The following is a 143,891-nucleotide window of genomic DNA, read 5'->3' as shown; positions in this document are numbered from 1 at the left end:
TGAAAGCCTTGACTCGGGCCCGTAAGACATTATGAAATCCTTGACTCATATTCGTGAACAATCTTTGAGAAATCCTCGACACAGTTGGATAAAACAATGAAATCCTCGATCCGTGGTATATAAGAGAAGTAAAATTTCGTCGCATGTTCATAAAACATTAAGAAATCTTCTAGGAAACCTCGATTCGGGTTAATAAAACCATGAAACCCTCGACCCAGGTTCATAAAACGTTATGAATTCCTCGACACTGGTTGATAAAACATGAATTTCTCGTCAGGGGTCCATAAAAAATCATGAATTTCTCGACACATTTTCATAAAACATGTTGAATTCTTCGACACAGTTTCATAAAATATTATGAATTCCTCGACACAGTTTCATAAATCATTTTGAATTCTCCGACAGTTTCATAAAATAATTTGAATTCCTCGGCACAGCTAAAAAATAAAATTACAAATTCTTCGACAAAGGTTCACAAACGTGTATCTAATGTATATAAGACTTTATCAAAACAATATTCCAGTTAGAATATTGTCTAGTTTGATGTGTTTGTAAGAAGAACTATTAATTAAGTCACATGTTAATATTTTGTATCTACAAAGACCTGGCAGTTAGAGGTTTATATCCTTGTATATGGTGTACCCTAGATCCTCCCCTCAATAACTGGAAAATATTGTAAATTATGCATTTACAACTCGCTCATATTTGAAAACAATTAAATTTGTTATATAAACATGTACGAGTTTTTTTGTTTTATATACTACACCATCGATATAATGTATGTCGTAGTGCTGAAGGTAATCTTCACACGGAAGGTTCATCATAATTATGTACTGTCTCCCACAGGGACTTGTCACGAACTCCCAGCCCTTGATCCATTATTATATTATGTACATATAGGGCGAACATCCACACAGTACATATAGTCCATGTGCGTTCACCAGGTAACTACTCGTATTGGGATTGATGTGGAACTCAAAACATCAGCATATCAAGTGTATGGCGTTCGGTAACATCAAGTGTATGGCGTTCGGTAACTGTTAGACTTACATGTACATGTATCGTCAAATGTATGACTTTCGGTAACTGTTGGACTAGACATTGTGGATACATGTATATGTAATGTTTAGGGGCAGAGAACATTCTAAGCTCGATCCAATAATGAGTTAAATAAAAATTGAGAAAAGAATAGTAGCTTCAGGGGCTGTCCGTGTCGTATGGAATAAGGAAAGGTTATGTTTGCTTCCGTGTATCTGATTTACACAATTATAAAATAGACAAAAGAAATCCAAAAGAACAATAAAAGCTTTCGCCATTTTTACATTTACCGCGGATTCCTGACGTCATTTTATTGTTTATTTTGACATCACAATCAATCTAACTTTACGCCCGATATAAAACGTTTTAATGACCCAGATCAATATCTAAGCTTGTGACACGATAACAAAATTAATATGCTGTTTGACAAATTATATGTTTGTACAACATCTTTTTATCAATCAATCAAATAAAACAAAACATACAAAACCTGTCCTGCTCATTGGACGAACGTTCCGACAGTTCATAGAGTGTGTTTGCATATTTTTTCTACAAAAGCCAAGTATGTCACCCATCTCCCATCTCGACAGTTCCTAAAACAGTAAACTGTAGAAATACTTAAGTTCAATTCTAATTTGAGACCAAATTTTGATTCGAATATTAATTAAACATGTTCCTGTTCTTTATGATTATTTGAATCGTCTGAGAGGTGCTTCTATGTGTGACATTACCGGAAGTATCTCAATATGATAATCTTAGATGAAGACGATAGCCTACACATAGACATAGCATGAACGATGAACCTAGATGGTCTCTGTAACCAAGGTTGTAGATTTCGTGTCCAATATGATAAAGAGATATCATGGATTTCCACATCAACCGGGGATTTGACATTGTTGACAAAAAATCTGTAATATACACCAAAATGTCTCAATTTATTTCGGGACAAGTAACGCCCTAGTCCGCATAATTCTGTGGGAAGTGGATAATTATTCTGCTATCCATCTGTATTATACACTGTACCAACAGCTATCTAAAGCATAAAACGGATAAATAGTCAGAATTATTCGGACTAGTAACGTACATTGGAACACGTAAATATTACACATTAATTTTTTGTGAAACAATCCATGCTATACGTATAGGTACTAACTTCTGATGTGCCGACAGACTCTTGATCAAATACGATTACTTGATTGTTAAGTAAATGTAGCGTTAGAATTATATAGCACGTGGTGACACGTCCTCCCGGATCGGTGTTAGGGAGACACCGATAGTCAGGGTTATAGATACCGATAGTCAGGGTGACATATGTATGAGGATGGGTGTAGGGGAGACACCGATAGTCAGGGTTATATACAATATGTATGTATGAGGATGGGTGTAGGGGAGACACCGATAGTCAGGGTTATATATGTATGAGGATGTGTGTAGGGGAGACACCGACAGTCAGGGTTATATATGTATGAGGATGGGTATAGGGGAGACACCGATAGTCAGGGTTATATATGTATGAGGATGGGTGTAGGGGAGACACCGATAGTCAGGGTTATATATGTATGAGGATGGGTGTAGGGGGGACACCGATAGTCAGGGTTATATATGTATGAGGATGGGTGTAGGGGAGACACCGATAGTCAGGGTTACATATGTACGAGGATGGGTGTAGGGGAGACACCGATAGTCAGGGTTATATATGTACGAGGATGGGTGTAGGGGAGACACCGATAGTCAGGGTTATATGTGTATGAGGATGGGTGTAGGGGAGACACCGATAGTCAGGGTTATATGTGTATGAGGATGGGTGTAGGGGAGACACCGATAGTCAGGGTTATATATGTATGAGGATGGGTGTAGGGGAGACACCGATAGTCAGGGTTATATATGTATGGGGATGGGTGTAGGGGAGACACCGATAGTCAGGGTTACATATGTATGGGGATGGGTGTAGGGGAGACACCGATAGTCAGGGTTATATATGTATGAGGATGGGTGGAGGGGAGACACCGATAGTCAGGGTTACATATGTATGAGGATGGGTGGAGGGGAGACACCGATAGTCAGGGTTATATATGTTTTTTCTGAAGTACATTTTTGATTTTCAAAGTTTTGACGCTTGTGTAGAAACGTTGTATACGAAATTGATTTTCAGACTGAGTGCGGTCCCGCAGAAAGACAGTTGGCGAGAAAATGGGAAAAAAATCTGCAAGGAGCTCTAGACCTGCTGACTCCGCTAGTTTGAAGTATCTGTGCTCATTATTTATTAAATGGAATAAACAACGTGTGTAACATAACAAAACTTTGCGTGTATAGTTGCATAAAGACGGCATGACGTTCACTCTCTTGTGGAGCACGTGATTGATACAAACACAATCTTGTATTATGGGTCAAAGGGGAATAACTGTTACAAAAAACAAGACCATTTATCTTCGGTTTTTGATTCGATCGTGTTTCTGGTTTGATACAATGTAAACTTGTTCTACGTTGATTGATGTTTTTATATATAAAATTTCACCCTGTTATGTATCTAAATGACATGTAAATTTGGCCTGATTTTCAATAAAACAGAACTTTGTTTTTCACGTAATTCAGATGACATTGTAAGCGTGTCTTTTAATGGTAAAAATAGAAGTGATCCATAAAGTGTTGTGTATCATCCGATTGCAGTATTAAGTGCATTAAAAGGGGATTCATGTATACTTGTCTCAGCTTTTAAACTGATATAAAATACACTGTCATCCATTGACCTGTAGTCGGAAGGTCACTGCACACTGCACGTGTCAGATCGAAGTCGTCTTGTAACAGTGCTGGTATGTCGAAATACTACTGTTTATTTTTATATAATTGTTCAATTTGACACGTATTGGAGCCAGGCAGACCATGACGTAATCAAGCAATATCATCATTAGTACAAGCTGGATCTTGGAAGCTGTAAGACAGTTAATATCGTTGTTATTTTGATTTAAGATGAAAATATTCGGAATGAAAAATATTACTCAAAGTCACCGCCGCATAGAAAATATTAAAATATTTTTGAAATTTTCATTTTTGTCTCGCCTGCGTCGAGAAGTGAGACTATTATGTTACATTTGTGTACTGCTCCGACGGCGACAGGGCGCCTTCGTAGTTTTGTCGGAAATATAAGCTTTAAACAAACTCAAAATCTAGTTTGTTTAAAATTTACTTTACCGACAAAGCTAGACAGGCGAGAAATATAAATACGTGGTAAACATTTTAATATTTTGATTTTAATGATAATGTAAACTATGTCGTTAGATTCTATTTTTTTTTATTCAAACTTTAATTTTGTATTGAAGCATAACATAGATTTCATTTCGTTAAATAAAAGCACAAGTCTGGTCAATGACAAATTAATACATGAAAGGACAACATGATATTAGGATTTGATAGAATCTAGTAGTACTGTATTCCATATGTAGAAAGGGTTACATGATTTGTTTCCTGAATAAAAAGGAGGACTGCTTTTATGATGTTTTTATCAATAAACTGTCGAAGTTACGAAATAAATTGTCGTAGATGATCGGGTTAAATTTGATGTGCTGTTATTGAAATTATTTCGCCGGATTAAATATGTCCTCATATGAAAAAACACATTAATGTCAATTTAAAAGAAAAAAAGGGGGTTAAATGTTGTTGTTGTTGTTGTTGTTGTTGTTGTTGTAAATATGATAAAATGACAAACAATATCGAAAAAAAATGATAGAAGAAACATGCACATATATATACGTTTCGTACAAATCAATATGGCTGTTATATTTCTACATGTGTTATCACATACAATGTAAGTAAGTGTTACAAGTGTTTGATACCTATATATTTAATGAGGTAGACATGACGGCGGGAGGCTGAATATATCGTCTGGTACTCCCACTGTCACGTTACTGTAAGTGTATATGGACTGGCTTGGACCTACAACGGAAAATAATAGATAATTCTATATAGTCTTCCTATTTTGAGCCGATACGGCTCTTATTTATTCATTCATAAATAAATGAATGAAAAATAAATACATAAGTAAATATATTATAAATAAAACCTGTACACCATTGAGTGTATCTGAAATATCAATATAATATGTCAGATTTTATTTCTCTCTCAGACATACAGAGTATGTGACAAGAGGTCACTACACATGAAATTCATTAACACGTGCGCATGCACACAAACAGACATATCTTGACCGGCACCAGTGCATGTTCACACGTGCGATATAGTACAAAATCGGCCATCTTTCCGAGTCCTGACCACGCACCACGTCAGAGCAAGCTACTGCATTATGCAGCTGAAATACTCATATGCCGTTGAGCTTCATGCTTTCCTAGGACATCTTACATATACATAATACCAGACCAAATGTAACGTACACCGGGGGTACAGCGGAGCGGTCATTCCCCATCCAAGAACTTCGGTACACGCACGAACAAAAACTAGGTATTGACATGGTCTTTCTTCATGTACAAGAATCTATTTAGTGTAATCACAATAAACATGATTCAATAATATGGTAACAAAATAATAAGAAATACAGAAAAAAATCAAGGTTATATATCAAAATAAACTTTACTGAGAATAAATTTGGTATTATTTATGTGTACTCTCGAACACAGGGACTTGGGAATGTGTTACAGTCTACATGTATTTGGGCCACCGTTTAGCTCATTTTGAGACGTTTTGGGAGGCTAGCTTAAAATTCGGTAAAAATGACAACCCCGGTGTTCATACATATGTATATAGAATTTTAATCTAGCCCCCGAAAACGTCTCCAAAAGAGCTATACACACAAGGGAAGGTCCAAATACATACATGTATAGACTGTAACACATTCTCAAGTCCCTGTGCTCTGGAACTTACTGGTCGAGTTTGATTCTGTAAGTGTCCTCATGAAGGGGAGACAATCGTTGGAGGTAAAAGACATCCAATCATCTGATTGACCTGGATTAATTTTCCACATGTCGATACTAAAGTTGTTCTCGTAACTTCCGATCACGTGACGTCCTACGTACACACCTTCCTCTGTAAAAGTCGAACTATAAAAATACTCCATTTTCATAAATCGCCATATTGTATTGAATAGGGTGAGTTCCAATTTAAATGTAATATTGCTGTCAATAGTGATACAATGAAATATGGCACATCTTTGTCTCAATTTATCAAAATCACGCTTGTAATTCTACTTCAATTCTCTGCGAACACATCTACATTTTGAATTGTTTACATATCGATGAATATTGAAGGAGATCAGAAATAACAAATCTAATTTTGATTGCAGTATATATGGATCTATGTCAAAGTACTGCTGTTGTACAAAAGACACAGGATACAAAACACATCGATCTCAATACCTAGTGAGATTTAGAAAAAGTAGAGGCGAAATAAATTAATATAGCAATATATCAAATCGCATGTTACAGCTGTTTCGTCCTTCGACGACTCATCAGTGATGCTTAGCCCAGGATGAAGTAATTCAGACATTACTCATATCATATAATCTACCAGTATTAGTAGCTATGTCTGTCCGGTGGGCCTGTTTTCAGTTAGTGCGACATCTAGAGTTTGGGAGTAATCTCAGGAAAGGACATCAAACGAGACAAAGAGTTTGTGATATTCTTAGTGGGATGACGAATTAATAATTCTAGTTTCCAAACGGACTTTTGGATACCCATACAAAGTATGCATGTTAATGCACGGATTACTAAGATGTTTCAAGACGAACTTAACCGTTAAGGTCGATAAAAGAATTCAAAAACATTATATATACACAGTTTTCAGATTGAAGATATCAAACCGTGGAAGCGCCCCTTACTTGGAACACAGAGAAATGTCTCCGGAAAGGAACCGTAGGATTTGCAGATACGACCCTCGTCCTTTATGAAATAATTTGTGTGCTGAAAAAAAAAGTTTTATCAAAATAAATACGTGTACTTACAATTTGTAAACCAAAGAAAACTCTTGAATTCAAAGTTCAAAGGCTTGACGATACCATGTCTTGTAGAATATTGAATGATTGTTAAGGATACGTGTATCTCTTTCATGTACATATAGTTCGTGATGATTGTGGAAGGCATACAGTCAGTGGTATAGTTAGTGATAAGTAAGACCTACCGTGGTATAGTTAATGATGAGTAAGACCTACCGTGGTATAGTTAGTGATAAGTTAGACCTACAATGGTATAATTAGTGATAAGTAAGACCTACCATGGTATAGTTAATGATGAGTAAGACCTACCGTGGTATAGTTAGTGATGTGTAAGACCTACCGTGGTATAGTTAGTGATAAGTAAGACCTACCGTGGTATAGTTAGTGATAAGTAAGACCTACCGTGGTATAGTTAATGATGAGTAAGACCTACCGTGGTATAGTTAGTGATAAGTAAGACCTACCGTGGTATAGTTAGTGATAAGTAAGACCTACCGTGGTATAGTTAGTGATAAGTAAGACCTACCGTGGTATAGTTAATGATGAGTAAGACCTACCGTGGTATAGTTAGTGATAAGTAAGACCTACCGTGGTATAGTTAGTGATGAGTTAGACCTACCGTGGTATAGTTAGTGATAAGTAAGACCTACCGTGGTATAGTTAGTGATAAGTAAGACGTACCATGGTATAGTTAGTGATAAGTAAGACCTACCGTGGTATAGTTAGTGATAAGTAAGACCTACCGTGGTATAGTTAGTGATGTGTAAGACCTGCCGTGGTATAGTTAGTGATGAGTTAGACCTACCGTGGTATAGTTAGTGACAAGTAAGACCTACCGTGGTATAGTTAGTGATGTGTAAGACCTGCCGTGGTATAGTTAGTGATGAGTTAGACCTACCGTGGTATAGTTAGTGACAAGTAAGACCTACCGTGGTATACTTAGTGATGTGTAAGACCTACCGTGGTATAGTTAGTGATAAGTAAGACCTACCGTGGTATAGTTAGTGACAAGTAAGATCTACCTTAGTATAGTTAGTGATAAGTAAGACCTGCCGTGGTATAGTTAGTGATAAGTAAGACCTACCATGGTATAGTTAGTGACAAGTAAGATCTACCGTGGTATAGTTAGTGATAAGTAAGACCTACCGTGGTATAGTTAGTGATAAGTAAGACCTACCGTGGTATAGTTAGTGATGAGTAAGACCTACCGTGGTATAGTTAGTGATGTGTAAGACCTACCTTGGTATAGTTAGTGATAAGTTAGACCTACCGTGGTATAGTTAGTGATAAGTAAGACCTACCTTGGTACAGTTAGTGATAAGTTAGACCTACCGTGGTATAGTTAGTGATAAGTAAGACCTACCCTGGTATAGTTAGTTATGAGTAAGACCAACCATGGTATAGTTCGTGATAAGTAAGACCTACCCTGGTATAGTTAGTGATGAGTTAGACCTACCGTGGTATAGTTATTGATAAGTAAGCCCTACCGTGGTATAGTTAGTGATAAGTAAGACCTACCGTGGTATAGTTAGTGATAAGTAAGACCTACCGTGGTATAGTTAGTGATGAGTTAGACCTACCGTGGTATAGTTAGTGATAAGTAAGACCTACCGTGGTATAGTTAGTGATAAGTATGACCTACCATGGTATAGTTAGTGATAAGAAAGACCTACCGTGGTATAGTTAGTGATAAGTAAGACCTACCGTGGTATAGTTAGTGATGTGTAAGACCTGCCGTGGTATAGTTAGTGATGAGTTAGACCTACCGTGGTATAGTTAGTGACAAGTAAGACCTACCGTGGTATAGTTAGTGATGTGTAAGACCTGCCGTGGTATAGTTAGTGATGAGTTAGACCTACCGTGGTATAGTTAGTGACAAGTAAGACCTACCGTGGTATAGTTAGTGATGTGTAAGACCTGCCGTGGTATAGTTAGTGATGAGTTAGACCTACCGTGGTATAGTTAGTGACAAGTAAGACCTACCGTGGTATAGTTAGTGATGTGTAAGACCTACCGTGGTATAGTTAGTGATAAGTAAGACCTACCGTGGTATAGTTAGTGACAAGTAAGATCTACCTTAGTATAGTTAGTGATAAGTAAGACCTGCCGTGGTATAGTTAGTGATAAGTAAGACCTACCATGGTATAGTTAGTGACAAGTAAGATCTACCGTGGTATAGTTAGTGATAAGTAAGACCTACCGTGGTATAGTTAGTGATAAGTAAGACCTACCGTGGTATAGTTAGTGATGAGTAAGACCTACCGTGGTATAGTTAGTGATGTGTAAGACCTACCTTGGTATAGTTAGTGATAAGTTAGACCTACCGTGGTATAGTTAGTGATAAGTAAGACCTACCTTGGTACAGTTAGTGATAAGTTAGACCTACCGTGGTATAGTTAGTGATAAGTAAGACCTACCCTGGTATAGTTAGTTATGAGTAAGACCAACCATGGTATAGTTCGTGATAAGTAAGACCTACCCTGGTATAGTTAGTGATGAGTTAGACCTACCGTGGTATAGTTATTGATAAGTAAGCCCTACCGTGGTATAGTTAGTGATAAGTAAGACCTACCGTGGTATAGTTAGTGATAAGTAAGACCTACCGTGGTATAGTTAGTGATGAGTTAGACCTACCGTGGTATAGTTAGTGATAAGTAAGACCTACCGTGGTATAGTTAGTGATAAGTAAGACCTACCATGGTATAGTTAGTGATAAGTAAGACCTACCGTGGTATAGTTAGTGATAAGTAAGACCTACCGTGGTATAGTTAGTGATGTGTAAGACCTGCCATGGTATAGTTAGTGATGAGTTAGACCTACCGTGGTATAGTTAGTGACAAGTAAGACCTACCGTGGTATAGTTAGTGATGTGTAAGACCTGCCGTGGTATAGTTAGTGATGAGTTAGACCTACCGTGGTATAGTTAGTGACAAGTAAGACCTACCGTGGTATAGTTAGTGATGTGTAAGACCTACCGTGGTATAGTTAGTGATAAGTAAGACCTACCTTGGTATAGTTAGTGACAAGTAAGATCTACCTTAGTATAGTTAGTGATAAGTAAGACCTGCCGTGGTATAGTTAGTGATAAGTAAGACCTACCATGGTATAGTTAGTGACAAGTAAGATCTACCGTAGTATAGTTAGTGATAAGTAAGACCTACCGTGGTATAGTTAGTGATAAGTAAGACCTACCGTGGTATAGTTAGTGATGAGTAAGACCTACCGTGGTATAGTTAGTGATGTGTAAGACCTACTGTGGTATAGTTAGTGATAAGTTAGACCTACCGTGGTATAGTTAGTGATAAGTAAGACCTACCTTGGTACAGTTAGTGATAAGTTAGACCTACCGTGGTATAGTTAGTGATAAGTAAGACCTACCCTGGTATAGTTAGTTATGAGTAAGACCAACCATGGTATAGTTCGTGATAAGTAAGACCTACCCTGGTATAGTTAGTGATGAGTTAGACCTACCGTGGTATAGTTATTGATAAGTAAGCCCTACCGTGGTATAGTTAGTGATAAGTAAGACCTACCGTGGTATAGTTAGTGATAAGTAAGACCTACCGTGGTATAGTTAGTGAGGTATAAGACCTACCGTGGTATAGTTAGTGATGAGTAAGACCTACCGTGGTATAGTTAGTGATAAGTAAGACCTACCGTGGTATAGTTAGTGATAAGTAAGACCTACCGTGGTATAGTTAGTGATAAGTAAGACCTACCGTGGTATAGTTAGTGAGGTGTAAGACCTACCGTGGTATAGTAAGTGATAAGTAAGACCTACCGTGGCATATTTAGTGATAAGTAAGACCTACCGTGGTATAGTTAGTGATAAGTAAGACCTACCGTGGTATAGCTAGTGATATGTAAGACCTACCGTGGTATAGTTAGTGATGAGTAAGACCTACCGTGGTATAGTTAGTGATGAGTTAGACCTACCATGGTATAGTTAGTTATGAGTAAGACCTACCGTGGTATAGTTACATGTAGTTATGAGTAAGACCTACCGTGGTATAGTTAGTTATGAGTAAGACCTACCGTGGTATAGTTAGTGATAAGTAAGACCTACCTTGGTATAGTTAGTGATAAGTAAGACCTACCGTGGTATAGTTAGTGATAAGTAAGACCTACCGTGGTATAGTTAGTGATAAGTAAGACCTACCGTGGTATAGTTAGTGATAAGTAAGACCTACCGTGGTATAGTTAGTAGTAAGTAAGACCTACCGTGGTATAGTTAGTGATAGGTAAGACCTACCGTGGTATATAGTTAGTTATGAGTAAGACCTACCATGGTATAGTTCGTGATGAGTAAGACCTACCGTGGTATAGTTAGTGATAAGTAAGACCTACCGTGGTATAGTTAGTGATGAGTAAGACCTACCGTGGTATAGTTAGTGATGAGTAAGACCTACCGTGGTATAGTTAATGATGAGTAAGACCTACCGTGGTATAGTTAGTGATGAGTAAGACCTACCGTGGTATAGTTAATGATGAGTAAGACCTATCGTGGTATAGTTAGTGAGGTGTAAGTCCTACCATGGTATAGTTAGTGATGAGTTAGACCTACCGTGGTATAGTTAGTGATAAGTAAGACCTACCGTGGTATAGTTAGTGATAAGTAAGACCTATCGTGGTATAGTTAGTGAGGTGTAAGTCCTACCATGGTATAGTTAGTGATGAGTAAGACCTACCGTGGTATAGTTAGTGATTAGTAAGACCTATCGTGGTATAGTTAGTGATAAGTAAGACCTACCGTGGTATAGTTAGTGATAAGTAAGACCTACCGTGGTATAGTTAGTGATAAGTAAGACCTACCGTGGTATATTTAGTGATGAGTAAGACCTACCGTGGTATAGTTAGTTATGAGTAAGACCTACCGTGGTATTGTTAGTGATAAGTAAGACCTACCGTGGTATAGTAAGTGATAAGTAAGACCTACCGTGGTATAGTTAGTGATAAGTAAGACCTACCGTGGTATAGTTAGTGATAAGTAAGACCTACCGTGGTACAGTTAGTGATGAGTAAGACCTACCGTGGTATATTTAGTGATGAGTAAGACCTACCTTGGTATAGTTAGTGATAAGTAAGACCTACCGTGGTATAGTTAGTGATAAGTAAGACCTACCGTGGTATAGTTAGTGATAAGTAAGACCTACCGTGGTATAGTTAGTGATGAGTAAGACCTACCGTGGTATAGTTAGTGATGAGTAAGACCTACCGTGGTATAGTTAGTGATGAGTAAGACCTACCGTGGTATAGTGAGTTATGAGTAAGACCTACCGTGGTATAGTTAGTGATAAGTAAGACCTACCGTGGTATAGTTAGTGATAAGTAAGACCTACCGTGGTATAGTTAGTGATAAGTAAGACCTACCGTGGTATATTAGTGATGAGTAAGACCTACCGTGGTATAGTTAATGATGAGTAAGACCTACCGTGGTATAGTTAGTGATGAGTAAGACCTACCGTGGTATAGTTAGTGATAAGTAAGACCTACCGTGGTATAGTTAGTGATGAGTAAGACCTACCGTGGTATAGTTAGTGATGAGTAAGACCTACTGTGGTATAGTTAGTGATAAGTTAGACCTACCGTGGTATAGTTAGTGATAAGTAAGACCTACCGTGGTATAGTTAGTGATGAGTAAGACCTACCGTGGTATAGTTAATGATGAGTAAGACCTACCGTGGTATAGTTAGTGATGAGTAAGACCTACCGTGGTATAGTTAGTGATGAGTAAGACCTACTGTGGTATAGTTAGTGATGAGTTAGACCTACCGTGGTATAGTTAGTGATAAGTAAGACCTACCGTGGTAAAGTTAGTGATAAGTAAGACCTACCGTGGTATAGTTAGTGATAAGTAAGACCTACCGTGGTATAGTTAGTGATAAGTTAGACCTACAATGGTATAGTTAGTGATGTGTAAGACCTACCTTGGTATAGTTAGTGATGAGTAAGACCTACCGTGGTAAGTTAGTGATAAGTAAGACCTACCGTGGTATAGTTAGTGATAAGTAAGACCTACCGTGGTATAGTTAGTTATGAGTTAGACCTACCGTGGTATAGTTAGTGATGAGTAAGACCTACCGTGGTATAGTTAGTGATAAGTAAGACCTACCGTGGTATAGTTAGTGATAAGTAAGACCTACCGTGGTATAGTTAGTGATGAGTTAGACCTACCGTGGTATAGTTAGTGATGAGTAAGACCTACCGTGGTATAGTTAGTGATAAGTAAGACCTACCGTGGTATAGTTAGTGATGAGTAAGACCTACCGTGGTATATATAGTTAGTGATAAGTATAACCTACCGTGGTATAGTTAGTTATGAGTAAGACCTACCATGGTATAGTTAGTGATAAGTAAGACCTACCGTGGTATAGTTAGTGATAAGTAAGACCTACCGTGGTATATATAGTTCGTGATAAGTAAGACCTACCGTGGTATAGCTAGTGATAAGTAAGACCTACCGTGGTATATATAGTTCGTGATAAGTAAGACCTACCGTGGTATATATAGTTCGTGATAAGTAAGACCTACCGTGGTATAGTTAGTGATGAGTAAGACCTACCATGGTATCGTTAGTTATGAGTAAGACCTACCGTGGTATAGTTAGTTATGAGTAAGACCTACCGTGGTATAGTTAGTGATAATCGTATAAGGAAACGTGCTGCCATCCTCGTTGACACCAGTGTTAAATGTCCTCTGCATACCAGCGTCGTGATCAACATATATCGTGATGCTATCCTAAAGATTGATATAATACTGAAATATTCACCATGTACATACAATGTAACACATTTTAGTGACAGTGACGGTTCCTATTATACGGACAGAGTTGAACATGTATCTGATTAAAATACCAATCATCATTATATACCACGTTATTAAAGTCTGACAATTAAGGAGGATTTGTTTCTGCCAATCATAACGCGTCTCTTATATGCCTGCCGGTTTGGCATTGAGTGTCAAAGGAATCGACAGTCAAACATAACCGAAAACGCAATTTAAGCGTCTGATCTCTCCGTTTTTCCTACTTTATTTTCGTCCGGGTAAGTTTCCATTATGACAAATTTCCCAAATTGCTCATACTTTGTTCAATAAATAATCATTTCGAGTGCGAAGTGGCAGTCGATGGCTGCGGCCATCTTAGTTTGGTCGACATTCGGGACACTAATAAATAGTTTGAAATAATGATGAGTGCCGAGGAAAAAATGTCGTTTTGATTGGTTGCTGGAAAGGTCATCTGAACATGACCCCCTTACCAGCCAACGTCAAATTCTGCATTTTAATCAAATTGATATAATGTTCGAAATATTTCAATATAGTGAAATATGTTATTTCTGTATTGCCAGGAGGGAGTGGGGTTGGGTAATACTATTCTTCATCAAATTAATTACAATGGTTTTTTTTATTATCACAAAAAGTATTTTAACGAACTTTTTGCAAAGAAAACACACTTACATCAAAAGATTCAGGTCCCTCAGCCTGACTGATCTTCGCCCCCGTTTTGCTTACTGTGGCCGAGTATTGTCGGGGAGTACAGCAGTGATGCGGTGTAAAGGGTAGTCCATCGCCAAATACAAAAGTCAGCAGAGATACATGTATAAACACACTAGCGGTCAGCATTGTGTCGTGTTGGCTGTGGTTGATATACCGGCCATCTGGCAGTATTCTCACAGACAGTCTCTACGTGGTTATTTACCTTACACGCTATCTACTAACACGATATGGACGTTAACTCGTATTTCATTTCCATTCTTAATTCATTTAAAACAATTTCATACTATAAAAATGAATATTTTTGATCAAAACATTCTTCGTCTTTTTTAATTGTTCATTATGGTGATCCGAAATAAAAATGACAGAAATCGTTTTGTTTGAACTAAATGTCTTATCCTGACATACTACTACAGATATATGGTGTATCTATGGTATATATCGGAAGCAGTATTTCTGAGATTAATGTAACACGAAAATATTGGTATCACACCATTTTTGTCTATAAATGAACCGGTCATGTAATAGTTTGACGCACGATTGCCTAATATTTGTCTGTTGGAAAGTGCATCCCAGTGAGAACTAGTAAAGTTAACATGTTCAGAAAACGTTAAATTCAGATAAGTCGCCTAAAGCCTCAATATTGCAACAAATCATTTTTGGTAAAAAAAAAAACAACAAAAAAACAACAACAACAACAAAACAACAAAATTAAAAAAAAAAAAAAAAAATCATTAAAAAACACAAAAAAACACACACAAAAAAACAAAACAAAACAAAACAAAAACAAAACAAAAACAAAAACAAACAAAAGCAAAAAAAACTTCTTCATATGAATATTTATAATAATCATCCGACATAGTGGAAGATCTCTGCTCTCATTAACATACATGTTCAAGTGCGTTTTTATATCTTAACCGTCTGCTGTTTCGTACATTTTCTTTGATTACCATTAAAGAGGTAAGTGGGAAACAGCAGTATGATGTCCCCAACATCACTGATTATTCATGTAAGTAGGAAACAGCAGTATTATGTCCCTAACATCACTGAGTATTCATGTAAGTACAAAACAGCAGTATGATGTCCCTAACATCACTGATTATTCCTGTAAGAAGGAAACAGCAGTATGATGTCCCTAGCATTACTGATGTGTCCTGTAAGAAGGAAACAGCAGTATGATGTCCCTAGCATTACTGATGTGTCCTGTAAGAAGGAAACAGCAGTATGATGCCCCTAGCATTACTGATGTGTCCTGTAAGAAGGAAACAGCAGTATGATGTCCCTAGCATTACTGATGTGTCCTGTAAGAAGGAAACAGCAGTATGATGCCCCTAGCATTACTGATGTGTCCTGTAAGAAGGAAACAGCAGTATGATGTCCCCAACATCTCTGATTATTCCTGTAAGAAGGAAACAACAGTATGATGTCCCTAACATCATTGATGAGTTCTGTAAGTACTGTACAAAACAACAGTATGATGTCCCTAACATAAAACAGATAAATCCTTCTAAGTAGCGATATGAAAACATTGAAGCTGTTACATGTATATCATTATTTTATATGATGGTGATATTTTTAGTCTATTTATAGAACGACAGATCCACAGAATCAGTATGCTTCAAAGGTAAGTTTACAATGTATGTTATTGCTTCGGTGACAGTCTTTATTACCCAATAAATATATATACGTATATAGTTATCAAACATTCTTTAATTAAACAAATTTATGGATTTGGTGTTGGGCATTGACAAGGAAATAAATGTATGTTAATGAATATTGTTACAAGTAATTTTAATGTATCAAAATTGTACACAAACGCTTTAAAGTTTAGGTTTAAACCTAACATTCAATGTATATACTAACTCTCAATCATTGTTAAACTGTATACCCTAACTCTTAATCCTCGTTAAACTGTATATCCTATCTCTCAATCCTCGTTAAGCTGTTTATCCCAACTCTCAAGCATTGTTAGACTGCATATCCTAACTCTCAATTATTGTTAAACTGTATATACTAAATCTCAATTATTGTTAAACTGTAAATCCTAACTCTCAATCATTGTTAAACTGTAAATCCTAACTCTCAATCATTGTTAAACTGTATATACTAAATCTCAATCATTGTTAAACTGTATATACTAAATCTCAATCATTGTTAAACTGTGTAACCTAACCCTCAATCCTCGTTAAACTGTATAACCTACATGTAACTCTCAATCCTCGTTAAACTGTATATCCTAACTCTCAATCCTCGTTAAACTGTATATCCTATCTCTTAATCCTCGTTAAACTGTATATCCTAACTCTCAATCCTCGTTAAACTGTATATCCTAACTCTCAATCCTCGTTAAACTGTATATCCTAACTCTCAATCCTCGTTAAACTGTATATCCTAACTCTCAATCCTCGTTAAACTGTATATCCTAACTCTCAATCCTCGTTAAACTGTATATCCTAACTCTCAATCCTCGTTAAACTGTATATCCTAACTCTCAATCATTGTTAAACTGTAAATCCTAACTCTCAAGCATTGTTTAACTTGTATCCTAACTCAATCATTGTTAAACTGTGTATACCTTAACTCTCAATCGTTAATAAACTGTTTATTTTACACTGAGGCATTTAGCAAGGCAAAATATTGCATATAGCAGTGCAACCAAGAAGAGAGTAGATGTAACACAGTATAACATTTTGCGGTCTGTAAAACTGTACCTTTTAAAACTTTCAGATAATTTTTAGGCATCTTAGTATATATCAGGCATCACTCAATGTGACACAATCACACACAAACCTAAAGTGTCTGTGTGAGGTTAACGGCAATAATATTAGGATTGTACATGTATGACTAGTTTCTTATCATATTTATCACAGGTGGATTTATATACATTGTACAATGCACCTCCATAGTGCTTTTTATCCCAAAACAAAAATCTTCTTCGTCGAAGATAATTCCTAAGCCTTCAAATGTTACTTTAAAGATATTTAATGTTTTGTTGTTATTTCTAACTTTATTGATGATGTCGATCGGATATAAACTAAATTATTGAAAATCAAGAGTACTACAGGCTTGTCAGAACGAACCGCTTACCTCGATCATTGCAAGGAATAGTTTTACGGCGGATATCATTACCTTATTCGGAAATTTTGTTGATTTGTCTAATGATTCTGTTGTCACAACCCTAAATTCGTTTGGGATTGTGACTTTAACCGGATTTTACAAACATTTGTATGGCGGGTGTCGCCGTGACCTAGATTTGTATGGCGGATGTCGTCAATGAAGCAGAAGACGCTTACTCTGTTTGAGCATCAGGTCTAATTATCATTGTACTTTTGTTTTCCTCTCGTTTAATTCATTTTGAGTTTGAATTATTGTTTCGATTGATGTCGGCATTCTTTGTTGTTTTGGGGTGTTATCAGGGCGAAAATGGGAAAGGAAGACACTTTTTGAGACTGAATAAGAAATATACATTCCGAAGTACTCTTTTAATCTTTAAAAGCAGACCGGTAACATTAATTCGTCCTGTTTCTTCTTGAATATGACTACTGCTTCCGTTTTAAAACTAAGAAAGTCGCTAAAAAAGTCATTTTATTCAGTATTTGGGACACAGAAATGATTGTCGTTAGTCGCGTCTGACAGTTAGTTGCTTAATCCAGGTTCCTAGTATAGTAAATAACGTTGGGAGGAAATATACAGTTGCATATGAGAGGGGGTCGCTTAATTCAGGTGGTCGCTAAGGCAGGTTTTACTGTATTACATACTCGTAAGTGTACCTGGCGTTTCTATTGTTTTTTCTAGAACGTTGCATTACCTGGTGTTAACTCAACTTACACGGAGATTTCATTAATGAAACAGTGGAAACAACTACTCTTGATCGTTTTCAAGGGTGTAAATGTGTATTCGATTTATGCTTTCATAATCTTTATTGATTTTGAAAACCACGGGTACGTTTACGTCTGTACATCTCTTTTGTTTCCATCGAACATATTTTACTTTATATTGTACAACAACCAAAGAAAAGCAGTCAAACAGATCATGATGGCGACCGAATTAAATATTCTTTATATCCTACAAATCTCGTTTCTCTGGGTTTTCAGTTCTCTTATTAGTATCAAATCAAATGTGGTATACACATGTATATGCTATAATTCATAATTAGAACTTAAAGGAAACTCATTCTTAATCTCAGTAGTAATTAATCAGCTGATGATAAAGAGGCTGCAGTGTCCTAGCTCTTATGATTATGGCTGAAATAATTTTTCACGTACTTTAAGTAGCGGATGATAGTCAGAAATCCTTGTTATGTCAAAACGAGAAATTGAGCCGACCGGGCTTGGAGTGTCACGTCTGAGAGTTTTTTCTACTGTTAAGGCGTGGCGAGTCTATCCGTAACAAACATCAATTGAAAGAAGTGTTACATTTTGTGGTTATGGTTATCGCTCTTGTAAAAAGTAACATGATTTGAGTCTCGCCAGAACTGGGAAAAGTCTCTACATTTAACTTGAGTAACATGAACTCTTGCGTAGCCTTACATGGGTATCAATAACAAACCAAATAGTGACAACCTCGTGGTTACCGTGAAAGTGGATAAACATTTAATTAGCAACCTTTGACAGTTCTTATACACATTTAAGAGAGCGTATAACGATCTGCTCTTCAAAATGATGTGTTATATCGATATAATTGCTGTTTCTTAACTATAAGGAACAGTCACAAATTTGCAACGCAGGGGCGGTTCGTCTTAATTTTGCGTTTTGACAAAGCAACGAATTCTGATCATCATCGGATACCAACAGCATGTTAAAGCGGAGAGATAGACAGAATCAGCCGCGCTAACACTGTATGATATCTCGCCAACAACAAATTTTATAGAAACCCTACGTAGGTGCCAGCAACATCCATTGTCAATCTAGATCAGTGATACAGTGTTAAATGATTTCCTCTGATATTTCATCACCCCATATCTAGCCAAGAAAATTGTAGCAACAGCATTCCTAGGTGTTACAATGCCGTGATATTTTTTTTCTCAGAGATAGACATACTTCAAATTATTTATCCGTAGACAAGTCTTATTGGTTTTTGTATAGAGATCAAACCGTGAAAAGGATAAGGTCAAGGTTAACAGGTTATCGCGTGATTAACTACATACTAGGATATTATAGTCAAAATTTCGGGGTTGTATGTTAGGTATTATAATTGTCTATGATTTGTCCTCATTGATTTGATGCAAGTTATCCTATATCGAGATACATATCTTGAAACAAAACAGTAGAAAATTTCTCGACAAAGTTAAAATCATATATCTGTATTGATAGTTGCTTGAATTTTACAAATATGTTGTCCTCTGATCAAATGCCACAGAAGCTGATGCCATCCTCGGCGGTTCCCAGTTTCCGGTGGAACCACATTCCTGCAGTTCTCAATAACGACAATCTCCACAAAGGCAAACACATTCAAGTGTGACGAATACAAAGCCATGCTATTTACATTCTATCCACGCAAATAATGTGACGTATATCGTGTTTTTGTTTGCTTGTTTTTTTTTTCTGTGACATCTTCCTGCATCTTTGTTGTTTAGTTGAACACCAAACTTTGGAATATCGTTCTAATAATTATAGTCCTCCGGATGTTCGACTGGATGTGACAGACCGTGTCATAGGAGTCGTCCAAACTGAGGACACCCTCTTTAACCATTACAGGTCCGAAGGTACATTATCAGCATTGTGATTCTTCAAGATTCCCTTCCTCTTACGAGACAATTTATCCCGACACTATGCTCCTCGATTTTAGGGGTTTATACTCACGGGCTGAAAGTATTTGCAGTACGATATATTCTTTATTTCTTAATGTATCCATTCTGTGTTCAATATGCAGCATCCTATAGAATAATTCGCTTTTCAGGAATATATGTCAAACTAGTTAAAGAACTATGTAACATGAGACAAATATTTGTATATGTTTTGTATAAGTTTATTTACACGAAGCACAGATTGCTTGTATCCTAACATAATTTTTAAAAATGCATTACTGATAAACAAAGCACGTTTGTACAAAATAATATACAATTAGTATCACTTTGTCTGTGGTATTTGCCAGCATGGCGACCGGAACCCGGACACAGGTCGATCAAACTGGTCCATTTCGATCCAGTATAGATTTCAAGCACTCAGTTGAGTGGCCATCTTGGAACACATCGGATTTGCCTCCAATAGGTAGCCATCTCGCCTGCCCTGACCTCCCTAATAGCAAGTCCTGTTTGCTGAAAGGATCCTCTATCATGATTTGGTTATTATCAGGCAGCAAAATGCTGACAACAGATTCATTGTACTTAAAACCGTGAAATGATTGTCCTACGACATGGAGGTAAACATGATACTACAAATACGGACTGCAGTAGTAGGTTTTAATGCGCTTCGGGAATAATTAATTAATCCATTATTATACACAGATGGAATTTGTCATTTTTATAAAAAATATAATTGATAATCTCTTTTAACAAAATGATAAAATTTCTGAAGTATATACAACACCTGGAACTTATCATTACAATACAATACAGTTCTGGTTTCAATGTTACTGCACATGGTTTCCAGGAGTGAACCGTAACCATGGTTTCCAGTAGTTGCCTGTAACCATGGTACCAGGTATGTGATACAGCTTCTTTTGTCTAATAAGTTATTTTTAAGTCCGCGTTTCATTCCTTTCTAATACGTATTGCAGCATGAACGTGTATACCAATATTTCTCACTTCAAGGAGAGGAATTCCTACCACATTTATAATGAAGGTTTAAATGTCTCCAAAGTTTAGCCTTGCACGTGCAGCTTAGGTCCATATCCTGCAACTATAGAGATAAACGATAGTTAGTAGACGGAATTATATATATAGAATACATGGTCAGTGTATTAAAATATAAGCTGTATTTTGTATTTTTGTCCCCGAGTCAAAAATACAGCATATAATTAAAGACACCGACATTTTTTCTATTTATCCTGTAACAATCATGAAAAATAAGCGTTTGCATTTAAAGTGAAACAGTATCAACACTATTCCAAATATGTTCGCCTTTTAAACGTTGTTTCACTAAAATACAGCTGCTTTTCCGTCGCTGCTGAATACAGCAAATATATATATATGGTAGGTGTATTCCGATAATGCGGTTGTAACTTGAACCCCTCCTCCGTTTTGCTTTTGTAAGGGAAATTATAAATTGAGGGATTGTTTTAAATAAAGCAACGTTAATGAAACTTTGGCTGATCACAGAACTCAATCTCAAATATATCATTACAGGTAATTTACAAGCGTGAAAGCATTACAAATAGGGTCTTATTTATATCTGGAATACGGGTACATATGCTTCTGGTATTTTGTAAGTTCATTTTTAGTGGAACAGTTGATATCTGCAAGAGTTGATATTGGTCACTGACAAAGTAATTCTAACTTGGATATGATAATATGATTATTAAAACGTAAATGGGTGACAGCTTTTGAACGAAACGGGTTTTACACAGTGAGAGTCTGATTGTCTACCCTTGATATAATTTCCAGATCTCCTGGAGACGTTTTCCAAACTCCGATAAGCCTATAAGCGTACTCCGAATTGATAATTACCATCATAACGCATTGTCAATATTGAAATGGGTTGTCAAGTCAATAATGAACGTTTGAGTGACTAAAAAAGGTGTAATATATGGTTTTTACTATCGTCAATCTGTTAAATACTTACGTAATCGTGAAAAGCCGAACTTTCTCTTTTTATTCCTGAAAATAAACAATTAAGTTAAATTATCTTTAAAAATATCATATTTCAAATTATTTTATCTTATTTCTTGTAAACTACTTTTAAATATTAGAAGACATGTATAGATATATATGCAGAGCCGTATTTAATTGAAACTGTCACCAGGATGGCTAGCCAATGTCCCTGCTTCCAAATCCAAACAGATTCGCACTCTGCCTCGAATATGTACTTGTTGAATAAGATAAAAAGGGACAAAAGACCAGATAAAAAACACATGCACACAACTCCAGTGTAAATCTGTGAGGACTCTTTCAAAAACTGTTGAAAGACTAGTTTGGACTGGATTCTGTCTTAAGGAACGGGAATACGCATCTAACCGCGATAAAAAAAACAGTGGAATGAAAGCCATTGGTTCAAATGCACATATTCAGTAGATTCTTACTACATCAACGGAGTCTCGAATAGGGAAATGGGTATATATTGTATCTAACGGCTGCAAAAATGCATAAAAAAGTAAGCATAGCTACAAAACGATACATTACTACATCGGTGATATTACGAAAATTTGAGGTAAAAACCTGTATGAGTTGTATGGACAAGATTCATTGAATAATGATAGTAAAATAGACATAACTGCAATACTGATCGGCGGAACTTGAGAGTGTTGATTACATCAAAAACTTCCCGACCAATATTCATTCTTCAATTATAACGATAGGGCAATGACTTCCATAGAAATAGGTCGATAAAATACCTGCACAACACAACCGCAGTACACGTTGATTACATAACAAAAACTTACTTTGTTGCCGGAATATAATGAACTGATTTGCAAACTTTGCATTATCACTAAGACCAATAGTTACAAACAACAGATCTGTTTTCATTCTTAATGGAAATTGCGATAATTATGATGCATCTTTACCCGATCTAAAGAGTTGAACACCAAAGGAACAAATTTCAACTGTGGGCAGTGTACCAGCAGATGTCTGGTAGCGTTTGTGCGTCACGAAGAAAAGGTTAGACAGTGAACAAATAAACATTTTGCACAATATAGAATTGTGTCTTACCTTCTGGCCTTTTGTTTCCTCCTTTTAGGCTTAGGTTTAGGTTTTTGAGATGTAACCGGCTTGGTCAACTGTGTTGCTGGTACTGTCGGTCTCTTTGGCGGCATAGATGGTGGCATCATAGGTGCCCATCTAGAGGCTGGCATCGGAGCTTTGGTGGCTGGTGGAGGGAAAGTTGTAGGTTTGTACGTCATTTGGGTGACAGCTGGTGTTGGGATCCTCTGGGTGACCATTGGCTGGTTCCAGAAATTTACAGCCTTTGTCGGTGGGGGCACAGTTGTTAACGGTGGTCTTGCAAAAGCGTGTGCATGCATTTGCTGGTGACTAGCTTGCATAACAGCAGCCGTACTCTGGACTCTCCCGCCTCGACGGAAGCCTGGAGCTTTAGCGACCTTAGTTGGTGTTTGCATAAACTCATGTCGAGGTACCGCAGGTGCTTCTGGTTGCTGGAATGGATTCTGTCCACCAAACGGATTAAAGGCGGAATGTTGTGACTGCGTAGGCATATTACCGGCACCTTGTTGTGGGCTAGGTGCATGATGACCACCTTGCGGTGGTTGACCAGTAGGAATAGGATCTACCCAAGCACCTGGTGCCCAGGCATTTACCTGTGGTTGTTGTTGACCAAATGAGGCCACCTCTGGACCTTTGTTTGGAATAATGCTATTTGTGTTGGCATTGGCTGCGGTATTGGCATTTGGTTTAGATTGTGACGGATTGATACCCAGTGCTTGGTCTAAAATTGATCCGTGTTGAGACGGAGGCATGTTCATTCCGCTTCCAGATCCAAATTGCTGATTTGGTTCAGGAGGAGGCGTTCCGACGTATTGTTGTTGCTGTGCTTGATTCTGATGTGCCGGAAGCTGCTGTTGTTGAATTTCAAAAGTTGCCAACGGGTTAAACGGTTGTTGCTGCTGCTGCTGTGGCTGCTGATGTTGTTGTTGGTGGTGGATTTGTTGTTGCTGCTGCGGCTGCTGCTGTTGCTGCGACTGCTGGTGTTGTTGTTGTTGTAAATGCTGTTGTTGCTGCTGCTGCTGGTGTTGTTGTAGTTGCTGTTGTTGCGACTGCTGGTGTTGTTGTTGTTGCTGCTGCAACTGCTGTTGTTGTTGATGTTGTTGTTGTTGTTGATGTTGTTGTTGTTGTTGTTGTTGTTGTTGTTGATGATGTTGTTGCTGCTGCTGCTGCTGCTGCTGTGGTTGCTGTTGATGTTGGTGCGCTACTTCATTGAGATGTTGCTGCATTTTATTATGAGGTTGTTGAAATTGCTGTTGTGGATGGAAAGGATTATTTGTAGGATTAAACATAAACTGTTGCTGTTGACCTGGGAAATTTTGTGCTTGGTTTTGTGATTGAACCCTCATTTGTTCTTGAAGTTGCTGCTCCTGTTGCATTCTCATTTGTTGTTCTTGACGTTGTTGTTCCTGCTGTAATCTTAGCTGTTCTTGACGTTGCTGCTCCTGTTGTAATCTCAATTCTTCTTGACGCTGTTGCTCCTGCTGTATCAACAATTGTGCTTGGCGTTGCTGCTCCTGCTCTATCAACAATTGTTCTTGACGTTGGCGTTCTTGCTCTATCATCAATTGTTCTTGACGTTGGCGTTCTTGCTCTATCAACAATTGTTCTTGGCGCTGGCGTTCTTGCTCTATCATCAATTGTTCTTGACGCTGGCGTTCTTGTTCTAACAACAATTGCTCTTGACGTAACTGTTCTTGATGCTGTTGTTCTTGTTGCAATCTTAACTGTTCCTGCATTTGCTGTTCCTGCTGTAATTTTGCCTGTTCCTGTCGCTGCTGCTGCCCCTGAAGCCGAAGCTTTGCCTTTAAACTGGCAGCAGGGTCTTGCCAAGTGCCGGTCCGTTTGGAGGAAAACGAAGAAGATGAAGGCGATGATACAGATTTACGAGCAGAAAATGATTTCGCAGAAAATCTGGATCCTCCTGAAATTTTGAAACTGTTAGCCGTTTTGCTATTTCCTAGTGAAAACGTTGGTTTCTTTCGCATCATTTTGATGGTAGTTGTCGGCGTGGCCATTGTTGTTAATTGCTCGTAGGTTGTACTGAAAGGCTCATTAACTGCTGCATTAGGCTCATACCCATGTGACTGCTGTTGGACCTGGTTAGGTTGTGCAACGTGAAATTCAGCATTTCTTGATACGTGTGTTTCTTGAGGATTATTCATTGAGCTCGACAATGCCTGTGGATTTGGGTTCGGAACGGGGGTTGCATCTGGATGTCCACCGCTCACTGGGGTGAACACAGTGATATCTTGAGGTACTGTAATTGTATCAGGTGAATTTTTACCATGAAGATTACTTAGTGATACTGAGCCAGCATTTACTCCTCTATCAATTTTATTCATTGAGTTAACTGATTTTACGTCCTGATTGTAACGCGAGCGTGGAGGGTCGTGTTTCCGATATGCTGATCTTTGCGGTGCTGCAACGTGGAACCTGTCCGTTTGTTGAACGTTTTGTTGTCTTGATTGAACGTATGGACGTGTTATTTGTTCAGGGGAGGAAACGTATGGTGCTTGCCCATTTCGATGTTGATTATATGTTTGAGGATTCGGAGCTAGTGTTACTGAATTCCTCAATCTACCTCCGAGCTTTTGCAATTTGGCGTTGAGTTCACTGATTTTTTGTTCCATACCAGGTTTTGCTGTGTCTTTTTTGTACTGTGTTATGGCGGAATCGAGCAGATCCCACAACTGTCGATATTTTGCTTGGAATGAGCCGCTTTTTAATTGAGCGACAAACCACCCAACGGCGTCCTCCATTGTTGAATTGTTTGGCATACCAGACGGTGTTGGTGATTGCTGTGGAGGGGCTTGCGTGCCCTTGGGAGGCTGTGCATTCCCTGACCAGTTGTTTGCTGCTTTTTGTGATTGCGTTTTAGGTTGTGCTGGTTTATTCTGCCATGTCTGACCCGATTTTGTTGATGTTCCAGATTGTTCGGCTCTAGTGTTGGTGCTAGCGGCCACGTTTCCACGGCCATTGTGGTTTGGATTTGAGGATATCGGATGCCACTCTTGTTTCGTTGGAGTCTTTTGGGTCAGCACGGGTGCCTGCCTAAATCCCGATTGCCATCCCTGCATTGCATGCCTAGACTGTACTGTCCCTGAGATCTGAGAGCCCCCTGATCTCCAAGATGATCGCGAATTACTGGACTGCCACGTGTTTCCTGGTTTCTGCTGATTATGTGTCAGGTCGGCAACACCCGATTGCCACAGCCGTTGAGGTGCCTCTTGTATAGCTGGTTCAGAGACACGTGTTTGCCATGCACGAGTAACTGGTTGTGGATTTTGTGTTGTCGTCTGAGTGGCAACAGTCGGTTCATGGACTGGATTGTTTTGTGCTGCTGGTGCTGCCCCAGATGCTGGTTCCTTCGCCTGGGCAGACCAGAGTGGCGCTTGTTGTTGTGGTGGTGTTTGGTGTGGAATCACATTTGTAGGCATAGCGCCGGCTACCTGCCATGCCTGATTGTTATTAATGGGACTTGCAGTGGTTTGATATCCCATTTGTTGTCCATTTGCTTGCGGGGTAGCTACTGAAGGGTACCTTGTATCCATAACCAAGGCAGGGTTTTGTGTTACTGGTGGCATAGTAGTCTCGATGACAGGCATGGTCGTGGGCATGGTAGGATTGGCATTGGCTGCTGTTGTTGGTCTAGTCAATGGAGCAACTGTTTCCACACCTCCAATCTTTGTCACTTGTACTGCAGGGTCATGAACAAATTGCATATTTGGCTCGTTTGGTGTACCTCCTACTTTCGGGGTGTTGCTGATGCTATTGCTACTTGCTGAGCCTTCGGCTGGCCGAATAGAAATTCCTTGAACTGAACCGAATTGGACATTACCTGTCAGGTCTGCCGATCCTACCTTATTTACGCTTGCGCCGTTTTTGAACTGTAATATAAAGTTATCGGTAGTAGTTGTTTTAGATAATTCTGTCGGTGGTGGAGGAGGAACTTTGGGATCCTTTTTGGAGGGAGACCATGAACCTGACGTCTTTGCCTCAGGCCATGCCCAGTTGCTCTTAGATGCGGTACCGGCTGATGCTGGAGGTGATTTCCATCCTGGACCACCAGCACCGTTTGCTGGTTGGATTATGTGGTTAGACGACTTTTGATTGATATTGGCTATTGGCTGTACCTGGGTATTCATCGATGATACCGACTTCTTTCGACCAAAGAAATGTCCAACCGTTAGAGGTGGTTGCTGTTCTTGTACTGCGGGTGCAATTCTCGAAACAATTTTTCTTCCCCTATTAAAACTGAACTTGCCGCTAATTCTACCAGATAATGTGAATTTTGGTTTTCTGTTGATGGCTCCTGAAAATGTTTGTCTTTTTTGGATGGAATGGTAGGCTGCCTTAGGTAGTTCGAGGTTGTATTTACTGCTGAACACTGTCCTACCTACAAGAGGCTGAACGGGTCGAATATTGTCTTGGATATTTTCTGCTGTTTCTGTCCCAACCTCACCAGTTTGAAGCGATCGGAAAGCATCAATCTGAAATAAATCAACACGTGTTAAAATTAGTTCAGATGTAGTGATTGGTTACGAAAATAACTCTGATATACAAATTTGTATAAAAAAAACAATGACAGTATCGGTGCAATTCGTTCCGTTGAGTTTATTAATAGGCCTAATTCATATTTCTAATCTGTTTGTTGTAAAGTATCGGAAAGCTCGAATATTGAATCGAGTCCAATATTTGTACAAATTGTATAGATTTACATAGGCACAAGGGAAAGTGTTGTTGACAAAAATACAGCTTTCATTTTGTATGGTACGCTTGATCTCACATCATGCGAAACAGTTATACATAATTGTAGTTGTTTCGTCCTCCTATGACATTTTGCACATGCGCCAAATATAATGTAGGAATGAGTGATATATCTATCATTTAAACACAATAAGAATCATACTTGTCGACTAGACAGCGTGATGCGGTCACTCATCACAAACCACATGACGCTTTCGTGACATGGAGGGCTGGTCAAACTGCCCATGTAATGATAGTAACTCTGGGGGTCAAGTGGCAGGAAGTCCGTCAACCGGAAGGAGCGTAGGTCCGAGGTCTGTCCTGTAAACATAATCCCTAGATATAGATGCGATGGACTGTTTAAAGACACGTATTGGTTGTATAAAACTGAACAAATTATATTGCGTTTGCAAGTATAAAGTTAAAACGAGACACTTATATTCAAATGCTGTATAAGGATTTATTTTTGCGGCAGTGTTTCTTCCGTTTATTTTTGTTGAAACATTCAACTATGGATTAACATTTCAGGAATGAAAAAAACAAAAAAACAAAAACAAACAAAAAACAAAAAACCACGCAAATAGTTCTTACTTGAATTTGGTTAAGAAAATATTTGAATAAAATAGTAATGGTGAATAAAAACTGCTTAAAATTTGTTTGACCGTTATTTGTCCATTGCTTAGAAAAAACAAAAAACAAAAAACTTTTGAATGCATGAAACAATATATTTTGAAAACGTAAATTTTCCATTATATATCAGCTGTCATAATTGATATCAATTGTTTTTATGCGTAAATTCATTTAGAAATATCGCTTGTTTACCAATTTCGATAAGTAATGAGTAAGATTATTAAACCTATAGTATACTTATGTGTATCAATAAATTGAATTACCATATTGAGAGACTTTTGTAATCGCACCAATGAGGTCCTCAAATATAGGGTTATCTTCGGGCGAAACCTGAAAAAAGTGTTATATTCGGTTACACATTCAAAAGCTTAAAAGTAGTGAAACGATTTAGCTTGTAGAACAAATTAAGGTCTTTATTCTTTTAATTGATTTTCTAAATGTGTAAACTTTTCTGTTAAAACATCCCTATTTGGTTTCAGTTAAGTACATACAACATTAAAACAGGCATTACACTGTTAGTATAGCGGGATTGCAATAACGGAGTTATATTGAGTAGTGATTTAATGTCATATCCTCTGAATGCCATTATCATCTTTCTAGTGAGGATATCCAAATATAACACCTGTCTAGGTAAGGTATCAATATAACACCTGTCTAGGTAAGGTATCAATATAACACTTGTCTAGGTAAGCTATCAATATAACACCTGTCTAGGTAAGCTATAAATATAACACCTGTCTAGGTAAGTTATCAATATAACACCTGTCTAGGTAAGTTATCAATATAACACCTGTCTAGGTAAGGTATCAATATAACACCTGTCTAGGTAAGTTATCAATATAACACCTGTCTAGGTAAGTTATCAATATAACACCTGTCTAGGTAAGCTATCAATATAACACCTGTCTAGGTAAGGTATCAATATAACACCTGTCTAGGTAAGCTATCAATATAATACCTGTCTAGGTAAGCTATCAATATAACAGCTGTCTAGGTAAGTTATCAATATAACACCTGTCTAGGTAAGTTATCAATATAACACCTGTCTAGGTAAGGTATCAATATAACACCTGTCTAGGTAAGTTATCAATATAACACCTGTCTAGGTAAGTTATCAATATAACACCTGTCTAGGTAAGCTATCAATATAACACCTGTCTAGGTAAGTTATCAATATAACACCTGTCTAGGTAAGCTATCAATATAATACCTGTCTAGGTAAGCTATCAATATAACAGCTGTCTAGGTAAGTTATCAATATAACACCTGTCTAGGTAAGTTATCAATATAACACATGTCTAGGTAAGTTATCAATATAACACCTGTCTAGGTAAGTTATCAATAAAACACCTGTCTAGTTTACTTGTACATAAGGCTTGGCGGTGACATTGTAGTCACTGACATCACTTACATCGGCAAATACGGCAATACTGGCAAGTCCATCAGGGTATTTCATGGCATTTGTCAAATTCCCGTATTTGGTTGCGAAGAACATCATTTGAATCTAAAACGAAATAATACACATCTAAGCATTATGATTTTAATTAAATCATGCGTAAATTATTGTTAAACCAACCTTGATAATAACTGTAACAGTTCTCATTAAAATGGAATTGATTTGATATAGGTTTTATTTCACTTTAATTAAACTTAATAAATCGATATCGATATAGAAATGGACGTTAATTCAACACATTGCTCAGAAAAATAAGATATTCAGTTATTTTTTTCTTCAAAATAATTTAACAAAACAGAGAAAAGTGTATACTGTACTATACATGTATGTTAAATGAATTAAGTAAATCTTAAATATTATTAGCTTTATTCATGTCAAAATATGAAGTACAACATGTATTTATTTAAATGACACTTTCATGAGTTTATTTTAGATATGATTTAGTGCCATGTTAATGGGCTGTTTTATGGAATCACGATTTATCACACACACAACCTTAATGTAATTCCTGATATTATAAATTATATATATATTGTATGTAAATGAATTGTTATGCAATAGATATAATTTCACAAACCAAAATAAACCCAACCACATTAAATGAGGCACGATCTATGCTCGCCACTTCAGTGACTAGCAGCCGATAGTTCCTGCTGTGACACAACGAAGAAATGTCTTAATATTAATATATACAGAGCTGGTACCAGGCAGGACTGGATCTCTAACATATTTATAAATGATCCGTCTGCTAAAAATTTTGTTGCACATCTTAAACTATTATCTGCAAGACATTCAGAATAAATGAATTATTTTGTATGCAGTCCACAGGTATGTGTTCTTTTGTTAGAGTCTATACGGATGATTAATGCAGACACTCGTATATTACCTGTAATGCCCTTAAGTGAACTTCTGATTGACAATTTTATCAAATCCCAGCAGATTATATATGAATATACATAATATACAAAGGCGATAGCACTTTATGATATTTTTTGCAATATAATTAGTTCATATCGAACTGTGATATTTAATTAAATCATATATGTGTTTGTCCTAGGATTTGTTACTCATTATTAAGGAGGAAATCCGAAAAGGACGTCAATAAATTCGAAATAGTTTTAAAATCTTATTATAATATAAAGGATACCGATTGCCTGTGATTGAATCACCTTTGGGATTTTTGGGCGGTGTATGTTATCATGAGAAAAGAATATTTATCTTGATTTGCTCAATACACAGATAGGAATTTATTCACATCATATAAAAACTGAGACTCGCTCTTTATTTCAAAATATCGCAATCACGTATAAAAAAAATATGTATAAGTTCATAAGTGCACCACTTCGCAACTGGGAGACTAATAAATTTCATAAGTAAAGACATTTTGTTGTTTAGCTATACATTTTTTACTTTCCACTTGGTGAGGCTTTGTTTGTGACTTATAATACTTCATAGACAAAACTATATGCTCAGTGATAAAATGTGTGATTTTATTTATTTTATGTGTGTATCAATGATTGTAGTTTCGAGGTGTAGATGTAGTTTTCAAATTGATACCATTAGAAATTGTATCAATGTATAAAACAATACTGATAGGCACTCTTTGATGCTGATGTAAATTGACAATCAAGTAATATATAAATATTTTGATAAGTCTATGAAAAGTATTTTATAGGCCATTGGATGCTGATGTAAATTGACTACTAAGTAATATAAGTATAATCATATACAGTGAAACCTGTCTAATCCGACACCATGTGGAAGTGCCACTTTTGGTCGGATTAAACAGGGTGTCGGAAAAGTCAGGTATTTGTTGTTTACTACACTTGGCATCGCGAAATACGGTAGTGTCGGATTTGACAGGTTGTCGGAAAAGTCAGGTGTCGGATTAGACAGGTTTCACTGTAATACTATAATAAATATTTATAGGGCCTCTGATGCTTCTGCAAATTGACAACTTATTAATTTATAAATGATTGTTTAATACTATAAAACGTATTTCACTCGCCTCCATAGCATGTTTAATGCCGTTGATACTATGTTCAGCCCCGCCTTCGTCCTTCTCACTCCAGTGAAAATGAACCTCCGCAGCTTGGTACCGCTCCTTTAGGCTACCCCCTCCTATAAACCACTCGGAGGCGAGGGCCAGACTCGCTGTGGAAATGGAGTTATTCTATTCTTCAAATATGATCATACACACAATTAGATGTTTTCTACATTTATGAATTCGATATAACCTGAATGGAAACATTTATGCAATAATTATATAGCTCATAATAGAATTGTGATCTTTGCAACAAATCAAATCCTACCGTGGATCAAGTCTAATTGCAAAGGTACAATGTCATATATCTGTACTATAATTATTTTTGACTATGACATCTATTTGACGTTTTTAAATTAGCTGCTTGCTATTTTTCAGGGAATCCGTTTCCATCGTCGCAGAAAAACTGCAAGCAACACGATCCTCACATATATACAGAAACGTCTCATTGGGGGAAATGCCTGCTGATCTATTTATAGAATTATCTTATAAGGGGTACAGTGCGTGCAATACCTTCTTGGTTAATATATAACCTTTTAAAAAAGGAAAAATTATTGAATCATGTTGCGGGATTTGAATACGTACCTGTGTGTCCATTGTTCACAAGCGTAGCTGCTATTTGATTGGCTGAATCGGATGGATAGTTATAAAAAACGAAAGGCTTCAGCCAATGGACGGGACGGACATCATTTGTGTTTATATCTATTGGCGACTGTCTATGTCCACTACATTTGGGATATCTCTCGTGCCAGGTATTAGGGTCTAAAGAATTAAAAAAAAATACAGTAATAAATTGGACGAAAGATGGATTAGTGTGCATTAACAGGATCAATCCTTCAGGAGCAAAAGCCAACAAGTAGTAGAAACAAAATTCACAGGAATAATTCAAAATGTTTTAACGTCACTGAATATTGGTTCACTGATCTTTTGTGCTTGTTTGTTTATACAGTTAAAATAATTGCATTCATCCTTTTTTTCTTCTTCTTTTTTCCCCAATTTCTTTCGAAAAATTTCGGAAATTGCACAACGCATCGTTTCATAAGCAACACATATCAAATAAAAAAAAAGAATATCATATTCTTGTTTGCTCGAGAACGTGTACTGATCAAAATTGGTGATATTCGATTTGTAAAATTTGAAACTCCATTACATCATAAAGAGCCACTCTCTAACACCAAACTTTTTTTATTCAGCACCTGTAACGATAACTTGATCGTGGTTTTTATATCGCCATATCATTACTACATACTTGAATTTCCGCTATAACTCCAGCTGATGACGTCTTGTTTTGTAGTTATATCTGAAACAATAGGAAAAAAAACAATAGCAAAAAAACAATAGAAAAATACAATAGCAAAAAAAACAATAGAAAAATACAATAGAAAATAAATGATCAATACACCAATACGTAGCACTGTAACGTATTTCAAACTTTGAAATCAAATTAGATTAATTTCGAATTTGCACTTTGGCCTCCTAATGAACTAGGGATGGCTAGAATTGAACTGCTAGTGATTGACACGTAGCCATGTCGATGGATTTAGTGATATAACGGCTAATGATTTGTAAGTTTAATACCACTTACAACAATTTTGTACAAACATCAGTTATCAGTCAGATGTTCTGCTTCTGTAGCAGGTTGTTTCATTTTTATGTAATTCTATTTTCAGTTACCGTTTATTATATACTGGTTTCATAAACAGTGTGGGAACATATTGAATAGCCTATTAAGCGTTTTTAAATGAATGATTTTTGTAATGAGTCATTTTCTTATTCATGGTAATACAAAAATGAAAAATAAAAAACTCTAGTTAAATGTGTCGGTACAGGGAAGTACTCATTCGGGACGTGTTACGACTAATAGACATATTTGATGAATGACAGAAGTTGTGAGAATCGACACCGGATTTAATATGTTTAATATTTTGTCCATCAATCAATTTTATCTGTTCAATATTCATACATAATCCGTAAATCTGAAATTTTCATTTAAAACTTTCATTAGTGACACATCGGCTGACATACGATAATATATAACGGTAAGCTCTATGATCAGATACGTATACAATCTGTCACACACTTTGATAGATGACTATAAAATCCTGTCTTTATAACGACTGTTAACGCCATAGCAGTGCAGTTAAATGATTCAGTTTACAATCCTTTCCCATTTGATGCTGGCATATATCTCAAATCCACTATTTATTAAAGACAGCGAAAACCTTACGAAGGAATAGACATTTTGACTGTGAACGGTCGTACTCCCCATGGCCACAATTATGACAACACAAGCAGGAGATGGATGTCATTCACAACACTTTAAATCACACTTTGCTCTAGGCTTACACATTATATCTTAACACTGCCATTCAAATGTAATATTAAGATTTATTTTTATATGTTTTATTAAATTATATCAACTTTGTAACATGATTTAATTATTTTCATGTTTATCATACTGACTGGAATTATATTTTTGATTTCGGCATTACTATCAATTCATTTATACATCGTACCACCTACAATATTTATTTTAAATGTATATATCTCATGAGGAACGTGTAAAAGAATTGTGACGGAAAGAACCTGTAATTATGCAAATTAGATAAAGAAATATTTTAATGAAAACATATTTCAAATTTAAATTAAAACAGTGTCAATCATGCAAAGTGTTTGTGTTATAAACCATAATGTTGCTGAATTAGGTACATACCTTGTATGTCAAATGGACAGGTGCGATGTTACGGTTGTATCGCGTCTACTTAATAAAACACAGTAAACAATTTCTAACATTTCAAAAAAAAATATGTGTCATGTTTTGTTAATTATTTTACATAAGTCTTGATGTTTTTTTATGTTAGAGATTGACAGAAATAATAAAATAATAATAAAAAAAACACCAAAAACAAAAGAAGTGTTAAAAAGAATTAAGCTGTCATACCTTTGTAATAGGAACATACGTTAAGAAAATGGTATATGTTTTACTCAAATAATGTTTAGTTCAACTGAAATGCTTTCATGTATATTTATTCTATTTTATGTTTATGTAAGATAAATCAATGTATATTACAACAACAATAATGATCTTTTAATCAAGAAATGAATACAAAATGTTTAAGGAGCTAGTACATTATCATAATACAAAATCCACATCCATATAAGTATTCGGCAGTAACACATCGTAAGTAATGGAGAACTCCAGGTACGTTCCGACTTAGTCATTTATCTCCTTGACGTATGTTAAGTCACCATGATGTCCTGTTGAAACTCGTAATCGTCTTCAGATTTAATTATGTATTAAAACATGTAAGACGAAGAATTTCCTCATTATGAATTAAAATATTTTGGTGGTTTGTAACAGATTAGCGTGCCTATTTGCGGTCCTGGACTATTTTTGACATATGAAATATATTCTGCATGGTCAGGACGTATTTGCAACAAGTAGTATATATTTAATTTGTAGTATAAATTAAATGTGGCCAGGGAGGTTTGTACATATGCAATAAAATGTAAATGGTCGTAACAGACAAGACAGTAGCTTTGAGGACTGATTTATAATTAATATTATGAATCGGATGTAGTCAGGAAGGAATTGTTAAGTATGTAGATTGTATAATAATTATTAGTGAGAACTGAAACCTGTTGATTATGTGTCGTCGAAGTAGATCCAAACTAGTAGTATCAATGAATGTACTTTTTTGTAAACACTAATGAAGGCAATAAAAGGCAAGCCTTGCCTTCAATGAAATCCATACATGCTTGTAGCGTTATTATCTCTTTGCAATGAGACCGGTGTCTTAGTAAAATAATTACAGGACTGTCGAGTTACATTATGTAGTATCCCATCGAAAAGAGACAGATGTCTGAGAAAATCTGGTGGACACGTTTATACTGATAGATACCTCTCACGTAATTAGGTCAGCGATGACAATATAAATATGGTGTTTGCCGGGTAATGGAAAAACTTGTCACGAGTCATCAGTCTTCTTTTTGTAGCCATAAACATCAGTTTTATGGTAAGTCTTCCCTTTTAAGATTCAGTATTTTGTTTTTGTAAATGCTAGAAAATTATGAGGCAAGTTTTTATACGAAAATGGATTGACAAAGAACTCTAGAACAACTTCCTCAACAAGGACCCTTATGAGGGATGTAAAATAAAAGGGCCTTAACAAAACCAAAACAAAAAACAAAGGGGGGGGGGGAGGGAGAAACCCCAGCATACTGCATTCACAATTAAAGGTTATCAATCTAGATTTGCAAAGATGTGAAATAATTTCCCTTCGAGGACATCTACTCTGAAAATATTCATTAGCATTCATGCATAGCTAGTTTAAATGGTTTTGCATACATATGAATAAAATAAATCAGTGATATTTGCAATCTCTAATGGTTTAGACAGCAGTATTGTATTTAACCCATGGCCATTGTAGTGATGAATAGCTGCATGATTCAATTACATTGTTTGATCGATGTTTTTTTCTGCGGTAGTTTTAACATCATACAGGTAGAGAAAGTTACCACATGTCGAAAAAATTCAATTTTCGACAAATAATTTATCTAAACCACCGCAAGTGTCACGGGGTGACTTGTTGAGCCAGTTTTGATTAAAATACAACCAACAGATAATGACATATCTGACATGTAAACATGTGTCTGTGATTATTATATAATGATATCAAAAGATCAAATACGGACAATAAAACATCATGACAATGTTTGTAATGTTAATTTGAAATAATTAGAACTTATAAAATTTATCAATGTTTTTGTTTTTAATTTTTTTTTTTTTTTTTTTTGAACTTTTAAAAATCCTTTAAAGGTCAATTTTCTAGTATGCACATGTACATTTTGATTTCCTTGGTCAATTAAAATGATGTGCATATCTATCACATTTAAAGTCATTTTTACTTCTTCATTCATTTTATTACACAGTAAGTGTATGCTAATGCATATATTTTATGATTTTTTTTCCTATATTGAGCGTTTATAAGGAAATAAACGCTTCTTGCAAGAAGAGTTATTCATAATCGTGTCTAAAGTAATGCCTTGATTAATGAAGGTTTGATGAAATTAGAATATATGAATTATTTGAAAAGCACTCAGTTTCCGACCTATTAATTTGTCGTCAATACGATAGGGGCATCCTCGCGTCCACCAAATAATAGTATTGGTGCTAATATGTATATATGTTTTAATGTCCTTAAGCAGCAATGATTTACAATCAATTAAACAACTGAACACATTTACCGTACCAAGCATACACCCCACTAAACAATTACCTGATTTAGAATAGACCTAAATGAGCATACACCTTACCAAACATAAACACATGTATAACTTGTACCAATCATACACCTTACCAAACATAAACACATGTATAACTTGTACCAATCATACACCTTACCAAACATAAACACATGTATAACTTGTACCAATCATACACCTTACCAAACATAAACACATGTATAACTTGTACCAATCATACACCTTACCAAACATAAACACATGTATAACTTGTACCAATCATACACCTTACCAAACATAAACACATGTATAACTTGTACCAATCATACACCTTACCAAACATAAACACATGTATAACTTGTACCAATCATACACCTTACCAAACATAAACACATGTATAACTTGTACCAATCATACACCTTACCAAACATAAACACATGTATACCTTGTACCAATCATACACCTTACCAAACATAAACACATGTATAACTTGTACCAATCATACAATGTGTCATAGCTCAATATACCGTACAAATGTACCAATCATACTCAATATACCGTACAAATGTACCAATCATACTCAATAGACCGTACAAATGTACCAATCATACTCAATAGACCGTACAAATGTACCAATCATACTCAGTATACCGTACAAATGTACCAATCATACTCAATATACCGTACAAATGTACCAATCATACTCAATATACCATACAAATGTACCAATCATACTCAATAAACCGCACACAAGGTACCAATCATACGATGTGTCATAAGTCAATATTTCGAATGGAATTCGATATTATCATTTAGTTAGATGCCTGTGTTGTCAGTACATGTAAAAAGTGTTAGGCGGAAATAGCTGTCTGATTGATAAACGGTCACCTGTAGGTGAAGTTTACATTAATTATTCATAAATACTGTGTTTAATGGTATGATAACGCATTAAGAGTTAACATTGAGTTACTAGAACACGTCAGTCATCCGGAGTGACATCCTGTCATCTCTACCACGCACGAGAGCAGGTCCTAAATACTCTTATATGTAGTACATATATGTATCACTAAATATATGTATATACCTATAAACTAAATATATGTATATACCTATAAACTAACTATATATATTACCTATAAACTAAACATATGTATATACCTATAAACGGTTAGGTTATGCATGTATATATGTTTGGTTAACTACAATTTTACTGTTTACTGGTTTAATTGGAATAAATGTTTCAAATTAGCATTACGTTTTTAGCAGCTCGGTTCATTAATCATATCTAGTGACAATCATATACAATTTTTGTCAATTGTTTAGGTAAAAACAATTGTTTATCCTTTGCGTTTTGCTTAACATATTTGAAATTCTAAACTGAACCATCAACCATCAATTTGTTTTTATTATGAGAGCTTTTCACTCCTTGAAGCAGGCTGGTTACAGCTATGTCGTTCTGATTTAAGCTAAAGTATATTGTTTGAAGATCAAACAACAGATGGGCACATGTTTACAATGTAAGTATTACTGAAGTTTTTATCTTATCACCGATGATCGATAAACTGGAGGATAAGAGTGCTAACTTTAAAATTCCGATCACTCGTTTTCGTTTCTTGATAGTAACACCCCTGCTTCCCGAAACTGAGTTGTTGATCATGAAAGGTTTATTTCGAATGCGACAATATCTGTGATAGAAGTGTTATACCCTCCAAAACTGTTCTGAACGATACCTCTTTCGATTGCACTGTCTATAACAACGAATTATAGTACATTGCAAGCGTTGTTTAACATGCAATTAATTGATAAATTACACGTGTACTATAATAGCTTTGTTTGGTTCATAAAGGAAACAACCGCAATTGACACGCGAAAGATTGCAATTGTTTAGAGAATTACTCGCACACTAGTATGGTTACGTTGTCACCACTATATTTCTCATTTCTATGTTCTCATTGCTACGTTGACTTATGTTGTGTATTTACATGTATAATGGGTTTGGTTAGCTATGTTACCTTACGTTGTGTGTTTATATTGAGTTTGGTTATCTATGTTACCTTACATTGGGTATTTATATTGAGTTTGGTTAGCTATGTTACCTTACGTTGTGTGTTTATATTGAGTTTGGTTATCTATGTTACCTTACATTGGGTATTTATATTGAGTTTGGTTAGCGATGTTACCTTACGTTGTGTATTTATATTGAGTTTTGTTAGCTATGTTACCTTACATTGTGTATTTATATTGAGTTGTGTTAGCTATGTTGCCTTACATTGGGTATTTATATTGAGTTTGGTTATCTATGTTGCCTTACGTTGTGTATTTATATTGAGTTTGGTTGTCTATGTTACCTTACATTGGGTATTTATATTGAGTTTGGTTATCTATGTTGCCTTACGTTGTGTATTTATATTGAGTTTGGTTGTCTATGTTACCTTACATTGTGTATTTATATTGAGTTTGGTTAGCTATGTTACCTTACATTGTGTGTTTATATTGAGTTTGGTTAGCTATGTTACCTTACATTGTGTATTTATATTGAGTTGTGTTAGCTATGTTACCTTACATTGGGTATTTATATTGAGTTCGGTTAGCTATGTTACCTTACATTGGGTATTTATATTGAGTTGTGTTAGCTATGTTACCTTACATTGTGTATTTATATTGAGTTTGGTTAGCTATGTTACCTTACATTGGGTATTTATATTGAGTTTGGTTATCTATGTTGCCTTACGTTGTGTATTTATATTGAGTTTGGTTGTCTATGTTACCTTACATTGGGTATTTATATTGAGTTTGGTTATCTATGTTACCTTACGTTGTGTATTTATATTGAGTTTGGTTGTCTATGTTACCTTACATTGTGTATTTATATTGAGTTTGGTTAGCTATGTTGCCTTACATTGTGTATTTATATTGAGTTTGGTTAGCTATGTTACCTTACATTGGGTATTTATATTGAGTTTGGTTGTCTATGTTACCTAATGTTGTTTATTCATGTTAAATTGGTAATCTATATCACAGGGTATATAAATACTGAGTGTAATTAACGACAGCGCATGCTTTGAGTATACATGTTGAGTTTGCAATATTTTGTACTGAACATAAAACGTTGTTTACATATGTTTGTTTACAAAGATTATCCTTGCCCAGCTTTGTTGGCTATATAACATCGTGAGTGTGTTGAGTCTGAACATCTATTTGACATGTTGATAATGAAGCAAACATGTCACCCTTGTAATTATGTAACAGTGTTTCATTTTGTCATGTCATTTTATCATTAGTTAACATGTAAATAAGGTAAGGTATGGGCCTGTCTGGGGCATTTTGGATTCACGACGACGAGAGTCTGAGTCAAGTCAATGCTTTTTAATCCAAACGCATATAAGAACCGGATGTGACTCAATGATTGACAAATGCAGTTGACACCTATATTGTGTTAAAGACAGTGTATATTCTGGCAGAGACAGTTATTGCGTTAATTTGCTTGCGCTGAATTATGATAAGGAATTTCATACAAAAATAATTCTGATGGTTTTTTTCACGATGTTAGAGAGATAACAATATGCTCAAAAAATGCGAAAAATTTAGTATCACATTTTACTTATTAAACATCGAGATGAAAATTTACTTTAAAAGCAATAAAGAATACTGGCATCATAATAATTCAACCTTAAAATCAGTTAAAATAATCTCAACAAAGACGTTGTCGACCAGAAATCCTATCATTCTCACGATTTCATCTTCACGGTATTTTATATTAGCCCTAGTCAAAACTATGTACTTACAGTGTATATCGCCGTTCGCATTTCATGGTAAACACTGAACAAAAGCTCTTATTGCAAACGTTTTGATAGAATAAACTGTCTTAAGGAGTGTATGTTCTAGATTAATCAAAAGAGTTTTTTTTCAAAAGCCACATTCCTTAAATTCAATTTCTGGAGTAACTGTATCCCACTAGGACTGCAGCCTTAGCCTTATTGTACCAGGAATGGTATTTTAGAGGTTTCTATAAAAGCTAATTTGAAAACATTCTAGAGCCAGCAATTAAAGATTGTTTATACGGAGTCTGATGAAGGTTAAGAATCCAATATAAACGAGGTAGATCCGCATCCTTCTCACTATCTTGAAAAATTCCAATACTGGAGAATGTAAAAACGGACAATGTGTTATATTTATTATTAGTGGATAACTCTGGTTTTCAAGTAAGCCTAGTTCTTTTTGTAACCAGAAAAAAATTATCACAAAGCTTGAGTGCTGTTACCAACAATTACTAAACGGTTGAATACCGATTTGTTCTCTTTTCCTACGTTTCGACCGATATATACCAAAAACAGAACATATCGACATACGCCCGAAAACACAATTCTAATTCAAAATTGAGCAAAGGAAAATTACTAACAAAATACACTGAAATAAGACAATAATCATTATAATGGTTTCAGATAGTAACCTGGAAAGGCGTCTATTACCGTATATAGTATATAGTACGCGTATAGTATGTTTTTCGAACCAAATGATTTATTGCTATTACACAAATAAGTACCAAACAGTAGTGGAGTACTAATGGGAGATAACTGTAAGTATCCTGTGTGATTGATGTGTGAGCACACAGATATGTCATATTTCCAACATATTCTTCTAGCATGTGACAACGTACAAAATAATCTTCATCGAGTGTCGAATTTGTTTAAAGATTATTTTGTTACGACTAGCAACTAAAATGAAAATAAAATGTTATTAACTTTATTATTGCTATCAATATATGAACAGTCAAGTAAATACGAGAAAAACACATTAAAGAAGAACTCTTATTATGACATATTCACTTATTCTATATTCCAGACATATATACTATGTAAAAATTCCTTTATTACATGCAGGAGTCTCTAAGGTTACGAAAACTACCGACAATAGCCTTGTTATCATGTAAATATATACAGTCTTATAGGGGAATAAATTGTATTTCTCGTTCCCTGTCTTGTAGCAGGCGCGTTAATTTCAAGACATAGCTTGTCACATTAACATAGTGATATACACTCTTCCAAATATACATTTAGGACCGTGACACTTTCACAACGTCAGATGAATAAAATCGATCTGAATAGAATCCATGAATTAAAATAATTGACAATTTTAATCAATTGATATGTGCAGTACGTTATGATCATCTGTGTGTTAATGTGAAGGGGTTTGATGTGAACTGGAACCAAACAAGTGTGTCGTGAGAACACCTTCGTGATCGATTTGATGGTTTGGAGCATTGTTCGTAAATCATCAGTTTAACAATAACATCTCATTTGTCGATCATTATCTACAGTGATGATACAAAATCACGTGTACCGATAATTAAAATCATATACATATATTACATGTGACATTTTTAGCTGTCACAATTGTCACAGATAATATAGTTACATTAAGTTTAGGTCGTGTTTTGTCTTCTATTGTTCACGGTAAATGTAATGATATACGGACAAAAATATATATACAAAAATGTATATATTAATTTACTGGAACAAGTAAATATCAATATCATGTTAAAGGATGTTCATTTCAACAACTTTAAAATTGTTTTGTTAGAATAGAATGATGTGATTTATCATCCCAAGATAACGGATTCGAGAGTGACTGTGGCTTCAGGTGAAAGGTTATCGTTATTGTTTATTGAAATCACAGTTATCAGCACGCTTTCAATGTCTAAGTTAAGGATCAAACTTTAAATGAATAAAAAAAAAACAAAAAAAAACTAAATACCGACACATGTTCCCTAGTATATCTCAAGATCCCAAGTAATCAAGGTCAAGGCCACTATTGCTATTTATAGATATATATTTTCAGTTTTGTCTTTGTTCCAGTTTCACCATTTTGCGATGAGATGTGGCCAAATTTCACACAGATTTTCAATATGCTTTACACCCTGAACTCGTTCAATTTTCAAACTCGTATGGTAATTGCCAAGGCCATCCTTACTTTTTACTGTTTCCTTATAACAGCTAGGATAGACACGTTTATAACACTTTCGCACTTTAATGAGTACTTATACCTCCCTTGGATTTATTCATATATTGCATCGCTTTAAGAGACTAAATATAAAGTGTTTAGAGTGAGAGCGTTAGTACCCAATCTGCAGACTTTAGCAGACGACAAAGACAACACGTGAAGAAAAACGTGGATCCAAGTCTTCAGGGGCGTAAATCACAATATAGGAAAAAAAGGAAAGAATGGAATATTGTGTAAAGTATGTTCAGTCAGCCACAGACAGAAGGAGACAATAAAGATGCCATACAAATAGCTCCATCCCGGCACTAAACCACCACAGCAAATAAGGAGAGAGACCACCACAGGAATACAGGAGACAGTCATCGAAGGAAGATTATCATTCATGAATGGTTAAATAAAATGTAGAAATGATTATTCAAACTGATAGAAGTAACACTAGCTACAGGAAATAATATATTAATCTGTCGATTTTATTTATAAAAAACATTGTCATCAAACGCATTGTCTTCAATTTTGACGAATGACGTGTTTTTTCCTCTAGCCTCTATGCTAGGTCATCGATCATGAGAATTGATTGATATATACAGAGGATGGTACATAAATGTATATACATGTATATTTAATCGTTTAATTTATATCATAAAAAACAGTATCAAACGTTCCTTGAAGATCTTCACACAAGGCACGAAGAAAGTTGAAATATATTTTTTATGTTTTAATTGAAAGATTTTGATGCAAAATTTAGGGAAATGCGACTGGAAAGAGCTATCTGTATTCAGCGTTTCCTTAACTTTCCCTTTACATTACATTTTAAAAGTGATATAGTATGTAACGTTTTGTAAACTCTAGTTTCCTTGATGTTCAAAATCCAACGATCTTCCTCCCAATGTCGAATTGAACTGCATTTTTAATTACCAGGTACTAAAAGGATGCCTGCCAAGCAATATTTTTTTACAAATTAATAAGATAATGTAATTTTTCACATCCTCCCATATACCACCAACATTGTTTGCTGTCCAATCTAGAGACGTTTCTGATATATGATGTACACACATTTCCATGACATAGGTAAACCACAAAAAAAGGTAAGTATAACAAATTAATTTTATCATTGGTCTTGGATCGTTTGTTATGTCTATGTTACTAAATTCTACACTTTCCGTCAAAATAACACAAACTTTTAATCTGGCCAGCTACACTGGATAACAATGATACTATCATAAATGAAACATATATCATACGCGACAAATTGATTATATTTACATTGTAAATAACCTATTTATCTCATCTATTCACCTGTTGCTTGACAATGATTTTTCTATTGTTATATATATATATACTTATGACCTTCCTTATCGTGGAATTCCTGTTCTGCAACTTATATTTCCGGGAAGTTTTAACCCGTACGTACCACATCACGATTGTTCACTAAATTTCCGGAAAGGTCGTTCAGGGTGATATATTACGTGGTAAAGGTCATTTCTGTATATTAGATTTGCGGTCACATAGTCGATAATTTACTAAAAAGCATTATCAAACGGTTTTAATCTAAATGTCAAGTAAGCAGTATGAATACATAATTGATTTAAAGAATATCAAGTTAGCATATCAATTAGTAAATAATTATTCATCAATAATACTTGTTCATTGTGTTGAGAATGTCCTTATCATTGGGAGATTATATGTAGGTACATATGGAAGATAATGCTCTTTTTATAATGATCGGTAGGATAATACGGGGATTCTGGCCAGTAAATAACTTAAGATATTTACCCCGAGTTTCCTTCTCTAAAGATCTATACTATGCAATATGCAAGCAGATTTCATCAGTGAAATAATATTTATTTACTTATTTATTTATTTTTAAAAGATTAATATAAACAAGGAAGGCAATAAATATATCATCGTGGAAAAGGAGACTTCCCTAATGAATAACAATACATATTATCTGAGTTCAAAAGCTCATTATTATAAAAACGATCACGTAAATATCATATAAGCATTATGTATATGTTATTGTTTACAAGGCTAAGAATAATGTTAATATCTTTTAAAGGCTGCTAAATAAGATAATTAAGTTCTTCTTGATACCTGACTGGTGACCTCCCTTCAAACCTGGTGTGACATGCACGTGAATAATTATTTAATTATACGTGTAGGTGAGGTCTACATGACATTGTCTGATGTGCCGACTGTAATTAGTTGGGTGTGACAAGCATTTCCGTGTTTCCTTCCCCCACACCCAGGCATCATGTTACATACCAAATCCGTTTTAACGAGTGTGTTTGCATGTGTCTAATAATAATATATCCGAATACAAGAACATGTTTCCCAATTTTAATTACCGATATGTGTTAATATTGTCTTAAGCAGGGAGAGAAAGTACAATTGGTAGGTATTATCGATACACTATCATGTTTAAATACAGTAGAATGCAGTTATTGTGTTTGCTACAATATCAACTTGAATGAACTCTGAACTGCGAGCATCAATTGACTCACAACCTCATATTTGATGAGGAGTGATCTTCTTGTTCTAAGTGTTCAAATGTCCAAAAATGGCATTTTTAATGGACTGGCTGATGTCTACAAAAAACTAACTAATCAATAAATCTGAGACATACTGTTACTTAAAATTAAGCTAACAGAAAACAGAAGGTCAATTATTTACAACAACAAAAATCACAGGTTCCCTTGTCCAGTGAAATGATCCATTGTCAAGCTTTCTTTATTTTCATCTATGTGGTACAATCACATACTAAGAATTATTTTCTTGCATTAGCTGAAGCCTCAAAACTATCAATGAGCGAGTGACGTTCCATTTCATATGTAACTTTCTGTCTATCATGGCCACAGATATTCATACACACGGAACACATTTTTTATTATCTGTTCATTAGCCTAATTAATATGCACTTGTGCATGGTGCTTAGCCGAGATCGCACCGTGAGCTTCGTGTGACGTAATTGATTAATATGTTCACGTTACGATCCCAGATAAACATGTCACGTGACTACGACATACCTAGCAGGTGATTACATTACCACACGATGTGCGTTTCTTGTCAAATAAAACGGGACACTGGGTTGCTTAATTATTTATAATTTCATAATTAAAAGCGATATTCTTACCTTGACAAGTAGACAATTTAAGACATAAATGACATGCAACATGAAAGGTACATATAAATTTTATATAGTTGGAATCACGATTATTCGGAAATGATACATTAACAGCTCTTTCCACAGATTTTGTCGATTGTCTTGACATGGTTATGTATTTTAGGCAATTCCTTTATTTGATACGTTTTGGTATTTTTTTTATTCCCATTAAAGGAACTTAGCATTCTGCTCCTGGATGTTGCTTTTGTGCTAATGTTTCATAGTATAACAGTCAGATATATTCAACAACTTTGGGCCATTCCTATTTTTGTTATGTTTTGGTCGTTTTTTATTTTCTACATTAAAGGAACTTTCTATTCTGCTCCTGTATGTTGCATGTTGCTTTTGTGCTATAGTAAAACAGCCATATGTATTCAAAGACAGCAATAGCAGAAACGCCTTCCTGTCGTTATTTGTGTCTGTCCTCTATACTAATACTATCTACACGATTTCTCCCGTTCCAATAGAAGGTGATGAGATTTTTGTACCCTACTTATGCCCCCTTATATAATGTTGACAGATAATTTTCATATAATCAATTTAATCAGCCACACAGCTTTTGTAACTATCTAAAAAAAGGTTTTCAGATATTTTCGTAATCATTCAAATAAAAAAACTCAAAAATATTCTTTAACCCAGTCTTGCCTAACATCTTTGTTGCTTTCCATGATGCTTTGGAATGAGTGTACACAGTACACTAAAATTGATATGATCTTAAACATGGATTTACCATTAGATATTGTACATAAAGCATTAATGATATCAAACTACTTTATCGTCGGAGTTAACCAAATATTACACTACAGAAGAGAATTACGGAAAATCTTTAGTGCTTCATCCTATCAAAATTCAGATATGGTACGAATGTTACAGTGTCCGAATGATTGCAATTTTGCATCATTTTTAGACTTTGTCATCAAGAGAATTTGAGCAGCCTTCAGAGATTTTTAAGAAGACGGCTTTGCATTTACGAATCATGATGAAATATCAGTTCTAATGTTAGCTAACATTATGAAAAATTCGACACGTTAAATTTTGATTTATGAAATAAAGTTTATTAATTATGATAAAATAACCGATTCATTAGTAAATATTGTAAGGATTCTGTTCCTCCATTATCTTTTCCTTTTAATTGTAAAATAGCATTGATAAATATATGCTTTCTTAAATAAGTGATGCCATCTTCATGGTCACTTCTTTATAGGCACAAGATGTTTCAATTCTAAGGTGTTAAGTTTATATAAAATGCATGTTTACAGCCATATTCTAAATGACAAATATCAATGTGCTTTTTTTTTATATCTTTTATCAAATTCATGGTTTATAATTTTCTGTGTAACATTTCACTACCGGAACAATCTTACATCATTATCAAGTCGCAATAGCCTAATTATTACGCCCAACGGACGTAATACGTAACAGGTAAGACAAATTAATCTATGTCGTTCTTTATATATCTTTCCCGAAAGGAAATGATATATTTGTTGTTTGAAAGTTGACAGGCTTTAAGCATAAAATATTCACCAGTTTCGTGTTATCTTCCTTTCTTGTCTTTATATATGATTTAAGGTATAAAAAAAATTCAATTGCGACTTACTCGCAGAAAAATACTCTTGGCATAGCATGTTACAGATATGATTATATGGTTATTATCTCACACCAACTTACCTTACTTTCTTTGAAACAATAGCTGTACTTCATATGAAGTATTATATATCATTTGTTACAATAATCGCAATTTTGACACCAACTTACCTGGATGAATTGTACCTCCATATAAAAGAGTCATTAGCATCACAATAGGTAATTCCCCCATCGTGGAGTTTAAGTTGAAGTTTATTATTAGTCAAAGTCACGTTTACTTTCACTTTCACTCAATAGTAAATTCTCTTGTAATGCACTAGAATCCTGAAGTAATATATAGCTAGGTTATCCACCATTCGTCCTTACTCTGAGCATATTGTCGTCTCTGCAGCTCCCACGATCTGGCCCCTCTCACTTCAAGTTCCCTTGTACGAGCGCTCTACCAAGACTTTGCTAAAAGTTGGTAACATACGGCAACTAATTTGCATGTTATGCAAATTGAAAGTAAGCCCGTAAATGATTCGTAGTTTGTTTCATGGCTGAATGCACAATATCTAAAATACTAATGTCACGCATCGTTTCCTTCTGTCACGAACTATTACTCAAATATGTTAATCAGTTACATTATGTTTAGTATTTAACGGACATTCAATTTACATTGTTACTAGAAACAATTTGTATATTAAAACCTTACACTGGAGAAGATAGCGGTGTATTTTATTATGATGGATTACCCAGCCTGAAAGTTATATAAGTGAGAGTCATAACCACAGAAACATATTAACTGTATTACATTCACCCACTCTCGCTGTCGCTGTGGTTTGAGGGTGGATGTAATGATGTATCACTTTCGTTGTTCTTGGTTCCTTTGTAGTTGTGATTTATGATACTTCAACCATTATTTTGTTAAAGAGTTATAGTGATATCATAGTGACAATTGTTTCATAATTTGTCTGCGCCTGATTTGCTGTGATCAAGAAAATGTTTAATGCGGTCTAAAAAGACAAAAAGTTAATTGTGCAATTGAACGTATATATCACAATTACAAATACCAATAACATATCCTCTTTATCCTAAATCTATTTGTATTATTATACAGTATCGCTAGATATCTCTTCAATAATAATCATGTAACATTGCGTGGTATCTCATCAATTTTAAGCATGTAACACTGCATGTTATCTCATTCATTATAACCATGTTACATCGCCTGGTATCTCATTAACTATAACCAGGTAGCATTTCTTGGTATCTCATTAACTGTAACTTGATCTAGTTTATCATCCATCACAACTCTATACAACGTATATATATAGTATGTTATACTCTTTAATAATTTATGAAGTATTAACGTTCAGCTTCTTTGATAATTTCCGCCTCAGAGTGATGCCGTAGTTTCCATTCTTTCAAAATGAGCCCATAATGCTTAATAACAACTCCATTTCTATCAATGTATACAAGAAAGTCAAAAGAAAACTATCAGTAAACATTCCATAAATGAACAATCACTTTTGATTCAGTTATAGAGCTCGTAGCAATGGCATAACCAATTCCGTTCCATATCTGAAGAGGGAGCCAACCGGAGAACAATGTCTAGTCATTATTCTTCCGCACAGCTTGCCAAGCGTTTCAAATAAATATTTCTTTTTTTAATTCAACGACAAGATTATCATAAATCTTACTATCTTTAATATTGTTCTATTGTAAATGTGTTGCATAATCGTAATTTTATCTTCATAATACGGTTTGGTCATCATCTAATGACGGACTATTTTTTTAACGCAAACTTAGACTTGCACAAGTTCTATTAACTGAAGACTTGTATTTCTTCAATTTATTAGGGAAAGTGCGTGTTGATTGAAATGTAAGGAATAAATGCTACTTTGGTCGAATTCCTGGTGTGATGAATTAGGTTGCTCTTGAGACAAATTTACAATTAAATTTGTCTCAAGAGCAACTCAATTCATCAACCCATGGAATCGTCCAAAGCAACGTTCAATCCTTAAATAATTACGACCAAAATAGCATTGAATAGAAGTGTTGTTGAAATGTTGATGCAGCCAAAATGACCAACAGATAAGACCAAAAGATGGTGGTCACGCACTGGACACGCACTGGACAGTCAAGGGATTCGGCATGCTAGATGCGGGATGCTCAACTTGTTACATAATGAAACTATAATTTACACAAATGTATAAATTATAGTCCCCTTCATACTATGAATACATGTACATTCACAATTATATATGATATAAAGGATACGTCTTACATTAAAACGTTTATCATAAATAATAAATGTAGTTATGATTATACACAGTGCGCAATTGTACATGATGTCGCGTGCAGAAATGTAGGTAAAACAAAAACAAGGGAAGTATTCGTATTCCTACGTGACACGGTGTCATCACCTAGATTTGGTTTTGATGACTCGTAGTCGTTCTTGTAGATGTGACTGAGAAATCTCACAAACCAAAATAAATTATAAACCACAATGAAACATTTGCAATGATTTCTTAATTACAGTGGAATACATATTGAAAATACATGTATCATCATAGAAGATTTTGATCCTGCTGAATCTGTTCACAAATAACAGTTTGGCGATTCATCTGCTTATGGTTTTATCTCGCAAATCAGTAAATGATGTTGTAAATATCTATAATTGAAATCTGTTGAAGTTATTGGCCTTCTGCACCTCCCCATCCAAATTATGACATTTCTTTTTTACCTACTTCGAGAGTTTGGCTGTCGCACATGATAATTTAAGTCCCTTAGCATCACCGATGAGTCGCAAAAGGATGCAGCTGTATGATGTCCCTGGCATCACTGACGAGTCCTACAAGGACGAACCAGCTGTATGATGTCCCTGGCATCACTGACGAGTCCTACAAGGACGAACCAGCTGTATGGTGTCCCTGGCATCACTGACGAGTCCTAAAAGGACGAAACAGCTGTATGATGTCCCTGGCATCACTGACGAGTCCTAACTGGACGAAACAGCTGTATGGTGTCCCTAGCATCAATGACGAGTCCTAAATGGACGAAACAGCTGTATGATGTCCCTGGCATCACTGACGAGTCCTAAAAGGACGAAACAGCTGTATGGTGTCCCTAACATCACTGACGAGTCCTACAAGGACGAAACAGCTGTATGGTGTCCCTAACATCACTGATGAGTCCTAAAAAGACGAAACAGCTGTATGGTGTCCCTGGCATCACTGACGAGTCCTAGAAGGATGAAAATATATATTTGTATGGAGACCCTTAGAAAAGGAAATTAAGACCAGGTGTACGGAGGAGTAAGCGTCTTCTGCTGCATCGACAACATACAAATGTAGGTCATAGCGTGCTAAGTTACATTTCCCTAATGAGAACTGGTGTAGTGACAACGGAACAACTAGGAATGTCATTCAGCATCGAACACATTTTTTTTCATATCGCACAAGGATATAGCATATTTCTCAATAAATTAATCATTTTAACCATCAAACTTTCTATGGTCTTAATCAACTAACCCTTGAAAACCTTGTTTTACCAAAACCCCTAGCACCTCAGGAGTTAACGAAAATGGAACAAAGTTTATTTCTAGTTAAGGCTATCTGTTCTGCGTCCAATACGTTTTATATGAACGCAAAGTAAACGCTTTACGCATCAAATGTAACATTGACTGGGATTTCAATATAACTAGTATGTGTGAGTATTTATATTAATTACATGTCAACCTTCAAGTATTAGTAGCGACTATTGATTAAAAAAAGATTAAATTAGACTTTATTGTACCTCATAAAACACTGAATCATCATGGGTCTAAGGTTTGCTCTCCTACGTAAGTAGGGACTTCTCTATTGTACCAGACACCTGCAGCCATCTATGTTGAATCTGCATTAAAAAAACATTAGGTTAAAATATAATTTTTTATCTGTCACAGTAAAATAAGTAGTTCATTAACTTAATGGTGCTTAACCACTTACAAGTAAATCATAGTAGATATTCTTTTCACTTCTTTAAATATTTTTATAACAATACTTAATTATTACAGTGTTTGACATAAGATTAATTAAGATCATAATAATTACGTATGCATATCATCATTTAAATCAGATGACGATTTAGCCAACTACATAGTCCGTGTCACTTCGCTGACATAACTGTAGTTCATATATTTGAATTGCTGGCGTAATCTGTCTGATATTTGACAATTGATATTCCATTTAATAATTAAAGCTGATGTCCATATTAGGTTGTATCATCTGTCTTTGCATATTCATTTTATCACTAATATTAAATCATTCACAATTCAGAAATATTTAATCGCTTGTGCCACTGTTCTTTTTTCTTGTTAGAATATTTTTACTTCATGTATATATTTTGATGTAATGGAGAATAATTTAAATCTTTGTTTTCACCATTTCGATAACGAAATATAGGATAGATATGACCTATATTTGGTTTACAAACGCATCCATAATGTGTAACGCTTTTTAACCTACATTCTGTTTTTGCTAAATTATTACTTAGTTTTCGAAAATGTTGACTTCTTTTCTTTGTACGCAAGGTTATTCATATTTCTCAAAGGTTTCTGCATTGGTAATTCTCACAATGGTGAATAACTATTGTGTAGCAATTATCAATAATTTCTAATGAATTTTCAGGTTGAACTTTGTCTCATAATCAGATGGTGGGACTACGCACTACAATGAATATACCTGCCATTCCAGTAACGAGTTATCATGACTCATAACATACCTGTGGATTCATTATCACATCAATGACAGCCAAGGCATTATGACAAACGTTAAGTGACTACATTGTGTGTGAAGACTGGTGCTAAGGATAAAGATTTGTCATGGAACAACATCCCTAATTTAGCAAGGATGTAAGATGCAGAAGATGTCATCATTCCCCTATACTGAACAATGATGAAAGATGAAGAAGATTTCATCATTCCTCTATACTGAACAATGATGAAAGATGTAGAAGATTTCATCATTCCCCTATACTGAACAATGCTGAAAGATGAAGAAGATTTCATCATTCCTCTATACTGAACAATGATGAAAGATGTAGAAGATTTCATCATTCCTCTATACTGAACAATGATGAAAGATGAAGAAGATTTCATCATTCCTCTATACTGAACAATGATGAAAGATGTAGAAGATTTCATCATTCCCCTATACTGAACAATGATGAAAGATGAAGAAGATTTCATCATTCCTCTATACTGAACAATAATGAAAGATGTAGAAGATTTCATCATTCCTCTATACTGAACAATGATGAAAAGATGAGAAGATTTCATCATTCCCTATACTGACAATGATGAAAGATGTAAGAAGATTTCATCATTCCCTATACTGAACAATGATGAAAGATGAAGAAGATTTCATCATTCCCCTATACTGAACAATGATGAAAGATGAAGAAGATTTCATCATTCCCCTATACTGAACAATGATGAAAGATGAAGAAGATGTCATCATTCCCCTTATACTGAACAATGATGAAAGATGAAAGATGTCATCATTCCCCTTATACTGAACAATGATGAAAGATAAAAGATGTCATCATTCCCCTTATACTGAACAATGATGAAAGATGCAGAAGATGTCATCATTCCCCTTTACGGAATTAATTCAGACGTACCGATGTCAGCAGTTTAACCCTGACAGACTGCCGACATCTTGTTGCTATGCTCTATTAGTTTCTCCCGCCAGTAAAACTGACTGAGAAGTTATTCACCGTCGTTCATTAACTTTGGAATGTGTTAATCATTATGTTAATGAGGGTAGTAAACCTACGATAATTCGAGACATTCAATAATAAATTATTGGATAATCAGCCACATCAAATTTAACAGTCCCGGCTTCCGGCGGGGTGACTGGCACCATGTCATTCTAATAGGTTATTTATGGATCAGAACTGTCACGTGACAATCAGATCAGTACTAAATCTATAAACAGCAAGATATTATATTTAATGTCATAATGAAATATGTTACATCATAGACTTACGACAACAGATTGATAATATCCTCTTACTCATTTGAACATGTTTAAGAAATTACGAGAAATTGAACCGAACGTTGATGTTAAACAATTAGATATAATAAGTTTATGTGGTACACAGGTGTCGCTTTTCGGAATATTTAAGTACCATGTATTTCTGTTCTTGATTTGTCTGCATAAAAGATGGTTAGAGATGTCTTTTGATCCATGAAAATGTATGCATTGATTTGACTTTGGAAAATGTTAAAACTCACTTGTCTACTGAATGCCCTGTTGAGTAAAAAATTCTTATGACAGATTTACGTAAACTGGTTGGTGCAAAATCGGGGAAGGTGGATTAGAAAGGTTATCCCAAATTTCACATTAGTCATAAAAGCTGTCGAATTTTGTGCGTTCGATTCTCAATACTAGATTGTATGTCACCCATTCATGTCTCATAGTTTATGCTCCATGTAGCATGTCAAGGACTTCCGTGTTAACTTATGAATAATTGAACTAGCTCAGAATATGCATTTTTTTTCTAATTATCTGGTATCCCAAGATTACAAAATCAGTTAGATTAAAACATCACTCTGCATTGGTTATTTGCCGTATGTTGGATCCGATCATATATTCTTTTCTTACAATCTTTATTTCATCACAGAAATGGTCACTCACTTTTCAATTTTGTCGGGTTTTTTTGGGGTTTTTTTTTACAAATCTTTTTGACACATATGGCATTACACAATTCATTTTATGTTTACAATCCATTTGTTATAACAGATGTGCAACTAAAGTTTCTACCTTATTGATACAAAATATTGGTTGGAAGAGTGTTTTGTTTTTTATTTGCTCCCCGTGTCTATTTTAGTCTGCTTAAAACGAAATGTTTACATTTTGATCTGTTTACAATTTTAAGTACAAATTATCGCGAATAAAAAACTGGAGGAAACTGTGTATTTATTAAAATGCATACGGAACATTCCAAAAACATAATAACTGGGTCCGACGGACCAAGTTTCCATGCAAATTAGTCCCACAATGCAACGGGCTGGTTATATATATCAGTTTGCACAAAATGACAGAACACCGAAAGCGTAGGCCTGCCAAAACGCAGACAGATTCTGCCAAAAAGAAACGTAAAAGAGACTGGAATCGGCAAAACCCTAAGATTTTCTTATGGAAATAATTGATTCGTTGGAAGAGGCGAAAGAGGAATACGCTCAAATTCCGATATTGCCGGGCGTCTATTAGATCGCTGGATAGCTGTTTCCGTATTCCTCGAACATTGTCAACTTCACCGATCTCAATTTTATCGATGATTTGTTGTATGCATATTGCTATGTCTTAAATTTAAGTATTTAGTTGTATGTTTGTTTAAATTGGTCAGTTATTACGAGAATGTTTTGCCAATGTGTCCAAATGAAAGCAATATTAGACAAGTTCCAGTATACTCGATATGTAATCAACGGCAAATGTGTGTAGCTTATGTGTACAGTACGTTGTTGTAGCCTCGTTCTCGGCTCCGTGACAAATCTCGTGATACAAATAAATTCGGCGAGTTATTTCATACACTGATTTCGCAAGGATTTACTCGATCAGGCGTCCAGTCAAATGGTCATTTTGATGTTAGGAGAGCGTGAATGAGCATCTAGGGTTGCCATTAATACATGTGTGCAACTAGAATTTTAGGTTGTTTGGGAGTATGCGGCTTTAAAACGAGCTTTTAACTAATTGCGTTCAAGGAATTTTGATTTATTCTATAACTATCAAGTTAAGTTTCGTATTAGCATTTTCATCCATGTTTTGTTATATATTAATATTTAATACAGTAAAGAAATGAAATTATGGTTTTGTTAAAATGTAATTTAAGTGCGATCAAGCGACAGCAATGTAAAAGATGGGAGAAAACAGTACGTCAATCAGTCGAGTAACTGACTCACGTAATAAACATGTACAGATCGTGAGCACGAAATCGGAAACAATGACATGTGAAAGTTAACGAAAAAATGGTGTCAGTAGAAAAAAGGCTTATTCTGGTAAATATGACCAGGCTTGTAAGTAAAATTAATTGTACATGTAGGTCGCGGAAAATATTGACTTTGTGAAAACTAAGTGAGGTAGCGGTGCAGCAGATGTTATAAAGAACCTTCGCCTATTCAGTGATTGTGTCTTTGAACTGATCGACAAACGATTCTTATGTGAGATTGAGCTCAATTAACATGATCCTTTTATCACTTTCATTCCATTTTTTTAAAGTTCCCATTCTCTGTAATTTCTCTACCTTACAACAAACATTTCTCGCAATATTCACGTATGTACTTTCTTCCAACTGACTTGAATAATTTATGCTAACGTAATTGATCGTTACGAACGCGTACTTTTAGACAGAATTGTCCGTTATATTGAAGCGTTTATCTACACGTTTCTGCAGCACGTCGTTTGCAAGTTGGCACATTGGATTTAGTTCTGTTAATGGACGCCGATTTATAAAGATATCTCTTTAAGTTGGCGCATTGGATTTAATTGTACTAATGGACGTCGTTTATATATGTGATGGTTCAGCTGCACAGTCCAATAGCTAGCTTTTGTGGCTGTGCGGTTGAGTGTCGTGTCTGTGTACCTATAAGTTAAGCAACGTCGAGCGTGATCAGCTCTTGGATGGCATTGGTGACCGCTCCGTTGCCCCTATGAACGTTACAGTTAATATATCCTTTTGAGTTGGCACATTGAATTCAGATGGCAATTTTTTTTTTTTTACAATAATTATCTAAATATTGCAAAACAAGTTACATATTTACAATGGATAGGCTGATTTAGAAAAAAAAGTTGATAGAAATGAAATACTGCCCAATTCTTATGTTTGATTCTTATGCATCAACGTCTTGACCTCGTGTATACATTTGTTTTCTATATCAGTTTACACATGTGTTGTCTATGTATCACGTGTACACATGTGTTGTCTTGATCACGTGTACACATTTATTATCTATTACACGTGTACACATTTTTGTCTATATCATGGGTACATTTATATTGTCTTATCACGTATACACATTTGTTGTCCCTGAATTCCATTTATTATATCTATATTGTCAACAAGTTCATTGTTTCTATTTCACGTGTGATGAGTACGTTTTTTCAATGTAGTATTTACATCATGATATAATTGTAAATACATTGCCACGTCATACAGCCTTCATTTTGCCTTGTGTTAGCTGTCTGAATGATATATGGTAAAGGATAACTTCAAGTATGGCCTCCTCACTAGTAATTGTGATACATAAACAAAGTCGTACATCTTCGAGTTAATAAATTGTGTCACATATTTCATTTGTATTCAGTCAATTTCAGTCTAACTTGTAATATATTGACAACCGTTATTGAGTAATGACGGGGCGAGGTATGTGAAAAGTGACCTACACAGTATAAGATGTTACATGTCGCTGTTATTAGTTTTACTCAAAAGCTATGGCTGTCAGAAATCATAATGACAAATTAATTTATTTTATGTTCCCCTAAAGACAGAGATATGTCCATGTTATTCACCATGATCTCAAACGCATTTAGTTTAATGATAACAGGGACCGAACTGTGATGTTAAAATGTGCCTTTCAATGTAAGGGGCCGCGGTGGCCGAGTGGTTAAGGTGTCCCGACACGTTAACACTAGCCCTCCACCTCTGGGCTGCGAGGTTGAAAACCTACGTGGGGCAGTTGCCAGGTACTGACAGTAGGCCGGTGGTTTTTTCCGGGTACTTTCCTCCACCTCCAAAACCGGGCACGTCCTTAAATGACCCTGGCTGTTAATACGACGTTAAACAAACCAAACCAAACCAAGCCTTTCAATATCATAACTGTTCATGCTTGACACATATTTAATTAAATAAAGTTGTTTACAATAGATGTGCTGTGAACATTTGCTAAACTTGTATTAAAACATGGGCATACCGTATACGTCAGTGCTATACTCACAATAATAAAAACAATGGAATGAATAAAACCGCGCCATTAAATTGGGTTTGTTGTCTTGTTTACATTTGTAATTTGTCTTTTCGGAGGAATTTACTTTCGAAATAATATATTTACCCTCAGAGCTAAACACCCGAAACTCGAAAGATTTCGCAAAAGAAATAAGTCAACGGCATATTGAAATTTAATAAAATCATAATAATAATTGAAAATTTGTCCTTACCGTTTTGTATGTATAATCTAGAAGTTTCAGATATAGAAACATTGTATGATAATGTAAATATATTAAATATTTCTGAAATTATATAACTCAGGTATATACAATTGCTATATTTAGCTAACATTAGCTTGATTTCGCAGAAGAAGCTTAAACACTAATTTCAAAATCATGAATCTGGTGTCAGACACTCCTCGTGAGCTTTGGGCCCGCAAACATGTCACGTTTCGATTCAATGGAATAGTGGCGCGGTTCAGTATAGACACAATTGGTCGACGTTGTTGTACAATTCAATATTGAAAAAAAATATGGCATATTCCAAGATTTTCCGTTGTTATGATTGGTTAAGAAATGGCCACATGCAGAGGTCGATATAAACGATATGGACTCAGTGTTTCTAATATAGAACAAAACGAGCATATACACCCTATGTTTCTAGATTAAGAATTACCTGAGCACATGAACTCCATGTTTCTAAATAAAGACAACCGGACCATATCGACCCCATGTTGTTAAATTCAGAGCGATTAACCAAATGGACCTCGGGGCACAACCCACTCTCTATATTCATATTAATAATCCCAAAATGGCTTCGCTCTCGGTCAATATTGCTTCCATCAGGTCGATATACCACCATATTGACTTCATCAAAGACACATAATTGATAATAATATGACATTTGATAAATTATCGGGGTTTTGTACTCCCCATTCTAAATATGATTCTACCTATATTGAGGTTTATACCACTCCTCCTATGTATAAATACCTCCTGGGACGAGTCTGATAAGACCTTCAAAGCTGTATGATGCATTTACCACAATCAATACAGACACATCAACCAAACCATAATTTAAACTCATAATTGTTTAAATGAGAGAGAAAATATAAATAAAATATGGATTTATTTGTGGATTAATAAAAAAAGCAAATAAGACCAGGTGGCCCATATGAGTAAGTGTCGTCTGCTTAATTCATTCAATTTGATTGAAAGTTTGGCTCTACTGTGTCTTACCGCTCTCAATAGCTATCAAAAGATGTTATCTTATGTGTTTTGTACCATCTATAAGTTATGTCTGTTATTACCTAATTTATGAAGTGCAAAGACATTAACTGACGCTAACATTGAGTAATGGTTTGCCGCCTGGCCATTGTGAGACTGGCAACCGCCACTATTGCCAGAAATTATGTCACCTTTTCAAGCAAGCTAAATAAATTTACTTGAGAAATGTTCCGCCATCTACTGTGCTGTCGACTAAATGTTCAGTGTGTATCCTTTCAAAAAACTCACCCTTTACCAACTCCTCCGTCAAATTTTACAACTTAGATATAAATAAAACAGTGGAGTGCAACGAAAATCATTCCGACATAGTATAGTACAAAATGATAAATAACCATGCGGAAGGGTACACTATATTAGTAATACAATTTAATCACAACATGGCCTAATAGCATTAGAGCTTTGACAGCGTAAGCATATTTTAATGTAAAAAATGTTCATTTAATTACATGACATGTAGTTCGATAAGGACACAATATGTATAACATGAACATCTTGTTCGATTTTCTAACATTCAATCAGTTTCTTAACATGCAATCGAAATGTTGAATATTACATATCATATGTATGATGTTTATCTTTGTATTAGGAGGGAGTTACAGTTTTACTCTTTATAATGTTATATTGATTTTATTTGGGTTATTTAAATGTATTAGTTTAGGTCGATATATATGCCTTCTGTATACTTTGTTTGTTTTTTGTTTAACGTCCTATTAACAGCCAGGGTCATTTAAGGACGTGCCAGGTTTTGGAGGTGGAGGAAAGCCGGAGTACCCGGAGAAAAACCACCGGCCTACGGTCAGTACCTGGCAACTGCCCCACGTAGGTTTCGAACTCGCAACCCAGGGGTGGAGGGCTAGTGTTAAAGTGTCGGGACACCTTAACCACTCGGCCCCCGCGGCCCCCGCCTTCTGTATACAACTAGCGCTAACAGGCCCACGGGTATGTACATATATAACAATCGGATTATATCTAAAGGACATAATCTATGTGATCGTTTTGAATAATGACTTTAACAGCCTGTCGAATATTAACTTACTTACCTGATAGGATACTGTCGAATATTAACTTACTTACCTGATAGGATACTGTCGAATATTCACTTACTTACCTGATAGGATACTGTCGAATATTAACTTACTTACCTGATAGGATTCCTTCGAATATTAACTTACTTACCTGATAGGATTCTTTCGAATATTCACTTACTTACCTGATAGGATACTGTCGAATATTAACTTACTTACCTGATAGGATACTGTCGAATATTAACTTACTTACCTGATAGGATTCTTTCGAATATTCACTTACTTACCTGATAGGATACTGTCGAATATTAACTATATCCCTTAATGAGATGCTGTCGAATATTAACTAAATCCCTTAATAGGATACTGTCGAATATTAACTTACTCACCTTATTAGATGCTGTCGAATATTTACTTACTCATCTGATAAGATGCTGTCGAATATTCACTTACTTACCTAGCAAGATGATGTTGAATATTAGCTGACTTACCTATTAAGATGATGTCGAATATTCACTTACTTACCTAATAAGATGATGTTGAATATTAGCTGACTTACCGGATAAGATGATGTCGAATATTCACTTACTTAACTGATAAGATGCTGTCGAATATTCACTTAATAACCTGATAAGATGATGTTGAATATTAGCCGACTTACGTGATGAGGTGCTGTCGAATATTCACTTACTTATATTATAAGATGTTGCCGAATATTCACCTACTTAGTTACCTAATAACATGCAGTCGAATATTCACCTACTTGCCTAATTATATGCATTCGAACATATACTTTCATCCTGTGACCTTCTTAAGTTGCAAAATCCTTTTTAATATTAGTAATTTATCCTAAAACCCCTTGATGAATGTGCTTAGTTATTAAGTCGACTTTACATTGAAAATCTCGCTTAAGTTCGCATTTATATGGCACAAATTCAGCATAGTTTTATTTTCAACTTATACAATATCCACATAATGATAAATACTAGATTATGGTGCATTGACTCCCGCTATAAGACATAATTTGTTAATTTTTTTCAAATTGACTGCTTATCTCGATTTCAACAATTTTGCTCGCTAGTTTTATTAGATTCATATTCAAGCTGGTTTTTCGTTTGTGATTTTGCAGATTCATTTACTTTTCATTATAAATGCCTGTTGTCCATTATTGACTTTAAATTATCATTTATATCCTCTGTTCCAAATTGACGTTGATTTTTACAATTATAAAGTATCCTATCGACCCCATAGAATGATTCATTATGGCACGTAGTCTGTATAGAAAAGTATGATGATGATACATAAAATGCTTGCATGTTGGGCGTTTTTGTAATTCACATAATTTGTTTATACCCAAATGCTTTCATTAATTATGATAACTAAACTGATTGTGCTAAGTAACCTGTATTGTGTTTATATACGCCCTACAAACACTTCTCATACAGTTACCAATTGCTCGTGTAATAGGCTTACCTATGCTATATACAGGAATTAAATGGGTGGTCTGAGAAAAAACACGATATGAGCAAAACGTATAAAAACAAGGATAGTGCCTATTAAACACCAGTATCTCTCTGGTAATTGGCCTTCTTGTTGTAGACCAGGGTACTCCAAACATCATGGTTGTGGGAGTGACGGAGTTGGCGCCGCTGAACACCACTCATCTGTACGATACATATGACTACTTCATCCATCCCCACTGGAAGCAGTTCGAACCCGTGTCGGAAACATGGCACTACTTCATCGGTCTTTTCATCACATGTATTGGCATCAGCGGTGTAATTGGTAACATCGTGGTCATTTCGATCTTTACCTCCACCAAGACGCTCAAGTCCCCTTCCAACATGTTGATCGTCAATCTTGCTCTAAGTGATCTAACTTTCTCGGCTGTCAATGGATTTCCTCTCTTGACTGTATCTGCTTTCAATACTAAATGGGTGTTCGGTGATGTCGCCTGTCAATTCTACGGGTTTATAGGAGGTATATTTGGACTCATGTCAATCAACACATTGGCTATGATATCTATTGATCGATGTATTTGTATCACCAGGCCACTTCAGGCGGCAAGAATCATGACGCGAAAGACGGCTTTCCTCATGATCGTCGTCGTTTGGGTTTGGGCAGTTGGATGGTCCTTGTTGCCATTTTTTGGTCTGGGAGCCTACATTCCTGAGGGATTCCAAACCTCGTGCACGTTTGACTATTTGACCAAAAGCCTATCAAACAGGATATACATCATAGGTATGTACGTCTTCGCCTTCGCCCTACCTCTAGTACTGATTATTGGCTCATACATCATGATTATTGGTGCTATCAGAAAACATGCAAGGGAAATGGCCAGCATGGCTGACAAACTCAACGCCGAGGAAGCAGAAAAACAGGAAAAAACTAAAGCAGAGATCAAAATTACCAAAATTGCCATGATGCTTATCTCGCTTTTCATCCTGTCATGGAGTCCCTACGCTACCATTGCCTTAATGGCCCAGTTTGGAGATCCAAGTTTTGTCACTCCACTGATGTCGGAAATGCCGGTGATGTTGGCGAAGGCCTCCGCTATGCACAATCCTATCGTGTATGCGCTCAGTCATCCGAAATTCCGCGCCGCTTTAAATGAAAAGGCACCTTGTTTCCTCAACTGTTGCAGGCCAAGTCCAAAACCGCCGGCAGAACCCCCATCTAGAGCGCCGGTCGGACGCACCGCCAGCGAATGCAGTGCCTCGACGGTCGCAAGTTCCTATGGACCAGGATATGAAATGCAACCGACTATGAACCAAGGAGTCAACTCAGGTGAACTTGTCAAAGAACTGGTTGGCGCTATCGTCTCAATGGCTAACAACCAACCAAAAACCGTCCAGCCTGTTTTCATCCCGGGAACCGGAAGCGCTGCCGCTACGCCTGTGGCAGTACCCTCGACGCCAACACCAACAGCTGAACAAGTGCAAACCACATCAGCAGTCATTGAAAAGGCAACAAAGGAGCTGAAAGCTTAAAGTGATATTGGTGAAAGGACAGAATTTAATGAAACTGTCAAATTGATTACATCACGAAGAATAGAAGGCCCGTGGTTTTTGGAACACCATTTTAAAATTATGGTGCAGTGTCTCAGAATTCCTTTATAGGAATTGGAAAAACCGGACTGAGATTCTAAGAACAAAGCATCACGAGGATGAAAAGTACAAGAAGGACTTTATGTTTCCCACATTCCCTGCAGGTATAAGTAACTTAGTTTTGATAGTGCTTCGTGATAAAGATAACATAAAGCTCTACATATAAAATGTCGAACATTGAATAACGTTTTTTGATATAAATAAGGGGTTTTACAACCTTTTTTCTTTATGGAACAATTTGATTTCTCTTAGTTATATAGTTTTATTTAATATCCGTATCCTTATGTTTTCGTAGATAATCTTGGGAAATAAACACGTCTTTCTTGAATATTCGTTATTGTAAGATTTATTCTGAGAAAATAAGCACCTGTCGACTGAATGAGAATACAATTTTTTTATTCGGTGGAATCTAGAAGGTAACTTCTATAGTTTCAACTAGGGAGAATAAGCTCCCATCGAATGATTGAGAGTACAATCATTTGATGTAATCTTCATGTTCAGTTACATGTATCTGGCTCTACTAAAAGTACCATTTAATGCACTTTCTTATAAATTTACTTAAGTTAAACTAGTGTTTATGTTATTATCCAGTATTAACAGCTTAGTAAGGAAAAAGATGACCTATATTCTATAACCGAGAAACTAACCTCAAATTTAATTTTCTATAGAAAGATAATTTACCCTTATTTTCGCTCAATTTTCGTTCCGCAAAGCATTCTCGTCGTATTGAAAGTTGACTTGATCCTAGCGATCACGTGATATTGCGTGATATGTATAATAAGAGAACATGGCGGGAAACAAGTGAAATTTCCTCAATAAAAGGTGAAAAATATCTACCATGAAAAGATTAACGAACATTTTTAACCTCCTTTCAATAAATAAACCTTCCATGAAGACATTCCATCATGAATATAGCACTGTCGTTGAAGGGAAAACACCCGAAGATACCCGATTAATGTATTGATAAATAGTAACCTAGTGTATCTCAATACAATAAATGATCAACTTATACTAAAACGTAACAATATACATGTACTCTGAATTTGTCAGTTAAATATCATTTATGTTTAAATATGCTTACAAATTGTACTATCTAGTAAATGTTTCATCTATTGCTAATAATATATATCTATATACATCTACTTTATATATAAGTAACTGGTAAATCGATCATATTCCCGCGTTTTTGTCATGTTTGTAAGTCTGGGAACTAAAACACCCCTGCAGAGGAAAACTTCAACTGCACGCTGATAATTCCTCCAAGATAATGTAACAGGACACGCCATTAGTTGTCAACTTTCCCATCCCGGTGTCAATAGCCAAGCGACTCAAGAGTAATACAGAGCTTGTTACCGAACCCACCTTCTCTGTTCAGGCGAAAATTCCCTTTTTATTGTTTTTGCCACTGTCGCGGTTTTCTGAAGTATACAATGGTCACCCTGAAGACGTTGAAGGTATCCGTTGCGGTTCTTTAACAGTATTTAATGGCGAATAGGAAGCATATAGACGATATAAACAAGTGTCAGACTTATTGATGCGATCAAGTATTAAGATAAATGATGTTCGGTAAATGTTACAAAATAACTTTCTACTGTCAAGTCGATCCCAGGTTATGAAGTTATTTCTTTGTTTTTAATCGAGTGTAGGTCACAATAGTCTAGATAACCTATGCTATCTGATTGCATTGGGTTCCATTGTCATTAGTGGACACTGCTATACAGGTCCGTGTTTTGCAAATACTTTCGTTTTTCTTTCGGTCTGTATCGGTACAATATAACGGCTATCCTTCAACCTTAACTATATACAATAATAAAATATATTTATAATATTTTTCTTAAAAGAAAATCACAAGTTGTATATCTGTGTCCTGTCATTGAGATGGAAGTGGAATCAAATGCAACCAAAGTCAATTGAAATATACAGGCTATAGCGAAATACCTTTCATTTCACAAAGTTCACTCTGCATGGGCTGGGATTTCATTTGGCAAATGATTTGTCATTGATGAGGTCCTGGCTGCGTTGTGTATCAGTACTTATTTTCATTCTGAACTTTAGCGTATTTTTGTCTTAAAGCTCGATCATATTAATCGACCCGACAGCTGTCAATCTCGTCTACATGTTTCACCTTCGCCACAACATAATGTAAGGGAATGGGAACTGATGCCTTTAACGTTTGTATATACTCCAGTATAATTTTGATCACCTTCATCTTATTCATAAAGACGTGAAATTACAAAAACAAAAAAGGTTAAAACTGTCATCTGCACATAGGAGAAGCGTTCGGTAGCAACCTCCACATATCTCTCGAGCTAGCTTTGCCTGGCAACCGACGGAATGTTCCGACTTTATATAGAGTAAATAAAATAGAGGTATATTAATAAGTTAAATTTAACTTACGCCCCATACCTAATAAGAAATGTGAGTATCATGGTTGAATACAAAAAATGTAAAATGATATTTTTGCAGACAACTTGGATAATTTTTTATCAAATGTAATGTGATAAGGGGAAAATGCTACAAAATCGCAAACACGTATATTTTCTTTCGGATTGTTAAATAATTTGTATACAAATGGCATTCTTATACAAAAAAAACTCTTCTCAGAATTCAAGTTTTTTTTTATAGTTCAAATACAGCCAGGTTGTAGTAAATCCGATGTATATATATAAAGAACTGATGAACAATGAAACATAGGTATGTGATATTTATTTGCATTGTTTTCTTTGATTAATATCTTGATATAGAAGATACTTCAGGATCGACGTCAGTCAGTAGTTATAGCTTGTACTTGTCAGTGACGAGGTCAGAGGGGCGCCAACCCATTTTACCGAGTAATAAACTATAAATTAATTCTAAAAGGACCTCTGACAGACATACCAGAAAACTCTTATCTATAGTTAAAACCGAGTTCTACCTGATTTAACTACACTGTCAACATGTCGAAGTTTTAATGCCTTTTGACAATTTGATTTTTATTTTGTTAAAGACAAGTAGGTCAGTTATTTATACACCTAACTTCTTTGTGTACTTACAATCTAAGATACTTTTGGAACCCTGTATTACTGGATTAAGATTGATCATATCAACAGTGACCTACATAACCGTCATTATACAACTATGTTAAGTATACTTAGGACATTAAAATCCCGACCTATCGAAGGCATAAAAAGTGTTTAATTAATGGCTTGTTCAGAAGAAAAAAACTTAGATGCTGATTACCTGGCGCTATTCATGTCGGATGTAAACCCATTCCTTGGTCCTCGGCAGTTTAGATTACACCAGATTTAAAGGGTTACATGTACTACCAAAGCTACAACAGATTTAGGGGAAATAAAACAAAAAGTAGATGTCGACGTCACTTTTCTAGCAGCAAGGAACCCTGGATATGTTTTTTGCTGATCTATTTCATAATCATTTCTTTTAATATTACTTAATTTCTTTTTTTTAAACAGAGAATTTTGTACTCATTTCACGCATTTTTTTGTTTTTTGAAGACGACGAATTATGAATAGACGAATCATTGCTCAATCAAATTAAAACACATTATGGAATGTTTTAAAATATATTCTACCGCAATAATAAGTAAATAACAAACTAAAGGTATCTAGTGCGAAACCTCAAGGTAAGATTTCCGCTGGAACAAGGAAGTTTTATCAGAATAATGATGATTTCGATATAGACATTTCCTTGAAAACAGTTTCCAATGCCTGTAATGATTGGTATGACCTGAGCCAGAGAATGAACAAAGATGTTAAGCAATATGACGACGTATGACAGGATAGGCATAGTTGATAAAACAAATGACGCTTACCATTCCGGAAACCTTGGTCCTATTCCTAGTTTAACTTAGTCAAACTAGAAATAAGTCTTAATTTTTTGTTCATATTTATACTCCTATATATGAATATATACATTTCGGGTTTAACTATGTTTTATAAAAGAATAAAGATGTAAAAACAAGTACTACGTTCTTTTGCCGTGAAGAGACCGATTTAAAAGCACACTCTAGAACGAGTATTTGCGAAATAACTTTGCGTGTCGACTCCCGATATCTTCCATGAGAGTTGACGTCTTTTCATGTGTTTTTAATGTTTATCAAAGGCTAAATTATAATGAAAACTATTTTAACGAGCTCTTGATAACAATGTAAGTAATTAACGTATTGCACAACGAAATGGTTTGCACTGTTTCGCATCAACAAAAGTCAAAGAGACGGGCGCGTCCTGTATCAATCAAATGTTGGACTCATCCTAAGCCTGTCGGATAATGATGCCATTATCAGGTATGGTAATACAACAACTATGTAAATGTCGATATATCCGCTATAACGTATGAAAAGCAATTAAAACTAATAACAATGTAATGAATGTCATCACAGCCGGATATGTGGTTTAAGCAGAAGTAATTTTTGGTGTACCTAAATTCTATCAAGTAAATTAAAGTTAAACTGATCGAGATTGACAAAATTTACTCCAAGTATTGTTAAGGTATATTACGGCATGGAAAGGAATGCCGAATAGGAATCAATCTGGGTTCAATATTCAACTCGATTGACCACACCGCGAATGTTGGATAAATACAGATTAAATGAAACCAATTGCCATACAAAAGGCACAGAAATTAAAACATATGCATTTCACAGTCACTAGCCCAATTTAATACCTTAAATAATAACAAATATCATAGATCTAAATCAAACCTAACTGTCATATACCAGGTACAACAATTTAAAATTAACCCCATTGCCGTATGTCAGGTACAAAAATCTAAAATTAAACTCATTGTCATAAGTCAAATACAGAAATCTAAAATTAAAACTCATTGTCTTATGTCCGACATAGAAAGCTAAAATCTTACTGCCAATCTAAAACAAATTATAGAATATAAAATGATTGTTAACTTGTAGTTCCTTACACAACTACATTTGTATTAAATAGATCCTAAATAAACTTGTATAGAAAGAACCCAATGTATATAATTGCAGTATTTGTTTAATATATCAAATGGTTAGGCACCATGAGTGGGCCACTAAGTCAAGTATATGGTAAAAACTAATCATAGAAACTAAAGGAACTGAAGTGTCAAAATAATATATCGTAAGCTAGCAAAAAACTGCACGGCGAACACCTCAGCAATCCTACAATAAAGTAAATGCATTCATTCCATGCTCTTTATCACACTTCAAGGTGGTCATTTATGGAAAAGTAATAAGATTTTCAGACGATGAATTTCGTTTCTGGATTACACACAGAGGTCGTAGGCGTACAAAGTAAATTCCGGGGCTACAGATCATATCATAGTATGCTATCATACATCGCTTCTTTATGACGTATGACACAATAGATTTATCTCACTCGGATTTCCGCAATTCAATAGCTCATTAACAAAGGAAATATTGTATATACAATAATGTTTAATACATTTCCGTTCGGATTGCTAGAAAATAGTAAAATCCAAATTACGATCACGTGCTTTTCTAAAGCCGGAACATGTTCATATACCAAGCTATTAATGTCTATTATAAGACAACATCGCATTTTTTTGTCACTAAAATTACATGTAAAGATCTAATTCCATACTACATGATTCGATGTGTGTTTCCTTGAATTCTTGGTTTCTCACACCGTGAACAACCAGATATCTTAAGGAATTCCAGGAAGGGAGGCTTGCATCATGCTGTCAGTATCAATGGAGTCAAGGTGTCTTGCCAAAGGATACATCCACGTCAGCAAAGACTTCCGATGAGTACCTAGGGAACATAACCCACCCAGAGTCGGCACCACATACTTTAGATCTTCGACCGGAGTTAAGTCAGTCAGAATCTTCGTTGTCTGAGCGATCGCGGATACACCTTATTTCTTCACAAAGTTAATTTAACTGATCGAGACGCTATAGGGTATAGCCATATACCGGATTATTACTGCTCTTCAATGCTACATTTTATTAACACTGAGTTGCTACAAAGTCAGTGATTTTAGCTGGTGCATAACTTCAACAATACGTTGACTAATCTGTAACTGCGATATTAAGTTTTTTATTTAACAAAGAAACGCCCCGACTTTACCGATATGTTGAATATATTTGACAAGGAGATGTTAATTTGGTGTCATATGACAGTACACGACTTTATCCCTGTGATGACTATATTCGACAATGAGATATTATGTTTGGTGTTATATAACAGTACCTAACGTTACCACTATGTTGACTGTATTTGACAGAGAGATGTTAATTTGGTATTATATAACAGTACACGACGTTAGCCATGTGTTGACTGTATTTGACAGGGAGATGTTAATTTGGTGTCATATGACAGTACGCAACTTTATCCCTATGATGACTATATTCGACAATGAGATATTATGTTTGGTGTTATATAACAGTACCTAACGTTACCACTATGTTGACTGTATTTGACAGAGAGATGTTAATTTGGTATTATATGACAGTACACGACGTTAGCCATGTGTTGACTGTATTTGACAGGGAGATGTTAAGTGTGGTGTTATATAACAGTACCTAACTGTACCCATGTTTGGAGACTATATTTGACAATGAGATATTACGTTTGGTGTTATATAACAGTACCCACGAGCTATCTGTACTGACTATTATTTATACTTAAAGTTAATTGTTTTAAACTATATGTGCACTAAATAAAGATTGTGGTAGATCGACGGGAATCAGGTTTGTTTCTGACATAATATTTATATCATTTCTGGCAAATACATTAACTGATGTCGACATGACTCCCGGGTCAAATATCACGGATGATATATCAAAACATTTGATATAATACCTTTCTATGAGTCGTATATGACAGATAGCTCGCTACATTGTACTTTGATTGTTGTAATAAATTAGTTATATGTATATATTCTGCATAAGCATGCCTATTTTGACATCGTCCAGAATAGTAATCAACCTGGTAAGTCCGAATGTATACTATTCTATTATGTAGCTACAGGTAGTATACAATATAGGGATTTAACAATGTTATTATTTCATTCACGGTGGTATGAACGCAACGGGATACAAACATATTCTATATAGTGCGTTAGCATATAAAATATGTCTGTATCCAGTTATAGTTTAATTTACAATTTCCGTCTGGGATTAATAATGGTTGTCAAGCACGCCGTTTAATGACACATATATAGTAGTGACGTGGTCGAATGTTCTATATAGGAGCTGTAAGCTTCAGCCGTTTGTTCTTAGCCTGTCTCATGGAGAAGCTCAATATGCACCTATTTCCGCAATATTCAGTTTAGGTTTCGACAAATTACTAACTTGACTTTAGTTTCTTGTACAGAGATCATGGGGTAACAGAAGATAACGCCGTCTTGTTGTCTTTTCGTAACGTCGCAAAGAGACGACGTCATGATTATGTTACCGATTCACGTGCTTATTAATTCACTGAACCTGTTTTCATTGTGTTTTATTCGAACCCCTCGCGCGCGTCGATCCGGGCCAACAAGAGTGATTAATATAAGTTGATATAACTTGTTTCGCATTTGTGGTAATATAAAGTTTACTTCTAAACGTTCGTATATTTGGATCAGAGTTCCTGCAATAACTTCTCAATGCATCAATAATGCTTCATCAGGAATACACAGCCAGTAAATAAAGTCCACATAAAATACAGAATACCACATACCTTGGAAAGGTACAACGAAGAGCCACGAAACCACCACCAGGTTTAAAAGCGTTACCATAACGAGGGCGCTAAAAAAGTTGTGTTCCGACCCTTGTATACCGGGGATTGATATCGATAAATCAGATATATCAGAAAAAGACATTGCTGACATGATATTCGCAAATACCCCTTTAAGCAATGGTTCTCGAACGATCTATGAATTTTGAATTTACATTGATATTCATTGGAATTATCTGGAGCTGCAACATAGTCATTTGGACGGGCCATAAAGAAACATCAAGAAATAACAATGATTTTTGTTTCCTCCAGATACGTTTAAAATATTAAGATATGTATAAAGAGGCAGATTATATCCATCGTCTGCCCTATTGAAGATTTCCCTGCAAATATTACTCAAATGTTTTCAAATTCCCCGAAAAATTGCGTCCTCTAATCAGTGTAATATGATTACATAACGCATTTGTAATTGAATATATACATGACCGTGTCTGATCAGTAAGGGTAGTAGGTCAATAAACCCTCTTCACGTGACGCCACATGATATGGGGACAAAAACAATCCTTTATGCGCTGAAAACTTATTTTTTATTCAAAATTAGAATAAATAATACTCTCGAAAAGCTTGAGATTTCCCCTCTATTATGTTTTATAGATACATTTCTTTTCAAATAAAGAAGTAAGGATATCCTGCATTCACCCTATATTTTCAATGTATAATCATACTTGGGTATCATATTGCACCATACATGTAGACCACGCTCCAAAATACTCCAACACTGCTACAAGATTCTTGCTGTGTGACAGCACTCGCAAACCATACACAATCGCAAAGTTACATCAAGCTAAGTAAAAAAGATATGATTTAGTTGGTTTAATAATATCTGCATCAATGTATCGTTTGGAAAACCAAATGTTTTTCAACAATCGAAAAACGTAGCATCTGGATATTTTCTGTCAGTATATAAATCTGTTTGGTGTTACGCCTGATAAAGATACTGATATGTAAAAACAGTGATAGCCAAGACACGATGATCATCTTTGTTACCTTGGTGTCATTATTATTTACCTTTGTTTAGCTGATGCCTTTCACCAAATACCAAAATGTTAACCAACCTCTTCAAAAGGCATATACATCATTTTGTCTGTCAATGATAGTGACAGCACATCCACGGTATACATTTTAATTACTTACAAAATAATGTTTATAAGGAACATAAATCGTGTGCCAATGTTAATTGTTATGATCAAAGGTTGAATAATACTGTAAACATAGAATGAGCTAGTGGAGATGACGAAACGCATATTTATTCCACAATATACAAGTCTACATATTAATTAAGAAATTTGATTTTAATTCCACATCTCTGTCTGGTAAATATGGAAACAAAGCATTAACTAACACATTTTTATAGCACATTATGTAGATTGAAGGAGATGTCCGAATATTTTAACAATAACGTACTTAGAGTCGACACTCTAACGACACTTTAATACACAGAACTGTTAGCTAAAGGAGAAGATGTGGCAGGTATGTTTAAAGACATATGATTATGTATGGATGTAACTTTCCAGCTGGCTTGTTTCATTCCAGTTAGGCGTCCTTATGTTTATTGATTTATCAAGGTGGTAAATACTAAAAATAAACCATTACTGACCTTGACGTTTGAAGGTGAGTTATCCAGACCATGACTATGCGGTGACCAGCTGTGAAGGAATATGCTAATGAGATGCCAGAAGCTTGCTATCCGGGCTCCTCCCTCACGATGTATTACTCACATGTACCGGTATATAAACGTGCAAGGCCCTTGTTTTGTATTAGAAATGTAGATTTTAGTGATGCTAGGACGGTTTGACACTCAGTGTGGTACATTTACATATAGAAACGTGTTATTGCATGTGTTCTTCTGAAAACTCCCTCAATAACATTTGATAAACGGTAAAAGAGGTGTATGCCTTACTTTCAAACTACCAGTACACTATCACATCTCTCAAATGCAGTGCTAGAAATGAAGAAAACAAGTATATATGTACATTATTTTGCGTTTTGTCAAAGACACAACAAGCCATACATGTTTCCGTCATTCATTATTAAATATATAAATCAAAATATTTAAATCACAAAATTTTAAATGAAGAGTATTAATTAAAAGATAGCTTAAGGGCTATTTGCTGTCAACCATATCAGCGTTTTTGTTGTGTTTGCCCTCTGTACATTTGTAATGGCATCTTGTGTTCAAATCGAAATTACTTCATTGGGAAATATTTTGATGTTCGTATGCCTGTTATTACTGTAAACATTGGTAAATAGATGTTTTGTCGTACGTTCATCATGATTGTCGTTTTATCTGTAATTTTCGTTGAAGTTGTCATCTATTACTTAGAATAGTATTGTTTTCCCTGAATATGAGGAACTAATTATTTAGTTTAAAATTTGTTTGTTTGTTTTGTTTTGTTGTTGTTTTGTTTTTTTGGAGGGGGGGGGGGGGGGGTATGTGTTTGTTAATAAAACAATTAACCGTTTTGTATTACCTAAATCTTCTCACAGATACATTTTCAAAATCGCTATTGCTATAATTATATTTATTTCGGTAAAACGTAAGACGTACAAAAATTAGTTAATCTTTTCGCACTTAAAACCCGAATTAACTATATCTATCGTTATCAGACAACTACAAGTCACCTGTTTCCCTTTATGTGTTTGTCAAAAATTTCTGATTAATGCGTATTCTATATTTCTTCACTTTGAATAATTTCCTGGTATTTCTTATGACCTGGCCGACGTACTAAAACAATGTCCATCGACTTAAGGATTTGTTAAAAGGAGAAATACATATATTACGTGTGTTAATATGGTGTGTACGTGTATATATCATCCGTCAAATTAGTACTTAGTTTAACAACCGCTGTATCAAGTAAGATATTAAACTTGACAGACAAGGTAAACTGACAAATAAAAAAGATCTATTCTCATGAATATACATAACGTACAAAAACTGGAGCATATCGATAACAGACCCTGCCGTGACGATAACGTGATCAACGGAAACATTCCCCATTCATCATTAACTGTTGTTAATCCATTATACGGTCCTTAATCTAACGAGTTATTATTAATGGATGATTAGAGCTGGTATCTACCTAATATCAATGCTAGGTTTATGTTTGTGTCGTGTAGCTGCGAATGTATAGCGTCTTTGTTTATGACTACGGAACAGAAGTATGTACACAATACCGTCATTCTCAAAACTCAAAAAAATTAAGAACCTGACAAATGAAGGCAAAAAAAAGTGAAAAAGATCAGATTATCCGGGAAGTGTCTGCTTCAATTGGGACGCCCATGCTTGATTTATGTTTATGAAGTGTCGCTGATACCGCCCCTTTACAGGTCAAAGAAATATAAATGTTTCAATAGTATATCAATTCTGATAACTTTTAATCGATACACGGGAGAAAAATATGAACGAACAATTACACAGGAAGTAACAAAAGTACAAGAATAAAAAGACGAGCTGATCAGGAAAGACAAATGTCTTCTTCGTTTAGGACACCACCATGTAAATCATGATCCTTCATAATAAAAATCGGAGTAGTCGCTCTCCAGGAAAATCACGACATATTAGGGTTTTTTTATACATTTAAGGATTTGTTTTTATTATTATTCATTTTGTTTATTCATTTTTTTTTGTTTTTGTCATTTTTTGTTGTATTTTTATTTTTATTTTTTATTCATTTTCTGTTCATGCATCAGAATGTATCTATACAGAGATTAAAAAGAACATAGACTAATGACATAATAACGAAATTATAATTCAATATTTAAATTTTTTAATGTATTTCAATTTATTCAAATAATAATATTGTAGTTTATCATAAAATTATGCATAATAAAAGGACAAAACACTCACTCTTTATTGTTCCATCATACACGCTACAAAATCATTCCTGATTCCACAGCTTACCGGTAAAATAGCAGATCACACATCATGATTAACAGGATACAACACAGTATTAATACTTCAATATAACCGCCCTTCAATACAAATACATTCTTCGATGTATGTGATTTAGCTACCCTATTGAAATACTCTTTTCTTTGCAAGTACAAAAACATGAATAGCAATCCTTATGTTAACACCTGGTAACCACGGGGTTTGATGATACATTTCAAAAATAAGTTTTCCTTATACATAGGAGCAGAGCAAGGGTGAGTTAAAACAGAACAGCCAAATTAATTCGGAAGCAATAGGTGGCGCTGCTTGGGTGTCAAAGGCAACAATAGTAAACACAATAGCATGGCCTTTTTGTGCTCAGTGCATGCATCGAAGTTTATTACTACACGTTCTCGGTGAATGCTGCATGGACATCGCACAGCTACACTCCGTTGAAATTGTGACGAGACCAGACCTTGAAATCTGGTAAGTCGAACTCGTCAGGTTCTAAGTGTGTCCTTTCAATATCGTGATACTCTCCCGAAATCAGTTCAGTGAAGGCATCAGTATTTTCATTATTGTGGTACGTTCAGACCGGCCGCATCTGACATATGCATTACTGCAGATGCATACGATACGTTTCCTATTTCGTGCCTGCTTGGAAAAGTTGTTTTCATTTTAATTGTTTTTTTTATTTTATAATTTTTTATTTTTTTTATTTTATAATAATTATTATTATTATTTTTTGCATAACTTCCAGAATTTATTATAAACACTTTTCATTAATATAGAAAAACGTTTACATTTTTTAAATGCTGTTTCCTATAATTCATTTTTAAAGCGCAGATAATGTGTGTGGTCATATTGTGTGTGGTAATGTGGTGTCTGATAATATTGTGTCTGGTATACTTGCATATCCAGAAATCCTTTTTTCTGTGGATATCTGTCACATAAATCGAGATCTAAAAGCCCTAAGTGTTATATCGGCTGTTCACAACAGAGCTTGGGGGGAGCAGCCTGTGTTGATAGAACAAACACTTTCTCTAAGTGTACGAAAAACAAAAACAAAATAGTAGATATTGAAAATTTACAATAGTGACACTGAAATGGTCATGCCTATCATACAGTTTGGTTGTTGGCTGATTTATATGTTGAACTCGTTTGCGTTATTCTATCGAAATGTTCATTTAAACAACACATCATCAATATACCTGAAAATATAAAGTAAGAATGGAGGACTTGGAAAGATCTATGTTACAGTTAAAGGTTGGTCGATGTTCAAACAGGGATAGACACATTTCATCCTGATCGTTATACCAAGGATCTGTTGAAAGATGATATCATCCAGAAATTCGAAAATTTTTGTTCTCCGAAAATCTCATTTGTGTATTGTTTATTTGGTCGACACATCATGCATCGCCGTGAACATCACATAACCCATCTAGATCACCAATAAACATGTCAGACTCGCATGATATATTTGAATTCATTATTTCTAATTATATTCGTTGCTTCTGTGTCATGACAACAGACATTAAACGATAACAATGGTTTCATTATAGAAAACAATACGACCTCATTAAACGGACAATCATGTGACATTTATCGATTTGTAGGGCGGGGGAATTTTATTTTCACTTTGCGTGGGTGGTTTTTACCAAACATCACAAATGTGTTGGTATGTGTCAATTTTTTTTCTCGACCCAAATAAGAGGTGGGAAAAGGTGCTGAAACAAAAAAGACAATGCTATTTAAGTCAGCTGATCTTAGAGAATATCAATGTGTCCACTTGAGTGTGTTTTACGGAAGACACTTTCTCCTTTTCGAAAAATATCATATGATATATATGTACATGTAACCATGTTCGCATAATAAAGCTATTAATGTGAATCACTATGTTCATGCGATCATATAAAAATTCCCAACGTCGAGTTCGTTAATTTCGATGCATTTGCTACGAGTTTATCCTCATTAAGGCTTTCTAACTAAACATCCATACAACTAGGACGAACCTTTAGAATTGATGGTAAACATTAAAACGTACAAGGATACTATACCAGGTGTTTCGAGAGAGTAAGCGTCTTCTGTTTCATCCATGACACAAGCCATACAAATCTAGATCAACTCAGAGCAAAGTCACATTATCAAAATTAAAACTGCGGTAGCAGTAATACATTTCCAATATAACAAGCCTTGAATAAAAACAAAACAAGTCAGCGAAGAGAGGGTCGGTTTGTTCCCAGTTTGTTGTCAGTTTGGTATGCCAAAAGCATGATGGAAGATCTGGTCACCAAACTCACCGGACGGTTTTGACCAGAAACTCAATCCTTCCCATGATATCATTCTAGGTCATACGCATATATTTACAACACTGTACTAATGATGCCGTTCTTGGAGCAAAAATTTACTTCAATTTTTTTTTTTTTTTTTTTTTTTATTTACTTCAATTTCATAAACAATTACTTCCCGGATCATTGTATATTACAGTGAACTTTCCGACACACGCATATTATCGAAATCGACATGCACGTACATGTATAAGCGTACTAATTACAACAGAAGGAAATACCACTGCATTATGTATACTTTTGTCAGATACATTCTAAGTCATTAAATCTCGATGTTGTCAGTTCGGGGATTAGATGCCTTGATTTATAATACGTTAGCTAAGACTTTGGATGATTTACATCGTTTGAACTATACGTGAACTTTTTATACATTCGTTACTGATGATTTCAGAACAATAAAACCATTGTTTATTTTATGACATAATCTGAATATACCAATAACCAATATCAACAGAAGCGCATTAGTTATGCTTCCTTATTACTGAGGCATTGATTTTTTTTGGACCAGAAAGCGTATTAAAAATATTTGGAGTGATAACACCCTTACAATAACTTAACCACACAAAACGTGTTACGTCATGTGGCCAATTTGGGCCAATCCTCTGGTTTCCAGAGTACCAGAGGGCCGATTTGGCGTTCTTCTAGTTTCCAAAATGGCAGTAGGCCGATTGGGCTGATGCTACGGGTATCATAATACTTTTCGAATTATTGAATAGGAATTCGTACAAATGACCGTAAACAGAAAGTCTACCAAATCTTTACAACCAATGTCATTTATGACGTCAATCATGATGTCACGAATTTCGACATGCCATAAAACAACAAAGATGGCAGGCATACTGGTATGGGCGTTTCCGCCGGAGCCAGTGAGAAGAGCTCAGCTTACAGAAAAACCTGGCTTGCAAAATATGTTAGCAAGGAATGCTTTGCAGATCACGTATTTGCTTTTTACAGTTGGTTTAATGAAGGAAATCGTTCGACCAACAAACAGGAACTCTATTCTCGTTTCTATTGATTAGTAATAATTAGATATTATCATTACATCATACAAATACATGTGTGACATGCCCGTAGGTATGTACCAAATATGTACTTCAAGTCCAGAGCATATATTCGTATATCGGACGAGTACTAGAAGGAGGTGAGTCATAAGAGTTTAATTATATCTTTGAAATAAATAGAGGATATCTAACTAGGACTACAGCGATAATTTGTAAACAAAAAAAGTAGTTTCCCGTGTCCAGGTGCTGACATATATGTCGGGCTTTCTGATTGGTCAATTATTTTGGTATTTTCTAATCATTGATTTGATTGGTCAAATCAGCAAAAGTGATATTTTTTGATATTTCACTGGTAAAAATGTAATAAATAGATGATATCTAACACTGTCTTTAATAATACCAAATATATTTCACTAGTGAGGTTAAAATTTTGATATTTTTTACGAGTATGCAGCAATTTATAACGAACACGATTTCTATAAGCTTAAACTAAAAGAATACCATTTAATTTAGAACCAGCCATCACGTTTTGATCTATATTTCCTGATGTACCACAAGGCATGAGAAACACTAGGTTTATTGTGTCTACATAACACTAATCGTGTTATCCGCCCATCCATATTCTGTCACTATTGTTTTTGGATCACTTTGTCAAGTAGTTCATATTAACAAGTGATTGAAATGTTACGTATATAAGCTATCGATCTAGTGTTAGCCTGTCATGATATAGTTATTGACATCAACATTTTACTGACGAAATATGAATAAATTATCTACATAAATAGGATGTTTGACGTCATGAATGGAATCATTGTTTAACTTTAAATTGTATCCAAATAGAGATTACTAATTTTTGTCTTCTTTCTTTTGTTTTTAATTCATTTTAGAATAATAAAGGATTGTACACAAGATACATTTAAATCTGCTAAGGAGAAAAGAAGATGCAGATGATGCTGGATAATGTATTTAAAACTACACTATAAAAATATTGTCCAATTGATGCTTAAATCATTAAGGCAATGTATGTGAGAGCTGTTAAATTATGTAAGAGTGGGGATATTGAAACCAAATATGAAAGGGGGCAAAAGTAAACCGAAATAAACCAACGAGAGTTACTGGACATTTTGAAGGAACATTTAAAAATAAAAAATAAAAGATTGCCTGCCTTGACCGTAAAATATATGGCCTATGCCCGACTACGGCAAAGTATCTATCTGGTTCTTTTAAAGAGGGTAGTTGATATTGTAACAATGGTAAACGTGTTAATTATCCCGTTTATATACAGGGCAGGATTGAAACTGAAGTCAACAAATTATTAATCGAATTCAGATGCCAAACCCGAAGGGGAAAACAATGTTTTCATGGCTGGAATGGACGTCAATACGAGAAAACGGTAAACCTATCACAAGCGGAGGTTGGGCTGCCTGTATCATCCTCCAAAAAGTTATCGCATTAATTTGTAAATATGTGTATGACGATGAATAGATATATTTCAACATCATTACAATTCGTGGTCTCACTATGATACACACTACTTACAAGGAAATAAGCCTGGGATCAATATCCTGTGACACAGCACATAATTCAGGTACTTAAGTTGATTTTAATGTGTCATTTAATGAATATTTAATCCAATTTATGTACAATTGTGTAATATTCGCTTATTTCTGGGTAATTCATAACCTCAATGTCATTGTTTTTTCCAATATATGATGCTGTCAGAGAGCAATATATATTGAAATGAAGTCGTATATAATTTATATTCTTTATGAGCCGAAATAATAATCTGGCAGTTAGACGCATGCCCGACACATGAACTCGTTGGCATGTTGTTCATAAATATGGCTGAAATAATGTGTCTGTTTTAAACCTACAGTGACGCGTTCAGTGACGCTTCAGAAAATACCACTATCTCATGCCGTTATCAAATTACAAATCAGTCTTGCTAAACTTGATATTTAGTGTCACAACAACACAAATCTTGCGAAAATCCAATCCGCACCATGAATTAAACTTTATTTCACAACGGTATAAAGAAGTTTCAAGATTTTATTAATTTCTGATGTTGGTCACTTTGAAAGCTCCCAAATGATTTTATCGTAGGAAGAAAACTTCTATTAGGTACAAATATCATCAGGCGGAGTCAAAATAGTTTACGTATTAAATTGTCTCTGAAGAAAATTGAATGACGAAAAAGAAATCCGGAAATAATGATACAGGTGAAGTGATAATCCAATGTTAATTAATAGCACTTTTATCATAAAATTCTTTAAGATATACGACGAGATAGTCCGCGCTTTGTTGATTTTAAATATGGATCTGGCTTATTGTTGTTTTTGTTTTATATATCTATATGTTTTCATCGTCATAACCCTGTTTTTGAGATTATTACATTACCCGAGAGCAGAAGGAGGTGTTAGTCATGAGATGTTCACACTATCAGGTTTCTGAATTTCCTTGTATAATTTTTAATGGTGCTGTTTGCTTATTCATGGTTTACCATCGTTTTTTCGATCTTGGTTGCACTGAATATGTCGGTCAAAACTTCAGGTTACTATTTTAGTTTTTATATCAATATTCTCTGGTTATTTTATAGCTATGGTAAAGACTCCATTTATTTTAAAATGACATTAAATATTTTTCCTTTTATGGTAGGACGAGAAAGGAAATAAAATAACCTCCTAATGTTTAATCATAAATGTGCATATATAGATGAATACATTAAACGACACACCGGTGATTTGTGAGTGAGTAATCCGTGATTAGAAAGCCTTTGACAGACACCTCATACTTAAGTACACGTTTTACTATTTAATGGCATATATGGCTAATCACTGTCTGTTTCCGTTGGATACTCTGAGCAAGGATACAGCGGAGAGGTGACATTAATTAATAGAAAATTCATTTATAAAAATAAAATATCAATTAATTAGAACTAGAATAATTAAATATAGCTGTGTTTGGTAATTGTATCGAATTGTATTTTAAGCGTACTTGTTTTAGTCATGATCTCTGCTTGACAGTTTCAAGAATGCACTTCCTTTTATATAAATAGAAAACCACATGCAAATTACACCAACTGTACCTACTTACTTGTATGTTAATGTGATGCAGCTGTAGCATAAGTATTGCAGTGTCGTTTCACATTGTGACAATATACAGTTATCAAATGGGTATGAGGGCGATAGTAATTTTGTCAGCCCCGAGGCAACAACTGTTGCACGAGAGCTTTAGCCCGAGGGCGACAGTTGTTGATGAGGGGCTGACAAAATTACTATTGCCCGAATTACCCCGTTTGATAACTGTTTTATTATACCTTTACGTTTTTTCTTGGAAAAAAACTCACCATTAGCCTTTCGGATATCTACGTAAAATTTTCTAAGAAATAGGTTAAAATTCGTTGTCGGTATCTCATATAATGCTTTTATAGTATTTTGGCTATCTCTGTCCGTTAGTAATGACTCAATCTCTACGTCTGTGGCGTTTTGAAAACGCGTGTGTTGATCCATGTTTGACAGTTTCGTGAGAGAAAACTAAATATTAGGCTACCGTCTGCAACAACAATCAATCTGTGTCAATTAAGCGCTTGCATGTCGTTGTGTCTTTCAAACGTTCTGACCACTTTACAGCAGGAGTGTGACAGTTCGCCGTGTGACAGTTTGCCGTGTGACAGTTTTTTCGAACTGTCAGACGGTGCGATAGTCCTAGAAACACATGCGCAATCCTCTCGGGGCTGATAGTCAAATTATCACATTACTTTTATATGGAGAAAAAAACGTAAAGGTATTATAATAATATTTAAAACCTAGAAGGACGAAACAGCTATATGATGTCCCTTACATCAATTACGAGTCCTAGAAGGATGTAACAGCTATATGCGATGTCTAAAACATCACTGACGAGCCCAATATGATGTCGCTAACATCATTGACCGGCCCTTGAAGGACGAGGCCCCTAACACTAGTGACAAGACCTTGATAGACGAAACAGCTACATGGTGTTTTTATTATCATTGACGGATCCTAAAAGTATTAAGCCCCTAACACCATTGACGAGACCTATAAGGACGAGACCGCTTCTGATGTTCCTAACATTACAGACGGATCCTAGAAGGACGAAGCCTCTAACACCAATGTCGGATCCTAGAAGGACGAAACCTTTGTATGTGATATCCCTAAACCCCTGACGAGTCGTAGAAGGACGAAGCCCCTAACACCACTGGCGGGTCCTAGAAAGACGAAGCAGCTGCATGAGGTTCCTTACACTACTGACGAGTCATAGAAGGAGGGAACAGCTTGTGATGTTCCTAACATTACAGACGGCTCCTAGAAGGACGAAGCCCCTAACATCACTGACGTGTTCTAGAAGGACAAAACAGGTATATGATGTACCTTACATCACTGATTAGTCCTAGAAGGACGAAACAGTTTTATGATGAGAACTATCAATATTTTGCTGTATTATGTCTAACTCTAATTTTTCTTCTAAATGTGCGCATATTTTGTTTGTATGTCTTTTGGACACTCGTTTAAGATTGCAAGTGGTAGACGTTGAATTTAATATATATATATATATTATATAACACTATGTCATGTTTGGAATTATTGGAACAGTGCCACGGGATACATACATGTTGCTGACATTAGGACATTTATAAAAAAAAAAAAAAATTCCATCATGGAGTAATTACATCTCCCCTCCTTGATTTTGTCCTATTTTGAATTCCCTAAATCACCTCCTATTCGTATGTAGTAATAGTTTATTCCCTTAGCATCACTGACGAGTCCAAGAAGATCGATATGGTGTAGGGTGGTTGTTAATGCATTGATATGCTCATTTAGTTATACATTTGTTTTGAAATGTGGGAAAATTTATTTGACTTTTGTAATTGCTATATGCCTACCAATTGCCTCGAAGAGTAGGTAATATCCTGCATTCAAAAGAAAACAATTGTCATCAAATGTAAGTTAGTTTTACTAACAGGAATGTAAATTGATGGATTTCGTTTATCCGCTACATAGTACAAGTAATGCTACTTCTGATGTAATCTGTATCTATTTCTACATGTATGTATTGCATATAGAGGCGTGGCGGGATTAGGCCACGCTTTGTTTAATGCCCTATAAAAGGTTTGCGAGATTTTAGTGGCACCTCGTCTTTAACAATGCGTAGTAAAATAATTGATAATTCGTACAGTTCACGCCTAGTTGTACATGCGCTGTGCTGTAAAATTTGTCTTGTGAAGGTCACTGAAACGTTACGAATAAAATTTACACTGTAAACGTCAGACGCGAGTGTCAGTTCACAGACATGTTCACAGACATGTAATTCTCATACATACTTCCATCATGTGCGAAATCATAATAAACAAGAAATCTCGTTATAGCAAGGAATTATAACAACAGGGATATAGTAATAAAGAAACGTCCCAACACGTTACTTTACTATGATTGGAACGTGAAATTATGTTTACGGGTGGGTTTTTTTTACCTTGTTTGTTTGTTTCTATTCTTTTATGTTATGTATCAAATTGCTAGGCGTAAAATTGCAAAGTGTAATTGAACAGTATTAAAAGCAATAATTCAAACGAATTGTTCTTTACGTTCTTTTGTCTGGAGTAAGAACTTGGTATCACTAGGTAAACTTATGTTAAGTAGTTATGATACAGCTCGAATGATGGTCTTCATATTAAACGGGCTGGTGGGAATAGGTATATATAACCATACAACGTGGGAGCGATATCCTTCCCAACTGATAAGTTTTGACGCTGGGTACGTAACATATATACTATCTTCGTGAAAGACATTGAACCCCACTTACAAAAATATCTTCTATTTCCAATATTGCCCAAACCAAGAATTTTTTTCATGATATTTAATATAAAGCACCAACACATTGTGTTCAGAAAACGTATTTATTACAAGAAACATACATTGTGTACATTAATTCTTAATTGACATTTGTATTAACTCATAATCATATCAAATCACGTTCAATGCTGATTTGAAATTGAGAATCTATCGGGTCGATACCCCCTGACTAACTTAACCGAAGAAAACTACTTAAGTCAGATATAATCTGTCGAAGATTGATAATCCTTCGTATCGACACCTAGGTGGAGATAAATACATATTTTATAAAATATGATTTACAAACAAGTAAACAATTAGAAGGAATGTTAGGGAACAGGGGGGCATAACCAGACGTGATTGTGAGATAAAGACATTGGTCTGTATCAGAAAGAAAGGTCCTATAAATGGGAATGTTAAATGATACAAAACATCAGCCTCTGTACATATTCTCAATCATTTCAAATTTATTAGAATATGTTGACAACGTGACTATGCCGACATCTATCGAAACCAAAATATGGCTAATTTTTTGTATAGGTAAGCAATATTTTCATAAACAGTTTTCACTTATTTTACAAAATAGAAATAAAAGATAATTATATTATTACAATATTCTTTTAATATTGATATGGGACCGCTTGAATGATCACGTTATGCCCGTTTGAATTTTTGTTGATGCTTGTTTTGGAGAGGGGATGGGCGTTGGGGCTGTCTAATATTACAATACATTTTTAACGCTATATCTCGCTTTACGCTTTACCTAGGTACCCGGGGTCTATAAAATAACCATGTTCAGTAAGGCATGTTTCAGCCAATCTTATCGACAAAAACGTTACAAGAGAGGCCATAGTCCTACCGATTTCTAGTTACTATAGTTGACACCCTGAAATCATGATCTAACTTGGTTAAGATTGCATATTTAAACAACACTTTCATGAACAATGTTCATATAGATTATGTTGATATATCATATACCAAATATTTACAAATATGCGATTGTTGTCAAATCTACTAAAGCACATATAATCAATATTACTCATAAAACCTGCTAGATAATGATGCATTAGTCATAGTAACTCTCGCATGTGACTAAATAAACTACTGGTTACAGTTATAATGAATCAAATACATATGGCACAGGTTCTTTCATATATCAATTATGACTTAATATTAATACAGTGTTACTTACAATATCTACAGAAAATATTTCACATTAATGATCTTTGTAGAAGTACAATCGAACATATATTGATAAATATATAAACCAAAGACACTACTCACGACGTGTTCTCAAATAGTTTAAGATTTATTCATTGGGTAACAAGATTTATATCTGACATCTTGTGATTTCAATTACGCTATCTATATTCATTACAATGATTTATACACGAAATAAATCCTGTGATCTTTGTTCAAATTATCATTTGTATTCAAAGTCATATGTTTTGTATGCCTAATTGTTACTTGTCGTCGAGCTCTTCTGTAAGGCTTGGTAGCTTCTCTGAGCCATTTGGTCCACTTTTTTACTTCTTTTTTTTCTTAATTTTACTTTTACATTATTATTTAGTACTGAAAACAATGAATCTCAAAAAAATAATGACAGAAAAATGTATACCGCCAAAGTCGCTATATTTAAACGCTCAAATTATCCAGAATTGAATTTAAATTGTCAAAAAATAAATAGTTCAGATCAAAATAAATGAATTAAATGATTTCAAACTTTCTTCACAAATTTTGAATATGTTTCAAAATATAAATACCGTGTGCAACCGTGCGTTATAAAAAAAAGGGGTGCTTAATAAAACCATGTATAGAGGAAAGTGTCCTTGTGAAAACTAGGTCGAAAAAAAAATAAACTTTTCTTTTCAATTTACAATCAGAAGTCTCTTGCTGAAAGACTGAAGTTATATTAGCAGATCAGTGATCATAATAGAATATGTTATCATTCGGGCGTGAGACAGGTGAATCTCAACCATAGGGTAAATATTCTTAAGTTACCAAACACGAAGCTTGTCGAGTGTTTAACAGCTTAAGTATCTTAACTCGAGGATTGAGAATCTCCTGTTTCACTTCCAAGAGAGTGAATTGTTATTTTTCTCTTACCTTGTTCACCCCTTTTATGTTTCTAATATGGATGTTACATCAATGCAAAGAAATTTTGACGTGACGTCATTGTCGCCGTGACGTCATGGTATTGTTGACGTGAATGTAATTGTTGAGAACGTGCAAAAAGCACTATAGTTTGTCTCAACCTAGGGTGAGATAAGAACATTGTGGATTTCCCTTTCCATGGTAAGGGGAAAAGATCTTTTTCATGTTTCAATAAGCGCACAAAATCTCTTTTCCAGAAAAGGGTTGGTTATAAAGACAAATGCGCTTATTATGTCAAATACGATAAATTGAAAGATATTGAAATATTTGAAATATAAGGAGGATACATGAGAGGGTAAAAATGTTTAGATGAAAAACTGTTTATATAACATCTCATAGATTAAATGCTTTAATCAATCTTACCAACGTGTACAACATTAATACAGTATCTGAGTATTTAGGAATTATCACCTGATTTCCAAATATATCTAGGGTATGACAATAATAGTATCCGGTGCCTGTACCGTGCTGAGTATCGTACTGCGATATCGTCCCATTTCTTCAATTAGATTGTATTATCTAACTCTAATTTTATGAGACAATAAAAGGCAAATTCCTAATATAATCGTCACGACAATTGCACAGCATAAATTTTCTTCTACGATTAAGAGGCATGCGGATATTTCTGTACAATACAGGCGTTTACATTCTGATTGGTCGTTACAAAACACACATGTCTATACACCTGTTCAAACAAATTAAGTAAATGGCCAATGAAGTCACCTGAGATATTACATATATACAAATGAACATATTACTATAAAATGTCAGTAGTACAATAACTGATAATTTAGATAGAAATAACAATACATTGTTTGGAACTTCTTTAAATCATACAGATACATTAGGAATAAATGCTTAAACTTTCAATAAAAATTGTAATGGTATTAGTAAATAAATCACTACAAGTATGGAGGTAATATCTTACTCTGAATGATGTATTGTTAGAAATCGATCAATTGACATAGAACAAAACCATTAAACATACTTGATATGACACTGCCTTCATAAGCTGAATGGTATACATGTACGAATGAAGTGTTGGGGATACAATGCATTAAGATGTAACAGAGCGCATGATTAATTAAATTTAAATCATTGCCTCCGCTAGGGAATCGAACCCGGGACCTCTTGGCTTACTAGTCTTACGCACATCCGATCGAGCTAAAGAGAAGATCTCTCTAGTCGAGCGGTATATTGCGGCTAGTATTTACCAGGGTTACAAATAGATGAAAGTATCTTTAGATTGCAAGGAATAATAGTATTACAAAATAGAAAATATTGTTTAATTGCAAAGAATATTACTAGATGAATAACAATGAAAATGTATGGGATACAATCAGGAAAAAAATCTATTCAATGTAATATTACTATATAAAATATACTATGACAATGTATGGGATACACTAGGAAATAAAAGAAAATATTCAAGGTAATTTACTGGATAAAATATACTATGACAATGTATGGGATACACTAGGAAATAAAATAAAATATTCAAGGTAATTTACTGGATATAATATACTATGACAATGTATGGGATACACTAGGAAATAAAATAAAATATTCAAGGTAATTTACTGGATATAATATACTATGACAATGTATGGGATACACTAGGAAATAAAATAAAATATTCAAGGTAATTTACTGGATAAAATATACTATGACAATGTATGGGATACAATTAGAAAAATAATATATTTAAGGAATATTACTAGATGTAATATATTATGTATGGATTATGATTGAGAGAAAAATAACGTTTCATTGCAGGTTATACAACTAGATGTATTATAACAATTTAATGCAAATAAAATACTAAATGAAATACCAATGTCTACAATTACAATAGGGAACATTACCAGATAATGATAGGCAATGTAGAAGATATTTCAAGATAAAAAAGGTTACTTAAAGCGATTTCAGATACTTTCATCAGGATTTCAGATACTTTCATCAGCATTGACGCCGCCCAGATAAAATTGGCCTCAATGAGAAAATGTCGTGAAAAGTGATAATTGATTAATTATATGGACAGAGCATATCAAATCCGATTGATCACGCTACTGTAGCTGATAAACAGCAGTAAAAACAAGAATGTATTTTTTTGTATATTTTAAATACCTTATAAGCGGGTCTTCAGCAGATCGAAATGGCTTTAAAGAGACACAGATGAAGACTTTACTCAGCATGTTTAGTACAGTATCGTGTAAAGGATATAGATAGTCTTCGGGAAAGATAAAGAAGATCTAACGTAAAAAAAAAATTTCCAAAAGCATTTTCCTCAGTTCAATAACATATATCTTCAACAAATGGGAATCATGATACTTACTGACGATAGAAATGGCACATATGAAAGACAGACTAGTATGATAGAGTAGAGATTCATAACCAAACACACTCACCTTTTGACTAACATAACAATTTTACATTTTAGGACATCGTCATCTTTGTATTTCACACAGAAACAAATATCTGTACCGCGGCACTATTATGCCCACTACAATGTACTTTACAATTGTCAAATGACGAAACGCTATGAAGCTGTTATTACAACTTTGTCCTGTAGAGGAATAACATATTACTGTATTATATACACATGCTTTGCTCTCTTTCTGTTATCCTAATATCGAGCGGTCGGCCGAACCTCATTGTTTACGACGGCGTGTCTTAACATACCGATATAATAATCATATCAACCAATATGTTTTTCCATCCAAAGTTGTTGCTTAACCAATTTTTTTACTTTGTTAACATAAAGATCCAACGGAAATCATCCGGAACATGATGCTCTTCTTGATCAGGTGTAAAGATAGAAAATGGTCTTCCGTATATGAGTTGTAATATGCAACACTTTCAAATATCGTAGTACGATTATAACACCGTGCCATGTATCGTCCAAAGACCAGACCTCAGTCTCAAACAATGAACTTTACTATGTTAATGGTCTTTTCAGTGTATAGATCGCAATTCCATCATGCTTTTGCTGCGTCTTTTGAAGCAACGTTCTCTTGCTTAGTTTCAATGTTTGCCTTTCCTGAATCCGCAGTCTCTGTGTCGTGAACAAATGCAGCATTTTGATGTCCCTGGCCGGATATGACGTTTACCTGAGGGGCAGGAACAACTCCGGCCCCGTTGCTGGGAACTGTTCCGTTGGGGAGATAGACAGGTTGTATGATATGGGAAGCATTCTGTGTCGCCATGTTGACGAGAGCGCCAACCAAATCTTTGACAAGATCGCCATGATTGACCGTACTTGTTGGTGTCGGTTGCATTTGAATGCCTCCCTGGCAATCGCTTAGATTTGTTGCGCAACTGGTCACGCTGCTCTGGCTTGCGGTACGTCCTGCCACTCGTCGACTTATAGTGGAGGTCTGGGTCGTCTCAAGCGGACAGCATGTCATGAAGCAGGGAGCTTTTTCTGCTAATGCAGCGCGGAACCGAGGATGACTGAGTGCATAGACCAGAGGATTGTGCATGGCGGATGTTTTTGCCAGAAGTACTGGTAATTCACTCATTAAAGGCGTTACGAAATCGGCTGATCCAAACTGTGCTACTAATGCAATCGTGGCATACGGGCACCATGAAAGAATGAAGAGTGATATTAACATCAAGGCTATTTTAGCAATCTTCATTTCGGCCTTCGCCTTCTTATTTTTGTCCGCTTCTTCAGCATTGAGTTTGTCTGCCATGCGCTTCATCTCTTTGCCGTGTGCTTTAATAGCCCTCAATATCATGATGTAACACCCAATGATGATCATACAGGGTGTCAAAAACCCGAACACATACATCCCTATGATGAAGTATCGATTAGTGTCTGTCTTTGTTATGTAATCGAAAGTACACGACGTTTGAAATCCTTCTGGGATATAAGCCCCAAATCCAAATAATGGTGGAATGGACCACATCATCGACCATATCCAAACGATAACAATCATGATAAAGGCTTTTTTACGTGTCATAATCCGTGCAGCCTGTAGGGGTTTTGTTATGCATATAAAGCGGTCAATTGAAATGGCTGCCAATGTTCCTATGGACATGAAGCCGAATATGCCGCCGATAAGACCGTAAAGTTCGCAGGCAACCATTCCAAATACCCACTTTTTACTGAAGGCGGAGATGGATTTAAGAGGAAAGCCATTGATTGCAGAAAACGTGAGATCACTAAGAGCCAGGTTGACTATCAACATATTAGATGGCGTTTTCAGCTTTTTGTTAGTTGTAAACATCCAGATTACTAGGATGTTACCGATGACGCCAGTGATTCCGACGACGCCGATAAATAAGCCGTCGAAAATGTGCCAAGAGTCAGACACAGGAGGAAACCGTTTCCAGTGAGGATGAATGAAATAGTCGTACGTGTCATAAAGATGTGTGGTATTAGGCACAATCTCCGTCACAGATTCCTGAGACATAGTTAGTACTAATTAAGCGTCACTTTTAAGACTCTATCTGGTGATCTGTCTAAACAATGAATGTCCTGATATCACGGTAATAAGATAAATTGCGTCAAATTAGATTTCAACAAGTTCGAACTGACTTGTCGTTTTGAGTAAAATTATAATTAGACGGTTCTTGTAATATAATTAAAATAGTCAAAAAGTTTTGCTGTATCTGTTGCCGAAGAAAAAAGTTTTTGTTATGAAAATGTGATTCCTTGACATCAAATCCGCAATTGATATGCAGAAAATTTAAAATACAATTTCAGTTCAATATGTACACCAGCAGATGTTAGACAAATTGCCAGGACCTCTTCAGCATTCTCTGGTAGGTATGAATTCAACAGAGAGAAGTAATAAACTCCGCAGTATTTGTGACACTGTATGAAAGTCATTCCACGTAAGATGACTGGTTTGGTGGCGAGGTGTAGGAGTGCTATGGTAAGGATGTGTATCCATTTATACCTAGACTTCGCGTGCTCAGTCGTAAGAGGATCACATCAAGACGGCAGCTCCCCGCTGATAACAAATTAATGAAAAAGTTTCTGTCAGGTATCAAAAATTAGGTAAGCACTGCCCATAAATAAGGATTACTGATTTATCTACCGTTAGTCTAGTCCCGATACGGGACATGGATTTTCCTCAATATCACTCAAATATACCTGTCGGCATCATAAGTACATATTTCCCTGCTTATTTGTACGCAAAAGGCATGAGATAAATAACAAAATCAATTTTTATTTTCATTTTTGAAAGTTTGTTTTCTGTAGCAATATAGTATGGTATATTACCATTATTCTTATGACCGGCCGTACTTTCAGGTATATATATGTATGATAAGACATACATAATGTATACTCATAATTTATCAACAGTGTTAGAGTGTTGCAATAAAAATTCAAATAATCAAATGTTGGTTACTGATTTAACGTCAGTTTTTTATGCTTACATTATATTAAAAATATACCAAGTAAACATAAAACATTCAATACATACACATGTACATCTGTATAGATAATTCTTTTTTAACTTTCAGAAAGCATGCTAGTTTTGGTCTCTGTTGAATGGGATCTTGTCACACGTGACAGCATTGCACGTTTATGGATTTGTCATCTGAGTGAAACATTGCGTAATCGCATGCAAGGCGTACTGTTCGTTCTATCGGCTTATCGAACAGCTATGAAAGGACAACGTATTGACAATAGTGATTAATTATGGTACGAACACACGTATTAATCTTTAACGGAATATAAACATTTGTCTGATCATCCTTTCATTATCAGTAAAGGTGAGCGAGCGGTGGATGGTATTCATTGACAGACATTTCCTGACAAAGGGAGTTGGAATATACTTCGAGTGAAATTATAAACAATGTATTCAAACTCTGGTGTTGGTTCATGCATCTAGATACAAACAAATGACGTGAATGCGATTCTTAGCCAAAATTTTGTAACAGATGGTTTCTGATTTGTGGCAGATTAATCTGACAAATCGATTCCGAGGTTCAAAGATAAAAATCTAATTCTAGTAGCATTTATAAGTGTTTCTTAAAGTGCGATGGCAAGGAGGACGGATACTGTTATATTATCAGTTGTGGAGGAGGTGACTACCATTAACACTACCACTTCGCATGTCTTTGATACGTACGACTATTACATCCATCCTCACTGGAGACATTACCCTGTTGTGTCCGATAATTGGCACTACTTCGTCGGACTCTTTATCACTGTAGTCGGTATCAGTGGTGTCATCGGAAATATGGTTGTCATTTGGATGTTCAGTTCTACAAAGACTCTGAAAACACCGTCAAACATGTTGATAGTGAATCTGGCCCTAAGCGATCTCACGTTCTCGGCTGTAAACGGATTCCCTTTACTAACTATCTCGGCCTTTAATAAACGTTGGGTTTTCGGTGATGCTGCCTGTGAGTTTTATGGACTCATTGGTGGAATTTTCGGTCTAATGTCTATTAACACTCTCGCCATGATTTCTATTGACCGATTCATCTGTATCACCAGACCTCTTCAAGCAGCCAGGATAATGACTAGAAAAAAAGCGTTTCTAATGATAGTGATCGTATGGTCTTGGGCTATTGGATGGTCACTTCTTCCGCTTTTTGGTTTAGGAGCGTACATTCCCGAAGGTTTTCAAACTTCCTGTACATTTGACTACCTCACCAAGACAACATCAAATAGAATTTATATCGTTGGAATGTATGTGTTTGCGTTCGCGTTACCACTAGTGATAATCATAGGTTGTTATATTGGAATTCTGAAAGCAATCAGAAAACACGCCAGAGAAATGGCCAGCATGGCAGACAAAATGAATGCTGAAGAAGCAGATAAAAAAGAAAAATCAAAAACAGAGATAAAAATTGCTAAAATTGCGATGATGCTAATATCGCTTTTCATTTTGTCGTGGAGTCCGTATGCTACTATAGCCTTGATGGCACAGTTTGGAGACCCGTCTTTCGTTACGCCCCTCATGTCGGAGCTTCCTGTTATGTTAGCTAAAGCGTCTGCCATGCACAACCCTATAGTGTATGCACTCAGTCATCCAAAGTTCCGCGAAGCCTTAATGAAGAAAGCTCCTTGTCTTTTATCGTGTTGTATGCCATCAGATAAACCTAATAACGACAACAAAGCACCAGTACCACCAAAACCCGTGATGCATCGACAGCTCACACAAACTTTTAGTGACGCTAGTATGTCAAGTATTCAGACCAATCTCAGTGAAGGTTTCGAGATGAAGACACCGAGGGAACAATGGGCTAATTCCGCTGATATGGTTCGCCAACTTGTCGGGGTTATTGTTTGCATGGCAACCAAGAAAAGTACTGACCAACCGGTCGTTCTTCCCCAATCTGGCAGCGCACCAATCAATGAGGCCGGACCATCTGCGGAGGAATCTGAAGAAGGTGTGTTCACCGTGAATGACGGAAGTCTTGACCTTGTGGCAGCAGCAGGTGCTTTGATTAATGCTTTTGGATCTGATTCTAAGTCTGAGGCACCCATGGAGGAAGAAGGGGAAGTCACTCAATCAGGTACAGACAATCCCGCATTCGAGCCGGAAGAAAAAGACACAGAGGTTTGATTTAAGTCTGAGACGTCGCCACGTGACGTAATAAATCAATGACAATTCCTTCATATGAATAATGATACGATTTATATTAAGAAATATTTCAGAAAAATGAAACATTGTCCTATCTAATTCTCATTTGTTTATCTGCGTTTAACGACACATGACGTTATAAATCAAAGACAATTCCTTTAAGGGCATACAAATATAGTTTCAGATTAAGAAATATTTCAGAGAAATACAACAGATTTCTTCTTTTTCTAGTTGGCTGAGTGTCAGTCAGTTAATGATTATTATAAGACTATAGAAAGGTTTTATGATGTAGTAATAGTCCAGATCAAATGAAGTCTTGTGGTACTGCAAACTGTATAGTGTAGAGGCGAATACCATTGTGTCAATCTTCTGAAACGTTGTCACTATTTATTAAAAGGGATACTTATGGCGTAAAGGTTAATGGAAAAAGTCGGGGACTTAATAAGGCTAGCATTGGCATCTGAATTGCCAATATAGTTTTCATCTTTTATTAATTTATTCTGAGAAAAAGAAAATTTCTTAAATCAACTGATTCTTGATTATTACATTTTCTCATTTATATACACTCTCATCATAACATTTTTGCGTGTGCTTGTGTCAGTTTCCATGTTAAGAGTTCTCTCCAAAGGAGTCAAAATCATCTCAACATCAAAATCTATTAATGATGTTGTTATTGGCTCCTGTGAAAGAATAAGGACATTTTTAATATGATATATAGATAACAATTAAGCATGTCAGTATATCGCCCAAAATTAACATAATCCATTGATTCATGTATCGTGGATCACTCATTGTGTGTTATATGCGTATTGTAAAAGTTGTAAATGTACATGCATATCTCGTACCATATAACTATAACCATGTATCTCAATTGTAAACCAGACTTTGAAATATGTTGCAAATAGTCTTGAAGAAAGAAAAGATTAACATTTTTGCCAGTAAAATATCGCAAAACATTCACTCTATAAAAGTGATAGTTCTCACAATTGAAAAACATTTCTTTTTCTGATATTTTTCATCAGTGAAAAAACATCACTTTTTATGTTTTGACCAATCAAATCACTGCTTACAAACGACAATGTGGAAAATAAAAAGCTTATCCGGTACATTTTGCTATAAAATGTAATAAACAGAATATCTAACAGTATCTTCAGCATGCTGCGCGCTCGTGAAAAATATCCAAAAAATATTAGCTTCACTCGTGAAATATATTTGGTATTACTGAAGATAATGTAAGATATCCTCTATGTGATGTGAACTGATTTATTAGAAATGCTTGTCAATTTTCTATTTTTTATTTTTTTCATAATAAAATAACATTACACTGTCGGTATTTTACAACATTGAGTTCTGTGTTTTGTGACTTTACTCTAAGTAACTACAGACCGTCTATATCACTATGAGGTCTTCTTTATTGTGTTGCATGATTGCAATTAAGCCTTGAACTGTTACTGGACCCTGGAATACAGTCGCTATCAATGAAATTTAGATGACATGTTCATAGATAAAGAGGACCTATTTATCTGACAGAATGTGTTTTGTGATGCCAACCATATGAACCGTACGACCATCCTTCCCAACCGATGCTTCCATAGCAGCAATATTTTATGCTTCATAGCTGGCGTGTCTGGCCATATTTACAGGGCGTCATCCATATTAAGCATTCTTTAGATTTTATTGTTATCTGACTCACTATATAAATGGATATTAACCAAATTTGACTGTTTTCCTATAAAACATGCTACCCATGAAATGTTGCCCGGTCACATGATTTACCGTGAATGCTACCCATGGACTGTTGCCCGATCACGCGCTGCCCAATCGAACGCGCCTAATTACAAGCGTACAGATGACAGTGACTACACTACTTGTCGTCGACAGGTTTGTAAACATCGGTCGACTGTAAACATGACTTCTAGGTGTTGGTACTGACCAGGCGAACTGTTTCCCTCGGCCTTCGGCCTCTGGGAAACAGTTCACCTGGTCAGTACCAACACCTCGTGAAAATAGTTTTGACTGTTGACTGATGAGGCATGAAACAACTGTATACTGACCCACTCGAATAAAGTTCTCAGAGACGAAAAATGTGTTATGTATATAGCACAACTTTGTGAACTGTTTCGGATACATGTAAATAATTGTTTTAATAGGAGCGTGTTTTCAAATATAGCCCACCCTGTAGTAGCAGAGGACTCGAAACATACCACTGGTTAATACGATACAATTCATCAATGCTAACTTGCTCCATTCTCTTCGGTCTGTGTTTAAACTTTGCACGTGTCTTGTAATCCAACAAAAAAGTTTTTGTTGTGCCAAAGAGCTATGCCGTTTTATTGCTTTTTCATACGAAAGTCGTGTAGTACGAGAGTCGTGAAACATGAGAGTCGTGTGATATGAGTCGTGAAATATGAGAGTCGTGTAATATGAGTCGTGAAACATAAGAGTCGTGTAATACAAGAGTCCTGTCATACAAGAATCGTGTAATACAAGAGTCATGTAATACGAGAGTCATGTAATACAAGAGTCGTGTAATACAAGAGTCGTGTAATACGAGAGTCGTGTGATACGAGAGTCATGTAATACGAGAGTCGTGTAATATGAGAGTCGTGTAATACGAGAGTAGTGAAACATGAGAGTCGTGTAATACGAGAGTCGTGTAATACGAGATTCTTGTAATATAAGAACCGTATTTTCAAATATAGCCCACCCTGTAGTAGCAGAGGGCTCGAAACATACCACTGGTTAATACAATACAATTCATCAATGCTAACTTGCTCCATTCTTTTCGGTCTGTGTTTAAATTTTGCTTGAGTCTTGCAATCCACAAAAAAAAGTTTTTGTTGTGCCAAACAGCTATGCCGTTTTATTGAGTTTTCATACGAGAGTCGTGTAATACAAGAGCCGTGTTATACGATAGACGTGTAATACAAGAGTCGTGTAATACAAGAGTCGTGTAATACGAGAGTCGTGTAATACGAGAGTCATGTAATACGATAGCTATGTAATACAAGAGTCGTGTAATACGAGAGTCGTGTAATACGAGATTCTTGTAATACGAGATTCTTGTAATATAAGAACCGTATTTTCAAATATAGCCCACCCTGTAGTAGCAGAGGGCTCGAAACATACCACTGGTTAATACAATACAATTCATCAATGCTAACTTGCTCCATTCTTTTCGGTCTGTGTTTAAATTTTGCTTGAGTCTTGTAATCCACAAAAAAAAGTTTTTGTTGTGCCAAACAGCTATGCCGTTTTATTGAGTTTTCATACAAGAGTCGTGTAATACAACAGCCGTGTTATACGATAGACGTGTAATACAAGAGTCGTGTAATACAAGAGTCGTGTAATACGAGAGTCGTGTAATACGAGAATCGTGTAATACGAGAGTCATGTAATACGATAGCTATGTAATACGAGAGTCGTGTAATACGAGAGTCATGTAATACGAGAGTCGTGTAATACGAGAGTCGTGTAATACGAGAGTCGTGTAATACGAAAGTCGTGTTATACAAGAGTTATGTAATACGAGAGTCGTGTTATACGAGAGTCAAGTAATACAAGAGTCTTGTAATACGAGAGTCATGTAATACAAGAGTCCTGTCATACAAGAATCGTGTAATACAAGAGTCATGTAATACGATAGTCATGTAATACAAGAGTCGTGTAATACAAGAGTCGTGTAATACGAGAGTCGTGTGATACGAGAGTCATGTAATACGAGAGTCGTGTAATATGAGAGTCGTGTAATACGAGAGTCGTGTAATACAAGAGTCGTGTAATACGAGAGTCGTGTAATACGAGAGTCGTGTAATACGAGAGTCGTGTAATACGAGAGTCGTGTAATACGAGAGTCGTGTAATACGAGAGTGGTGTAATACGTAAATCGTGTAAAACGAGAGTCGTGTAATACAAGAGTCGTGTAATACGAGAGTCGTGTAATACGAGAGTTGTGTAATACGTAAATCGTGTAAAACGAGAGTCGTGTAATACAAGAGTCGTGTAATACGAGAGTCGTGTAATACGAGAGTCGTGTAATACGAGAGTTGTGTAATACAATAGTTGTGTAATACGAGAGTCGTGTAATACGAGAGTCGTGTAATACGAGAGTTGTGTAATACAATAGTTGTGTAATACGAGAGTCGTGTAATACGAGAGTCGTGTTATACGAGAGTCGTGTAATACGAGAGTCGTGTAATACGAGAGTTGTGTAATACGAGAGTCGTGTAATACGAGAGTCGTGTAATACGAGAGTTGTGTAATACGTAAATCGTGTAAAACGAGAGTCGTGTAATACAAGAGTCGTGTAATACGAGAGTCGTGTAATACGAGAGTCGTGTAATACGAGAGTTGTGTAATACGAGAGTCGTGTAATACGAGAGTTGTGTAATACGAGAGTTGTGTAATACAATAGTTGTGTAATACGAGAGTCGTGTAATACAAGAGTCGTGTAATACAATAGTTGTGTAATACGAGAGTCGTGTAATACGAGAGTCATGTAATACGAGAGTTGTGTAATACAATAGTTGTGTAATACGAGAGTCGTGTAATACGAGAGTCATGTAATACGAGAGTTGTGTAATACAATAGTTGTGTAATACGAGAGTCGTGTAATACGAGAGTCGTGTAATACGAGAGTCATGTGATACGAGAGTCGTGTAATACGAGAGTCGTGTAATACAATAGTTGTGTAATACGAGAGTCGTGTAATACGATAGCTATGTAATACGAGAGTCGTGTAATACGAGAGTCGTGTAATACAATAGTTGTGTAAAACGAGAGTCGTGTAATACGAGAGTCATGTAATACAAGAGTCGTGTAATACGAGAGTCGTGTAATACGAGAGTCGTGTAATACGAGAGTCGTGTAATACAAGAGTCATGTAATACAAGAGTCATATAATACGAGAGTCGTGTAATACAAGAGTCGTGTTATACGAGAGTCATGTAATACGAGAGTCGTGTAATACGAGAGTCGTGTAATACGAGAGTTGTGTAATACGAGAGTCGTGTAATACGAGAGTCATGTAATACAAGAGTTGTGTAATACGAGAGTCGTGTAATACGAGAGTCGTGTAATACAAGAGTCGTGTAATACAAGAGTCGCGTAATACGAGAGTCGTGTAATACGAGAGTCGCGTAATACAAGAGTCGCGTAATACGATAGTCGTGTAATACGAGAGTCGTGTAATACGAGAGTCGTGTAATACGATAGACGTGTAGTGACAATTCATTAAACGGCTGTTGTGTACCGTGACTATTCTGTTTTTTGTTTTCGATCTACCAGTTAAATGAAAACTTATGGACCACGATATACATTCTTAAATCTAAAACATTTTAGAATTAGCACCTATTTTTTTAATGTAAAATGATCCATCACAAGAGAACAATAATTTTTGTTGATGCGTATGCTTTCAGGAAACTTCATTACATTCCAATAATTCGATTCAATCGGCGTCCGTGTCTCATATGCATATGCGTGTTTAGGGGGTCCTAAAGAATTCCTATTGTCCAATCAAATGTTTCATATGAAATAGATACCTGCAGACACGTAGATATCGTTCAATCTACATCCCAGAATATGACATCTCCTCTCTATTTTGAAACAAGTGTTCATCTATGCAGCCGCCACTTTTATCATTTCAATATTTGTCTAAAAATTTAAATCTATCAAACGGTAATTCGTTTATTAGTATAAGGTCAATTTACTTAACTTTCGTTGAACATATTGTGAATTGTTTTGTCAGTATAACATCATTTTGTGATATTGTCTACATCATCCATGTATAACTGCCTTTCTCCTGTACTGGTCCAGCTCCCCACACTTTTCGCACCTGGCGTAGCTGTCTAGTTAATCCCTTTGCATGTGAAGAGGGGATTACTTTCATTAACTGAACGCGTACAATCGGATCCCGATATACCGACCTGGTTGTGATGAAGAAGGCGTGGTCCTCGGCTCAGGTCGGATGAATCAGGTATTAGCGGTTAGGTTCCTCCCTGGATGAGCTGGTCTCACGGACTTTTAATTATATAAGTATATCATTTCATCTTAATACAAACAGGGAAAACACCCTATTTCTTATCCTCAGTTATTTTTGCTCTGACGCCCATTGGTAGGGCTACTTTGATTTGACTCTCAGATAGTTTGACTCATTACATGAAATTAATTTAACGATCCATTTGTGCATAGATGATACAATCATTGTAAGTATAATATAGCATTCAAAAGGGATATGATATATTGTTATCACTTCCCATTAGATACCAAAAGGCCAAGAAGACCTGTATCACTCTTCTTTTTATATCGATGGAAAGGATGCCAAAACATTCTTATTCATAATTTTCCCCGGTAGATGCATTTATTTTTATATACATTGTATTTTCTTTTTCTTTCCGCAGCTTGGCTACTTGCCCTTTTCACATCATGCGTAAAAGATGAGTCTCAACGAATCATTTCCAAAATATAATTTTGCTTGTAACAAGCTTTTTCATTGGCTCAAAAATGTATGTTATCATCTCATAACATAAAAAAATAAAAGGAACTACTTTCAGTTATAGCGGAGTAATCGTGGTTCACAGGATTTTGTATTTATCGGTGTGTTTTTAAATATCTGGAGCAAAATAAACATGTTAAACTTAATGAAAATATTTCTTATCGTTGTTAATTAAATTATCAGGATTAACTTAAATAAATTGCAATTTTCATGCATCAGATGACGTATATTTTCCAACAAGTATATATAACAATAAAGCCAACGTACATGTATTCCAAGTCAATACATTATAAACTAAGACTGATACGTACGGTATAGGCCGTGTGTAGCTACCTAATGTATGTTAGAGAGCTGTGTATTTATAGGGTATGTCACTAAAACAACCTTCAAATGAATGGTATTAAGGGTTCAAATACACCGTGTAAGAGCCCTGCACTTCAATGTTAGGGCCATGGACTTCAATGTTAGGGCCATGGACTTCAATGTTAGGGCCATGGACTTCAATGTTAGGGCCATGGACTTCAATGTTAGGGCCATGGACTTCAATGTTAGGGCCATGGACTTCAATGTTAGGGCCATGGACTTCAATGTTAGGGCCTTGGACTTCAATGTTAGGGCCTTGGACTTCTATGTTAGGGTCCTTGGACTTCAATGTTAGGGCCATGGACTTCAATGTTAGGGTCCTTGGACTTCAATGTTAGGGCCTTGGACTTCAATGTTAGGGCCATGGACTTCAATGTTAGGGCCTTGGACTTCAATGTTAGGGCCATGGACTTCAATGTTAGGGCCATGGACTTCAATGTTAGGGCCATGGACTTCAATGTTAGGGCCATGGACTTCAATGTTAGGGCCATGGACTTCAATGTTGGGGCCAAAGACTTCAATGTTAGGGCCTTGGACTTCAATGTTAGGGTCCTAGACTTCAATGTTAGGGCCTTGGACTTCAATGTTAAGGTTCTGTACTTCAATGTTAGGACCCTGGACTTCAATGTTAGGACCCTGGACTTCAATGTTAGGGTCCTGGACTTCAATGTTAGGACCAAAGACTTCAATGTTAGGGCCATGGACTTCAATGTTAGGGCCATGGACTTCAATGTAAGGGCCATGGACTTCAATGTCAAGGTCCTGGACTTCAATGTTAGGACCAAAGACTTCAATGTTAGGACCAAAGACTTCAATGTTAGGGTCCTGGACTTCAATGTTAGGACCCTGGACTTCAATGTTAGGGCCAAAGACTTCAATGTTAGGGCCAAAGACTTCAATGTTAGGACCCTGGACTTCAATGTTAGGGCCAAAGACTTCAATGTTAGGGTCCTAGACTTCAATGTTAGGGTCCTAGACTTCAATGTTAGGGTCCTGGACTTCAATGTTAGGGCCAAAGACTTCAATGTTAGGGCCAAAGACTTCAATGTTAGGACCCTGGACTTCAATGTTAGGGCCTGGACTTCAATGTTAGGACCCTGGACTTCAATGTTAGGGTCCTGGACTTCAATGTCAGGGTCCTGGACTTCAATGTAAGGGCCATGGACTTCAATGTCAGGGTCCTGGACTTCAATGTTAGGACCTTGCACTTCAATGTTAGGACCTTGGACTTCAATGTTAAGGCCAAAGACTTCAATGTTAGGGCCAAAGACTTCAATGTTAGGACCCTGGACTTCAATGTTAGGACCTTGGACTTCAATGTTAGGGCCAAAGACTTCAATGTTAGGACCTTGGACTTCAATGTTAAGGTCCTGGACTTCAATGTTAGGGCCATGGACTTCAATGTTAGGGTCATGGGCTTCAATGTTAGGGCCTTGGACTTCAATGTTTAGGGCCTTGGACTTCAATGTTAGGACCTTGCACTTCAATGTTAGGACCTGGACTTCAATGTTAAGGCCAAAGACTTCAATGTTAGGGCCTTGGACTTCAATGTTAGGGCCTTGGACTTCAATTTTAGGGCCAAAGCCTTCAATGTTAGGACCCTGGACTTCAATGTTAGGGTCCTAGACTTCAATGTCAAGGTCCTAGACTTCAATGTCAGGGTCCTAGACTTCAATGTCAAGGTCCTAGACTTCAATGTCAGGGTCCTGGACTTCAATGTCACGTTCCTTGACTTCAATGCCGGGCTCCTTGACTTCAATGTCAATGTCCTTGACTTCAATGTTAGTTCGCTATATCATTATATACCGTAGGACCCCATGTCATTAAAATAACCTTCAGATCAAGTGTATAAAGAGTTCAAGGACACCACGTTAAAACCTTTGACTTTAATGTTAGAGACCTGGTTTGATAACTTCCATATTTTTGTCAGAGCTAAGCTGATAAATAAGCTGATATCATTCATCTAGATCGCTCGACTTTTTATCTAGATCGCTCGACTTTTTATCTAGATCGCTCGACTTTTTTTCTAGATCGTTACGACTTATTATCTCTTTCGTACGACTTTTTATCTCGTTTTTATCACTTTTTATATCGTTCCTGTCGCTTTTAATTCATTCGTACGACTCGTAAACACATTTTTTGCGCTTAATCCCGTTCTGGCTTTCTCTCTAAATCGCTCACACAAAGAAAGACAACTCTTGTGATAAAACATACTGATTTGGTTCTGCCAAGTAATCACGGGCATGAGATAATATGTGCGAAAGTTGTTGATAAACACTGTCCTTCTCCAACTCCCGTGTGAACACCACAAAGAACTTAAAATAATAGCATTGTACACTGAAAACAAGAAATATCTTTAAAAAAGATAAGCGGCATAGTTTTAATGCTGGTGGTTATAATGTAAATCTGCTGGTGAAATAAATTAACGAACTAATGGTTTCAGCACGGATAACAAAATTATATCGGTTTGAATCATATTTGGTGATAATAAGACAGCATTTGAATCAGGAATAAATAATTTTCATTAATGTGTCATTTGAAAATATGCATCCACGTATTCAGCTTGCATTCAATCTTAACTTTGTTTCGTTTTTAATTGCATATCTGCATTTTGCATTTACCGCTACATTGACCAATCACATACTTCATCTTGACCAGTAACGCCATCTGTGGCGTCATATCCGGGGCCAAAAGAAAATTATACGGCTATGCCGAAAAATAACACAATTCAGCAAGTGAGTTATTGAAGAATTGTATTAATCGCGACCAGTAGGAGACTGCCAAATGCTGAAATAAAGATTGAGATCAAATTGGTGCATTATACATCTAAACAACCAGATACAGGCAGAAGTTTGTAGTACATATCGCACTATTAGAGAACTGTTTTAAGGCGGATCAGTAAATTTATTATGTTAAAAAATTGATACCAATGAGGAAACACAAGGCACGCTCGTCGCTTCAGTATCAAAAGGAGTATTGCTGCTGTTAAAGCCTTCAGTATCAATAGGAGCATTGCTGCTGTGAAAGCTTCAGTATCAATAGGAGCATTGCTGCTGTTAAAACCTTCAGTATCAATAGGAGCATTGCTGTTGTGAAAGCTTCAAAATCAATAGGAGCATTGCTGTTGTGAAAGCTTCAGTATCAATAGGAGCATTGCTGCTGTGAAAGCTTTAGTATCAAAAGGAGCATTGCTGATGTGAAAGCTTCAGTATCAAAAGGAGCATTGCTGCTGTGAAAGCTTCAGTATCAAATGGAGCATTGCTGTTGTGAAAGTTTCAGTATAAAATGCGGTATTGCTGTTGTGAAAGCTTTAGAATAAAAAAGAGCAATGTTGTAGTGAAACTTACTTTGAGGGGGATGGTCTTTACACTGATAACTGATTTGAAAATTGAGACTGAGAGTGAAGAATGTTTTGTATTCCATCTGATATCAATTCCGGTAGTTCCCATAACATGACATAGAGGTAAACTCTTTTGTTTATAAATCCTGGTTAGCCTTACACTCCGCCTTGCTGAATTACAATCCATTAGTCAACGTTATATGCTTACCTTACCGATCTCAGGTATACATATTCTTAACAATACATTCAACATGTATCACGTTCAGGAACCCTGTATCCCCAATACCATTCCACAATGGACCACAAAGCATGTGTGTGTTTTTTTGTTTTTTTTTAACGTATTCAAACAATAAATTTCGGATGCATTTGACACGTAGTAAGTCCAAATATCACCAACCATTCCGGGCGTATCAACTGAATCACCTCCTTATACCAGAATGGTTAGATAGGCAAGGAGACAACAACAATAGATGGCACCCGAGGAGATGGCTGTGGTGATGAGTGCTGTCCTGCTTTGATGAGGTTTGCCTTTGATGACCAATATAAACATATATAAATAATTAATTTGATAAAGCATCCATAACCATTTCTACTGGGGAAGATCAAAAGAATAAGAAAAATGTCCTTAAAATGTCTATGGAAAGACGTTATGATATTATTTTTTTATTGATATCGAGTAAAATATGCAAGATATAGCTTAAGTTAACAAGAAATAATAATATTTTCGAGACACCTTACCCATCACCAATGGTGTTCATTTTCCTGAACACACTCAGCAAACCTCTATTTTCTCTATTCTATGCATTGTAATATTCTCTCTATATCTACACCTGATGTTCAGCTTAGTCACGTGTATCATGTCAGTAAGTTTGTTAGTTTTTTTTTGTATTTTTTGTATTTTTTGTATGTTTTTTTTTTTTGTTTTGAAAATAGAGTCTGTCTTTGTCTTTCATAAACTGCTATTGTTCGGATTTTGTTTCATGGTACATATAGTCAACATTTCGGCCTCAACACCTCAAATAGGGTATGCCTTGATATTTCATATTAAGTTGAAATGGAAAATGTGCTGCTCAAAATAATCAGTTTGGTTGAAGGGAATATTCTTAGGCGAATTCTCATTGACTCTAAAACTAAGAATGTGACGAATGGAAAACACCAGCTCAGTTTTCGTTGCAATTAACAGTAGAATGATTAGTTATTTGTGTAACGAATGATATTTTATTACCTTTTAATGAAAAGCACTGTTGTTACATATTTCAATTCTTTGCAAAATGTCTTGAATGAATGTTAATATGTTTATATAGAATCAATCCCAACATCAGGAAAAATTGAATCCACGTATTGACAAGGGGTAACATTTATTGTAATACAAACAAATGTAGACCAATTCTTGCAAACGTGGAATATCAATATATAATATGCTCATAGTGTGTCGTTAAATTTGTCATTTTAGACAATTTGAAGAACGTCGTAATTTGAATAAATATATCTATACAATGCAAAACACTAAACTCACAGAGCTTACGTAATTATCTAGGTTGCAAGGTAAGAAATTAAAGAAACCCAGGATTGTAACCGTCACCAATGATTCGCTCTGGATAATAAGCTGTTAGAATACCTGGTTTGTCGATAGGTTAATTAACATATTGTCATTCGGGATTCATTGTTTACGAGTAGGTTGTGGCTTTTCCTTACTATTGCTGTCTGGTTTATTCCCCTTGCATCATAATATATAACTATATAGCTTGTATATGTGTATGTTTATCTGTATAGTCGGCTGTTTGATATAGAAAAGTCAGTGTCATCACACATGCTAAAGGTATTTTTCAATATACGATTTCAATGTTTTTACTTTTATTTGCCATGAAAAGTGTGGCTTTTGTTAATATTTTGGCACGGATTGATGTTTGTGTGAAACCAAATGAACTGCAAATTATGATTCAGACGTGGGAAGAAGGCTAAGCGTAAGTATACAAACATTCTTGTTTTTTATCTTAATTTTTTTTTTTTTTTTATATATTTATGACTTTTTTTTAGCTAATCCCTTTATTACCCTTTGTTATAAATAATAAAAAAAAAAAACGTGTCCGTCCCGGTTTTAGAGCTATGTATGAGCACAAAAAGGTGATAATACTAGGTGGGTGTCGTTAAACCTAACAATATATTTATACGTTCTGGTTTTCATTATATTATAAGTATTTTAAGCGTTTGTGTCGTATTAACACTAAAAATAAACGTCTATACTGTTAAATTCTGTTTTAAGCAACTTTTGCGATTAAATCGGAAAAGATGTCAAAAACAGCCGGAATAGTGTAGAAAGGAAAAATGGATATCACCCACACAAAAGATTGCCTTAATCTACTACAATGTACGTTGCATGTTTGCGTTACGTACATTTAAATAAAGATTTTCTACAATAAAAAACTAAGTTCTAACCCCAGGGACTAAAATGAGTTCGGTCTTAGTGTATTTTGACTTATCCAAATGTGTGATGAGTATGTGTGACGTCATCCTGTTTGATAGCAAAAATGATCTATGTTTGATACTCTTAGATTCACATGACAATTTCATTTCAACACTAAATTAAAATCTAAATATTTCTTATGGAAATATAGATCAAATAAAAAGAGATATTATTATAGAGGGTCTTAAAATTGCACTTTTGATCATGAAGCAATATATTTAACCAGGTCCCGCTGACCTCTTTTTTTTTTTCTTTTTTTTTTCTTCTTCAGTTTCGAATATATTATTCCCCCAGCATTATAAATATATATATTTATACTTATAGCTATGTCATTGATATATATATATATAATTAATAAGGATTGCCAGGGTTGGGGAGCCCTGGGATCAACCCCCTGAACAATACTGTGTCCTCGCGCAGGAGGGCTTGCTCACTGCACACAAATTAATTCTAACATTATGTAGAAGGGAAGGTAACTTTTGGCAAAATGTTTTCTTCACCAAAGTCTATTAAGTTTCAAAAAGATAAGTTCAGAAGGTATAGTCCGAAATGTTTAGGTGCATAAGAAGAAAATTTAAAGTATCTAATAGTATAGTATATACTGTACATATATGGATTTATATGTGACTCTACTTGTTCAGTACAGATGCATATGATGGGGAGAATAAAATATTATAATACAGAAACAGAACAGAAACAGCAAAGGAACACCACATTATACACATTATTATAGCCACACAAACAGGTATACATTACATTAAGATTGACATTCTAGCTTTACAACTGCTGAATCATGTATATGAATACTATTGTAGAAGTACACAAATGAACATCAGTTGGCATATATGTCCAGTGAACGAGAGAATAGGTTTATTAATCACAAAAGTATATATTTTTTCAAATGTATATGTAAATTTGATCAATTATATTAGCAGAAATCGTAGTCTACAATATAAGAATTAAAGTGTATGTTGTCAATAGGATAAGTACTACCACTTATGTAGGTAAGGTTGGGAATAAATCAAGTTTCTCATTCATTTTAACATACAGTGATGATCATTGTTGTTTAGATTATAAAATACAGGTCGGTAATTACAATTTCATCTACCTGTACTTATCCATTTGTGCACTACAACCGCAGTAAAAAAAAAACTAATTTTCGAACATATCTTTGAATTCGATCCATATTTCATCAAATCTTTCAATACATACATTTTTTGACAACAGTTTTTCTATTTCATATTTGAATGCCAAAACCTCATTCAAACCTTCAAGACTAAGCCTTTGTTTTTTTTGACACAGAGAATATATAAAATTTCTCATATAGGATAAGGAAATTTAAAGGTAATGAAAAGCAGCTGGTATCTCCAAAAAGTACTGTTTCCAATCTAAAATCAGTTTCTTTACTAGTTTTATCAAATATTCCAGCTTTTGAATTTTGCCAAAGTTGAAAGGATTGTGGACATTCCCAAAAAAGATGTTCTGTATTACAGATATTACAGATGTTATTGTCCGAGACTTAAATAGTTTTTAAATAATTATTTAAAGGAAGAATGCGGTGTTGTAGCCGGTATTGAAACCATTGTATGGTTGTATCTTTGGTAGTTTGAAAGGGGATATTGTATATTTTTTCCAGTCCATATTTTTAAAGGCATCATGCTGTTTCCATTTTTGTTCAGCTGTTATTAAACATTTATCTTGTTCAATCAAACGTATATAAATGTCCTTACACCTTTATTATTCGTTAATAAAATGTAAATATGACTTGGTACCAGTGGTCTTTCTATTGTATTTCCTGCCATTAAAAATAGATCTAGATCCTTACATCTTTGTTTGATGGAAATATACTCTGATATTCTCTTGATCTAATAAATCACAAACATTTCTAACACCTTTGTTAAACCAGTTTCTGTTAAAAAAAAAAGGAATTGTTGCCAATACAGACATTTTGGATTATACCAAATCGGAAGACTTAAGAATTCTGGCTAAGTTTGTACTTGTGCTGCTTCTGAAATTTTAACCCAAGCCTGAAAAACATTTTTCCAAAAGTCATTATCAGTTCTAAAATGTTTAACAAAGTCCGTAACCAGGTCTGATATATTTGCTGTTCAGTGTTCAGCCTCAAAAATATTTATCCAACATGTGTTACTGTTCTTAAGTGATCTTCGCAACCATGTAGACTTTAGACTGCAAATAAATTTCGATATATCAATCATTTTAAGGCCTCCATTAACATAATTTTGAACAATAGTACTTCTTTTAATTTTGTCAACTAGTGATTGCCAAATGAAATTAAAGAAAGTATTATTCAATTGTTGTGTAATGGTGTTGTCAGGGGTTGGAATAGATATTAACAAATGGTTTAATTTTGCTATAATGATTGATTTTAATACCACTATCCTACCAAGAGGTGTTAGAATTCTCCGTGACCACTGACTTATTCTGGTCTTTATATTTTTTATAGCTTTAGAAAAATTCATCAAAACAATTTCTTCTAAAATAACTGAAAAGTCAAGACCGAGTAAATTGAATTTTGTTTTTTAGTTTCCATCCGCTGACCTCATTTGGTTCCCGATCGGACACGGATGGTTCAGGCCAAATCTGGACACACTTACCTCATCCCTGTGGACGAAGAAGATATTTGAAGTTATTCCGATGTGTTCGCAATCGAAACTACTGATCTTTTTCTCCTTGTGCTGAATCAAGTCTCTATGGAAATATATCCTTCATTCGGATTATGCCCTCATATTCTGCCCTCATATTCCGTCCTCATATTCTGCCCTCATATTCCGTCCTCATATTCTGCCCTTATATTCTCATATTTTGCCCTCCTATTTTGTCCTCGTTTAAAAGATTTTGAGTAAAAACTACATATTTCTTTGTCTGTCGGTTTTATTCACTCCTTCTACAGTATCGCGGTAAATGTAAACAAACATCAATGCGTTTTTCTTTACGAATATTTGTTTCTGCGTTGGTATATCCTCATTGACAACAACAATAGGGTTTTATTACAGGAAACTGATGGAAATAATGAGTTTTAACCATCCTTTTATATTTTATATTTTAGAATACATTTAAATACCAAACAAACATCCATAACGTTTCTGTTTGCAGGAAATAAAATATAAACAAAAATAATTCACTTTTAAGTTTTATTCAATTTGTTAAGATGTAGAATTATATATTTCAAATGTTAACGATAAAGAGAATCCTCGTCACAGTGAGGATATCAACCCAATACACACTAACATCCAACGAATACCATTTACCATGCACTCCAGAAATCCCTTGTGTGTCCTCTCAGCATTCGAACCTCCTCGGGTGTGTTAAACAATATCCCATTCGGAAGACATCGGCCGATCACTGCGGTCACCTTGATGAAACGTACAGTAATCGCGCGAGGTATTCCGAATGTTAGTATCCTGTTATCTACGTTCGAGGAGTTCCGAGTGCTTCTCTTCGCGCAGGGAACCCTGGGATCTATTGCGTCACTATCGCTCTATTCACATCAGTTTATCTGATTTCCTCAATGATTATGTAAAATGTAGATTTTGTCGGAAAAGTGATATCTCTACACACAAGTAGCTACAAGTGAGAAATCTGCATACAATATCAATATGGGGTACATGTACATCTGATACTAAACTATATACATATCACGCATGTTACAAACCACGTGTTATAGCACGTGATATTTGTACATCGTAATGTACATCTACATATATAGTAGCAATAACAACATTTGATTAAATGTGAATGATGCCGGTGGTCGTAAACCCATAATCAACATTATAATAAAATACACCGACCTGTGCATATCATATTTTGAACAATCTAACAATCTTAACTTAATTGTAATAAATTTATTGTCCGATGAAACAAAACATTGAAAACAATAGTCATGAATCACGCTGGGCGTTTATCCTGTCTTCTCTCTGTTACGTTATATTGTGTGATCTTTCCCGGGCACCTCCGATTTTAGTTTTTTTTCTCTTATCGGGACCACATATAAATCTTACCCAAAAATGCTAAAAAAAACCAATATTATCTTCCATTCAAACAACATGTGTCCTTATTATCACTGTAAAGACATTTAACAGTTCAGTAATGTGCTCGTAAAGAGGAGCCGGCCTCTATGTTTATATATATATGATATGATTCGGGCATGCCTGCATGTCTCAATATATCGTTCTGGTACCAAACGGGCCTTGGTCTAGTTCAAACATCCCATAATAACTTTGGTAAAAGCGAATAAGGCTCTCTCATATATTACATCACAATGTCTGGAAGCCATATGACCGCTACTATGATAAAGCGCTTTCTGTCACCGGTTTGGTGTCCATCAACCCGACAGGACATTTCAGTTATCACAGACGCTAACCTCGTCCACAGATTTTAGAACAGTAGCAAAAGGGCCTTGACTAGGGGGAGAATCATTTATATAGGACTTCATCGCGAAATCACTTCCGGTTTGTCGGTCAGATCTCCAATCACGAACAGTACCACACATGTATAGTTTCAATTTATCTACAATTGCAAGACCAACTAACCGCCATAAAATATCAACATTAATAACCAAAACTCCTCCGAGGTATGATTGAGTGAATAAAAAATAATCAGACTTGTTTTTAATGTGTTTATCTTAAACTATATAAACGAATAAACATTCGGCTAAAAAATATATAACTAGTTCAATTGTGTCATAATTCGTACCCTCCTGATCACGAGGAATATTTCTCTATTTTAGCTATTAAATATCCACTTTACAAATCAATCACACACAAATATAATGCCGTCTCTTCTCAAGTTTCTCGTCTATCAGAGTTACCTCCCTTTGTGGTAGTAGTATGTTTTAACCAAATGACACTTCGAACCCAAAAACGCTTGTTCATAACCTTAATATTTACCATTGTATGGCACTGCCACTATATAACCCTACCAATTCAGTTGCGAGTTCACCGGCTTATGAACTGCCAACTGAAATTTGAATTTGAAAATTTCAAAAAAAAATCGCAAGACAAATAAAAAATCGCAGATGGTAAATACAAGCATTGAACGGCTTTCAGTTGGCATTCATAGTCAATATGAGTGCCAACTGGACAGAGGCAAATTCAACATGAAGCGCGCTACTGAAAGCCGTTCAATGCTTAAATGACTCCCTTATGTGAATTCCAGGAATAAATTATGTAAGAAAGGAAATCAAAATATATAAATAAATACAGTATTCAATGAAAGTTTTAGTTTTCGCTTGAACTATGATGGAGAAATATTTTGAACAACCACAAGAAATGACGTTGACTCTGGATTAAGATTCTTGATAAAGAAACGCCATGAAATAGAGAGGAAAAACAACACTTGGTATTATATTGCGTAGACGACAGCCTACAGACTTGGTTCAAACTCCCCCGCGGTCCTCTAGATACTCAGCAAAAAAAAAAAAAGAGGAAAAAAACATTTACGATTCAATAATGCCTCAGGTTGAGAACATATGCATATCACCATCACGGGGTATAAAGACAACTTGAAAGATACTAACCCCTGCCTTATGTAGTTGAGACTCACTTGCCGATATCAATATGTACCACGTGTGGGTTCATTGTCGATAATCGAATATATTGACGTTACATTAACTTACTATTTGTAATGGCGAATTGGGTTTAGCCTGTCCCCGCTCGTAAATACGGTAACAACCGTTTTCTACAATTCGATATTCAATCACGTACCATGAGGAACCAACGTCATTTAATAATCTTCAAGGTTCACATAATTATTTTTGATTCTAAACTTGTTTGATACCAATATTTAAATGTACAGATGTCAAAAATCTTAACTTTGGCCCTAACATTCAGGATATAATGTACAGATATTTGATATTTCAAGCCGTACAACCATATTTAACTTGATCACCGAAAATGTACCACATCTGTGACATATATTTATTTCATTACGAATCAACGGAACATGTAAAATAAAATAATTTGTAGCCAACGATATTTGCACGATTTCTTAAATACATGTAACTTACAATAAACGAAAATTTCAATAACAGTAAGTATATAATAAACATGTTTATCCAAATATAAACTATCTTTCAATTCAATCATAAACATACACTTTTAAGACAAACTTAATTCCTCGCTAATTTGTGAGGTTGATGCCTGATTTCTAGTGCTAGCTTGTCACTCTGACAACCTGATGATTATATAATGGACGTGATCTGATCACAAGAAATGACTGTCATTTATACAAACACAATCACCATCTAATACACATTTCTACAATAAATAACCATATAACAGCAGACCACTTTCACGCTGTAGACATACAAGACCTATGATATGATATTATGCTAGTCCCATCTCGACCTGTAGCTCTACTAGATCCATCAGACATAGCCGACCTCTCTTCTCGCCGCGAATGATCTCGTGTATGTGATTATTCCGCGCCTTGAACGGTTTATCCTCACTCTCCATCAAAGTTTTCGATATCAAATAGTCCAATGAAGTCATTGGATTGGTATGAGTTACTTCCTCTTTCTGTTTTTCCTCGGCAGGTGGCGCCTTGTTTTCGTCTTCCGCTTTTATTGGTTCTTTCGTTTTCATGAAGGAGTCGAAGAGCTTCTTTCTGAATGTCTGCACATCTTCATCGTCGTCTTTTTGACTGTCTATCTCACGAATCATATCGGCCTTTATTGACTTCGCGTCGTATTTCGGAGGCTTGGCGGGTACAGCTGGAGGACATGAGATCGTGGAGGTGGGAGAGGGCGACGACCTCGCTGCCGGAAGTAGAAGAGAGTCCGTCTTTGGCTTCATTGTCGAAGACGCCTGCCGCGATAATTTTCGAGTAGTTTCATAAGACTGTCGTGACGAGGTGTCCTGTTCCCGTTTTGGGTCCGGGGAGTATCGTTTTATACCTCTCTTCTTTGGCAACATCGGTAGCAGAGTGGCACTTTTGCTCCGCTCTCGCTGATATGGCCCAACGTCCAAGTGTTGCGCGCCGTTTGGTCCACTATTAACGCAATCTATAGAGGGCACTCGTGTATCTAGTACAGGTTTGTTAACGTGATAATCAGTTTTACTGTTGTCTGTGTTAGTTTGACGTTCACAATCCGCAACCTGTTGAGTATATGTACGGTAAAACGGATTAGATGATTGGTCGTATCTACTTCCGCTACAGAAATTTGCGCTAGTATCCGGTACATTGGCAGTTGTGGAACTATTACCAATGGAGCATTGTCCAGTTTCTTCGTTATACATGTTTACACGGCGGCGCTTCGGATTAAAGAATTCGGATGAGGTGCTGGATTGCTGGTTGTACTGACTTGATGTGATGAAGTGATTGTAGAAAGGGAACTGAACGTTGTCCATCTGTTGATGATGTTGTGGCCGTTCACTCTCCGTGCCGATTTTTGGAGAGGAACGTTTCTGGCTGTCAAGTTGTATAATATGTTTAAGAGGACAGTTACAGTTCTCGATCTGACAGATTGGCTCGTCACGGCTAGGGAAGTCCTCCATTTTGTTCTCCGATCGTTCAGCCTCGTCTTCGCGATGGCTCAGATCTAGCGGCTTTCTCCATTAACACTGTCGTAGAAACGTTCAATCTGAAACACATTATAGACATTTAATACCCAAAATACAAACATACATTTTAATTTTCAAATAGTATAGCGACAGAAAACATTATATAAACTACTGGTTTCAAAACTAAGTACACGAAATAGATAAGGGAAGCAAAAACAGATTACTCCAACACATGTATGTAAACTAGTATATTAATCAGAAATCAACACCACACGAACGATCCTTACACACAGCCATGATTCGTCCATTCTTTTTTAATGCTGGCTTTCCTATCACAAAGAGGTCATATAACTTGCCGATACGATAACTTTCTAGCACTCGGAACAAAAGAAAACAACTATAGGATATGTTGTGATGACATGATCAATTCGTGTTTCCTCTTGCAGTAATAAATGACCTTGGGATCAGATGTCCAATAATGTAGGTCATCTGAGATCTGTATGAAATCGATCAGTTTAATGCTTCAAGCTTCAAGAAAATGCCTTGAAATAAGCAAGCGTGATAGAGCGATAGCAAGTCTTTACTCTCGGAGGAACATAATGTATAAAAATTTAGATAGCGAAAAAAGTAAATGACAAAGTTCAATGTGGAGGACGAAGTTTTGGTTTGGTTTGTTTTTGTTGAACGTCCTATTAACAGCCAGTGTCATTTAAGGACTTGCCAGGTTTTGGAGGTGGAGGAAAGCCGGAGTACCCAGAGAAAAACCACCGGTCTACGGTCAGTACCTGGCAACTGCCCCACATAGGTTTCGAACTCGCAACCCAGAGGTGGAGGGCTAGTGATAAAGTGTCGGGACACCTTGGAGGACGAAGTACATGAGGGAAGTGTGACATGTGATTGGTCGGATAGGGAGAGGGACTACTGTGTATTAATGATATGTCTTTGCTCAGGGAAACTGCATACCAAAACTTGTTAGTATTTAAGTAGTAATTTTATAAAAATCAAACAAACAAACTTTTTTTCAAGTGAACGCCAAGCCACGGTAAATGTTCAATTATATATGTGAAAATACATTTATTTCAAAGTAAAATATATAAACGAAATACTACCTTGACAATTTAAATTGCAAATTATAATTGCTAACATTTTCAAGCCTTGCGCCTCTTTCCGACGATTGCATTAATGCCAATATTTCGTTTTAATATTTATATACACGATACACAAAGTGTTTCTCTTTTGTGTATATATATATACATGCACGTATCGGGGTCATAGGAAACTCGGTCACGTCTCTTAATCTAATATAGATATGTAAGTAATAACGGCTGGTTATTCCAATGCGGGCTCGAGATCCGAAAAAAATATATATTAAAGCAGAAACAATAACGACAGAATCAGTATAACTCCGGATGGTAATATGACCCGAACTCAATTCACAAGTACAAAACAACAGCATTGCGTGAATATATATATATAGGGTCTAGTAAGTAATAACGACAGTATAAACTAATATAGGTACTGGATCCTAACAAACAAATGTTGGATGCGTATTACTAGAAATAGATAATTGTCAAGTAGTAATAACGACAGTACAGACAAGTAAATTGTCGAATTTTCGAGGCAATCTGCCCCTTTATCAAGATACAGGTATATTACATACGATCACATATAGACATAGACCATGGAACAGTTACACAAATATAGTAGGTATAAACAACAAAAAATACCGTAATGTTGTAAAAACGATCCCCCTCGGCCGATAATTAATTCGCCGAGGGCCTATTATGATTAATAAGGACACATTATCTATATATATATATATATATATATATAATAACAGTGGGTTGTGATCTGATCTATATTTTAGGATATGTAAATATAACTGTGATAGACTCATAGTGATCGTGGTCTGGTACTGCGGTACCAAACAGAGTTTAATTTGTTTACCTCATACAAATACATTTGATACTATGGTAGATACTATGAATATGTACACCTCAACATGTATATACCAATTATAAATCGTCAATAATTCCAATTGCTTTGATAATAGCACAATTATTGAACGGAAAACAGAACATTATCTAAATAGTTATCGCCGTATCCATTTCCATTACCCAATACCAAAAAAATCCAATGTGACCATTCTTTTGTTTAATTGTATATATTTGATTACTAAAGAACATAAATCTGGAATAAACAACTGATATTATATGGGTTTCTCACAACAATAGCCGATGTGGTTTATAAAAATGGAATATATAGAAAACAATTATATGAGTTGCTCACAACAATAGCCTATGTGATTAATCAAAATTGCATACATATATACATGTATGTATGTGTGCGCGCGTGTGTGAAAACAATTCCTTTGAAGAATCCAGCTTATTTTGATGGTACATGTATAACTAAATAAAAGAGAACCCTTTGTCTGTTGAGTCCGTTGCTGTTGTATGTCTACACATCTATTATACAACAATGATACCAAAAAGTCGTAGAATTTGATGCTGCATCTGTCTACCACTCGCCGTAATAAACACCTCGAGCAAAATTTGAATAAAGGAAAAGATAAATACATACCTGGTTTGTAAATATACTTTTAGAGGGCTTCCTTCACAACAGAAAGTAGCTTGTGTAGTTTAAAAACCTCCTGTAAGGGTAGAAAGCGGATGTTGTTAATACATTTCTATTATAATACATGAAACATAAGCAAGCTACTAACAACTATAAACTTTTCACCCCGACTAGGTTCCGTTAGTGTGGAGCATGCGCAGTGTTCGTCAATTGATTAGTTTTAGGTGAATGTACGGCAGAGTTGTGAGGCAACTCAGTGGCCGTTGTCCTCGCGTGACCTGTCGGAGACCCCGAGTTATATACTAGCAGACCTTACTTCATTGTAGTCTATAGAACGTATTTATTTATACACACACATTCCACTGGCCAGTCGAGGACAATGCCGCTGACCACTAAACGCTGTATAAGTCTAGTTTATCCTCAGCTTGACCGGAGACGGACGCGGGAAGATTTATCAAACGGCTTTTGTTTTGCTACTTATTAATTACGTGAATCTTTTTGGTGACGTCACTCACATGCTGTTTCATATACAGCTACATGGATAACCAGTAATGACTCACAGACTTATTTTGTTCATGTGCAGACGGATCGATACAACTTTGTAAAAGTGTTAATGAATGTCAAATTTGCTTTTAAAAAATAAAACATGTATTTAACATCTCTATTATATGAAGCGATCTTGTGATAGTAATGACAGTGTGTTTACTGGCGCTAAGGGAGGCATTTTCCTCCGTGTGATTCAAAACATCAGTAAGCCCGATAATGTCACAACATGCTGATACACTAGCTCAAATACTCCCTTGTACATGGATTAGTCAGCGCAACTTAAATTAGACCAATATACATATATAGTATACACAGAGACCTATATACTAATTAATATAGGTCTCTGGTATACAGTAGTGTTCATAATTTTTCAGAATATTGAAAGGCGATCTACGTTTCAATTTTGCTTTAAAGGAAGGGCGAAAATATTATATTGATTTGTATAGATCGCATACGGTAACTGTTTTAATATTTATTTATATAGATCACAGGCGATAATTGGAAACTAGCACTACAATAACCAAACTGTCTCGACAATATAAGTTATATCATCAAAATCATTGCGTCCATTAGAAACGTAAATTCAAAATACTTATGACATTATTGTGGATATTTTTATACTGATATTGTGAACCATTTAATTTTAAAATGTTCACTAACATAATCTATTCGTGACAAATTGTGGTGTGCAATCGTATCTATTTCAGATATTGAATTTATTTCATATTTGCATTCTTTGTCAGAATATATATTAGTTCACATTTTACTGGGAGGCCCTATGGCTTATCCATTGGAAACAGATATACTAGAACAGTTCAGGCTGGATACAATATGTCATATAAAGTGTATGCTTGACCTGTACGATGATCATCATATTCAAAACTAGTTTCTTCAAAATAATCTATAATTTGCTCATATTCAAACTTGAACTAATAATCATACCATTTATGTTTATCAAGTATATATATATATATATATATATAGATAACTTAGCAACACAAATGACGAAGGAAGACAACTTTTTGACTCGTGCCCTGACCGGGCTTCGAACTCACGATCTACGGCACCCAATCGCCTAGCCAAAAATACCCGCAGCTTATTAATAAGAACGTTTCAATGGCGCAATGATGGTCGGCCTGATACCCTGACATGATCATTGTGGAAGTCGTCTATTAGATGATATCAATACCTGGATATATATATATATATAATCATAATAGGCCGAGGGGATCATTTTTACAACATTACGATATTTTTTGTTGCTTATACCTACTATATTTGTGTAACTGTTCCATGTTCTATGTCTACATGTGATCGTATGTAATTTACCTGTGTCTTGATAAAGGGGCAGATTGCCTCGAAAATCCGACAATTTACTTGTCTGTACTGTCGTTATTACTACTTGACATATATATATATATAGCACATAAGAAATTGAAATCTGTCTTTGCGAAGGTGAATGTATAAAAAATAACAAAACAACAGACTTTGCCGAAAAGTCTGGGTTTTTTTGCTATATATATAGAATAAAGTTAAAGTGTCCATGTGACGGTAAATAATAATAAAATAAAAAGTCAAACACAGATCTGCTGTCTCCCTAGTACTTTCGCGGCGAAAGTACTAGGGAGACAGCAGATCTGTGTTTGACTTTTTATTTTATATATATATATATTCTATGTACATTGATCCTTATCATATTGTCATGCATTTTCTTTAACATATGTGTTTTGAACATTGTTATAATGCCATGCTCTTCATTTTGGAGGAAATAAAGGCAATAATAATAATACTGATTTGTATAGATCACAGGCAATACGTCTTATAATACTGATTCATAGAATATATATAAGAGAACAAGAGGCCGATGGGCATTAACGTTCACCTGAGATATGAAATATTTCAGTTAATTTAATTGACCATTTCTGGCCCCACCCATCAGTCCAATGGGTCAGTTAGGGCCAACATGTGCATACTCATTAAGCTGTCATCCCGTGCTGATAAGATTAACCATGTTTGAATTAATTCCAATACAAATCAAACAAATCATAGTCAAAAATGTGATTTCCCTATAAAAACTATTGTAAAGTTTATCCCCTCCCCAGGCTCATGAAATTCACAATTTAAGTAAAGCAGCTTAAGACCCTTCCATCTATGAAGAGTATTTGATTCTACCTTTTATTGGTCATGAGAAGAAGATGTTTGAAATTTCAGTCAATTTGACCCTTTTTAGCCCCACCAATCAGTCACTGGGGGTCAGTCAGGGCCAACATGTGCAAACCATCAAACTATCATCCCATGCTGATAATGTTAACCATGTTTGAATGAATTCCAATACAAATCAAACAAATCATAGTCAATAATGTGATTTCCCTACATAAACTATAGTAATAGTTTACCCCCTCCCAAGGGGCAAACGTGAGACCCCAGTGTCATGAAATTCACATTTTTGGTAAAGCACCTTAAGACCCTTCCATCTATGAAGAATGTCTGATTTCGCCACATCTGAGAGTAGAGAAGATTTTTTTTGAAGTTTCTGGTCAATTTGACCCTTTTTGGCCCCGCCTCTCAGGGCCCTCGGCTGTGTGGACCATATAATTCACAATTTTGGTTGACCATCAGCGATAGAAACTTTCTGCCAAATTTCATTGAATTTGGTTAAGCGGTTTTGGAGAAGAAGTCGAAAATGTTAATTGTTTACGGACGCACGACGCACGACGACGGACAAAAGGCGATTAGGATAGGTCACTTGAGACTTCGTCTCAGGTCACCTAAAAATGCTAACATTGACTTACTCCAGTCAAAACACATAATTGTTTGTAAGTATCACTTAAAGTTTGGGGAATGTTGCAGACAAGAAAGTAGGTCCACCTTACCTCACCTCAACCACACCCAACCTTACCCTCATCTCAACCCCAATCCACCTTACCTCACCTCAACCACACCCAACCTAACCCTCATCTCAACCCCAATCCACCTTACCTCACCTCAACCACACCCAACCTTACCCTCATCTCAACCCCAATCCACCTTACCTCACCTCAACCACACCCAACCTAACCCTCATCTCAACCCCAATCCACCTTACCTCACCTCAACCACACCCAACCTTACCCTCATCTCAACCCCACTCCACCTTACCTCACCTCAACCACACCCAACCTTACCCTCATCTCAACCCCACTCCACCTTACCTCATCTCAACCCCACTCCACCTTACCTCACCTCAACCACACCCAACCTTACCCTCATCTCAACCCCACTCCACCTTACCTCACCTCAACCACGCCCAACCTAACCCTCACCTCAAACCCACTCCACCTTACCCCAACACCATCCCCACCCCAACATTACCCTCACCAAAACCCCGACCCCACCTTACCTCATCTCAACCCCATTCCACCTTACCTCACCTCAACCACACCCAACCTTACCCTCATCTCAACCCCACTCCACCTTACCTCACCTCAACCACGCCCAACCTAACCCTCACCTCAAACCCACTCCACCTTACCTCACCTCAACCACGCCCAACCTAACACTCATCTCAACCCCACTTCATCTTACCCTCATCTCAACCCCACACCACCTTACCCTCACCTCAAACCCACTCCACATTACCCTCATCTCAAACCCACTCCACCTTACCCTCATCTCAAACCCACTCCACCTTACCCTCGCCTCATCCCCACCCCAACATTACCCTCACCAAAACCCCGACCCCCTTACCCTCACCTAAACCCCATCCCATCTTACCCTCACCTCATCCCCACCCCAACATTACTCTCACCTCAACCCCGACCCCCTAACCCTCACCCCCTAACCCTCACCTAAACCCATCCCATCTTACCCTCACCTCATCCCCACCCCAACGTTACTCTCACCTCAAACCTACTCCACCTTAATTTCACCTCAACCCCACTTCCATCTTACTTTCACCTCAACCACACCCCGCCTTACCCTCACCTCATCCCCACCCCAACATTACCCTCACCTAAACCCCCCTCCTTACTCTCACCTCAACCCCACTCCAACTTACTCTCACCTCAACCCCACCCCCTTACCCTCACCTCAACCACACCCCCTATTACCCTCACCTCAACCCCACTCCACCTTACCCTAACCTCAACCACACACCCTATTACCCTCACCTCAACCCCACTCCACCTTACCCTAACCTCAACCACACACCCCTATTACCCTCACCTCAACCCCACCCCTTATTACCCTCACCTCAACCCCACTCCACCTTACTCTCGCCTCAACCCCACTTCACCTTACTCTCGCCTCAACCCCACTCCCAGTTGACCCTCACCTAACCCCACCCTATGTACCAGACCCCGTGAATCATTCCATTCAAATGAACCATACAATACATAACGGTTCAACAATGTAAGTTGAATATTAGATTATACTAGATGTAAGTTCAATTCTACCTCCTCAGTTTTCATGGCTGTTTAATTAATTGAAAAGTTCTTCATATAATCTCAGAGTTATTAGCTGAAAAATTGAAATACGATTTTTATCCCCTGACATACAGTGTATCAACTTATTAAATTTCATTTCATCGAGATATATTTCTCTAACTTGACCATATAAAGGGCATCTACAGAAAGTGGATTTCATTTTCAATAACATAACAAACTTTACAGAGTCTTCAGTAATGTTTTTTATTCGATCAAGGGCCTGTTCTAAGTCATATTTCACAGATTCTAATATTGAAGCTGAAGTCTAGCTCATATATACTAATTTATTTGGATACACCGAAGGTTGGTCTTAACGGCTGAAATCTATTTTTCACTTCCCTGACTTTTACATTTTTAGTGCCTAATTTCGGACTTAACGCTCAGTTAGATCCACTAAAACATAAATATTTACTTGCGTCTTAACAAGTAGATTGAATTATGTCACGTCACAGAGTTGGCGGTACCCTTTCCCTAAATATATATATATACCACAGGCGGAAAGCTAGCCGAGGTCTACGGCCGGTGAGTGGTGGGCGGTGAACCCAGTCCTGACCGTTTGAACCCAGTATGTACACACGGTATATATGTCTATCATATCTATCGATTCACATCAGCCACCGACTCCATATAAAGTACACCTATCCCACGTGCAATACGGACAGTATACACAGGTATAAACACATATTTAATTAACAACGTCAAGAGAGCATGCGCCCTCATTTCTTCAATATGTGTAAAAGTAGGTGAACATAAATATCGGTGCGATTTGGTGAAAGGTTACGCGCCCTTCCCCTATAACAGGCTTAGCTAAGGATTACACCAGGGCTAATATTTTGGATTTCATTATAATGACGATTATAATGTTGAAAACCCGGCGATGTTTTAGTTCTGAAAAGTACACATGACACGAAATTATTTGGCTATAATTATAATGTAAAATACAAATCAAACCGGTTTATCAATAAATATTTCTATTTATACAGACAGTGTTTATCTTAATTCAACTTGGGTTTTTTTAAATAACCCTTTTAATACCGGAAGCATGTGATACGTTACTCACTTTACTTTTAAATGGTTATCTCAAAATCCATTTTGAATTATTCCTTTTTTTTTAGAAAAAAGGATTAAACGCAAGTTATCACAAATTATCAATGTCTTCTCCGTAATACAATAATACATATGCAAAACTTAGCAATGGCCAAATGATTATCAGCATATGATAGTTCTATTATAGTATCTTAAACAGAGCAGAAAAGAACAAATGAAATGGAAAAAAGATGGATTGGGAAAAAGAGAGAGGGAAAAATAATACTGATATTTAGAATTCTGAGATATGGAATTAAAATTTAATATTCAGGTCCAAAACTTAAGTCATTGCCATAGACACTTGGATGTTACTTTGAATTCGGAAGGTAAATCGGTTGTGATAAAATTGTCTTAAATCAGAGTAAAAGTTTCACAATGTCAATTTCAATTGAATTTGTTTATAAACGTAAACTTTAAATCATCCGGAACTCCTCGGATGTTTTCTTAAAAATACACTTGTATTTTTCAATCGGAACCCCTCGTCATTTTCTCCGAAACTACGTTCGCAGACGGAGGCGAGGTGTTCCGATTGTTGTATTTTCATCAATCGGAACACCTCGCCTCCGTCTACGAACGTAGGTTTCGGAGAAAATGACGAGGGGTTCCGATTGGTATTTTCATATTTTTTTTAGAAAAAAAACGAGGAGTTCCGGATGAGCTTTCAAGCTCATCATTACATATAGCAATATTTACAATGAACAATTGGCGGACACAGCGCTAGCGTAAAAGCAGTGTAGAGCAGACAAAAAATCAATTTAGATAGATACAGTAGAGCTAAAAATGAACAAACTGCAACAAACATCCTTTAGAAACTCGTCAGTGAAGTGCCTGAAGTGTAAACAACTCAGGATAAACAACTCTAAGATGTATTTCTGTGGCTCACCGTAAGAACATATGTAAATACGTCTTTCGGGATTCTCTATTATCATATTGTTTTATGATCCTTTTGAACAAATAAAATACTGTTTAAACCAACAACTAAGGATCAATAGAAAGTTAAAATTCGTCAAACTCAGAACAGAGAGGTGTTTTAGCCAATTATTCAATACATTTCATGATTTTTATATTGAATTCCAATATTGATATGTAAAACTGACAATTTATGGAATATGTGGACACGTAACAATCTATTACAAGCCATAACAAATTATAAGTAAGTTTATTCTTTTCAAAGCAATGAATTGATAGAAATCTATATATATATATATATATATGAATATTCAAGAATGTGACAAAAAAAACTACGAACTACTTCTTGTACATTATTTACGAGACATCGTGAAGTGGCCTCCAAGTGTTTGCCAATCAAATCGCATTGAACCACGTAATGAAAAAATAGTCCAGGTCAAAGGTCATCGTGTGAACCAATCAAAACGTATTGAGAGTTAATGTTATTCAACAGTTGCATTAGTTATTCCATGCATTGGGAGTTGAATAACACCAGTCTTATGTGTAGAAAACGTGATAATTTATCACTCAGTGACAAGTCAGCCAATATATAATACAGTTAAACCATGGAATTTGGAATGGAATTTGATAATTTTTACACTAGATTATGTAAGCCCGTTTGCAAACTATTTAAGCGACTATAACTGTTGATTTTATACTCGCTAAACGGTGATTTCTTCCTATAAAAGGGGAAATTGTTTAATATATAGCGATGAATGGGTCTATACATTGAAACATTCTCCACAAATAAGTAATAAAGGAATTGAAAATACTTGTTTACCTCGATTTAGCTCGGCAATTCTTAACAAAAAACTTGGGGTCTGGTGGCCAGTCTAATATCTACCTTGACTTTATTACTTATGTTTGATCTTTTCTCACCAATCTGACTGTTGTTTTAATCTATTTCTACACACACAAGTTTGTTCATCTCACCAATCTAAAAATAGAACCAACAATTCTACAGAAAGAGCGAAGAAATACCAATAAAAGACATCAACTCTTAAAATCCAAGATCGTAAACTATCGAAAGTTTTCTCTTCCCGACCCTTTTTTAAGACTGAACGTCCATATATTGAGACAGAGAGGAACATATATAAATTGTTTACTCGAGAATAAAATAACTGATATCTATAAAGCACAGTTAAATGTCCACTTCTGTCCTGTCTTTTCACAGTTGAACATATCATTTTCTCTTCTCTGTCATATTGAAAGGCAATTTTGATAACTTCTGTGAAGATACCACTACAGTACAAAGAAATCACAATATACCATATTTTTAGTTTTCTCCATTAGTCACATGTAACCGTATATCGCTTCAACTGGGACTTGTAAACACCGTAGGTAGAGCAAGAAAAATGGTATTACATGTATCAAGAAATGGATAAGTTGAGAAAAAGCATGAATGGGTTGTTTAAGTGTTAACAAAAGGTCACAGGGAAACTGAAGGCTATACCGATCACTAACAACAACTGTCATATATGGATTGAATAGATTTTTTAAATTTTCATTGCGGCTATGAATACCAGTAGCTAGCTACATATCCTCCGAGGCGCGCGGTCCTAGAAGAGACCATCTTCGCTAACGAAATGGAGCTTAGCGTAGAGTAACCCTTGGTTAGCGAAGATGAGAAGAGACATGGTCACTTCTTGCCGGCCATATTGTTTCCATGAACACTCTAAAATTCAACAAAGATATAATCCATAGGGAATCGTTCTGGTCAAAAGAGATGTTTGGTAAATTTTAACCCTAATAAAAAAGGTGACTTTTTGATATTTAGAATTTTGAGATATGGAATTAAAATTTGATATTCAGTTCCAAAACTTAAGTCATTGCCATAGACACGTGGATGTTACTTTGAATTCGGAAGGTAAATCGGTTGACCATATTGAAAACACTTATATATCTGTTCTTAAAAGCTTAATGCTCTTAGAAAATTGAAATATATGCTTGAAAGTGAGACGCTATTAAAAATATATAAGACTTTTATCTTACCGGTATTGAAGTATGCGTGTGAATTATGGGATGGGTTGTTATATGTTAGATTCATGAATTCTTAAGAAAAACGGCACGTATTACATGTATAACTGGTTTACATGTACCATCATATGCTAGTAGCGATTCTTTATATTTTGAATCTGGTCTAGAGTTACTTTCGGATAGACGTAAAGATGAAACAAGAGATCCCAGAGGGATCTTGGCGCCCACCATTGAATGATCTTCATAGGTTCCATGTCAGATTGATCTTTTCTCTACTTTTCCCTTCATTTTACTGATCTGTGCAAATTTAGACATCCCTCCAGTACTTTTCAAACAAGGGAATCCTAGCTATATAAGAAATTTGAGATTTAACGATAGTGGCTGTTTGTTTGCCAGGTTGTTTGCCAGGTTGTTTTCCGGACAGACTGGTCCAAAAATGCAATGCAAGTGACCAAGGGGAACCTACTTATGAAATTTGAGAAAGATCCATTCAGTACTTTGAGAAATAGAGATAACAAACTTCAATTGTCAAAATCCAAGATGGCGGTCTGTCGGCCATATTGTTTTCTAATTGATCTCAAATCGCAATAAGCATAACGAGGCATTAAGGGGAACCTCCATATGAAATTTGAGAAAGATCCCTTCAGTACTTTCTCAGAAATAGCGATAATAAACTTCAATTGTCAAAATCCAAGATGGCTGCCTGTCGGCCATGTTGTTTTCAGATTGGTTTCAAAACGCAATATGCATAACTAGGCACCAAGGGAAACTTACATATGAAATTTCAGAAAGATCCCTTCAGTACTTTCTCAGAAATAGCGATAATAAACTTCAATTGTCAAAATTCAAGATGGCTGCCTGTCGGCCATGTTGTTTTCAGATTGGTTTCAAAACGCAATATGCATAACTAGGCACCAAGGGAAACTTACATATGAAATTTGAGAAAGATCCATTCAGTACTTTCTCAGAAATAGTGATAACAAACTTCAATTGTCAAAATCCAAGATGGCTGCCTGTCGGCCATGTTGTTTTCTGATTGGTCTCAAAACGCAATATGCATAACTAGGCACCAAGGGAAACCTACATATGAAATTTCAGAAAGATCCCTTCAGTACTTTCTCAGAAATAGTGATAACAAACTTCAATTGTCAAAATCCAAGATGGCTGCCTGTCGGCCATGTTGTTGTCAGATTGGTCTCAAATCGCAATATGCATAACTAGGCACCAAGGGAAATCTACATATGAAATTTCAGAAAGATCCCTTCAGTACATTCTCAGAAATAGCGATAACAAACTTCAATTGTCAAAATCCAAGATGGCTGCCTGTCGGCCATGTTGCTTTCGGATTGGTCTCAAAAGGCAATATGCATAACTAGGCACCAAGGGAAACCTACTTATGAAATTTCAGAAAGATCCATTCAGTACTTTCTCAGAAATAGTGATAACAAACATCAATTGTCAAAATCCAAGATGGCTGCCTGTCGGCCATGTTGTTTTCAGATTGGTCTCAAATCGCAATATGCATAACTAGGCACCAAGGGAAATCTACATATGAAATTTCAGAAAGATCCCTTCAGTACTTTCTCAGAAATAGCGATAACAAACTTCAATTGTCAAAATCCAAGATGGCTGCCTGTCGGCCATGTTGTTATCCGATTGGTCTAAAAACGCAATATGCATAACTAGGCACCAAGGGGAACCTTCATATGAAATTTGAGAAAGATCCATTTAGTACTTTCTCAGAAATAGTGATAACAAACATCAATTGTCAAAATCCAAGATGGCTGCCTGTCGGCCATGTTGTTTTCCGATTGGTCTCAAATCGCAATATGCATAACTAGGCACCAAGGGAAACTTACATGTATATGAAATTTCAGAAAGATCCCTTCAGTACTTTCTTAGAAATAGTGATAACAAACATCAATTGTCAAAATCCAAGATGGCTGCCTGTCGGCCATGTTGTTTTCCGATTGGTCTCAAATCGCAATATGCATAACTAGGCACCAAGGGAAACTTACATATGAAATTTCAGAAAGATCCCTTCAGTACTTTCTTAGAAATAGTGATAACAAACATCAATTGTCAAAATCCAAGATGGCTGCCTGTCGGCCATGTTGTTTTCCGATTGGTCTCAAATCGCAATATGCATAACTAGGCACCAAGGGGAACCTACATATGAAATTTCAGAAAGATCCCTTCAGTACTTTCTCAAAAGCAGAGATAACAAACTTCAATTGTCAAAATCCAAGATGGCTGCCTGTCGGCCATGTTGTTATCCGATTGGTCTCAAAACGCAATATGCATAACTAGGCACCAAGGGGAACCTTTATATGAAATTTGAGAAAGATCCATTCAGTACTTTCTCAGAAATAGCGATAACAAACTTCAATTGTCAAAATCCAAGATGGCTGCCTGTCGGCCATTTTGTTTGCCGATTGGTCTCAAAATGCAATATGCATAACTAGGCACCAAGGGGAACCTACATATGAAATTTGAGAAAGATCCATTCAGTACTTTCTCAAAAATAGCGATAACAAACTTCAATTGTCAAAATCCAAGATGGCTGCCTGTCGGCCATGTTGTTATCCGATTGGTCTCAAAACGCAATATGCATAACTAGGCACCAAGGGGAATCTTCATATGAAATTTGAGAAAGATCCCTTCAGTACTTTCTCAGAAATAGAGATAACAAACTTCAATTGTCAAAATCCAAGATGGCTGCCTGTCGGCCATTTTGTTTTCCGATTGGTCTAAAAATGCAATATGCATAACTAGGCACCAAGGGGAACCTACATATGAAATTTGAGAAAGATCCTTTCAGTACTTTCTGAGAAATAGCGATAACAAACTTCAATTGTCAAAATCCAAGATGGCTGCCTGTCGGCCATTTTGTTTTCCGATTGGTCTCAAAATGCAATATGCATAACTAGGCACCAAGGGGAACCTACATATGAAATTTGAGAAAGATCCTTTCAGTACTTTCTGAGAAATAGCGATAACAAGAATTGTTTACGGACGGACGGACGGACGGACGGAGGGACGGAGGGACGGACGGACGGACGGACGGACCACGGACCACGGACGCAGGGCGATTTGAATAGCCCACCATCTGATGATGGTGGGCTAAAAAATTAGCTGCAGACTTTTTAAATTCTACATTGCCTCAAATGGCTGGTCAAAATACGCTTTATGTACTGGGAAATAAAACTTATTTCATTTTTACTAACTTAGACTTTTCTAGTACGAAATCTTCATTTTAACCTTCAATCATACTACCAGATCTTCACCTGCCTTGAGCATATTCTATTACTCCGTATTTAAATACATTAAACCTCCTAGTTATTATGGCTTCGGCGATAGGAAAATTAAATCAACATAATTCATACGAAGTTAAGGTAGCAAAACAAAAACAGTTCTCTCATTTTTTTTTCAATATTGACCACATTATACAAGGGCGTTTACTTTTTCTTGGTCTCAAAAATTACATGTAGTTATTAACTTAAGATTTACTTCCGTGTGAAAATGAACATCTGCCCTTAGACACAGACATTATTGTGTTCAGAAATGTGCACGTTTATAAAAACCAGAATAATGTATGAAATTATTTTGTCGGTACTTCCTTTGCTTTTGAATATTCAATTGATGACCTTCACTTTTTGCCAAAATGTTAATTTTTTTTTACTAATTTGGGAATGGGATTTAATGATATTGTTTTAACTTGTGCTCAATCCTATTTGCTTTGATTCATGGCAAAAAAAACATGTTTAAATCAAATCATGCTGGTTCATAATGTCATAACAAAATATTTATATGATCTGCGACCAGCGACTTTCTCCTTTCCACGAGGTACGTATCTTTTTATTAGACCAGCATTGCTTAATAACATCATATGGAAATATTCCAATTACAATATTATTCACACTACATTTATTTGTTGTTGACCAAGTAATGTTGCAATGTATATAGGCTAATAAATATATATATGGGGCAAAGAAGTAATTCAAACAGTGTGAACAATAAGGCTTGTTAAATTTTCGAGGCAATCCGCCCCTTTATCAAAACACAAAAAATTACAAATACAATCACATAATATATATAAGAAGTACTGGAAATACAATAAAATACAATAAGAATAATGTTTTAACTGGAGAAACCACAATGAACCCTTCGGCAAACGTGGGCCGAAGGCGGATACTAGCGTGACTGTATCATGTTCAACACTAGAACGCTATGCGACCAACGGCACCCCAAATGGTTCAGCTAGCCGAAGGGTTCATAGTTGCTTTTTAAGCTCCTATATACATGTATAATACTCTTACTGTACCTTTTTGTATTTCTAGTACTGTTTATGAATCATGTGATTGTATAATTGTATTTTATATATCTTGATTAAGGAGCAGTTTTCCTCGAAAATCTGACATTTTTCATTGTCCACACTGTTGGAATAACTTCCCTGTCCCATATTTTCCCTCCAGATATACACGAATTCAAAACTTTTATTTCTCGGGTATGATTGTCTTGGAAAATATCCACTTATTTAAGCGAGTTATGCATTAATTTCTTTGAAATCAATGATTATACATGAAACTGTTGTAAGGGCCATAAGTAACACAAAATCAAACCAAGCAGTGTAACAGTAAGCCCCTGGGACTTCAGACTAACGTATGCTGATTGGAATAATGATCAATTAATCAATTAATCAATCAACTTGTTTATTAAAGTGTCATAAATCACAATAACATTTTACAAGTATATAGTGACAAAGTATAAAACATAGTTTTATATCGGGGATCAGTCATCTTAACCATAATAAAATTGAAAGTATTGATATCCTAAAAAGAATTATTACAATAAGTATTTTAGATAATTAAAAACCAATCACAAATTCCACTCCAGAGAGCCGGTGATTAGGACAGCCCCTACCTACCAAACTCTCTGAAATTGTACTTATATATATATAAATAAAATATTAAAAGACTTCCTTTACACTAACTGCATTAAAAAATTATGACATCATATTATTAGTGTTCAAGAGTGATGGCAAGGAATTATTGATGTGGTTTTTAATTCTAACGATGGAGATTCTAATGGCGACAAGATATGTAGTTCATACAGGTACATATGTACCTAGCATTGTGATAATGTTTGGCTGCTTCATCCGATTACCTAACATATCTAATATGTTTATACACCTGGGTGGTCGACATGCACTCGCCTCGGAATTAGCCTAATCTAGTAGGTGTGTGGTCTAGATCAGACATAGATTATACAATTCTCGGTATTCAAAGAAAGCTCGTCTATTTTTAGAGCACAATCAAAGATTCAGTGAAAGGGATTTGACTATTTGACGTTTACATGTTTATATCTCTTGTTCGATTTTTATAAACACTATGTTAGGTGCATGTTTTCAGAAATATATTTTGTGTATATTTATGTTAATATTTTATCCGAGCTCTACTGAATTTCACCAGGTTAACGAACAAATTCATAGCATATGCATGTGTGTGTACCCCTGTATATATTAAAGAAATTAAAACAAACTTTTGCTATGTATAACCAGCTTTTAGCATAACTCGTGGGAAAATGCCATAACCCGGGCCTGTACAAGATTAAAATGTGTAACAGTTAGCGCATGAAGTTTCAGGAAAATTAATGAAGTCGGAAGAGTGTAGACGCTGAAAAACTATTCATCGAGACAGCAATTGAAGTGCAAACTCCCCTCTATCCCCTCATTGTGCGCGAATTTAATTTCGAGTTGCCTCCCTTTGTGCTTGTAAATTGACGTCACATTTGAATCTTGACTTGAAATAAAAATATTCTTTATGGTATAATTTCAATGTAAAATGTTTTGCGGAGGATGGTAGCAATTTGACGTAATATTAGGTTAGGACTAAATATACAACGGCCATTGATGATTTTGTTTGTAAAGAGATATACGTTAAAAACTTGTGTTGCACAAATCAGTCCCCAATATTCCAATATAAGTGAAAACAACAGTGAAACGCACAAGACTGACTGGGTGAGAGATAGCTGCGATAGCGTAGAGCTCTCTGGACGACGGACGGACAATTTCTGAGAGATGGTCGTCGTCAGGGAGCTGTGTAGGCAGGGTATGAATAGACTACATAGGATTGGTCAGTAAACAATCTAGTTTTCTGATATTTCAACTTTGATGCTTTGGTAGAGAGGTATAAATATATATATATATATATATATATTATACTGATAGTTGTTATCTTACAAAGTGAAATATTGAGTTTTTTTATTTTAAAAAAATATATATACATATACCCTTTATTAAAATTCCTTTTTCCATGCGTGAAGAACCTTCATAATTTGTTCTGGGTAACCTACATTATTCGGAGGAAAAATACTGAGCCAACAACTAATATTATTGGTTATTTCATGAATTGATCTTCAAGCTTTGACGTCCGATATTATTTATGCAAAATACTGAAGCATCAGCTTCTGTTTCTAGATATATACAAACCTAGTTTATCGTACATGCGTGATACAATATTTATCTGGGGATTCCAATACTATTCCGTGCATACAATTAATGGTTTAAGTACTATCGGAGGTTTAAAGGACACAGCGTAAACGATCTGTTGGAAAGATATACATTGTACTGTGTGTATACATATATATGTATGTGTTTATCACGTTTTAAACAAGAGATCCCTGCCCACCATTGAATGATCTTTATAGGTTCCATGTCAAATTGATTTCTCTCTATTTTTCCCTTCCTCTTACTAATCTGTATAAATTGAGAAACATCCCTCCAGTACTTTTCAAACAAGGGGAACTTATATATATGAATTTTTTTAGATTTAGCAATAATGGCTGTCTGTCGACCATGTTGTTTTCAGATCGGTCCCAAAATGCAATACGACAGACCAAGGGGAACCTACATATGAAATTTGAGAAAGATCCCTTAAGTACTTTCTCAGAGATAGCGATAACAAACTTCAATTGTCAAAATCCAAGATGGCTGCCTGTCGGTCATGTTGCTTTTCGATCTGTCCTAAATTGCAATATGCATAACTAGGGACCAAGGGGTACCTAAATATTAAATTTTAGAAAGATCTCTTCAGTATTTTCTGAGAAATAGTGATAACAAACTTCAATGGTCAAAATCCAAGATGGCTGCCTGTCGGCGATGTTGTTTTCTGATCAATCCCAAAATGCAATATGCGTAACTAGCGACCAAGGCCAACCTACTTATGAAATTTCAGAAAGGTCCCTTCAGTACTTTTTGAGAAATAGCGATAACAAACTTCAATTATCAAAATACAAGATGGCTGCCTGTCGGCCATGTTGTTTTCTGATTGGTCCCAAAATGCAATATGCATAATTACAGACCAAGGGGAACCTACAAATGAAATTTGAGAAAGATCCTTTCAGTACTTTCTCAGAAATAGTGATAACAAACTTCAATTGTGAAAATCCAAGATGGCTGCTTGTCGGCCATGTTGTTTTCCGATTGGTTCCAAAATGCAATATGCATAACTACAGACCATGGGCAATCAACGTAGGAAATTTGAGAAAGATCCCTTCAGCACTTTCTCAGAAATAGCGATAACAAGAATTGTTTACGGACGGACGGCCGGACGGACCACGGACCACGGACGCAGGACGATTTGAATAGCCCACCATCATCAGATGGTGGGCTAAAAACGGTAAATTGAAGAGGAACAAAATACGCTACATTTTGCATAAATCTTATTAATATATCACTTATACATATATATATCTATCATCTTCTAGGCCTATGTTAATATTACCTATATTTACTGTATTAATTGTAAATGTTTAACGATAAGGTTTCCCGCTGTTCTTAGACATTGACTTTAATATTCCAATAAGCTTTGCAATTCTTATATGCTTTAAGACCGCCAATGCTTTACAATACTATAGCGCTCGATTACATTACGATATCCACCCACCAATCTAACCATACTTGGTGATATGTTAACATGTTAGCTTTACCGAATAACGCGAACTTGAGTTTTAGTGCTCAAGTACTCTTCATGCAGCAAACTTCGGAATTATCATATAAGGATTTTACTGCTAGCCACTACCATTTAATATGTAAACAACACGGTTATCTTTGTATGCGGAAATATGTGCAAAGCGATATAGTTTATGTTCAAACGTAGTCATGTGAATTACTTACTATCGATTTATGCTACGAATACATTCTAATTCTCACGTTGAACATTAGGAACAAGTAAAATTATGAATATAATCAAAGACTTACCTTAAAACTGAGACCAGATTATTGGTTAAAGTGAAACCATGTCCTACTCTCAGTCAGCACCGTGCCTCAAACTGGCCTTGTTATCGTTCTGTTTACAAAAATAACATTTCGCACATGCGCAGTACGCGTTTGCCTGGCAGGGTCAATGCCCGTTCATGAACTTCTCTGTGAGCGCCCTAGTGTGACCTATAGCTATAGCTATCGTGATACGTAGTCGCAATGTGAACTTTTTAAAATACTTTATTGAAAATGAACAACGTTAGCCAACAGTTATCCCTGAAAGCATTATACAAGTAAGAACGAAAGTGGAAATGATACTATGTATACAGTCATGTGCGAGTCGTGGTTAAGGTTCAAGGAACATATATTAGATATCGCCAACAGTATAGTAGGCCTATCACTGCCTTATACATGTACACTGAAAAAAATACATAAATGGCGCCCATGATCTATTTATATATTTTCTATTTCTAATAACAAGAATAAGAACAATGGTCGCTAATAAGACTGAAACTTACATACAAAATAAAGAGGTGGAGGGCAATAAAATTTCTTCTGGTTATTTTCCAACATTCAAAAGATAAATTTAGAGACTTGATTTTGTGGAAGGTGGTATAGTAGGTAGCTTTTGGTATTGTATAAAATATACACCAGCATTTTCTTGTTTTCATTCGATCATAAAAAAACTTTTATTAGAGATGGAGCACCTTTGATTTTTAAATTAATTATTTGATTATTTTGTAATAGTTATTATCCATCAACCTCATTATGAATTCATGCTTGAATATGAATTCCAGTTTCATAATAATTAATATATTGAAATTATTCAGAAAGAAAGGATTTTATTATACATGAAGATTGCTTTATACATGTATTACTTATCGTACTTTTATGCATAAATTAAATATCAATTATGAATTTAATTCATGTGCTACATGCAAATCTCTATTTAAATTTGGGGTTCAGGTGACTCATGAATATACACTTGGAATATAAATAAATTTAGTCATCATGTCCATATTTATAGAATAGACATACTGAATATATGCGAACTCTTACACACGTATCTGAGTAAACAATAAAATGTGCCAAATCTGCCTGTAAAATGTCAAAATAGATTCAATTTAATGCCAAATAATGCCACTCTCAAGAGATGAGAAACTAATGATTTATATAAGTCAGGTTTACCGCTTCCTCCCGTGAGAGTATAAACCCATGTTTATCTTTTCCTCCTGTGAGAGTATATAACCATGTTTATCTTTTCCTCTCGTGAGAGTATATATATATACCCAAAGTTTATCTTATCCTCACGTGAGAGTATATACCCATGTTTATCTTTTCCTCCCGTGAGAGTATATAATACCCATGTTTATCTTTTCCTCACGTGAGAGTATAAACCCATGTTTATCTTATCCAACGGGATACCATGTTTATCTTTTCCTCACGTGAGAGTATAAACCCATGTTTATCTTATCCCCACGTGAGAGTATATACCCATGTTTATCTTTTACTCCCTTGAGAGTATATACCCATTTTTATCTTTTCCTCTCGTGAGAGTATATACCCATGTTTATCTTATCCTCACGTGAGAGTATATAACCATGTTTATCTTATCCTCACGTGAGAGTATATACCCATGTTTATCTTATCCCCACGTGAGAGTATATAACCATTTTTATCTTTTCCTCTCGTGAGATTAGAATTACTCGGGCGTTTCATTGTTATATAGACATATTAATTATTGTTAAGTTTTATTGTGTACACAAAAATCATACGTGCATATATTAAAGTTTAATTGTTTAATTAACCTGTCGTCCACAGCCCCTCAATAGCAAAATAATGTACTGATTTCAATTCATTGGTAAGTTACGTATACGTATTAAAAGGAGTTAACTATATTTAATTAATTCAGATATGTAATCGGATGATGACACGTGTGCGTAGCAATGTTAATGTCGCCAGTAATAAGAATGATGTCCTATCTAAATATCGTCATTAGGAACATGTTAATTCGTTTATACGCCAAACCTGTATCATGTTATACTTAATGGGCGGATATGCGTTATTCAAAATGAGAAGCGGTTTTGAATTAAGATGAGCTTGATATCCAGAGTCAGGACAACGGTATCGTGGTCAGTTACATAATTTTTTTTTTTTGTTTTTTTTGTTTTTTTTAACGTCCTATAAACAGTCAGGGTCATTTAAGGACGTGCCAGGTTTTGGAGGTGGAGGAAAGCCGGAGTACCCGGAGAAAAACCACCGGCCAACGGTCAGTACCTGGCAACTGCCCCACGTAGGTTTCGAACTCGCAACCCAGAGGTGGAGGGCTAGTGTTAAAGCGTCGGGACACCTTAACCACTCGGCCACCGCGGCCCCTGTTGTAACATAATTATTCAACCGGTACATTTGAGGTATGTTCCTGTATATGGAATATATACACCATCTAGATGTGCAGTATGGACCTTGCTGTACATAATGCACCTTGCTGTGCATATGTATGCGTAATATGCATCTAGATGAAATATGTATCTAACTGTTTAATATACATCTAGATGTGCAACATGCACTTAAATGTATCTGTTTTTATGTATCATGTTGCTTGAAACCAGTGAAGGTCGATTTAACAAGGACAAGATAAGGACAACGTTATGATTTATAATGAGACCCTTGAAATAACATTGTATAATGTGTTTCTTACCTGTGATACGTAGAAACAGGAAAGTGGTCGGTATTTCTTGTCAATAGATTCCATTGTTTCAGAGTACTATAGAGAACTGTAGAGATTTATCATTGGTACCCATCTAATAAGTTAATTTGTAGCTAGTTTTTTGTCCGCAGCAGAAATCTTTCTGTTTAGTATATTCTAAATGTAATAGTATGTACATGTAACTACCGTCTGGCATGTAGAGGCATAGTTTTGAAATGATATAATTGATAACATCACGGATGTTTTTATCTTACTCTGATATACATTATAACATTACGGGTGTTTCTATTTTACTCTGATATACATTATAACATTATGGGTGTTTCTATTTCCATCCTTTTTCTGCTATTTCAAATTCCTCACAATTTACTGAAATGATCTGTTAGTTTTAGTTTCAATTCACTGAATCAATTATTCTTTAGTCTACATTAAATTCCACTAAGGAATCAGCTGGATATGAATATCCCATCTTGTTTACATAATTTTATTGTATAATATAATATTTTGAAATACATCAGCTTAATCTGAGAGATAAAATCTACATCTATTATACTGGAGATTATTCCCAGTATCTTTTCATATTTGAATATGAATCAGATCATCGCATAATTCAAAATAACACCATGCTTACGTCAACAAAATCCAACTACGGTAAATATTGCAAAGTGGTACACTTCAAAAAATCTCTAGTAGAATGTTACAATGCATTTTTTCCCAGGATGCATGTTGATAAGTTGATGATGACAGGGGGATGTTTTAGAGTATCATTGGGAGAAGTTAAATTGTGCGATATAAAGTCAGATTTGTTTGATGTTCGTTCTTACTTTGATGATCCTATATAACTTGGGTTTGGACTAAATTAACACTGGATAAGACGTATGCTTTCTCTTCTGGAACACCTGGTCCCATTGTCAAGGGTCTACGTGTCAATCCGTATTTTGTTCACATATTTCTCTCGTTTGATCTATAATGAATTGTAATTTAGATTCTGTTTCCGTATTGGTAATCGCTACTTGTTGATTATCTTGCAAAATGTTTCGAATTATTAATTTCTGACATCTTGCTGCACATCTGGGCCTAGCTATTCAAAAGGTTATTAGGCTAATCACAACATTTTAGGAAACTATAACACTCGTCAGTCTCAACCTACCTGCCTAGTTTAAGGAATACACACACTCAGGTTTTAAAATAAAGGAGAAATGAGATTTTCACCTTTTGAACATACAATGTAACTTGGCCCTGATCAGGAGACCGAAATGAAAACCTTACATTTTGAAGATGCGGATAATGTTCAGTCAATCCCTCGTGGAATGACAGCATAATTATCTATATAGAGTGAACATGTGCTGCAAAGATATATTAATAACCATTTCCATGAGCCTGCCTTTTTGGCTCCTTAGTACATGTAACATAAGGTCAATAAAGAAATGGAAATGAATTGTTAAATATACTACTGCCTTATAGATGTAGCGACGCTTGGTTAAAGTTTTAGGCTAACCAATGTACAGTATGCTCGGCTTATATATTATATAAGATATCGTATATACTTTATAAGATATCTTATATACTTTATATGATATCTTATATACTATATATTATATAAGATATCTTATAAAGAAAAGTTTATAAGATATCTTATAAAAAAATTATAAAAGATATCTTATAAAGAAAAAATATAAGATATCTTATAAAAGATATTTTGTGTTCATTGTGTAAAGAGATTAAAGTACAATAAAGCATTGTGATGAATTGAAGTGTAGAATTGACGGAAATACAGTCAACGAGACAACAACAGGAAATAGAGCGTTGTGTTGACACTAGAGACTGTCTAAACTAACCTCGCCCTGAACTTGAGGTGGTGAAATCGGACTTGTGTAATGTGGAGCAGCATATCTGGTCATCGGTCAGGTGCTGGCCACTCACGCGATAAATACTTACTGAAAATCGTTGATTCAGAGATAGCGAAGTTGTTTACGTTCAATATGAATGACATTAGATAACAATACTAGCCGTAACAATAGCAAGCGTCTGCTTCTGGCTAGCATTCATAGATAGTCAGAAATACTAACCAGAAGCCGACACATGTGATAATTGTAACGACCGCTGCGTCCATATTTCATAACAAGAAATGAAATAAATTCCTCGAACGAAATGACAAGCCGGAGCGGAAATGGGGATTAACCGCAATTTTATTTGTTTTTATTGTTTGCCTATATCTCCATTAATGACGGAATACGTTATATCTCAATATACGCAAAGATTGTTAATGAACTATCTCATAGACTGGTTGAACGCAGAGTTTTCAAAGCATGCATTTTAAAGAAAAAAGTAACGAATTAATCTTAGTTAATGCGTTTATTTAGGAAATACTGAGACGTTAATTGGATATAAAGCGTCTTTGTTACATAACTATTACACAAAAGGATAGGACGTAAGATAACAATGCTCTCTCAATAAAACAAGTATACACATCAACTTAGTCATGACCTAACTTGCATAACATCTAATCATCACATGCTATATTTTACATAGTAATAAAACTGAAAAAGGACAGGTAAATAAGTAAAAGGTTGCGGGAAAAGAAAGAAAGAAGGATGCTGGTCAATTAAATATGAATGTGGTGAAGGAGTTAGGGGCTAGGCAATTGGGATTCATAAACCGATATTGTTTTTAAAAAAAAATCAGATAAACAACCTTTGAATTTTATACAAGATTTTACACTAGTATATATTGATTTTATAACACGAGGAAGCTTACATCTGACTCCTAGTTTTAACAGTTTGTACCACAGGTAAACTCTGTCTACACTTTCAAAGCCTTTACGATAATCAACAAACTACCACGTCACTATACTTTCGAGCCTCTATCTCACCCTTACCACGTCACTACCTTCGACCTCTATCTATCTTACCCTTACCACGTCACTACCTTCGACCTCTATCTATCTTACCCTTACCACGTCACTACCTTCGACCTCTATCTTACCCTTACCACGTCACTACCTTCGACCTCTATCTATCTTACCCTTACCACGTCACTACCTTCGATCCCTATATATCTTACTCTTACCACGTCACTACCTTCGACCTCTATATATCTTACCCTTACCACGTCACTACCTTCGACCTTTATCTATCTTACCCGTACCACGTCACTACCTTCGACCTCTATCTATCTTACCCTTACCACGTCACTACCTTCGACCTCTATCTATCTTACCCTTACCACGTCACTACCTTCGACCCATATCTATCTTACCCTTACCACGTCACTACCTTCGACCTCTATCTATCTTACCCTTACCACGTCACTACCTTCGACCCCTATATATCTTACCCTTACCACGTCACTACCTTCGACCCCTATATATCTTACCCTTACCACGTCACTACCTTCGAGCCTCTATCTCACCCTTACCACGTCACTACCTTCGAGCCTCTATCTTACCCTTACCACGTCACTACCTTCGATCCCTATATATCTTACCCTTACCACGTCACTACCTTCGACCTCTATCTATCTTACCCTTACCACGTCACTACCTTCGACCTCTATCTATCTTACCCTTACCACGTCACTACCTTCGACCTCTATCTATCTTACCCTTACCACGTCACTACCTTCGAGCCTCTTTCTTACCCTAACCACGTCACTACCTTCGACCCCTATATCTTACCCTTACCACGTCACTACCTTCGACCCCTATATATCTTACCCTTACCACGTCACTACCTTCGACCCCTATATATCTTACCCTTACCACGTCACTACCTTCGAGCCTCTTTCTTACCCTAACCACGTCACTACCTTCGACCCCTATATATCTTACCCTTACCACGTCACTACCTTCGACCTCTATCTATCTTACCCTTACCACGTCACTACCTTCGAGCCTCTATCTCACCCTTACCACGTCACTACCTTCGACCCCTATATATCTTACCCTTACCACGTCACTACCTTCGACCTCTATCTATCTTACCCTTACCACGTCACTACCTTCGACCCCTGTCTATCTTACCCTTACCACGTCACTACCTTCGACACCTGTCTATCTTACCCTTACCACGTCACTACCTTCGACCTCTATATATCTTACCCTTACCACGTCACTACCTTCGATCCCTATATATCTCACCCTTACCACGTCACTACCTTCGAGCCTCTATCTCACCCTTACCACGTCACTACCTTCGATCCCTATATATCTTACCCTTACCACGTCACTACCTTCGACCTCTATCTATCTTACCCGTACCACGTCACTACCTTCGACCTCTATCTATCTTACCCTTACCACGTCACTACCTTCGAGCCTCTTTCTTACCCTAACCACGTCACTACCTTCGACCCCTATATATCTTACCCTTACCACGTCACTACCTTCGACCCCTATATATCTTACCCTTACCACGTCACTACCTTCGACCCCTATATATCTTACCCTTACCACGTCACTACCTTCGACCTCTATCTATCTTACCCTTACCACGTCACTACCTTCGACCCCTGTCTATCTTACCCTTACCACGTCACTACCTTCGACACCTGTCTATCTTACCCTTACCACGTCACTACCTTCGACCTCTATATATCTTACCCTTACCACGTCACTACCTTCGATCCCTATATATCTCACCCTTACCACGTCACTACCTTCGAGCCTCTATCTCACCCTTACCACGTCACTACCTTCGATCCCTATATATCTTACCCTTACCACGTCACTACCTTCGACCTCTATCTATCTTACCCGTACCACGTCACTACCTTCGACCTCTATCTATCTTACCCTAACCACGTCACTACCTTCGACCTCTATCTATCTTACCCTTACCACGTCACTACCTTCGACCTCTATCTATCTTACCCTTACCACGTCACTACCTTCGACCTCTATCTATCTTACCCGTACCACGTCACTACCTTCGACCTCTATCTATCTTACCCTACCACGTCACTACCTTCGACCTCTATCTATCTTACCCTTACCACGTCACTACCTTCGACCCCTATATATCTTACCCTTACCACGTCACTAACTTCGACCCCTATATATCTTACCCGTACCACGTCACTACCTTCGACCCCTATATATCTTACCCGTACCACGTCACTACCTTCCATCCCTATCTATCTTACCCTTACCACGTCACTACCTTCGACCCCTATCTATCTTACCCTTACCACGTCACTACCTTCGACCCCTATATATCTTACCCGTACCACGTCACTACCTTCCATCCCTATCTATCTTACCCTTACCACGTCACTACCTTCGACCCCTGTCTATCTTACCCTTACCACGTCACTACCTTCCATCCCTATCTATCTTACCCTTACCACGTCACTACCTTCGACCTCTATCTTACCCTTACCACGTCACTACCTTCGACACCTGTCTATCTTACCCTTACCACGTCACTACCTTCGACCTCTATCTATCTTACCCTTACCACGTCACTACCTTCGACCTCTATCTATCTTACCCTTACCACGTCACTACATTCGACCCCTATATATCTTACCCTTACCTTGTCACTGCCTTCGACCTCTATCTATCTTACCCTTACCACGTCACTACCTTCGACCCCTGTCTATCTTACCCTTACCTCGTCACTACCTTCGACCTCTATATATCTTACCCTTACCACGTCACTACCTTCGACACCTGTCTATCTTACCATTACCACGTCACTACCTTCGACCTCTATCTTACCCTAACCACGTCACTACCTTCGACCTCTATCTATCTTACCCTTACCACGTCACTACCTTCGACCTCTATCTTACCCTTACCACGTCACTACCTTCGACCCCTGTCTATCTTACCCTTACCACGTCACTACCTTCGACCCCTGTCTATCTTACCCTTACCACGTCACTACCTTCGACCTCTATCTATCTTACCCTTACCACGTCACTACCTTCGACCTCTATCTATCTTACCCTTACCACGTCACTACCTTCGACCCCTATATATCTTACCCTTACCACGTCACTACCTCCGACCTCTATCTATCTTACCCTTACCACGTCACTACCTTCGACCTCTATCTATCTTACCCTTACCACGTCACTACCTTCGACCTCTATCTATCTTACCCTTACCACGTCACTACCTTCGACCTCTATCTTACCCTTACCACGTCACTACCTTCGACGCCTGTCTATCTTACCCTTACGACGTCACTACCTTCGACCTCTATCTATCTTACCCTTACCACGTCACTACCTTCGACCCCTATCTATCTTACCATAACCACGTCACTACCTTCAACCTCTATCTATCTTACCCTAACCACGTCACTACCTTCGACCCCTATATATATCTTACCCTTACCACGTCACTACCTTCGACCCCTATCTATCTTACCCTTACCACGTCACTACCTTCGACCTCTATATATCTTACCCTTACCAGGTCACTATCTTCGACCCCTATCTATCTTACCCTTACCACGTCACTACCTTCGACCCCTGTCTATCTTACCCTTACCACGTCACTACCTTCGACCCCTGTCTATCTTACCCTTACCACGTCACTACCTTCGACCCCTGTCTATCTTACCCTTACCACGTCACTACCTTCGACCTCTATCTATCTTACCCTTACCACGTCACTACCTTCGACCCCTATTTATCTTACCACGTCACTACCTTCGACCCCTATCTATCTTACCCTTACCACGTCACTACCTTCGATCCCTATCTATCTTACCCTTACCACGTCACTACCTTCGACCCCTATATATCTTACCCGTACCACGTCACTACCTTCGACACCTGTCTATCTTACCATTACCACGTCACTACCTTCGACCTCTATCTATCTTACCCTTACCACGTCACTACCTTCGAGCCTCTATCTTACCCTTACCACGTCACTACCTTCGACCTCTATCTATCTTACCCTTACCACGTCACTACCTTCGACCTCTATCTTACCCTTACCACGTCACTACCTTCGACCTCTATCTTACACTTACCACGTCACTACCTTCGACCCCTATCTATCTTACCCTTACCACGTCACTACCTTCGATCCCTATCTATCTTACCCTTACCACGTCACTACCTTCCATCCCTATCTATCTTACCCTTACCACGTCACTACCTTCCATCCCTATCTATATCTCTAT

General features: G+C 35.9%; 6 protein-coding genes across 8 annotated transcripts; 2 read left to right on the top strand and 4 right to left on the bottom strand.

Moving 5' to 3' along the window:
* Positions 1–3,605: 3,605 nt before the first annotated feature.
* On the bottom strand, positions 3,606–13,732 carry LOC117332575. Of its 3 annotated transcripts, XM_033891545.1 has the most exons (5): positions 13,601–13,732; positions 6,863–6,944; positions 5,911–6,072; positions 4,869–4,968; positions 3,606–3,967 (listed from the first exon to the last, which is right to left on the bottom strand). In XM_033891545.1, exons 1-4 carry the CDS (start codon positions 13,676–13,678, stop codon positions 4,877–4,879), a joined length of 414 nt encoding a protein of 137 aa, XP_033747436.1. In that variant the 5' UTR covers positions 13,679–13,732; the 3' UTR covers positions 3,606–3,967; positions 4,869–4,876. The 3 variants fall into 3 exon arrangements, 2 of the variants coding, with proteins under 2 accessions (XP_033747436.1, XP_033747435.1); XR_004533758.1 differs by lacking the exon at positions 3,606–3,967 and having other exon boundaries at positions 4,255–4,968; positions 5,911–6,086; XM_033891544.1 differs by lacking the exon at positions 3,606–3,967 and having other exon boundaries at positions 4,258–4,968.
* A 6,686-nt stretch (positions 13,733–20,418) lies between these two features.
* LOC117332574 lies at positions 20,419–48,574 on the bottom strand. The gene is made up of 10 exons (XM_033891543.1): positions 48,321–48,574; positions 33,411–33,461; positions 32,747–32,923; positions 32,126–32,271; positions 30,073–30,165; positions 28,925–28,991; positions 28,195–28,352; positions 23,274–27,775; positions 22,189–22,223; positions 20,419–21,306 (listed from the first exon to the last, which is right to left on the bottom strand). The coding sequence occupies exons 1-10, from the start codon at positions 48,379–48,381 to the stop codon at positions 21,269–21,271; spliced, it is 5,328 nt and encodes a 1,775-aa protein (XP_033747434.1). The 5' UTR covers positions 48,382–48,574; the 3' UTR covers positions 20,419–21,268.
* Positions 48,575–61,974: 13,400 nt separating this feature from the next.
* LOC117333010 (rhodopsin, GQ-coupled-like) lies at positions 61,975–63,846 on the top strand. Its single transcript, XM_033892119.1, has one exon. It carries the CDS (start codon positions 62,031–62,033, stop codon positions 63,399–63,401), a length of 1,371 nt encoding a protein of 456 aa, XP_033748010.1. The 5' UTR covers positions 61,975–62,030; the 3' UTR covers positions 63,402–63,846.
* Positions 63,847–88,997: 25,151 nt separating this feature from the next.
* Positions 88,998–91,080, bottom strand: LOC117332664 (rhodopsin, GQ-coupled-like). Its single transcript, XM_033891657.1, has one exon. The coding sequence runs from the start codon at positions 90,871–90,873 to the stop codon at positions 89,434–89,436; it is 1,440 nt and encodes a 479-aa protein (XP_033747548.1). The 5' UTR covers positions 90,874–91,080; the 3' UTR covers positions 88,998–89,433.
* A 163-nt stretch (positions 91,081–91,243) lies between these two features.
* On the top strand, positions 91,244–94,568 carry LOC117332663 (rhodopsin, GQ-coupled-like). The gene has a single exon (XM_033891656.1). It carries the CDS (start codon positions 92,455–92,457, stop codon positions 93,988–93,990), a length of 1,536 nt encoding a protein of 511 aa, XP_033747547.1. The 5' UTR covers positions 91,244–92,454; the 3' UTR covers positions 93,991–94,568.
* Positions 94,569–109,806: 15,238 nt separating this feature from the next.
* LOC117332662 lies at positions 109,807–134,130 on the bottom strand. The gene is made up of 3 exons (XM_033891655.1): positions 134,043–134,130; positions 116,769–116,838; positions 109,807–114,268 (listed from the first exon to the last, which is right to left on the bottom strand). The coding sequence occupies exon 3, from the start codon at positions 114,180–114,182 to the stop codon at positions 113,013–113,015; it is 1,170 nt and encodes a 389-aa protein (XP_033747546.1). The 5' UTR covers positions 114,183–114,268; positions 116,769–116,838; positions 134,043–134,130; the 3' UTR covers positions 109,807–113,012.
* Between the last annotated feature and the right edge of the window lie 9,761 nt (positions 134,131–143,891).

Source organism: Pecten maximus, chromosome 8 (genome assembly GCF_902652985.1).
Source record: "Pecten maximus chromosome 8, xPecMax1.1, whole genome shotgun sequence".
NCBI lineage: Eukaryota > Metazoa > Mollusca > Bivalvia > Pectinida > Pectinidae > Pecten > Pecten maximus.
The sequence above is the reverse complement of the archived record's forward strand: the minus strand, read 5'-3'. Positions and strand labels throughout refer to the sequence as shown.

Excerpts from the sequence above, each read along its gene's own strand:
- LOC117333010 (XM_033892119.1), top strand. The coding sequence starts at position 62,031 with ATGGTTGTGGGAGTGACGGAGTTGGCGCCGCTGAACACCACTCATCTG.
- LOC117332575 (XM_033891545.1), bottom strand. The coding sequence starts at position 13,678 with ATGCAGAGGACATTTAACACTGGTGTCAACGAGGATGGCAGCACGTTT. Across the intron at positions 6,945-13,600 it reads TTATCACTAACTATACCACG|CACACAAATTATTTCATAAA; the intron begins GTAGGTCTTACT and ends TTTTTTTTTCAG. Across the intron at positions 6,073-6,862 it reads GACATTTCTCTGTGTTCCAA|AGGAAGGTGTGTACGTAGGA; the intron begins GTAAGGGGCGCT and ends CGACTTTTACAG.
- LOC117332664 (XM_033891657.1), bottom strand. The coding sequence starts at position 90,873 with ATGTCTCAGGAATCTGTGACGGAGATTGTGCCTAATACCACACATCTT.
- LOC117332574 (XM_033891543.1), bottom strand. The coding sequence starts at position 48,381 with ATGGGGGAATTACCTATTGTGATGCTAATGACTCTTTTATATGGAGGT. Across the intron at positions 33,462-48,320 it reads TGGAGGTACAATTCATCCAG|ATATAACTACAAAACAAGAC; the intron begins GTAAGTTGGTGT and ends CTATTGTTTCAG. Across the intron at positions 32,272-32,746 it reads TGTGAACAATGGACACACAG|CGAGTCTGGCCCTCGCCTCC; the intron begins GTACGTATTCAA and ends CCATTTCCACAG.
- LOC117332662 (XM_033891655.1), bottom strand. The coding sequence starts at position 114,182 with ATGGAGGACTTCCCTAGCCGTGACGAGCCAATCTGTCAGATCGAGAAC.
- LOC117332663 (XM_033891656.1), top strand. The coding sequence starts at position 92,455 with ATGGCAAGGAGGACGGATACTGTTATATTATCAGTTGTGGAGGAGGTG.